Source organism: Cyprinus carpio, chromosome A23, assembly GCF_018340385.1.
Source record: "Cyprinus carpio isolate SPL01 chromosome A23, ASM1834038v1, whole genome shotgun sequence".
Taxonomy (NCBI): Eukaryota; Metazoa; Chordata; class Actinopteri; order Cypriniformes; family Cyprinidae; genus Cyprinus; species Cyprinus carpio.
In genome coordinates, this window is record NC_056594.1 from 674,211 (window position 1) to 818,389 (window position 144,179).

At 39.9% G+C, this 144,179-nt stretch overlaps 4 protein-coding genes and 4 pseudogenes across 15 annotated transcripts in view; 5 read left to right on the forward strand and 3 right to left on the reverse strand.

The window, feature by feature from the left end:
• Positions 1 to 46,989: 46,989 nt before the first annotated feature.
• On the reverse strand, positions 46,990 to 54,789 carry LOC109096899 (protein Wnt-7a-like). The gene is made up of 4 exons (XM_042712515.1): positions 54,526 to 54,789; positions 53,793 to 54,028; positions 51,664 to 51,935; positions 46,990 to 48,213 (listed from the first exon to the last, which is right to left on the reverse strand). The coding sequence occupies exons 1-4, from the start codon at positions 54,594 to 54,596 to the stop codon at positions 47,731 to 47,733; spliced, it is 1,062 nt and encodes a 353-aa protein (XP_042568449.1). The 5' UTR covers positions 54,597 to 54,789; the 3' UTR covers positions 46,990 to 47,730.
• Positions 54,790 to 58,183: 3,394 nt separating this feature from the next.
• Positions 58,184 to 64,391, forward strand: LOC109090927 (annotated as a pseudogene).
• A 305-nt stretch (positions 64,392 to 64,696) lies between these two features.
• On the reverse strand, positions 64,697 to 70,756 carry LOC109090264 (annotated as a pseudogene).
• A 2,566-nt stretch (positions 70,757 to 73,322) lies between these two features.
• Positions 73,323 to 88,121, reverse strand: LOC122135206 (annotated as a pseudogene).
• Positions 88,122 to 101,393: 13,272 nt separating this feature from the next.
• LOC109090265 lies at positions 101,394 to 104,935 on the forward strand (annotated as a pseudogene).
• Positions 104,936 to 107,724: 2,789 nt separating this feature from the next.
• LOC109090963 (serine/arginine-rich splicing factor 6-like) lies at positions 107,725 to 118,472 on the forward strand. Its single transcript, XM_042712516.1, has 6 exons — positions 107,725 to 107,928; positions 112,587 to 112,813; positions 116,625 to 116,740; positions 116,872 to 117,074; positions 117,480 to 117,557; positions 117,635 to 118,472. The coding sequence occupies exons 1-6, from the start codon at positions 107,822 to 107,824 to the stop codon at positions 118,068 to 118,070; spliced, it is 1,167 nt and encodes a 388-aa protein (XP_042568450.1). The 5' UTR covers positions 107,725 to 107,821; the 3' UTR covers positions 118,071 to 118,472.
• Positions 118,473 to 122,847: 4,375 nt separating this feature from the next.
• On the forward strand, positions 122,848 to 128,230 carry LOC109090934. 5 transcript variants are annotated; one of them, XM_019104763.2, is made up of 6 exons: positions 122,848 to 123,007; positions 123,359 to 123,384; positions 124,377 to 124,529; positions 124,629 to 124,751; positions 125,051 to 125,077; positions 127,356 to 128,230. In XM_019104763.2, exons 2-6 carry the CDS (start codon positions 123,378 to 123,380, stop codon positions 128,171 to 128,173), a joined length of 1,128 nt encoding a protein of 375 aa, XP_018960308.2. In that variant the 5' UTR covers positions 122,848 to 123,007; positions 123,359 to 123,377; the 3' UTR covers positions 128,174 to 128,230. The 5 variants fall into 5 exon arrangements, with proteins under 5 accessions (XP_018960308.2, XP_018960309.2, XP_042568451.1 ...); XM_019104764.2 differs by lacking the exon at positions 123,359 to 123,384 and having other exon boundaries at positions 122,855 to 123,007; XM_042712517.1 differs by lacking the exons at positions 122,848 to 123,007; positions 123,359 to 123,384 and adding an exon at positions 123,444 to 123,862.
• A 1,226-nt stretch (positions 128,231 to 129,456) lies between these two features.
• The window catches only part of LOC109090922 (lethal(3)malignant brain tumor-like protein 1), a 16,714-nt gene continuing 1,991 nt past the window's right edge, over positions 129,457 to 144,179 (forward strand). The window contains exons 1-22 of one of the 8 annotated variants that reach the window (XM_042712525.1): positions 129,457 to 129,527; positions 130,445 to 130,623; positions 130,870 to 131,036; positions 133,177 to 133,297; positions 134,251 to 134,401; positions 134,561 to 134,684; positions 134,776 to 134,824; positions 135,445 to 135,548; positions 135,777 to 135,881; positions 135,955 to 136,090; positions 139,324 to 139,415; positions 139,498 to 139,649; positions 139,742 to 139,818; positions 141,103 to 141,188; positions 141,276 to 141,386; positions 141,731 to 141,857; positions 141,957 to 142,044; positions 142,167 to 142,361; positions 142,468 to 142,517; positions 143,012 to 143,157; positions 143,464 to 143,526; positions 143,691 to 143,833. In XM_042712525.1, coding sequence (XP_042568459.1) covers positions 129,481 to 129,527; positions 130,445 to 130,623; positions 130,870 to 131,036; positions 133,177 to 133,297; positions 134,251 to 134,401; positions 134,561 to 134,684; positions 134,776 to 134,824; positions 135,445 to 135,548; positions 135,777 to 135,881; positions 135,955 to 136,090; positions 139,324 to 139,415; positions 139,498 to 139,649; positions 139,742 to 139,818; positions 141,103 to 141,188; positions 141,276 to 141,386; positions 141,731 to 141,857; positions 141,957 to 142,044; positions 142,167 to 142,361; positions 142,468 to 142,517; positions 143,012 to 143,157; positions 143,464 to 143,526; positions 143,691 to 143,693 — 2,373 coding nt within the window. In that variant the 5' untranslated portion in view covers positions 129,457 to 129,480 and the 3' untranslated portion in view covers positions 143,694 to 143,833. Of the gene's footprint in view, positions 129,528 to 130,444; positions 130,624 to 130,869; positions 131,037 to 133,176; positions 133,298 to 134,250; positions 134,402 to 134,560; positions 134,685 to 134,775; positions 134,825 to 135,444; positions 135,549 to 135,776; positions 135,882 to 135,954; positions 136,091 to 139,323; positions 139,416 to 139,497; positions 139,650 to 139,741; positions 139,819 to 141,102; positions 141,189 to 141,275; positions 141,387 to 141,730; positions 141,858 to 141,956; positions 142,045 to 142,135; positions 142,362 to 142,467; positions 142,518 to 143,011; positions 143,158 to 143,463; positions 143,527 to 143,690; positions 143,834 to 144,179 lie in introns of those variants that run through there. The other 7 variants (XM_042712520.1, XM_042712521.1, XM_042712523.1 and 4 more) reach the window with 7 other exon arrangements.

Genomic DNA, 144,179 nt, shown 5'->3' on the forward strand with positions numbered 1-144,179 from the left:
GCCCTCTGAACTCAAAACACAGCGAAAGAAGTCAATCTCTCGGGATTATCAGGAAGCAGTTGCCTGATCTTGTTTGTATGTCAGACTGGTCAGATCCTCAGACAGGACGAGTTGTGGACCATGCAGTGTTCGGGCTCCAGAACCACTGGAGCAGATGAGAGGAAATAATCAGCAAATGCTCTTTTTTCAGATTTTAACAGAACGTTCAAGAGAAGAACCATGAACACTAATTAAATAAACAGAACTGTTGAGATGTCATCAGAGCTATATGATCCTCACTTAAAACCTTCAAATTGATCTAGTTTTATTGAATTTTTGTGGGAAATCTCCACTATTTTATGGCACAGATCTTTAGTTACTCATCGTTTTGGACAATGTCTTGCATCTTCCTCCAGACTCTGAATGCCAGATCGCCCAAGTAATGCAGGCACATCAATCAAAGCTCAACCGCCACATCTCTGGATCGGGCTGCAGTGCTGCGAGGCTCTGGAAATATACATTCAGGTGTCATGTAGCAGCAGTGAGTTTGGGTTCAGATTTGGCTCAGAATGCCATTAAAGAAGAATCCTTTGAAGATATCTATTTACGCTTGTATCAGACATGACAGTTTCTCTGAATGGAAGCAATTATTTCCTGGCAAAACTCTCCAGAACTGTTAACCAGTAACCCACACCATAAAGGAAATGGCTTTATGAGGCATTTGAATTATATACTGAAGTTCCTCTGATAAGCATCAATAAGATATTGAGAGACCCGTGCTAAAAGTGTGCCTAGAGGTTCTCCAAAATGGGTTCTTCTGAAATAAAATGGTGCTTTTTGTTTTTCATGCAGCGTGTAAGAGAAGAAGACAGTAGCAGCTCAACTTTACCCTTTCTTCTGTGACACTTAAGTTCGGGAAAATAAACTTATTATCTCAATAAGTTGTATGAAATGAATGAATTCTCACACAGAAGTTTGACTGTCACCTTTAGACAACCAGACATTATCTTTCATTCTTTCCTCAATGTCCTCTGATGGGTGTGGGAAAGAGCTGAGATTTTCTGTTCATCTCGCTCCAGCTTCTCCTTCATCAGCTGCTTCTTCTTACTCCACTTTCTTTCTCAGTGCAAAGATCGTAGCTTGTTCTTCATCTCTGAGAAACTGATGAAGCGTCTCAAACTCATGTTCAATCTGATGCTCTGTGGCTCATCTTGAGTCTGAAATCAACATCACATTCATTGTCAAATCAGGCTTCTGCATTAACTTAAAACAGATGACAGCATTTCCATGACATCCAAGTCAGTGATCAGCTGTGCGCTTGTGAAAAAGAAGTGTGCTTCATTGATATGCATGTTGGACTTGGCCTAGTGTACTTAAAACCAATGTTTTTTTTAAATCATAGCTTTGCCATCTATTCATTCATTCACTTCCAATTCAATTCCAGTTTATTTGTAAAAGCGCTTTTTAACGATACACATCATTGCAAAGCAACTTTACAGAAAATTAAGTTTCTAGACTACAATATTTAGTAGTAGATTATCAGTGGTGACTGTCAGTTCATCAGTGCATATGGCAAAAATGTTCAGAAAAATCATAAAAGACGTAACAAACAACAGACGATTAACACTATTAACAGGGCAATCTATGCAATCAAACTTATAGCAAAATGTGGTGGTTCTGTATGGCTGGCTCCTGGGTTAGCTCATCTGAGGTCCTCTGAGGGGCTGGCATCATCTGCTTCTCAGGTGTTCTGGATCCAGACTGGAGCTTGTGTAATCCGCACAGCTGTACCGACGGGATGTAAATCCCGTGGCTCAAATGCAGAGAAACAAATGTAGAAACATAATTGTGTAGCTGCTGTTCCAGGCCAGTAAAATTAATTAGTTTAACGCCAAGCTAAAGAATAATAATGCACATGCTCGATAAAAAAGATATAACTGCAGTCCAAAATTTATGAGATGCTTATTTGAAGGCTTGCCAAGAGTTTGTGTGTTTTAATCTAGATTTAAACAGAGGAAGTGTGTCTGAACCCCGAACATTATGCAGAGGCTATTATCCACGAGTTTGGGCGCCAAATGCGAAAAAGCTCTACGCTCCTTTAGTGGACTTTGCTATCCTAGGTTACTATCAAAAGTCCAGGCGTTTTGTGACCTTAGGAGGACGTGATGGATTGTTAGGCGTGGTAAAAGAATATTAGGTACCGTCAGGACGCTAAGCCATTAAGGGGCCTTATAAGTAAGGAGTAATAATATTTTTGTAACTGATACGACTTATAGGTAGCCAGTGCAGAGACTGTAGTTATTGGGGTAATATGATTCATATTTCCCTTTGACCTGGGAAGGACTCTAGCCGCTGCATTTGGACTACCTGTAGCTTGTTTATTGAGGATGCAGGACAACCACCTAGCAGCTGGCATTACAATAGTCCAGATCTAGAGGTCATGAATGCATGAACTCAGCTTTTTCTGCATCAGGAACAGTTAACATGTTTCGTAGCTTGGCAATGGTTTCCTAAGATTGATAGAATGCTGTTTTTGTAAAACATGGGAAATATGATTTTCAAAAGACAAGTTACTGTCTAATATAACACCCGTCAGATTTTTGGACAGTAGAGGAAGTAGCAGTACATCCGCCGTCTAGTTGCAAATTGTAATCTACGAGATTCTCGTGTATATGTTTTCTGGTCCAATAACGTACTATCATCCATCTGTCTTATCTGAATTGTAATAGGAGAAAATTATTGGTCATCCATATCTTTTAGCATTTTTAACACACTCTGTTAGACTTAGATAATTTTGAAGTTTCACCTGGTCTTGTTGAGATATATAGTTGAGTATCATCAGTATAAGAGTGGAAAACTAATCCCGTATTTTTCTAATGACATTAACAAGGGGCAACATGTATATTGAAATAGCAGAGGACGCTAGGACAGATCCTTGTGGCACTGACATATTTTACTGTGATATCACTGAATGACTATGCCCCTTTAAATAAACAAAGTGGTATGCGATCGGACAGGTAGGATCTAAACCATCTTAAAGCCTGCCCTTGATACCTGTATAGTTTTGTAATCTATCTGTGACGTATGTCGTGATCTATGGTGTCGAACTGCAGCACTAAGATCAATAGTAAAACTAGGCAATGAGATGGCACCTTGATCATGAAGCAAGAAGCAAGTCATTTGTAATTTTAACAAGTGCAGTTTCTGTGCTGATGATGGGGGCCCCTGAAACCCGTCACTGTAAATTCTTCATAGAGATAATTTTTTGTTGCAGTAGGAGCACAATTGAGCGATACCACAACTTTTTCTAAAATTTTTAGACATAAATGGATAGATTTGAAATGGGTCTGTATTTTGCCAGTTCAGCTAGGATGCTAGTTTGTGGTTTCTTAATAAGAAGCTTAATAACCGCCAGCTTGAATGGTTTTGGGACGGCTAACCTAAAGATAACGATGAGTTTAATAATATTGAGAAGAGGTTTTTCTGATAAAACAGATAACAACTCCTTTCAGTACTTTAGTGGGTAACAGGATCTGAATAACCTGTTGGTTTGGTTTAGATGGCAGTGATAAGTGTTATTTAGCTCTTACCTGTCCTATATGTTGTAAAGCACTGCAGTTTATCTTTGGGCCTTGCGGATGGATAAAACTAAAGTATTAGCGCTGTAGAATTCTACATTTGTTATTGTATTTCTGATGTTATCTATATTTTACTCAGTGAAGAAATTCATACAAGTCGGGCATTACTATTTTAACTGTGAGTGAATATTTAGATCGGGTGGCGTCTGTTATTGTTAATCTAGCCACCTGTGCTAAATAAAACCGTTGGATTGTTTTGGTTGTTTTTCTATGAGTTGTGGATATGCTTCAGGGCCCGGGCAGTTTTTAGAGCTCTGTCTATAAGCTGGACATACTGTTTTTTCCACGGCGAATTCTAAAAACTTCCAAGTTCGTTTTTGCTCCATTTGCGCTCAAGACTAACAGTTTTCTATTCTTGAGAGCCGGGTGGGTATTACTGTTGTACCATGGCACAGTAATGCAAGCATCTAATAATAATTGAAATAAAAAGGCCTCTTAAGTGTACTTAAAGAGAGGCACTTTCTGTTTCTTTATGACTGATGACTGTTTCTTAAGTACACTTTTAAAAAGAACACTTTTTGTAATAATGTCAATTTTTAATAAACGGGACAAAGTTCAGAATCTTTACCTTGATGTGTTTGAACAGTTCTATTGCACTCTCTCCTTTAATCTATTCTCTGTTTTAAGTTTCTCTCGTAAGGACTTCAGTGCTGTTTTAAGTTCCTCCTAGAATTAAACTGATAGAAATTATGTGAAATTCAGTGAACTGTCTGATCTGAATAATGTGATACAGACAAGTTCTTATACATATGTGTTACTTAAATAAGTGGCAATGGTTACTGAAAACCATAAGTAAATATTATTTATTGCTCCTTGCATAGATGAAAGAAGAAAGTTTGTCCTACCTTGTAAGATGGAACGACTTCACTAATAGGCTGAAATGGTGATTAGCATGTTTCTGTGAATCTCTAAGCACAGAAGAGCTTGAGTTTCTCGCTGTGTGAGAACTGCACACCTCCTCAGATGAGCTCCTCTCTTCTGTCCCTCAAGGAATGACTCGCATAGTTTTTTAAAGCAAGATATATATGGTGGTTCCTGTTTGAGGAGATCTTTTCCTGCAGACAGGAGTGTTTTTGCATGGCATTTTGTCAACTGTTGAAGACATGCTTTACAGACACTGTGACTACAGGACAGAAGAACGGGAACCTTGAATATTCAAAGCACATGGGACAGGACAGTTCCTCCACAGACAGAGAATCCAAAAAGAGCTCAGATGATCAAAACTGTACTTTCACTTTCTGAATGTTGGTTTAAAAAAAAGCCTTCAAAGCTGTGCTGTCTGCTCTATTTCTGAGTCCTTTGCCAAATAGGCTTTTTTGAAAGTTTTTTTCCTCTTCAATTTCCTCATGCCTTTTGTCCACTTGACTTGAAAACACTGTGTGACTAAGAGTGAGACATTATAAGACTGTCGCTCTTCCTGGTATGTGATGTGAGGAAGGTGGAGCTTCTGATGTCTGATGTGCATATACTACTCAGGTGTGATATATTAGCATTTATTTTTCATTTTATTAGTATATTTACTCTTCTTGTAAAGGAAACCTGATTGCAGTGAATAAAGAATTGGGACAGAAACAGATACACAATTCACACATTAAAGTAAAAGCAAATAATATGAAATATTTTATGCAATTATATGCATTAGAATTTCCCACATCATTTCTATACAGGAGACTGTTGTCAAAACTTTTTTGTACTTAAGATTTATTTATTTATTATTAAATTTTTGGCACAGACACAAACCTTAAAGTCTTGACTACCAAAAATGCTTTTTAAACATTTCCACCCTTACAGTCCAATCAATATTGGAAAGATATAGTACTCTGACCAAGGGCTGTTATTTACCTTTGGTAATATATGCACTAAAAAAATGCTGTCACATTTTATGAGATACGTTTTTTAAAGTGGAACTTTGTAATAAAATGCATATTATATTTAATGTCGTTTAAAAGCAAACTTCAAAGATATAAATTAACAAAAACAAACAAACAACAAAATGTTGTGAAAATATGAAAATATATTTTTAGCTGTTATTAAATAAACTGAATAATAATAATAATAATAATAATAAAATAGTTTTCCCAGTCTATTTTTTCTATGAGACCTGAACTGTTGAAAAGAAGCTTCTTCACACTTTACTGTAAATCCTGCCTTGATTAAATGTGACAGCAGATGGCGTTAGTGGATATTTCACCCAAAAATGACAATACTGTTATTGTTTACTCATCATCAAATTATTCCAAACCTGTATGAGTTTCTTTCTTCTGTTGAACACAAAATGAAGAATTTAGTTTACCAAACAGTTGATGGTAGCCATCTATAAAAGCCAAGTCAAGTCAAGTCATCTTTATTTATATAGCGCTTTAAACAAAAACAGATTGGGTCAAAGCAACTGAACAACATTAATTAGGAAAACAGTGTCAATAATGCAAAATGATAGTTAAAGGCAGTTCATCATTGAATTCAGTGATGTCATCATGCAGCTCAGTTCAGTTTAAATAGTATCTGTGCAATCATTTGCAATCAAGGTCAACGATATCGCTGTAAATGAAGTGTCCTTAAACAAGCAGCCCAGAGGCGACAGCGGCAAGGAACCAAAACTCCATCAGTGACAGAAGGAAAAAAAACCTTGGAGAAAAACCAGGCTCAGTTGGGGCCAGTTCTCCTCTAAAAGTCATCTATGAAAATCAATGGCAACTGTTTGGGTCACTAAAATTATTAGAATTTTCTTGTGCTCTCTCGTGAACGTGAGAGAAGGGCAGTCCTTCAAACGTTTCAACAGTGTATCAGTGCCTCAAAAATGTGATAACTTAAAAATGTCCATCTATAATGATCCTAATTGGTTTGCAAACCTTGAAATGATGATATGTGACTCATCATGAGCAAACGTACAAGCTGTACAAGAGATCACCCAACTCCTCCACAAAGCACCATAGTACTTGCTTTCATAATGTTAGCAGGGTTACTCAGACTGCTAGTAGTGCTGTAGTTCAAGACCTAATCTGAGACCAAGTCGAGACTAAGGCCAATGTGTGTTGAGACCAAAACAAGACCTAGACTTTGAGGTGTTGAGACCAAGATCAGACCAGCACTACTCAAATTCTTCTGAAAGATCCACATTTACTACCCAAGAAATCATTAAATACATAATGATTTCTTGGGTAGTAGATGATGATTTCAGGCATTAGTAGATGAAGGACTGAGCCTGCAGTAACATCTCACTTCAGGTTTTCTGTAACTCCAGGACTATCACTTTGTCCTGAAACATTGAGTCAACAGAGACAGTCTCTGTAATGACCTCTCCTGTCTGTTAAACCTCTGGATACATTAGCTCTCTCACCGCAACCCATCCTGTAGTGAACTATAGGCTAGCATGTGGCTAGTACACTTTAGTGTACATCTCCCAGTACACACTGGGCTTCACTGTAATCTGTCCTAAATAGTATCTGAGATTAGGATTAAGGGTCTTTCACACCGGCACATTTTGCTGTGGTTCTGCGAGTCTGAGTTGCTTTCACATTCTCGTGAATCTGAAGTCAGAACAGCTCCTATAAGTCCTGCGTTTAGTACCATGGTGTGCTCCTGGGTCCGTATTACAGCTTTTTCATGTGACCCGTGTTCTGTTTCGAACTAAACTGCCAAGTATTAAAGCCCCCTTCATGTGTCCTAAAGCAGAGTATGTGAAAATGAATCTACTTCAGGACCTTTCTTAAATTTAATCCTTGAATGCCGTAAAAATGAAAAACGAATTAATTGTGGTAAGGTCTTGTAGATGAATCAACATGGTAAATTAAATTTAATGTGGTGTTTGCAGATGAGGAATATTAACTGTGAGGATGATTGCCAGGATGAACATAATCCAAAACAGTGGTCTGTTGAGCAATATTGTTGTCCCAAAATCGTTGATGCAATTTTAATATGCTAATATATCCCATATCATGTCTACTGTTCTGCTCCACACTCAGAAGATCTGTTTGTACTTTTTTCATTACACTTTTGAGGGCACAGTATATAAGTGGATTAATATATCATGCTTTATATAATAAAGAGATATATATAATGCCATATAAATAGACCAAGACACAGCTTTAGATTATCTACAGTATAAACAATTGCAAAATTTACCCTCAGTTGACTGTGTGTGTGTGTGTGTGTGTGTGTGTGTGTGTGTGTGTGTGTGTGTGTGTTACCTGCGGCTCTGTTCTTTGAGTTGCTGTTGTCATCATTGACATTCAGGGGAAGAATGCATGGGTTAAAAAAAGTAATTTCCAATATTTTTTTTTTCCTATAGATTACTATCACAGAATTCGACTCCTGATTGTGGCGATGTCTTTATTCTCTGGATGAATTCCTGCACACGCAGGCAGAGTTACATATATTAGTCAAACTGTCATATTTCAGAAACTGACTTTTGCAAGACACAACAGGCCGATCTTTCATGGCTGCATGCCACAGAAACCACATTCTAACTATTATTTTCTTCATCTTTCCCCCTACAGGTTAGGTGACAATATCCTGTGTACTCCTTCCAGAAAGAGCTCAGCTTCTACAGGATACACAGAAAATATCGGTGTTTTTCCCTAAAGCAACTGCATAAAGTGTCTCCCATTTCAAGAAGTGAACTACAGAGCAAAGATCCACTTGATGAGGCTTGAATTATATGCCTATGATACTGTAGTAACCTTCTCTAATTCTTGAGACGTGGGACAACGTAACTGTAATTAGTTTGTGAAATTAAAAAAAAGTAAGATGATCACTAGAATGTTCTTAACACAAATAATTTACCATGCCTTTGTGACTTTGCCTTTGATCAGAATGAATTTTACATTTGCACTCTCTTCCCCTAAAACCTGCTGTCCTTGACTCCATACTGTAATATTTATAACTCTTTAAAAAAATGTAAATAGAAACATACTATGGGTTGAAAGATAGGTTTTCATATTTAACCTGCTTTGAGTTTAATATAGTCACATAGAGGCTGGAGTTTTACTGTATGCTTACAACCATGATACAGCAATACTGTCACAGAAATAGCTAAGAAATTATTTTGGGATTTTTGGAATAATTTTTCATATTTTTCCATAATATCCTTTATCCTATATAGTATCTAGCAACACTAGAAAAAATCGAATAATTTTAGGACATCTTTAATATTTAGATTTTAAAACATTTTTTAAGTAGTTTTATTTATTATTATTAATATTATTACATTATTTTATTAATAATAAACTGTGGTGAAACGTAACACGTAAGAGACTAGTTATGTTAACACACTGAGTGGAAAAAATAAAGAAAGAAAAAAAGCAGGTAGTTGCCATTAGTGTTGGGGAAAGTTATTTTTTAAAATAAGTATTGCATTATTCCATAAAAATTTAACTAATTGTGTTACTTATTTACTCTTTCTGGAAAGTTATGCATTACATTACTTTTGAGTTATTTTTGTCACTTGGGCTTGGCTTGCATATTAATTTCTTTAATAACAAAAAACACAAATGTTATATTTTTGCCAACTAAAAATGCCATTTCACACCAAAAGTGAAATGAATAAGCCTCATGCGCCTCTGACTCAGCACCTCACTCTCAGTTTATCTCATCATGGAGACATGTTGGAGAGCTGTTAGTGACTAAATGGAAAACAAAGTAACTGTCATTTTGTTATTTTGAAAAAAAAAAAACTCTTTTTTTTTGTATATTTAAAAGTATTGCGTTACTCCCAACACCGGTGGTTGCATCCAAATATAGATGAATATGCTGAACAGACTGCACATACACGTTTTATGTTTTCAGCTTTGCAGTCTGTTTTTGTGCTGTAATACCAGCTTCCAAAAAACTGCATGTACGTGTGCTAAGAAACCAGCAGGTGGAGCTGTGCATCAGTAAAGCTGTAAAAATCAGCATCTTCTTACATTTGAAGATTGTTTACCAGATTATTTTTCTTGTCTGGGTCATGTATGGCAGATCTAACTAGATCTGCAGGCTTTACAGAAGAACTGAAACATATGATGCTTCACCGGTGGAATGCGGCTTTATGAGAAAATGCCAGGATTCAACACTGATTTCATCCTCTGGTTTTTCTTGTACTTCACATACTACATCAAAAAAAAAAAAAAAAAAAAAAATTCAACCCAATTATCATCTTAAGGTTATGTAAGAAGTCGTTCTCATGTTCACACAGGCTTTGTAACAGTATAACCACTGGTGTAGTTCACTACATTAACTATGAATTTATTCCTGACAACCACAACGTGTTTTAGTCTTTATTTCACTAAATATATTGGATTATCATTTAAAGCCCCACATCTTTTTGCCAGATGTTTTTGCTTGACATATTTGTTTCTTTAAAATAAACCACAGATATTTTGTTACCTAATACAGTGACATTCAGGTATTTTTAAATGTGACTTTTTTGAGGCCACTGTAATGCCATTACATTACACACTGAGGTCAGATGTCACTGCTGCCTCTTCAAAGGCCCACTTATGGTTGAGGTGCAGGTAAAATCTTATGAAAGGGGAGAAAGGATGAGATAAAAGGAGAGGAAAATGACGGATGAATGTGATGAATGTGATCATTGTTTCTGTGCGCTTTGCTGTTTCACATCATATCGCTCATGGAATGTAGCTGCATCACTGTGTAGCTTTAGCTCATTCGCTCACACTGTGTTCTGATCTCAGAGCAGATCTCCATTCACTCACATCAGCCATCTGCCCTGTGTGCTGCCCTCACGACAGATTTGTGTCTTTTCTGTTCAGGAGAAGCTGATCGGAGTTCATCTTCATTGCTTCTGTAAGGCATGAGGTTGTGCTCAAACGCTGATAAGAAACCCGCGAGTCCCGCATTCGTGTCTTTCGCAGTCAACGGCCATGTGTCAACAATATAAGAGTGGTTTGACACTCACCTTTGTTATCTTGCACAGCAGAGTCTTCTGAGATGTTGGTCTCTGTGTAGAAGGAAACTGCTCCACAACTATTTGCAGTGTGTGTATGTGATACCTGACAATATTTTCCTCCAAACAGATTGTGGAATTTACAGGTAACCAGGTTGTGATTCATTGTTGAAATACTTTCTCCAATCCCAGTTTATGTGGAGTCTTCAAAACTTCAAAAAGTGTTCAAAACATTGATCTGTTTGCCAGTTAGCATTGCCCCATATAATGAACTATAATGGAAAAAAATACTTAAAGCATAAAGAAAGAAGAAATGTTCTCGGTGTCTTTTATTTTTTGCAGTAGGAAATTACTAGGCATCCAGTTTTTTATATCAACTATGCATTCTGTTAGTTTTGCAAAAAGGTATGTTCAATCGGGCCACAAATGGGTGCCATGAATTGGTGCACTTGGTCCACAACGATGTTCAGATATCTGACAGCTGTCAGGGATTGTGCTATTGGGATAAATGGGTCTAAAGTTGTTGCCTCTGTTGGTAATCGGCGTATCCACACTCGGCTGTTGAAGTGATTCACCAGGAATCATGATTCATCAAACCAGGCCACTTTCTTCTAATCATCCACAGTTCAGTCTCGATGATCTTGAGCCCATTTCATGTGTTGTTGGCGGTTGTGTGCAGTTAGCATGGGGGCCCATACACAGAAGGCTGTGATGAAGTGTGTGCTGTGACACATTGCACTGTGTCCTCTCCTTGGGTGGTATATATACTGCTCTGTGCACTGCACCTGCAGCACCATTTGGTTGACAGGCGTGCTCATTGCTCTAGGCTGGGGGTGTTCATAATGTAATTGCTCATCAGTGTATGTATATTTGAATACACGTATATTGTAATTTTGGGTTGCACTCACCTGTTTTTTGTAGTAATTAAGCTGTTAGAATGTGTAAGCCGTGTCACTGCCATTGAGATAAATGCTAACAGTTTGCTTTGTCCAGCTAATATAGACTGAACAATGGCAGAAAGGTGTGTTTGGAAACCTGTTTGATGACCTCATTATGGTGCAATACCGTTTGGTGCCTATTGGCACAGAAATTACACACTGCAATTTGAAGAAGCTGCCATCAAGAGATTTTGTCTGCAATCCTTCTTCACATTATGACATTTCCTGCTGGTAATTGTTTACACAACTGCAAGTGAGTGCAGAGAGACTCTGTAAAATGCATGGAAAAAAAATCTTAAAGACACAAGTTTAATCCTGATAAATGCCACATCCATAAACATGCATTTAGAGACTAGGCTTTGCTCAGTGTGTGATTTTTGCAAGGGAATTTCCGCTCCTTTTAATTTTGAAACCTCAATAGAGATGCTGAATTTCGGTCAAGTCTTTCATGTGTGTTTATTCTGCTGTGTTTCAGGTGTGAAGGCTCATTACTCTTGACATTTGGTCCCAGGCATTTCATCAAAACGACTTGAAGATGGAAATTTCCTGCAGCATGAAGAGCTGACTGCTACCTAAAGACACTCAAGAAAGTGATACTTGAGTTAGATTTTTGATTAATATTCTGATGACATGGTATTTACAAGACAAATTCCTCAGTGAATACATATAAATGTAGAAGAGAAAGACAGAACAAACACAGCACACTAGGAAATGTCCTACACTTAGAAACATGTAACAACTTTTCATTTCAAGCGCATTTTTATGTTGGTCTAATCATGTTTTTTCTGTTTTGTTTAGTTTGTCAAAAAGCAAATAACACTCCCCATAGGGGAAATTTTTTTTTTTGTTTGTTTGTTTGTTTGTTTAAGTACATAACAGAAAAGGTCCATGTATCATCTGATCATTCAATTATTCCATTCAATTTGGCAAACAAAAAATGGTAAAAACAGGTCAATATTTTGGTTTTCCGTTTTTCTGTATAATCCAAAATTTGAAAGTTGGTGTTCTGTGGAGGAATACATTCAAGAAATAAAAAGATGACTATTTGCTACAAAAATGCTACAAAAGTTAAATGTTTGGGTGTTACTCTACTTCCACTAGGCCTATTTTGCAGAGCTATAAAAAAGAGAGCAGGAGATAGACCGGAGCAGGCCTTCATCCTGCAAATAGGTACTAATGTTTTTAAAGGTTATTTTTTGCTTCCAAAACTGTATCAAGAGCCTTTTCTCATTTCTCATGGAGCTCCTGAGATGAAATCTTAATTCTTTAATATAGATATAGATATATATATATATACACACTCACACACACACAAACCAGGCTGTCATCAGTTCTTCCTCAGTTTTGCGTGGCAGAAATATAGTCCTCTGCTGCTGCAGTTGTATGGATTCTTAACACGTTTATCGCAAATACAATTCATTTCTTTCTCATCAAACAACCAGACTAATAAGTGACAGGTGCCGGGGAAATAATTTGCTATAGTCTAACTTATTTTCTGGACTGTAAGTTACGTTTTTTGCTGGTCTCTTCAGGCCTCTTTAGCGACGCAGTGAGGTCTGTCGTCGAGAGGTTCCAGGGATCTAGAAGGCAGGCAGTGGCATTCCAGCATTTTCTATCTTGCCGATCCCGGGTCTCAGGGGTGGGACAGCCCCAGCCATCAGATAGCTCCTCATACAGGGAGCAGCAGGAAAGGAGTGTCACTTCCCGTGTCCCCCCTCAAAAAAAAAGGTTACCAATATCGGGTTCTTCTGTTCGGTCTAGCACTTTCACCAAGTGTGTGGATGCAGCTCTGGCTCCTCTCTGGCTCCACATTCTAAACTATATAGAGGATTGGTTGATTCTGGCTCAGACAAAGCAAATGGCGTTTCACATCGAGATGTCATCCTTGCTCATATGAAAGAGTTGGGGTTAAGGCTAAATGTTAACAAGAGCATGCTTTTCCAAGTTCAGAGGTCCACTTATCTTGGTGTGGTTCGAATGATATCCTACTCTTATCTGTATGACAAAAAAAATAATATTAAATTGTTTCCACTGCTGAGGAAAAGAAAAAATCAAGAGATTGCATGGCCTGTACTTGCTGTTATTTCAAACACATTTGTATATTGGGACCTGACTGAAGTATGAAGCCTTCTTTTGTCTGGTGAAAAACAAACCGAGATGGCAAGTCATTAACCTACATTTATGAGAATCTTGTGTTGCAGTGCATAAGTGAGTCCTTATGAGATATCAGTTATAATCAGTTTTAATAAAACACACAATATGTCTACACAGAGGTAAGCCCTGTCGAGGCTCTGTCCTGGTATGGGTTGTGTCGAGCCATTCGTTAGCCTGGTTGTTTGTTGAGAAAAAGATGAAATGTCTTTGCAATAAACGTTTTAAGAATCCATACAACGGAAGACTATTATTCTGCATTCACGCCATATCATAATTACTGTGATTTTGAGATGACAACGTGTGACGTTCTACACCCTTGGACTCTGAACTATCGCACTATCAATGCCTAAACAGAGCGCCTAATGAATCTGAGGTGGTCAGGTGCTAGTGGTACAAGTTGTAGCTCTCAGAAAACTGCCAGTTCACAAGTGGCAATTACGAGTTCTACGAGGACTTTTTATAAGTTGGAATCTCGGAATCACAGTAATTAAGATATGGCTTGAACGCACAGTTATTCTGCCGCGCAAAACTGCGGAAGAACTGATGATGGCATGATTTGAACTTCGGCTGACCAGTCAGCAGAAAGGGTGTTTCATTCCTGCCCATGTGTGGAAATCGAATATTCAAGCTGTTTATTCATTTTATCATTTCATATTTTGGGGAAAATAAACATTTTAGATTAATATTAAATCAAAATGAATATAATTTGAGAAAAGCTATAACAAATAAAAGAAAGTTTTTAAGTTTCAAAGTCTCTCTTTTGTATTTTATTTTATTTTTCCCCAACATACTTAATTATCTATTTCAGTTTTTTTTTTTTTTTTTTTAGTTAACAACTGTTTTATTGAGATTTCTTTAAAAAGAAATACAAGAATACAAAACAGTTAGCAAATATAAAAACCTAGAACCCACCCTATTTCAGGTGGCCTATTTCAAAGAAAACCCAGACCATCTGCTTGGGAAACGGTTGGCATAGTTGATTTATTCATTATATTATTTGAGTGGAGCTTCAGCTTAAAAGGTGCACATTTGTGGTAAAATATGCAATACAGTGTCCTCCACTAGTACTGACACACTTGGCAGGCTAAATATGAAACAAAACAAACTGTGAAAAGTAATTTTTGCTATGCCTCCACATAGATTTCATGGGAAATATATTTACAAACATCTAACTTTTAATTAATAAATTGTTTTTCTCCTAAATATCTGTGCCAAAATTATTGGCACCCCTACAAATGCTAATGTGCACAAATCGAAAGGAAGAATAATCTGATTGATATTGTATGTTTTTAAGCTCACATTTGTAATTAGAAATGCTTAAGCCATGACTTCCTGTTTCACTAGACTCTAAATCTGAGGTAACACACAAGACAAAATTCCTACAGTCAGCGTTAGGAAAAACCTGAAAATACAGTAAAGATGGGCAACAAAATAGTATATAAGAAAATAGTTCAGTGGTTGAAATGCTCATGATATGGTCAAATATGACTGAAATAGAGTTCAGACAGACAGAAAAAGAACAGAACAGACAGAAAGAAACCTCAGTACCTCATCCCCAATGTGAAGTATGGTTGTGAACTTCACATGAGATAGTAAACTATCATATGTAAAGTTGTCTACTCAAAATATCAGTTGAATGTGAATGCATTCATTATCCCTGCGGGATAATGGCTACCTGCAGGGCATGCATTTTTCTCCTTTGCCTCATTGAGCAGAATATGGGTCTTCCTTTATGGGCGATCTCCAAACTTGTCCCCACAGGACCAAGAACTCAAACACTATAAAACTAGCATGGTAAGAAGCAAGCAACTACTGGGACATTCAAACTGAGTAAAATGGCTAACTGTGTAATCCATGACGTCATGAAACATGACAGGAGCCAAGCCGGATTATCAAATATGAAATAGAGAGAGAGATGGGATATGAAGAGAATAGTCTTATATATACTGAATACTGTTGGTATATTCTAATTGTATGGTATTAGCATAGTCTGAAGCGTAAAATGATAAAAGTCAAAGTTAGAGTCAAAATTACAGGATCTTCATCAAGTCATTTCTCTTTATTCCACTTGAAGCTTGATGAGAGTGAGAATCTCTTTCTTTCTCATGTGAAGGAATGAGATCACATTAGGGTGAAAAGAAATCACAAAATGAATATGCAATCATGCAAACATGACAGACGTGAAATTCAGTCAGGTTTTGTTAAACACATAGAAGATATGTATGTAGAAAGAAGTTTATTTATATTTGATAACAATAATAATTTTAGTTTGAGTCCTTTTGGCACAGTCAAATAAACATGTAAGGTGAAATCAATCATGCGTTCATCACACCCATAAGGCAAAAGCTAGAACAAAGGAAACACTGCCATCTATCTAGTGTAAGAAATTAGACTTCTTGTGCTTTGTCCAAATGTGTGTGTGTGTGTGTGTGTGTGTGTGTGTGTGTGTGTGTGTGTGTGTGTGTGTGTGTGTGTGTGTGTGTGTATTAGAAATATTTGACAGACAGGTACATATGAATATGAGTATATACAATTAAATTATCAGCAATTATGATTTCATTATTTCATTACTGTTTATGTATCAATAAAACTATTTAGTGTAATTGGTCCATAGATAGATTTAATATGTATTCACAATAAATGAATGATCTTCATTAAACATTTTAATTATATAGCACAGATGTTTGTGTGATAGGAGACAGCAAGTGAGCGAGGCTGTAAAATGAGCAGTGACAGTGGAAGTACATGCAGGTTCGCATAGTTCCTGCCTGCATTGGGCTCTAAGCCTCCAGGGACTCAGGCAATTTTTCACATAATTACAGCAAACCTGCCTGACGAGCTGTATGAGCTAAAATGCACCACTTCTTAGTTTCTCTCAACTGTATGAGTGAGAACCAACCAGTGGTGGACGAAGTACACAAATCAAGTACTTGAGTAAAAGTACAGATACGTATAATTAAATATTACTACAGTAAAAGTAAAAGTACTCCTTTTTAAAATTTTACTTGAGTGAAAGTACAAAAGTACTAAATTTTTTTATGTACTTAAGTAAAAAAAGTACTGATAGATAGCTTTATTTTGCAATTTTATATAGACTACTTAATTTAATTTTATATTAGCACATATTTTTTATAATCCTATACTGCTGAAAATGCCTGGGATTTTCCCAAAATAACAACTAAATGGAGTCAAGATATATTTTGTTGTTGATACAACAGTTGATGAGTGATGTAGTAATGTTCACTACAAGCTTACATGTACCTGAGAGAAAACAGATTTTCACCAGTAAGAAAAAAGTGGTTTAAAGTTTGTTGTTTTGCAGAACATCACAGTTATATATGGCATGAGAATAAGTGACAAAAGTGAAAAGTGACTTGACATACAGCCAAGTGTGGTGACCCATACTCAGAATTAGTGCTCTGCATTTAACCCATCCAAAGTGCACACACACAGCAGTAAACACACACACACACCGTGAACAGACACCCGGAGCAGTGGGCAGCCATTTATGCCAGTTGGGGGTTCGGTGCCTTGCTCGAGGGCACCTCAGTAGTGGTACTGCCGGCCCAAGACTCGAACCCACAACCTTAAGGTTAGGAGTCTAACTCTCTAACCATTAGGCCACGACTTCCCCTCAAATAAGGCCTTTAGTTAGGAAGAACATTTTAAGGAAAATATAATTATATTTTCATAATGATTTTTTTCTTCTCAAACCTTGTCTGTGGTGTAAAAAATGTGATGTGATGTTATGATTTTTATGTTTGTTGCTTTGTGATTTTGAATTTAGCTGCTGGTGATGTTTTTCTTTATTTTTACAGTTTAGTCGTGAGCCGTGTCTGAAGCATACATTGAAAAAACACCAACGAGTTGGCCGGCGACAGCCTCTGACGTCACTACCGGTGCGACTATAAACAGGCACTGGGATAACACGTCATTCACTTCTTCGTCTGAAGCTTGCGTCCGAAGCATGGCAGGGAGCTAGAGGATGCAGTGTCTCGTTCCCTACTCAGGGAACAATGGTTACATTCGTAACCTGAGACGTTCCCTTTCAAGGGAACTTCTAACTGCGTCCTCTAGGGGTCGCTATGGGGAACAGTATACCCACGCCGCCATACTGAGGGGAGTGCAGGCCAGAATCATGGCGAACACTAAGTACCAACTCTACCATTTCCATGGGAGTTGCCCCTGGGACGTTTAGACGGCTGTCTGTGACAGTACCCCTTATGGCCAAAGGCCTAAGCTACATACCCAACTTAATTGTTAGGGCCCTTGGCCCGGGTTGAGCTGAAGGCTTGGAATCAGGAAAGATTCCTTTAAAGGGATACGGCTAGGAACCTAGCATTTTATACTAAGTCCTGCCTGTCACACAGGGGCTACCGCTTGCTTCCGCAAAAGCTTGCTGAAGGAGCTGTCTCAACATATCTCCAGTAGCAACACCCTGTTTAGATAGGTATCCGAGGATACATAGGTGGAGTGGCGCCCAAGATGAACAGGGCTTTTACCAACTCAAGAAAGGGCATGAAGCAACCGCGGCGCGAAGCCCCTCACCATATAGGATTTTAGAAAGAACGCAGAAATACTAAAGTGCGAACTTACCACAGTGTGGATTTCAGAAAGTGTGCAAAGACTTCACGTGCACACTTACCATAGCATGGATTTTCAAATACTGTTCTAAGGTAGGGCTCTCGTGGCACTCTGATAGAGCAGCTCATAGATGGAGTGGTGCATCTCAAAACAGTATGTTTGAGAGTCATCAACTCGATCTGTGAAAATAATGCTGGAGTGCTCTGGGAAAAAACAGTGAACTCAGTCTCATATGAGAGGAGAACTCCTGAATCCAGAGTAGCGCGCTCATAGGCGACCCTTCTTGGATGGCTAGTACTGACGAGTGTTATTAAACACTGTAACTGAGCACTGCAAAGGAAACTCACAGAGTTTATTAGTAGAAACATAACCACCAGCAATTTACACATAAGTATATACAGAAAGGGTTATTTTTATACTCCCACCCTACTGCGCTGGAGCCCTGCTCATGGGGCGCCCTCTTTTTAGTCAGTCATCAGTAAAGTGGTTGCTATGAACATAGAACCAGCCAAAAACATTATAGGTCCAGCATAGGAGACTGTTATGCGTTAGAGGTTTCCACCTAACCTCGATCAGGTGGAGAGCTGGTGGTTACAGGGGAATTAGGAAGGGGAGGATAAAAGCAGAAGTTAAAAATCCCTAAAGGGCACGAGTAGATACCTCAGTATCACTCTGACTCAGACGAGAATGCTGCCTCATCTTTATCACATCCCTTAAGTTCTGCTTACCTCCTTGGTGACCCACAATTCCTCTTACCCCTGCCCGCAGGTGGGGGAGGAGTGCGAGTCGCGACACTAGCCTTCTGTGCCCGTCTTTGATCCTCAGATCGAGACAGGCCAGGACCCCTATGTTGTTCGGGCTCAGACCTGGACCTTCGTGGAACGAAGGATCTGAAAGCAGCGGAGTGCGCCTTCGTCTCCCCGAACTTCTTGATCACCGTCTCAACGGAAATAACGAAAAGTTCAGAAGGCGAAAACCTGAGCATCGAGAAGAAAGCCTTTTCTTTCTTCCTGATGTCTGCCAGGTTCATCCACAGAAGTCTCTCTGCCACCACCATGGCCGCCATAGTCCTGGGCTTGGCAGAGGCGGCCTGCTTGGTAGCCCGGAGAGAGGCCTGTGGTGCGGCGCAGCTCAGCTACCTGATCAGGAAAAAGGCCTTCGCCTCTATCCAGGTCTCTTAGCAGATCAGTCTGATATGCTTGAAGCACCACCATCGAGTGTAATAAAGCCACAGCCTGTCCTGCTGCTGCGTATGCCTTGCTATTTAAGCGAGATGTATTTCTTGAAGGGGCTTAGATGGCAAGGAGGGAGATTAAGAGAGGATGTCTCCCCCGCAGAATGAAATCTCTTTCTACAGGGGGCATCCTCTCATAGCCGTTTTCGCGATCGCCTCGATGTCAGCAAAACTCTTATGCCGAAATCGATGGATGCGAGAAGAAAACAGCCTCTTTCATTTCCTTTCGATCTCTGTATGGAGATCAGGCAGAAATGTAAGGCTCACCTGAGCTGGATGGCTATGGTCGGAAAGATAACGCTCATCGAGGCGCGATCCATAAACTCCAATAGCTCTACATACGCAGGGCAGGAGAATTGAGAGGGCTCAGCCTCAGCTTCTTCACCATCCTCAAATATCTCCTGCTTTTCCTGGGTAAAAACCCAGCAGAGCACTAACCTCAGTATCAGAAAGTGTTAAAGATATAACATCATCCTCCCGAGGCTCTCTCTTGTTCGCCGCCATTATGAGCATGAAAGGGAAAGTCCCTCTTTTAAAACCATTCAGACAGATCCACCTGAAATTCTCACGAGCACATTCTCCTCTGTGCCTCAGCAGCGGCGTGTCCTGAACCGCGGGAAGCAGATGGCTTCCTTTTTTTTTTTTCCTCGGAAAGAGAGATGAACGAGAGCGGAGCTTTTTCCTTGAAAAAAACGCTCGCAATGCACGCAGATTGCCTCCTCAAAGACATCGCGTGCGTGCTCTTTACCCAAACAAATGACGCAAAGATCGTGTGTCATCGGGTGTCAAAAAACCACCAACACGGATGCACAAATTGTCTAAACACTTGCTAGTAGTCGCCATGATAGACTTATCCAGAGAGATGTTGCAGGTTATTTGAGATGCAGGGTTAGAGCGCTCTTTCAGTTTTTTTGAGGTGGAAGATTATGACGTGTTATCCCGGTGCCTGTTTATAGTCGCACCGGTAGTGACGTCAGAGGCTGTTGCCGGCCAACTCGTTGGTGTTTTTTCAATGTATGCTTCAGACACGGGTCACGACGAGGTGTTCCCCATAGCGACCCCTAGAGGACACAGTTCGAAGTTCCCTTGAAAGGGAACACCCCTGGCCAAATGCCCCCAGAGGGCATCACTTCCCACTTTGATAATTACTGTAGTTACCATGTTCTGAACATCACATCCTTTTTTCCCCCCAGATGTAATCTATCTAGGTCAGGGATCCTCAAATCTGGACCTCAAGATCCACTTTCCTGCAGAGTTTAGCTCTAACCCTAATCGAACTCACCTGAGCATGCTAATCAATGCCAATCAATGTCTTTGAGATCATAAGAAAATCACAGGCAGGTGACTTTGATCAGGGTTGGAGCTAAACTCCGCAGCGCATTGGACCTCCAGAGCAAGATTTGAGGAAGCGGGACCTAGGTGGTTGAATAAAAATATTTAGACTTTATATCTAAAAATTACCTCAACTTATGTAATGTAGTGAAGTAAAAAGTATGATCTTATGCTTTGGAATGTAGTGAAGTAAAAGTAAAAGTTACTCAAAATTAAACTACTCCAGTAAAGTACAGATAAAAAAAATTTACTTAAAAAGTACAGTAACCAAGTAAAGCTACTCCGTTACTGACCACCACTGGGGTACTTAAAAAGTATGGTTTTATGGTTAGGTTTTTTTGTCAGCTGTCTCTGACTACAGTAGCATATTATTGTTTTAGCTATACAGTTACATAATATTTTTCTTTAACTTAAAAGTAACAGTGTTACCATGGTTTTGCGCATAGTGTAACATTTAATACGGTATCATCCAGGAACATCATAAAGTCAACCCTTACGAATAATATGTTTATTCAAGTGTGCTATTAGTATACTTCTTTTAAACTAAAAAATAGAAAAGTATGCTTTTAGTTTACTTTTTATGTGCTTCTCAGAAATGGGCTTTATGTACTCCTCAGAAATATACTTAAAATGGCAGTCTAAATATATTTGAGCTATACTTGTGCTCTTAGAATCTGTGTTTTCATTATTATGTGGTAGAGGGCACTAGTACACATCTGCTGCACAGAATTTCCCAAAAAAAAAAAAAACACAAGTGAAGAGGAAAAAGAAACAACAGATTATCCCTGCATCTCAATGTGCCTACTTATACTACGCCCTTAAAGTATGTACACTTTTGGTGAAGAAAAAGTACACACTTTTGAGTGTGTAGAAGAGTAGGTATGTTTTGGGACAAACTATCACGTCACTCAACTGCCTCTTTAACAGACCGCTCTTTCGCATATGTTACACGAATCCTGTCCCTGTTGAAATCCTCCACATTTAATTTAATTTAACTTCCTACCGTACTGGAGAGAAAAGAAGTAGCTAGTTGATCTGCCAGTCTTTCATGCGAAGAACTCTGCTCATATTTCTGCATAATGATGCATTTAAAAGTTAACGACCAAATGGATATTTATAAAAGTTCACATTGTTGTTGCAGATGAAATATAACATGGATAACAATAAATAAATATTTTTTACCAGGTTAAATGTTGATTAGTAGTAACTCAAACCCCTTTTTGTAAACCTCTCTACCTAACCGTCAATTGCGCGCATCCGCCACATTTGTAGTTTTTCTAACGCATTTTATTCATGTTTGTAGTTCTGGACCGAATCCTTAGCCAAAGCGCAATGGATTGTGGGCAATTTTAGTTTTTAGCCATTAGAGTGTGCATGGATCCACACTTCAAAAATCAACCTGAAATAGAAGACCCATCCGGGGACTTTTGGCGTACTCTTTTCAACATACTATGGCTTTGGGACACTTATTCTAATCTCACAATACTATTTAGGATGGATAGTATTAACATTGAGACGCAGGGACTAACACATGTAACATGATCATCTGACATGAAACATCAGCAAAACTGTAACGTTATCAAAGTGAAAAGAGTGAAAGTGACGCGACATACAACAAGTATGGTGTCCCATACTCAGAATTGGTGCTCATTTAAACCCATCCAAAGTGCACACACACAGCATTGAACACACACACACCGTGAACACACACCCGGAGCAGTGGGGTGCCCAGGGAGCATTTAGGGTTCAGTGTCTTGCTCAAGGGCACCTCATTCTTGGTATTGCTGGCTCGAGACTCAAACCCACAACGTTAGGGTTAGGAGTCAAAACTCTCTAACCATTAGGCCACGACCCCCCCCCCCTCCCTTTAAGGAATAAAATGTCAACCGATGAAGAGGTAATAATTAGAGTCAAGCTTTGGGGGTGTTGATCAACTCCATCTATTTTTTGATTATTATTCTGAATCCATTCATAGTACAAAATGTTATTTTTTGATTTTTATGAAACTTGTAGTACACTTGCAGTATAAAACTACTAAACTAGTAGTTTACTGAGACTATACTTCAAAGTGTACGAAGTATTTACTATTAGTATATCTATTAGTTCACTTTTAGTATAATTGCAATACAAACATAGAGGTTAACTAGTTGTGTACTCAAAGTTTGCTACTGTTATGACTTAAAGTATACTTAAAAGTATAATTTAATATACTAGAAAGTGGGCCAATTTAGACCCAAAGAGTACTGAAACACTACACTACAAGTATACTACTAGTTTTGAAGTATAAACTTGAAGTATACTACTTTTTGGTAAAGGAAGTCAGATCAAGTCACATTTATATATAGTGCTTATACAATATAGATTGTGTCAAAGTAGCTTTACAGTGTTAAACTGGAAAATACTGTGTCAATAATGCAAACAGAGTTTAAATTCTGCTGTAAAGCAGCTCTAAAAAGAAAACACAAGTAAACAGTCAGTTTTTCAGTTAAAGTCAGTTCATCACTGATTCAGTGATGTCTTCTTCCAGCTCAGTTCAGTTCTCTTCAAGTAGTGTCTGTGCAAGTCAACAATATTGCCTAATATCAAGGGTCCCTGACTACGCAAGGCAAAGACGACAGTGGTAAGGAATCAAAACTCCTTCAGTGACAGAAATGGAGAAAAAAACTTGTATAAAAACCTCATTATGTGATATGAGCTCGCTCAAGTACAGAGGAGCTAAACCATTCAGGGCTTTATACTGTAAGTAGTCAGCAAGATTTTAAAATGATAAGAGGTTCAAAGGGAGCCAGTGGCTGACAGAACACGGGGCTAAGTGGTTGTACTTCATGGTATTAGTAAGAACTCTAGCTGCTGCATTTTGGACCAGTCTGGAATTTGTTTTATTAGGCGCACAGAGCAACCACCCAGTAAATTATTACGATAATCTAACCTTGAGGTCAGGAACACATGAATTAACCTTTTTCTGCATTTGATATTGAGTGCATATTGTCATAATAAATATAGATTAAGATGGAAAAATGCAGTTTTACAAATGCAGTTTTACAAATGAACATGGCTTTCAAATACAAGATTGATATCAATAGTAATATCAAATAGTAGCCATTAAGTGTTAGACATGTGTGCTTCTAGGTTATTACTGTACATGCAGAGTTTTTGGTCCAATAATTAACACCCTCTGTTTTTTTTTTGTTTGTTTTTTTTCAGACTTTTAGTGTCATGGTCCTGCCATCATGTCCTGACTTTTCTCTAGTCTAGAGGCAGGATCATGACAGACCCGTGTTTGTGTACAAGCACATGGCCTTGTCTTTGGGGCCATGTGCTTGTGTTTGTCTCGGTCCCTTGGGCCCCGCCCCCCTGTGTTTATCCTATCTTGTCGTGATTGTCCTATCGTGTGCCCACCTGTCGTGTCTTGATTAGTTTCCCCTAGTTAGATCTCCTAGTGTGCTCTGTCTTTTGTCAGGTTCATTGTGATTGTTTCCTCAAACTGTTCCTGAGATATGTTGCTACCGGCAGCCTCGTGAGTTTAATCCTTGGCATCCCTGAAGAAGTCGTTTGTACATACCGTGAGTGTTTGTTTACTAGTTAGTGTTTAGTGTCTTTATCTGGTCAGCCCTGTCCTTGTTTGGTTATTTAGTCCTTACCCTAGCTATGTTTCCCCCTCGTGGGTTTTGTTTTCCCCTGTTGTCATCAATAAACCCTTGTGTTGAGAATCCTGTCTGCACTGGAGTTCCTCCCTTACCAACCCATGACAGAATGAACCGACCAAGAAGGAACTCAGCAGGCAGGAGGTCCCCCGAGCCCCAACACCCTGTGGAGTTCCGTCCGTCAATGTGGATGTCGTCCCCCACCGACAGGAAGGGGGTCACCCTCCCATACTCGCCTGAGGGGAATGGATCCTCCAAGGTGGATTCTTAAGGTGGATTAGCATCTCCCAGGAGGAGCCACAGAGGTCCCCTCCACCTACCCAGCTGCCAACGATCCCAGAGGGTCGTGTCCGTGGCCGTGGCACACCCTGGGGGATCAGGCAAGTCCCTCCCAAAATCCTAGCGGCACCTCCCACTACCATTCAGAGCTCCCCAACAAGCGAGGGAGACGGTTGCGTGGGAGTCAGCTTCAAGTCGTTCGGCGTCCGAGTCTGCCCTGCCCGAGACCAAACTCCCCCAACCCGCCTCTGACCCAGCTGTGGCCTCTGCACCGCGGCACAAGGAGGAAGAGGAAGAAGAAGGGGCCTGCCGGTCCTGTGACCCTGTCTCCTCCGTGCCAGCAGGCGGAGAGCGCTGGCGTGCCGTGCCAGCAGCGGATGAGCGCTGGCGTGCCCGTGCAGCAGCGGTGAGCGTGCCGTCCCCTGCCAGCATGCGGTGAGCGTGCCGAGGGGGGGGGGGGGGGGGGGGAGCATCGCGGTGAGGGCGTGGCGTGCCAAAGGAAGCGGAGAGCGCTGGGACAGTGCCAGAGCGAGCACGCGTAGAGCGCTGGCGTTCCCGAGCGGGCAGCGGAGACGCGCTGGCGTGCACTGACGCGAGCAGCGTGAGAGCGATGGAGTGCCCGAGCGAGCAGCGCGTGAGCGTGCCGAGACCAGTAGCGAGAGCGCCGAGGCTGGCGTGCCCAGAGCCAGTTAGCGGAGACGCGCTGGCGTGACCCGAGCCAGCAGCGCGAGAGCGGCTGGCGTGCCCGAGCCAGTGAATAAGGAGAACAGTTTCAAGTCCTGCCTGTCGTGAGGGCGAGGAAAGAGGAGATTGCAAGGACGGCGGCCGACTCTGCAGCAGAAGAAACTTGATGAAGTCTGTCCTCGTCTCGTACGGAGATGCCGGTTTATTATAGCTGCCAAAGCCTTGTCTGATTATTTTGTCCCGTCTTGTCCCAGATCCTGGAAATCCCGCCAGTCCTGTCTTGGTCCCTTGACCCTGTCCCCAGGATCCCGAGCCAACCCACAGTTAGTGCTAATCCTGACCCGTTTCTGTCTCCCCGATCTTGCCCCGTTGTCTGTGAACGTTTTTCCCAGTGTCCTGTGAGCGTTCCCCATGTCCAGCTGATGTGTTCATGTGTCCCGTAGGTGTTTCCCCGTGATCCAGTAGCTGTTTCCCCGTGTCACGTGAGTTCTCCTGTAATGTCCTCTGTTGTAAATGGTCCTGAGACACTCCGCACCCTAGACACCCGACCCTGCCCCCGAACACCTCGTTGTCAGCACTTCGTCCCGTCCTCCTAAGAACTCCTTACCCCACCAACCCACCCTGGTACGTCACCCACATGAATCTTTGTGGTCCCGCCTCCCTCCCTCCCTGTTTGTTTTTCTTGATAGCCACCAACCTCTGTTTGTGTGTCATGTTTGCCCTTATCTAATATGATGGGTCTGTCCGTGTTGTTGGTTTTTGTCTCTGTCCCAGTCAGTAATGTCCTGCGGTGATGTTCCCTTAGGGAGAGTCTGGAAGCGCTCCTAAGGGCAGGGGTTCTGTCATGGTCATTGCCCATTCATGGCCTGACTTTTTCTCTAGTCTAGAGGCAGGATCATGACAGACCCGTGTTTTGTGTACAAGCAACATGGCCTTGTCCTTTGGGCCATGTGCTTGTGTTGTTCTCGTTTACAACTTGCCCCGCCCACCTTGTTATCCTAGTCTTGTCGTGATTGTCCTATCTGGTCCACCTGTGGTGGCTTGATTAGTTCCTTCTCCCGAGTTAGATCGCCTAGTGTGCGCTGTCTTTGAGTCGGTTCATTGTGATTGTTTCCTCAAACTGTGCCGAATATATGTTGATTACCTTGTGTCATCACTCGTGAGTTTATCCTTGTCATATCCCTGAAGAAGTCTTTGTAATACCGTGAGTGTTGTTTATAGTTAGTGTTTAGTTGTCTTTATCTTGGCAGCCCGGTCTGTTGGTTATTTAAGTCCTTACCCTAGCCTATTGTTTTCACCCCCCTCGTGGGTTTTGTTTTCCCCGGTGTCATCAATAAACCCCTTTGTGTTGAGAATCCTGTATGCACTTGAGTTCCCTCCTTACCAACCCATGGACAGAATGAAAACCACCAAGGAAGGACCATCAGCAGCAGGGAGGTCCCCCGAGCTCCAACACCGTTTGGAGTTCCGTCGTAACGGTTGGATGTCGTTCCCCCAACGACAGAAGGGGGTCACCTCCCATCTCGCCTGAGGGGGACTGGATCCTCCAAAAATTTATGCCCGGATGTGGGAGAGCATCTCCCAGGAGGAGACACAGAGGTCCCCTCCAAATACCCAGCGGCCACATCCCAGAGGGTCGTTGTCACTGGCCGGGGCAAAAACTGGGGGATCAGGCAGTCCCCCCAAAATTCCTGAGGCAACCTCCACTACCTTCCGTTCTCCCCAACAAGCGAGGGCGACGGGTAGTGGGAGTCAGCTCAGAGTCTTCGGCGTACCGAGTCTGCCCTGCCCGAGACCATAAACCTCCCCCCAACCCGCCCTCTGACCCTTACCCCAGCTGTGGCCTCTGCACCGCGCCCAAGTGAGAGGGGAAGAGGAAGAAAAAGAAGGGGCCCTGCAGGTCCTGTGACCCTGTTCCTCCCTGCAGCCAGCGGAAGGGAGACGCGCGTGGCCGTGCCCCGTGACAGCAGCGGTCGTGAGCGTGGCGTGCCCGTGCCAGCAGCGGGCTTGAGGCTGTGCCCGTGCCAAGCACGCGGTGAGCGTGCCCTGAGCCCAGCAGCGGTGAGCGGTTTTGCCGTGCCAGCCCGCGTGAGAGCGCTGGCGTGCCCGAGGCGAGCAGCGTGACTGAAGCGATGGCGTTCCCCGTGACGCGAGCAGCGGAGAGCGGTGCCCGTGCCCTGTTGCGAGCAGTGGAGAGCGCTTTTTGTTTTGGCGGGCCGGACGCGAGCAAGCGTGGAGCGGTGCCCGGAGGACAGCAGCGGAGAGCGTGGCGGTTGCCCGAGACATATAGCGGAGCGCGTTGGCGTGCCCGAGGCTTTGCCGAGTGAGAGCGCTGGCGGGTGCCCGAAGCCAGATGTCATAAGATGAACAGGTTTCTGCAGTCGTGCTGTCGTGAGCGGAGGGAGGAGGGACGAGAGCCGCGGCCGAACTCTGCGCAGCAAGGAAACTTTGCTACAGTCTGTCTCGTCTCGTAAGGAGATGCCAAGTTATTATAGCCGCCAACGCCTTTCTCAGATTATTATGTCTACCCGTCTTGTCCAGATCATAGAGAGTCCCAGCCAGTAATGTCTTGTCCACCTGACACCAGTGCCCCAGAAATCCCGAGTGTACACCACAGTTAGTGCTCCCCGCGGACCCAGTAGATTCTCGTCTCCAGTGTCCGTAGATGTCGTCGCCCCGTGCCCACGTGACGTTTTTGGGTGTTCTCCGTGCCCCGGAGTACACTGCGCTGACGTGTTGCCCTCTGATGTTGTCCTGCTTGTTCCCCGTGTACAGCTTGTCGTATCCCCTGCGCGCTCCCGTTAAGTGTTGCCCCCGTCGTTCCACGGTTGCTCCTGGCCTGTCACTGTCCTATGTCAGTTGGTTCCCAGAGGACCCCTTCCCCAACACCACTCACCACCCCTCAGCCATTCTGCCCGGTGACCCCCCCGTCGTCAGCTTCGACTGTCCTCTACTAAGATCCACTGACCCCTCCCACCCACCCTGGTCTAGTCCATGATTGAACTTGGTGCTCCCGGGGCCCTACTCCCCTTCCCTGTTTGTTTTTCTTGTGATATCTGCCACACCTAACCCTATTGTTGTGTTTTCAGGTCTGCACTTATTTACTATCTTGTTTCCCATGTCGTTGTTGGTTTTTTGTCTCTGTCCCAGTCAGGTCATGCCTGCGTTTGGTGGTCCCTTAGGGAGCGTCTGGAGCCGCTCCATTAAGGCTAAGGGGTTCTGTCAGGTCCTTCCACTCCATGTCCTGACTTTTCTCTAGTCTAGAGGTCTCTGTGATCATGAACAGACCCGTGTTTTTGTTGTACAATGAACATGGCCTTGTCTTGTGGGCCATGTGCTTGGGTTAGTCTCCGTTCCACTTGCCGCCGTCCCCGCTTGTGTTAATCCTAGTCCCTCTGTCGTGATGTGTCCTATCTGTGCCACCTGTCCGTGTCTTGATTAGTTCCACTATGTTAGATATCATTGTGTGCTCTGTCTTTTGTCGTGTCCTTGTGATTGTGTCCATCAAAACTGTTCTGGATATATGTTGCTACCGTGTTCGACTCGTGAGTTTATCCTTGGTCACTCCTGAAGAAGTCTTTCTGTTAATACCGTGAGTGTTTTTGTTTAGAGTTAGTGTGTAGTTGTATTTATCTGGAGCCAGCCCGGTCTTGTGTGGTGGTTATTTAGTCCCCTTACCCTAGCTATTGTGGTCCCCTCGTGGGTTTTGTTTTCCCCTGTTGTCATCAATAAACCCTTTGCTGTTGAGAATCCTGTCGCACTGTTCCTCCCTTACCACCCATGACATTTAGCATATGATTTTACTAGTCTCATTTAATATACTTGACTTCTACTTGCAAAAAGTCTAAATATATTTGAGCTATCTTTTGCTCATAGAAACTTGTTTTGTCATTGTTATACGTTGAGAGGGCGCTAGTACATTTGTCTGTACAGAATTAAAAAAAAAAACACAAGTGAAAGAAAAAAAACAAATACTAACCATATGTAAATCTAACATTATCATCACATTACCCAGCATCAAAACTGTAACATTATGTAATAAATTCGACTGATTGAGAGGTAATAATTACGGTCAAAGCTTTGTTGAGCGACCTCCTGAGCGACTCCATCTACATTTTTGTTTTTCATTCTGAAATCACAATTCTAGGTCTTTTTTTTCAGCTTTTTTGTTCAAATGTTATTCCTTCTTTATTTGTTTTTATGAAACGTACCACATTACAGTATTCGAAGTGTACAAAGTATTTAATTATTAGTGACCCTGTCCATATCCTATACAGTTCACAATTTCATTAGCATTACAGTACAAACTACAAACACAGAAAAAAAAAAAGGTTAACCTATTTGTTACTCAAAGTGGACTTTGTGTACTTTGCTACTGTTATACTTAAAGTATACTTAATAGTATACTTTTATATACTACAAAGTGGGCCAATTTAGTCCCAAGGAGTATTTGAAACAGCCAACACGTTAACAAGTATACTACTAGAACACTGATATTTGTATACTTGCTACATAAGTATACTTTAAAATATACTTGAACTTTACTTAAGTATACTTAATAAAATAAACTGTAAATATAACTACTTTTTGGTAGCTGCCGATTCCCTCCGATCTTCTTCATCCTCTCCTAACCACAACTTGGGAAAACCTGTGAAAGGAGAAAGAGCCTGGTAGCTCGCCAAGCAAAGTATGAGCTCACCTGCTTGACTCTCCATTCCTCTGCATCCCATTCCTGTAGCTAAGAACCCCCATTTCGCTTACCCAGTTATTCCATTTGTGGTCGAAGCAACACCTCCCCCTTTTACCTTTTGGACGTGGTTCATGTTTATAACAGTTATCTTGGGGGGGCTTGGGAAGGTTCTGGGTAGACTCATTTAAAAAATAATGTAAATCATCTGTTTTAGCCAGGTTTCTGTCAGACAGAGCACATCTAAGTTATGATCTGTGATCAAATAATTTACAAAAAGTGCTTTTGTAGAAAGGGATTCAAATATTCATTAAGCCAAGCTTAATCATTTTTTTATCTGAATAATGGTTCAGTTTTTATATTTGCTAAATGAATGAATGCAGGGATAAACTTTATTTCGAACCATGTTCGACTAATACAGTAAAAAAAAAAAAAAAATATTATATATATATATATATATATAATACACACAAACACACACACACACAACACACACATAGTACAATACACATAATACACACCTCTCTCTCTCTCTATATTTATTATATATAGATATGATATATATTACATATACAACATATACGTACATATACACATATAATCAAAACATAAATAAATAAATAACAAAACAGAACAAAACACAATACTAACTTATACATGTCCGAAAATGAGTAGGAAGAAGCGTAAGCTTATTTAATACTACCCATACTACACTGTTCGTTGATAATTATCACAAATTTGGTTTCATAATTGTACAGTCTTAATAAGGGTTAGGGTTTAGATTGTACCAACTTAATCTTAATACACTATTTACAAATACTACATATATTTACACGTTTATTCCCATACACCAACACTAAATAAAAAGAAAAAACATAAAAATAATAATAATAATAGTTATAATTTTAATAAATATTATGAGAGATCTCTGTCAAATCCCTTCTTTCTCCTTATACCTTGTTAATATCATATTTTTATACTGCTTTTTTAAACTGATCATGCTTGAACATTACTTGAGCACTGTAATGCTTCACTCCACATATAGAAATACAAAAGCTTTTAATGTTGCATAAACACAAGGATGTTTTAAGTTGCCTTCTCCCACCTAAACTGTGACCTCTCTTCTCTATTACAAAACAATTTTTTGAATGTTTGCCAGGGAGTAGATTGGTTTTTTGTTTTATACATTATTTGTGCTGTCTGAAACTGAACCAAATCAATACATTTCAATGTTTTTGAAAACATTAAATTAATTTGTATGATCTCTATATCACCTAATGTTTAACTGAACATCAATTAAATTATTACTCTTAAATTGATTTAAGAGTAATAATTTTTGATTGACGTTTTTTGTATTTCCTAGTTCGGGGAACAGACACAGGTCTCTATAGTGTGATATCTAGGTGAAAGAGTCTCTATGTGCTGAGAATAAACTGATTTCTGTGATGTGAGGCGGCTAGCAGATGGTCGGTTTAGCCAGTCTGTGTGCTTCCTGACCTGGACCCCATTAGTCAAGTATAAAACTCTAAGACTATGTGCCATATTTCTAGAGCGAAGAGTGGCACCACCCCAGGAGGGATGAAGACCATCTCTTTCAGGTCAGGTCTGCCCCAAAAACATCTCGGTTACGTATGTAACCCTCGTTCCCTGAAGGAGGGAATGGAGGCGTCATGTTGGTGATGACTGGCGATTTGGGATCTCGCCAGAGAGACCAATCCACTTCGAGTGTAACTAAATGAGCCAATGCACACTGACATGCGATTATTGCATCCAGCTGCCACTGATCACAGCATGAGTATAAAAGGCAGCAGTTGCATCGCATTCATTCATGCTTTCGCTGAGGAGCCGAGTCGGTAACTACAGCAGCTGTGGCGACTGGGACGTGACGTCTCCGATCCCTCCTTCATTTAACAAGGGTTAACACACGTAACCGAGACGTTCCCTTTCAGTCGGTCACTCTCGATGTCACGTTGGTGATGACCGACAAATTGGGATCCCTACCAACACGCCACAGATGCTGCCCCCTCCAGTACCCTGTGTAGGCCTCCTGATCCTTCCTGTAAGGCAGACGATAGGACTGGGCTCTACACAGAGAAGGTCGACTACAGTTTTTCCTCGCAACCCAGCAGTAGTATTTGGATAAACTGGGAAGGTTTGCCCTTCCATTTGGAAGAGGACACACTGCGGAGTCACCTCCTCCCAGAGGGGGTTAAGTGATATTTACTCATGTGGAGTAACCCTGAGGGAAGATGGCTCTTGGCTGCATCATTTAGACATGGCAGAATGTGGTCTGCCAGGGGAAACACGGCCTTAGTAGGGTGTACCATGGAATACACATATGGGATTCCAACCAGGTCACTCATATGGGCACTAGCCTCACACCAGATTTCAGGAATTCACTGGCTGAAAGGCCTGGCACCGGACGCTCCATGACATCTGGCTGCTGGAGTGCTGGAGGACTTGACAGGGGTCTGTCCAGTCAGGGGACTCTCTGGAGAACTAGGCATCCAGGATGCCACAAGCCGACTATGAACAGGGCCTCTCAGTGCCACTACCCGGGATGTGAATGGCACGAAGGGACCTCAGATGCTTCTGACTCCACAGGAGGAGGTGGCAGGTGAGTTGTGACATGCGACGGGATCGTAAAGGCGTACTGCTAGCAACTCAAGGCAACTGATATGCAAATGCAGTTGGGGACCCGTTCAAACCCCTGACACTGCGTGCTCGTTTGTACGTGGCCCCCCAGGCAGTGGCAGAGGCATCCGTGAATAGCACAGCATGCCTGGATACCTGTTTCAGTGGCACCCCTGCCCGGAGAAACAAGGGATCTGACCACGGGCTGAAGGTTCTGCGGCAGTCTGGTGTAATCTGAACCCGGTGAGTACCGCGTCACCACGCCCACCTCGGGACTCGGCCATGGAGCCAGTGTTGAAGTGGTCTCATATGGAGCAGAACAAGCGGAACTACTGTCACACAGCTGCACCCATATGCCCCAAGGGCCTCTGAAAGAATTTTAGTAGGACCACCGTCCTGCCTGATAAAGTCTTGAGGCAGTTCAGCACCGTCTGACCACATTCCTGGGTGAGGCGTGCTGTCTGGCTGACCGAATCCAACTCCATGCTGAGAAAAGAGATCCTCTGCGTTGGTACGAGTTTGCTCTTTTTCCAGTTGATCCAAGAACCAACGGGCTGAGGTGTCTGAGCACCAAGTCCCTGTGTGCGCACAACTGATCGCTAGACTGTGCGAGTATGACCAGTCGTCGAGATAGTTGAGATTGCACACCCCCGTTATCTCAAAGGAACAAGGGCTGCCTCCAAAACGACTTTAGTGAAGACGTGAGGCAACAGTGACAGCCTGAAGGCACAACCTTCACCAACAGGACTGCGATTTCCACACACAAGACAGGGCCATTGACAGCCTTGACTGAAGTAAACCAGATGGCCCTAAACTTGGGGGGACGCCAGGTGAACTAAATCACATAGCTGATTCTGATGGTCCGCAGGAGCCACCGAGACAGACTGGGGAGTGCTAACCAGGATCCAAGAGACCGTGCCAGAGGAACCAATGGAGCCACCGACGTACCCATGGTGGGGCAGCATGGTGGAACACAGGGACTCGCCTGTGAAGGCAGGGGGCAGAGTCTGGGTGTGAACTGTAACACTCACCTGATTCCTCCGTGTGCAGGAGAAAAGACAGGGTCCTGGCTTGAGGCTTGTGAAATCCCGGCCTGTGACGACAAGAAGCAGGGACTTGAATGCTACAGCCCTTACCTGGTTCTCTACGAATGGGCAGGAGGGGGTCTCTTGGGCAAACCCACTGCTGTCTGCTTGTGAGAGAGGAGGATGGAAGTGACCCTGTGATGCACAGTTCACAACTCTCTTCCTCTTGAGACCCAGAGACTTTATTGTTTAAGTTTTTGGGTACTGCTGGCTGCTGGGCCACCGTGGAAGAAAAACAAAATGAAACAAAATATTTTTCTACCCGGCCCTCCTCCGGGGAGGGAGTGGTGCAGTCACCATCTCCCCACGAGCAGTCTCCTCAATCTCTGGGTCGCCCGTCCCAGGACCTCTTGCACTTATGCTTAACGCCAAGTTTAGAGGGGCCTGGGCGGGCTGGGCGGGCTGGGCGTCTTGCCTGTGACCGGCTCCACGACGCTGCTTGTGCTGCTGCTTCGTGGGAGCAGGGGCAGCCACAGGGGGGGCCCACAGTGACAAGCAGGCTGAGGGGCTGCAGCCAGGGTGGTAGCAGCAGGTTTCCTCCGGCGCAGGATGTGTTTGAACGCATCAGTCTGCTTCTGTGCCGCCAAGAACTGCAGGGCAAAGCTCTTGACAGTGTCGCCAAAAAGGCTGGTCCGTGACACGGGAGCATTCAGGAACTGCAACTTATCATGCTCCTTCATGTTCGCCAGACACAGCCAGAGATGGCGCTCCTGGACCACTAGCATGGACATCGCACGACCTAGAGACTGTGCGGTCACCTTCGTCGCTCGAAGCGCGAGGTCCATTGCAGTACACAGTTCATGCAGAACCGTGAGGGGAGACACAGGTCACCCCGCAAAGTGGAAGCGGCTGTTGGACACAGTTGCATGGCCACAGACCACTCCAATGAGGGAACGTCCGTGTAACCCAAAGCAGCTCCACCAACAGGGGTGGTGAGAGTGGAAGAACTACAAGATTTGTTTCGGGTAGTAAAAGGTGCCTTCCACGATCTTGTAAGCTCCTCATGCACCTCCAAAAGGAATAGCACTGTAGGGGGGGCGCTGACAACCAGTACGACCTTCAACAAGAAACCACTCATCCAGCCTCGAAGAATCGGGAGGTGGTGGAGTATTCCACATTTGACCGACATTCTTGGTGGCCCGGAAAAGCATAGTATTCAGCTCATCCAATTGTATGAAACCTATGTTATTCTGCGGGCACCACTTAGACATCCAGCTATTGAGTGACGACAGTCTGCTATGTATCTCATCACCACAGTAAGCAGTGAGGGGACCTGAGCATATTACAGTGTCTGACATCATACTGTAAGTGTCTATGAGTTCCTGGATGCCACTTCTGTTAAACTGCCAGTGGATGGTGTCACACACAACATATTATAAATGTTATGCAATCTGGCAACACATTGCTCTGTACGCTTTCAATTTCAGAGATGAGACTATAAGCTATTCTAAAAATAAATAGCATTATAATCATAGTCTGAATGGGTTAATGGCCTGAATCCAAAAGCTGTCTATGTAACACCCTGCATGCTGTGCTTTTATTGTGTGCAAACTTTTCTCTTTCTCTTTCAATATTCTGAATGATCATCACCTTCAGCAAGACTTCAGCAGTTTGGTCCCAACAAGAAAGTTTCACTTTACCTGGAAAATATTCTCAGGCTTCTTCTTGCAAAGATTTAGATTGTCTTGCCAGTATGGGCCTAGCCATCAAAAATGATTTGTCATAACAAGTATGATTTGCATTAAAGGTGTCTGTCTTGGCCAAACATATCTCTGAAAACAAAAAAACGGTCTTTCAGGACAGCCATCAAGGGTTATATTTGTTAATGAGAACTGCAGTTGTTATACTGGGAGTGATTATCTGACAGGCTTCAAAGCTGCAGATGATAGAAGCGTGAAGCAGCCTGTTCATTTCACTCAGATTAATCAACAAAACACATTTGGTCTTTAATGACAAGCTTTTGGGAAGTATTTTTAAAGGTTTGTTTTTCCCAGCATCTGCTGTGAAACAGTGGATGTGTAGACTGGAAGTCTAATTGCCAGAGCAAACTCACATCACATTTTTACACTAGAGAAGATTTCTCATTTTAATCTTACAAAGTACATTTTTATACAAGTACACACACATAACAAAAATGATGTTGGACTTTAAGTTGAACTATTACTGCCCAGGAAAAATGATATCGTTCACTGAAACCCTTTGACTTTTTGCAATCCCAGTACATGATCCTAATAGCATGTTGTCACACTACAGTATATATGGGGTAAACTGTCACAATGGAACCTGGCATTATACAGCCCTATTTAGGGTTGGCAAGATCAAGAAATCTTAAACAATTATGAAACATTACATTAAAATGTAGTATAAAATGTGTATAAGAAAAATGATTTTGGCCAAAAAATATTATAAATAACAAACTGTATGAATTTAATTCACATAAACATAATTTACATAAGAAATATATGACAACTTGTCCCAACCTGTCATTTATGAAAAATATCTTTGTCCTGAGAAAAAGTATAACCTTGACACATGTGTGAGGGGAATGGTAGTATGATTTTATTGTTTTGTTTTAATTATAGTGAAACTGCTAATTTCATTTGGATGACAGAATTTATTTTTTTCAATATTAATTCACTAATTTAAGGACTGAATTTGGAGTTCAGTGTTTAAGAAAAAAAAAAAAAAAACATTAAAAGGCACTGAAAACACACAATTCAGGAGTTGATTCAAAACTTGTGTGACAGCCTCGTCTCCCTACTTTTCCTGGCCAGGATATTAATATATTTGAGCCATACAGTATTGTATATTATGAGCATAGTCTTTTTCAAAATAAAAGCAGCAAATTAGGAGTTTATTGAGGCAACACTTGTAGTTAATATATTTAATAGTGAGAACTGGACCTTAAAATAAAGTGTGACTGTAAATACATATTCTTTAAACCTTTAAATTACAACATATATTACAAAAGAGGGAGGTAAATATCTATCCAACATATAAATGTGTTAAAGTAACAATATAAGTATTTAAGAAACTATTTGAGAGGGTGTTGGAAATGGGATGTAGATTAAATATGAGGTAAAAAAAAAAATATATGAAGAACATACAGTTTTTCAGAAAGCAATCATAACCATGAATAAAGACATACAGTTTTATTTGAGGTTATAAGACAGAATGTTAAAAATGTTTATAAATTGATTTTTAAAAATTAATTGACATCATATCATAAATGTTTTAAAAATACATATGGGATATTCCACTGTGCTTTTCTGATTTATGAGTAAGTGAGTCATTAAAGAACTGTATTCTGTTGAAAGCTGAATAAGACTATAAAGTCCAACCGTTTGGCCAGCCCTTCATTAGTGTCTTGTGTACCCTGAGACAAAGGCCTGAACAAGACAATGGTCTGCTAATGTTTCAGAGGGATCCTCTAAAGGAGGCACCTGTGCTTAATTAATGTCTTTATGGCACCATACACATCTCCATTCAGATGCTGCTGGACTTCCCCTGTCCTCATCGCCTTTCTGGATTCTTCTGTCTTCAATGTAATATGAGATTCAGTCTTTAGAAAGTGTTTTATTTTTTAAGGTGGTGTTTTGTGACAAGTTTTAGAGCAGAATGATGGTGTTGTGCTTTTTTTTTTTCAAGATATATTCTAAAATGTGGAAGATAGCAGAGCCGGTGTGCACTTTCCCCTCCGAGACGCAGTGTTGAAAAGACTCCTTTGACACCATCCCACATTCAGAGACTGGCTAAAACCACTGACAGATCCCTCAAATGGAAGAGACTGCTTCTGTAAGCCCAGAGAAATCCTGAAAGAGGACAACAATGCCCTCTCCAAGCACATTTGTCTCTGTCTGTCTCTGCCTTTGGATACTGTTGTACAGCACAACCATGTCACTAACTTGAGCATTTAGGGATTTAGTTAGTGTGAAACCAGGTTAATATTCATCAGCGCTGTATCACCAGGGTTTCGGTCTTTTTGTTGAGACACAATGGCTTTTCTCTTCCTTCCTTTATATCTTTTGTCACATCAAATTTGACTCATTAACATTCCTATTCTTGAGCAGCGCTGCTCCAACACTGAGCATGACCTTTGACCTTACTCTGAACTCTTGCTAATAGGTCATATAGTCACTGAACAGAGGTTTTGGACTCTAATACCTTACATAAATCATGTATTTTAACTTTCACACTGATTTAATTTAAGTTATCTTTGTCAGTCTGTTATTGATTATGCTTTATTAGGGTTTTTATTCTAAACTCTTAACTGGTTCCAAATTTTTGCTAAAATACATTGCAGATATGCTCACTGAATATAAACCTAACATAGCACTCAGATCATTAGGATCGAGTCAGTTAGAAATACCAAGGGTTCCCACAAAACAAGGGGTGTCTGCTTTTAGTTATTATGCTGCCTACAGTTCAGCTTACAGAAGAGATCAGATGTGCTAAAACATTAGTCACATTTAAATCTAGACTCAAAACTCATCTGTTTAGCCTTGCATTTACTGAATGAGCACTGTGCGTTGTATGAACTGATTGCAATGTATTTTATGTATTGCACTTTATTTTATGTAAAATCATTTTCTATTTTTAACTGTTTTAAAGTAATTTTAAATCAGTGTTTAAATCATTTTATTCCTTGTTTTACTTTTGTGATTATTATTTTTTTCATGGTTATTTTACTTTCTTTTATGTAAAGCATTTTGAATTACCATTGTGTATGAAATCTGCTATATAAATAAACTTGCCTTGCCTTGCCTAAATTTCCACCAAACTCAGCACAGATCTTCAGCCTGATCTGACTTTAGAAAGCGATATATACTATATAGCAAATCTACGCTGATGTGTGGTTGTTTATATCATCCAAAACGTAAACTGTATTATCATGCTCCAACGTTATATAGTACACTCACATAAAGTGATATATCTAGCAAATCTCAATTACCTGATTTTTTATTTTGTCACAAAATGAAACTATGTTATCGATCAGCTCTTTATATAAAGTTAGATATATATGTCCAACTTTATAGTGTACTCACATAGGGTGATATTTACTATTGTATATACAGCAAACCCTATAACTGTTGGATTGCTTGTATTGCTGGAAAATGTAAACTTAAAAACGGAAAATTAAGACATGAAGATATTTTACACACTTTATGATTTTCTGTAAAGCTGCATTGAAACAATGTATATTATGAAAAGTGCTACACAAATTTTGAAATTTTGAAAATTTGACAATTTTCGCAGTGAATCAATTAAAAATAATTACATAAAAAATAATGAATTAATGTTTTTCCATAGCAGCAGGCCAAAAATCCAATAGACGTCCATTGAAATTCTTAACTCCTCACAGTGCTTTCAAGCTTCAAGTCAAGTCAAGTCAAGTCAAGTCAAGTCAAGTCAAGTCATCTTTATTTATATAGCGCTTTAAACAAAAAAGATTGCGTCAAAGCAACTGAACAACATTAATTAGGAAAAGAGTGTCAATAATGCAAAATGAGTTAAAGCAGTTCATCATTGAATTCAGTGATGTCATCATGCAGCTCAGTTCAGTTTAAATAGTATCTGTGCAATAATTTGCAATCAAGTCAACGATATTGCTGTAAATGAAGTGTCCCCAACTAAGCAAGCCAGAGGCGACAGCGGCAAGGAACCAAAACTCCATCAGTGACAGAATGGAGAAAAAAACCTTGGGAGAAACCAGGCTCAGTTGGGGGGCCAGTTCTCCTCTGACCAGACGAAACCAGCAGTTCAATTCCAGGCTGCAGCAAAGTCAGATTGTGCAGAAGAATCATCTGTTTCCTGTGGTCTTGTCCCGGTGGTCATCTGAGACAAGTTCTTAGGTCAGGGATCTGTCTCTGGGGCTCTAGTCCTGGTCTCCGCTGTCTTTCAGGGCTGTAGAGGTCCTTTCTAGGTGCTGATCCACCATCTGGGCTGGATACGTACTGGATCCGGGTGACTGCAGTGACCCTCTGACTTGGATACAGACTGGATCTGGTGGCTACGGTGACCTCGGAATAAGAGAGAAACAGACTAATATGAGCGTAGATGCCATTCTTCTAACGATGTAACAAGTACATCGGGTGTTATGGGAAGTGTTCCCGGTTCCGGTTTAACCTAATTAATGCAGCCTAAAAATCCATTAACGGATTTGGATATTAGAAGTGTATTAGTATGTTATGTGTAAGCCAGGTTAAAGAGATGGGTCTTTAATCTAGATTTAAACTGCAAGAGTGTGTCTGCCTTTCCGAACAATGTTAGGTAGGTTATTCCAGAGTTTGGGCGCTAAATAGGAGAAGGATCTGCCGCCCGCAGTGGACTTTGATATTCTAGGTATTATCGAATTGCCAGAGTTTTGAGAACGGAGCGGACGTGGAGGACTATAATGTAACAAGAGCTCGTTGAAATACTGAGGTGCTAAACCATTCAGGGCTTTATAAGTAATAAGCAAGATTTTAAAATCTATACGATGTTTGATAGGGAGCCAGGGCAGTGTTGACAGGACCGGGCTAATATGATCATACTTCCTGGCTCTAGTAAGAACTCTAGCTGCTGCATTTTGGACTAACTGGAGTTTGTTTACTAAGCGTGCAGAACAACCGCCCAATAGAGCATTACAATAGTCTTACCTTGAGGTCATAAACGCATGGATTAACATTTCTGCATTTGACATTGAGAGCATAGGCCGTAATTTAGATATATTTTTGAGATGGAAAAATGCAGTTTTGCAAATGCTAGAAACGTGGCTTTCTAAGGAAAGATTGCTATCAAATAGCACACCTAGGTTCCTAACTGATGACGAAGAATTGACAGAGCAGCCATCAAGGCTTAGACAGCGTTCTAGGTTATAACATGCAGAGCTTTTAGGCCCTATAATTAACACCTCTGTTTTTTTCAGAATTTAGCAGTAAGAAATTACTTGTCATCCAGTTTTTTATATCGACTATGCATTCAGTTAGTTTTTCAAATTGGTATGTTTCGCCGGGCCACGAAGAAATATAGAGCTGAGTATCATCAGCATAACAGTGAAAGCTAACACCGTGTTTCCTGATGATATCTCCCAAGGGTAACATGTTATGTGTGAAGAGTAACGGCCCTAGTACTGAGCCTTGCGGTACTCCATACTGCACTTGTGATCGATATGATACCTCTTCATTCACTGCTACGAATTGATGGAGGTCATATAAGTATGATTTAAACCATGCTAATGCACTTCCATTAATGCCAACAAAGTGTTCTAGTCTATGCAAAAGAATAGTGTGATAGTATTGACTTTAGAAGTAAAGAAGTTCATAAAGTCATTACTGCTGTGATGTTGAGAAATGTCAACACTTGTTGATGCTTTATTTATCGTTAATTTAGCCACTGTATTGAATAAATACCTGGGGTTATGTTTGTTTTCTTCTAAAAGAGACGAAAAAGTCAGCTTTATTTGTATAGCACTTTATACAATACTGGTTGTGTCAAAGCAGCTTTACATGTCTCAAACAGGAAAATACATTGTCAATAATGCAAGAGTCATTTTAAAGGCTAAAGTCAGTTCATTGATGATTCGGTGATGTCCTCATCCAGTTCAGCTCTCTTCCAATAGCTTCACCAAACTTTTATGCAATAGTTGGTCACACTTTAGTTTGCAGAACAATTCTCACTGTTAATTAGCTATTAACTATGACTTTTCCCTCAATAAACTCCTAATTTGCTGCTTATTAATAGTTATTGAGGTAGTTGTTAAGTTTAGGTATGAGGTGGATTAAAGGATTTAGAAATGGTCATGCAGAATAAGGCATTAATATGTGCTCTATAAGTACTAATAAACAGACAATATGCTAGTAATATGCATGATAATAAGCACTTAGTTAATAGTGAGAATTGGTCCCTAAACTAAAGTGTTACTAAATAGTTCAAAGTTGGCATGAAATGAAAATGAAATAATAGTAAACCTGGCCCTCTACAACAAACTGCAAGCTCACATTCATTTTTTAATGCAGCATCCATTTATATAATTTGCAATAATCCATTACAGTCAGATGTACGTCACAATATGGAAAAAGACATGCTGGTACTTTCACTTCATCACATCTTTAAACATTATAAAAAGGAAACTATGAGCACTCAGTAAGTTTACTCTGCAAAAACTCAGTCCTCACTACCTTCAAGTATTTATAGAGTGCATTCAAAATTCAGTTCAATGCAGTTGAAAAGAGTTATAGCAGGGTTCATATGCAGATGTTTTTTGTTTTTTTCTACAGTGAGCTCCTCATGTCCTCCAGGCACTGTAACACACAGCCTTCACTCCTACATCTCCACTCCTGTCTGGACCTGCTCTGAATGTAGCATTGCAGAAAGCCATGAAATAATTTGAGATGATACTGCCAGTTTAAATGACTAAAGCATGCCATCACACTCATTATGACATCAATCTTTCCTCTAACTCACATGTCAACCCACATGTACATTTACTTCAAACAAGAGAGAGAGAGAGAGAGAGAGAGAGAGAGAGAGAGAGAGAGAGAGAGAGAGAGAGAGAGACAGAGAATAACTGCATGGGGAGGGAATCTGTAAACATTCAGTTTATGGTGAAAACTAACAAACACAGTTTGTCTATAAAAATATGCATTTTACATTGTTTTATGGATGACTGTCCACCTGTTCTGCTAAGTTGTCATAGCACAGCTAATACTTCAGATCATCAGTGAGGATGATGGGTATCCTTTGAAATGAATCCTGTAATGCACAAATGGAATGTTCAGGATTTCTAACGGAATGTCATCATCATAATTTGGAATCATTCCAACTGGATCTTCTGAGATTAAAAAAAGTCCTCTACAGTTAGATCCTACTGTATGAAGTGTAATTGCATTTTATTTCCAGAATTGCAGTTTCAGAGTTATTTTGGAGGACAGGGAATAATTCCAACGCAGCTGATTTTCACTTCATTTAGTTTGTCGTAAACATCATTTAGTTTGTCACAATCATAAAACAACCCCAAAATTGTCACAGAGTCCCCAGCAATGCCAGATCCTTCAGCTCTACCCACTCACAGTCACACTTCACCTGTCGGTCACTGTATAAAGCCACCTTCCCATCAGCACCTCAGTGTCTGGTCTTGTTGTTTACCTGGCTCTTACCGTCTCTATTTACCTGTTCATCGGACCCATTCCAGTCATCAGCAATCATCTTCTGCCCTCAGCTCAGCACACCGGATCGGACTCAACCTGCAAAGGAAAGCCACAGTGACTGTTCAGCTGTGATCATCGCTAGCTCCTCTCCTGAAACCTCTAATAAAGCTCTGTCAGACTGTCATTTACCTGTGTTGTTTCCTTTTGCTTGCTGACAAAAATGTACTACTGGAAAAACTTTTTTGTTTGTTTGTTTATAATTACTATCAGGGCATTAACTGATGCTTGAAACTTTTGTTGTAACAGAGATCATACATGCAAATAAAAAAACATAAATTAATCTAAAGATTCAAAAACATCCATGTTTATATATTTAAATCTGTTTTTTTTTTTTCAAACAATGGTATACAGCAGCAATTATTTGCATAGTGACAGTGAGTTATTTCCTATGTATATTTATCATATATAAAATGCTTTCTGAGTTTTACAACATTTATTATTCAAGGACAGAGTATGGACGTGAGTAGCAGTCCTTTATGAAGCCGAATGCGACTTAATATCTATGAATCTGAAGAGGTTGTTCAGGATTGGAGCTAAAATGTACATGGAACAGAACCAGAGATATAGAGCCCTCCCATAGGATCGATCTTGAGTCCTTGTGATATTCTTATTTGATGCCATTAGGATCTTTTAGGATTAGTCCCACTTTATGCCACAAATTCCATTAGCAATCTAGCAGGGCAAATTTCAAATAATCTGTGATCGTTGTCTTTGTAGTTCAGAGTAGAAATGATTTTAAAATAGTATTTATTATTTGCCTCTGTAGTGATAAGTGCGATCAGTGCTACCAAATACGTTTGTAGATTGAGTTTTGTGAGACAAAAAGTCAAACAAGTCCAATTTTTTCCTGTATATTAAAGCACTGTTGACACAGTAAACATGTCTTTAATTCAACAACAGTAATCTGGACTAAGACGTGGTGCTGTTGTCACAACACTGTTGATCTGCACATGTGGTCATTAAGCCAGAGGACATGAAAGACATACAGCAGCTTCAAAGAGGAAGATTCGCCACCATTAGCCAGCACTAATACACCAGCCTGGAGATCAGCAGTCATTTGCCTCATAAAGATATCTAAAAGATATGGAGAACAACTTGAGTTCAGCTGATTCATACACTGTAAAAAGAGATTTGCAGCTCTTCGGCCTCATCAGACCCTTAATAAAAGACTTTTATTGGTGTAACCCTATGTAGCAGGTTGAATCAGTCATATTAGATAATATTTTTGACTTGAAAAAAAATTACATTTAATTTAGATGCTTTTACATGAAGCGCATTTTAGGTTAAATACTGTAGTCTTTTTTCACAATCAAATAAGAACAAATATGAAACTGTGTCTGCTTTGTGCAATAAGCAGCATGGCTTCCTCAAAGTTAACGTGGGGTTTGTGTCAGGAATTCACACCCAAAGAGAAAGTGGGATAATTTAAGTTTTTAGGAGTTTTGCACATGGAGATACTCCAGACATGTGAAGTTTGCAGTAATTGTTTCTCAGATAATATTAAAGGTGAGGGGGTGCATGAGGGACCACCATACCCCACACCCAACCACACAGCGAAAGATGAAAAGTATCATATGGGACTCTACGATTATACGAATCCCAGAACAAGAATTCATGCATGATCTTCAAAGGCAGTTGTTACTTAAGTTCACTCACAAATCCATCTCCCCATATCTCAAACAGTCTTGCGAAATACTAGACCTAAAGGGGAAGCTTTGTTTTTTTTCCCAACAATATCAGCTTTGCTTGCCTGAGAGCTGCAACTTTACAAGTCTAATCTAAGCGTCTAGTAATGTTCCCTGTGGGGCTTCTGAAGCTTTGAACCTTTTGGAAAGGTTACAATGCAAAGAGAAGCTGTCAAAAACAACAATTCATATCCCATAACAAAACGTATTCTATAACATAGAGGACGCAGACGTGTTGCTGGAGAACAATTCTCAAGACATTCTTCCCTTCAGAAGTCAAACACACACTTATTCACCTTATTCTACAAGCACATGTATGGAGACCAGAGAAAGACTGCCTTGTGATTCGCAGCGCTCCTCTAGCTGCATGTGCATGTCTCAACCAGATGAAAAACAAACGTATGACTGATGGAATTATGTGTTGGGTGATTTATAGACAGGCAGCGGGTGCAAAACACACTTTTCTTCCCCCTCTTCACTACAATGCAATTACCGCTGTTATTATTATCTTTGGACTACTGATAGTTTGTGGTTTTTACCCTCAATTTAAGTGAAAAATGGTCTGATCAACATTTGCTGTTCATTATAATCAGCAAGATCAACGCTTTGGAAAAGCATATATCTGTTGAAAGTTCAGCTCTGACTTTTGTCCCTGTGGTCCGATGATCAGAGAATGTACTGAATAAATCTGGCAGCATATTAAAACGCTTCATCTCAACATTGTCTCAAACTGATCTGTCTCAGTGTGTCAGCAACCATGGCGTTAGCAAGTCTGAGATTTTTCCAAATTTCTCATTAAATTCACCCAAAATCAAATGATCGATGAGTTCTGAGCTATGCTATCCATATTTATTTTATATTTCTATACTCTGATTGTACTTGATATGGACAAGTGACTAAACACAGTGAATAAACACAAATGCTATTCGGTTAGAAAATGCAGTATGTAATATAAAATACTACAGCGTTATATTAAACAAAAACGGCCTTATGTTATCAGCATAGCTGACGTCACACAAGCTTTGGCAGTGAAAAACTGATGTTTATGTACAAACACAGCTGAGAATTGAATCGTGATCTAAGTGATCATTTTTACTACTCATTAGCAATTGCTACCACACAAAAACAAACAGAAGCTTGAGGTTCGATGACAGAACCAGAATGGAGAAAATCTCTACGCTTCTCTGCTGACTTAATTCACCATGATCTTAAAATCTAATGTTTTGTGTTAGCAGTTCTTCTTTGTGGTAATTTCCATGTGTGTATGTTTTTGAGAAAGCTGAATGCTATCACGTGTAAGCGCTAATGGGCGAGCTGACTTAGCCTGCGTGACTGGCTGACATTTCGCAGCAGTCAATGGAGTTGTTTAGCAACTAGCAGCAAAGGTCTGAATGAAAGAAATGTCAAAGTCATCAATCACCTGACAGCTCCAGCTCCGCCCACTTGAGCAAGTCATCACCATAACACTCCCTGCACTCATCAATTACACGAGGAGCTGGAATTACTGTCCAAAATGAAGCATTTGTGGGTATTACTGTTGTCTAATGTTTATTCAGCCTGAATTCTGAATAAACAGAAGACAAACTGTGGCAGCATCACCCATGAGGAACACTAACACTGCTAACAAAAACAGCATGTCCTGAAGGAAACGTGAGTGAGTGGTGCTGGTCTGGTCAGCTTGTGTTGTGTGACGTTAGGGTGTTTTATGTGATTTGTGTTTTTGTGCAGTGCAGATGCTGATGTGTTGGGAGATGCTTACTGGCCAATTCATAAGAGCCCAAACACAACCCTCTGCTGTAATGTTCTGCTCTCTATTTATGGTTCAGGTCTCATGTTTTGCAGCACACCTCTACTCATCAAGCTGCATGATTTTAAGAATCATTTATGGCAGCTGCACAAAGTTAGGGGTTTGTTCAAATCACTCAATCAAAGTAAGAGCACTAGTAATAGTGTTGGTTATGGTTGCATGAGATCTAAGTTTGATTTTAATAATTAACATCCACATTCCAACTTTGTCACCCACAAATTAAAATTACTGCACAATGCAAACGGAATGGTTTTCAGAAATGGCAAAGTATAAATAAAACATTCATATAAAAAATATTCTTTCACAAAATATACTCTCTTACCAATATTTTCAGTGTAAATTCTACATCTGGATTTGTCACTATACCAGTTACAAAAAGCTTGTGGTCAGTAGTCTCTTAATATTACAGCGAATGTGATTATTCCAGACTAGCAGCATATAGGAAATTTCTCATAGAAAAAAAATAAAAAATTATATATATATATATATATATAATATATATATATATATATATATATATATATATATATATATATATATATATATATATATATATATATATATATATTGCTTGTTGTTTTTTTTAACAATGCATTATGTAAACTAAAAAAGCTATACTTTCAGAAGATACAAATCTCAGTGTATTCATAAAGAGATGCAGATCCACTATTTCTTTCCAGAGTCTCATTAATTACAGTTAACAACACTGTTTTTAATAAATAAATAAAATCAGTTTGGAAGAATTTAACAAGAGAGCACAACAGCGATCGTGCATATTTTCAGCAGCCTTGGTTCCAGAAATACTTTCCCCATTCATTTTCTCTTTAAAAATTTTCTTTAAAAATATAATTAAAATCTCAACTTACTTCTGGAACCATGCTGTTTTGCTCTATTTGTTAATATCTCTGTAAGTTTCACTAGCATGCCCGCAAGACGTCCATGACCCAGTAGCTCCGTTGGTAAAATCAAGGTGCAGGTAGTTGTAAGGGGTTTTACAGCAGGTAGAAGACAAGAGAGCCTTATTTTAATCCAGACAGCTTCCTGCAGACTGGAGTAACGCTCACAGAGAAAACTCTGTGGCATCAAAGTAGAGTAATTTACACTTTTTAGTTCCACGTTCCTTCTCACGCAATTCTTTCTCCAGACGAATCTTTATGTTCTTCCATTAACGTGAAGGAAGCATGTCTGATGTAAGGTCTTGTGCAAAAGAACAAACACCACATGATTAAGTCATCTTTTAATGTCAGGATGAAAGACCCTCTCAAAAACTAGGTCAAAGGATCCATAAGCATCACTCATTTGCATGTGTGCACCTCTGTCCTCTCGCTGCAAGTGTTGCATTTGACGTAGCAGCACCAGAAGAACTTGCAGTTGCACTGCCAGACGCGTGAATACTGGTGTGTGTTGTATCCGCGGCCGCAGCACATCAGGTTGCAGCCGTTGGGATGGTGCACCAGCGTCTTATTGCACACCCGGCCCTGAGTGCCCACGCTGCCCGTCATGGGGTCTTCCTCGCAGTAGTTGGGCGATTTCTCAATGTACACCAGATCCGTGTCCATGGGCTTGCGGTACGAGTAGGGCTTTTTGATCTTGAGGAAAGTGGGCCGCTTGTGGCGCGTGGCTTTGACCGGCTCCACGTGGACAGCATGGCTGTATTTGTCTTTGAGGATGTAGCCGAGCTCGCGAAACTTGGGGAGGGTCATCCAGCAGGTTCTGGTGGTGCAGGATCCAGACACACCGTGACACTTACACTCCAGCCGCATGTTCCTCTCCAGGACCTGAGACCAGCACAGCAGCAAGAATATGAGAAATCTGTGCTTTCATTAGTCATATGCATCACAACTGTACCTCTTTGTGAAGAGAAATAATTGTGCTTGCAAAGTCATTTCAGACTGAAAAGTTTTGTTTTGAACTTAAAGCTGGCTTAAATTTATTAAACCCAATTTACAATCTGCAGGAGGCCAGATCATTCAGAGTTGACCAATTTCACAGCAATCATTACAGTCATTATAATCATTACAGTATTAGTACACTGTCTGCTTAATATCTGTTAACATGTTATTTTGATGCTCCACCAGCACATTCTACTGACTGTAAATAACTTTGCAAATACATGTTAACTTATTCTACTAACTGTAACCCAACAGTCTACTAATACTCTACTGAGAGTTAGTTGAGATGTAGTTGCAAAGTTACTCATTGTTAGTAGAATGTCTAAAGTGGGCTTTCAAAATTAAGTGTAAACCAATTTTATAGCTCAGACTATGAATCCATTTGGTCAGAGGATATCAAAAATGTTTTTTGAGCTGATCTCAAAACATGCTGTTTTCATCTATCATACATCTTCTAGTGAAAAGTCATGTAGTGTATTCCAGCCTTTAACCAGGTAACAAATCCACAATAACATGTTGGTACATCATCATTTTTGCACAAAGAACGTGGAAAAGAACAACTAGAATTGGCTATCATGGTGCTGTTGGTGGTGGTTGTCAGGGGGATTTATTCGGGTGCAAAGGAGTTTGATTATTTTTACTCCATGTAGTGCGAGGACATCTGCATGATAAAAAAGGCTAACATTCTTTCATGCCCACAGCTCAAATGGTGAGGGGCAACTTACTTAGTTTGATATTTAGGTTACTTGTTTAAATCATGAACCCTGTATAAGCAATAACAAAAGTGTCACAGACTGGCCCCTGAAGTATCTTCTCATTCCATGACTTCACATTCAAAAACAAATGTTGCACACAATGTTATTTTTCCCCACAACATACCAACACCAATGACACCAAACAAAATGGCCTTACGTATCATACATCAGCTCAGCAACTAACAAGAAGACCTTCTGCTATCTGTTCTTCAAAGATGGGCACCATGAGCCAGCGTCATTACAATAGCTGGCATGAATTAAGAATGGGAGGGGCACAGTCAAACAGAGCACTCTTTTAGTTTGTTCAAGACAAAACCTGCAGCTAGAATGATCCTGTAAGTCAGTTCACTAAGAGGCAATTTAGCTGTTCAGATAAGACGGTATGAACAGAAAAGGCTCCTTCTGCTGGCTGCACAATGTCAGAGTGGAGGCTGGGTGAATGAGGAGGTGTTGGTGCCACGAATCAGCTCTCTGTGACCAAACGTAGAACAAGCCATACATTAGATGGAAGCTTCTTTACCCCTCGTTAAACTTGACTGGGAGAGCAAGAGTGATTATTCTGCTCTCTCTTTAGCTGACAGACCTGTTGGGGTCTTGCTTAAATGATAAAGGAAATTTATGTCTAATAGTATTCGACAGATTTGAGGTTCAGAGAATGATGTTTGGTCATGAAACATGATGTTTGATTACACTGAAGTCTAAACTGTGCCATAAGCCTCAGAAGCCTTGAAATATAGTGCATGCTTCATAATGAGTACTGTTGGGCTGAACTATTCCTTTAACCCATAACAACAGATAATGCAACTTGCTGTTTCATTTACATAAACACAAAATTGTAAAACAAGGTGGCCTTGAAAGAATACACTTTAGTACTTTTAAAAAGAGCACTTATTACAGCGTGAACTGAATGTAATATTTCCGGACTCTTGATGACATGTTATTGTACAATTAAGTGAAAATGTATATATATATATATATATATATATATATATATATATATATATATACATATATATAAGATCTATATATATATATATATATATAATATATATTATATATAATATATATATATATATATATATATTACATGCAATTAGTTAAATTTAAGTTTATATGGTTAAAACATACTGTCGATTGTACTGAGAAGCAGTTATTGAAACGTGTATGTCCTGTATAAGTTAAACAATATTTGTATTTAATTATACATATTTGTAGTGATTTATTAGATTTAAAATATTAACATTAACCTTAAATGTAATAGTGAATAACAAACTATAAATAAAACTTATAATCAAGTACTTTACATGTGCTTTAGTATGCTAGTCAACATATCAAATTGAGCTAAATTTGTTAAAGCATGGGAAAAGATTCTTAAAACATTAGACTTGAAATGTGCCTTAAAGAAAAACTGTTAATTTGACATTATTACAAAGTGCAACTTTTTTGTATTCAGTAAGTGCATTAAGACGCAGAGTCATGAAAATGTAGTGGTCTTTTATTTTGTAAATATTTTATTACCTGCATATACAGTTTTAATATATATATACTCTATATAAACACACTGTGTACAAGTGCACATTCAATACATTCAAGCACACTTCCTTTTCCTAAGGGACTGTATCACTTATTCCACATCAAAGACAACATACAAATGTATATGCAGAAAAAAAAAGCATGGCCTCTAAATGCAGGTGAAAGTGAATAAGCCTTTTAGGATCTTTGGCGGTTTGAGCATTGAAAGTTGAGACATAAACACTACATCAAAGATGAAATGTTTCCATCAAAGCTAGCGATAGGGGATACTGGTGTAATCCAATGTCTATTAAACTGAGCAGAAAATGGGAGTGGATTTGCACAGAGCTCGTGTGTTGGAGCTGATCTGATTTGTAATCAAACTCTAGCACTTATTCTGCTCTTACCTCTAAAAGATTCCTATTATTGCTGTGCCAGTCGAGTCTTGGCTTCGGTGCCGGATTGTTGACGGCTGCAAACCACAGTGCCATAGTTACTGAATCCTTCGCTGTACTTGACTTTCACTTGATCCGTTCAGTGTAACCAAAACATCACTTCACTGATAGATAATACCTCTTAAAGGAATACTTCACCCAAAAATGAAAATTTGGTCATTTGCTCACCCACATGCTCATTTTCAGACTTGACAAGACCAGGCATGGCCAGATGTCACGTGTCTCATAGCTCAACATGACACACCAAGCTTGAATATGCATAAACAACGAATGCATATGTAATAAGGTCAGCCATAAAAATAACTGTCCCAATGTGCATATTATCCATCCTAAATAGTATGTGAGATTAGAATAAGTGTGTCCCAAAGCATAGTATGTTGGAAAGAGTATGCCAAAAGTCCCCAGATGGTTATGTTTAGGGGTGGACATTCATGCTTACTGTTTTTCTAAAGGTCGTAACATTGTGAATTGTTTGAATTCTTACAAAAGATCCTGGTAAAATAGTTCTCCATGAGATTGGGTTGGGTCAACTCTCAGAAATGGAAGATGTCTGACATTTTTATTTACAGGAAACATACAAAGCCAAGCCTTTGCTTGTATAACTGAACACATACCTTTCGTCCTACTTCGTTGTTATGCAGATTCATAAGCGTCCTGGCGCTGTGTTTGATCTCTCTAGCGTCCATAAAGACTTTGGAGAAGCCCAGGCCGTAGTGGATGTCTGCCGAGCAGCCGCCCCATTTCCAGCCGTCGGCGTGACCGTGGAAGCCCTGCTTGTCTTTGTCACAGCTGCAGTCACTGAGGTTTCCCTGCGTACAGGCGGCTGTGATGGCATGAGCCACTCCGGCTGCCATGATGGCGTACATGAACGCAGCCTCTTTACTGCCTGTGAACATGGAGAGAGAACATATTACTGTATATCACAGTTCAAGTACTACAAATAAAGCATCAAACATCTGCATTAGTGAATAACTGAATGTGGTTAGAAACTCAAAATTACATTGCTAACATGCATCACTTCAGATTGATGTCCAGATCTCTTTGACCACTAGTGCATATGTGTTTACAAAATAGTTATGTGCAGACAATCTGTCATCCATGATAACACTATATAGATAAATAAACTATGTGATTTCTCTCATGTTGTGTTGAGACTCTCTGTTCTTTTTCATAATGTGTATTATTTCAACTTTAACCGTTAACATTTTCCAATGAGATTCCATTTAACATTAACTACATCAGCTAACATCAACTAACAATGAAAAATACTTCCAAAGCATTTATTAATCTTAGTTCATGTTAATTTCAACATTTATTACTGCATTATTAAAATTAAAAATGCTAACATGAACTAACAATGAACAGCTGTAATTATTATTAACATTAAGAAAGATGACTAAATATGGTAACAAATTATTGTTCATTGGTAGTTAATGTTAGGTAATGCATTAACTAATGTCAACTAAAGGGATTTTATTGTAAAGTTACCCTTTAACCCACTCTTGTATCAGTAGACAAGCAGTATTCAGAAATGTGGCTGTGATTCAATTAAATAACAAAAATCCAAATTGCACACTATACACCAATCAGTCAATCAGAAAAACTTGTGAAAATTCATTGTTTTTATGTTTAGGTTTTATGTTATATATTTTATATCTGAGCTTTCACAGAGCCCATACAAAAATAATGTAACATTTTCATCCTGGACCTTTAAAGGTAGTTAAGTTGTTTTACAAACTGTTCACAAACAAATTTAGTAAGTTCTCATAAGATTATGAAAAGTAAAGATGTATGAGTCTAAGTGTGCTACAAGAATTGTCTGTTAATTGTGCTTTTGGGTCATTTTTCATTTAAACACAATAATAGGAGCATATGAATATTCACCAGCAGCCTTGTGTTTCTTTACCCAACTCTGCTCAGATTGAGCTTAGACTTCATGAACTTTTCTGATAAAGTAGCTGTGCCTTATTTGGAAAAGTAAAAGTCCATTTGTCTCAGGTAACATCTTATCATGCTCTGCAATTTGCACCTGTGGAAAAACTCTTCAGGCTGCAAATACCAAGCCAAACACTGATACATGCATAAAAAATGTTAATACCAAACTCTGAGATGGCTTTCAGTCAGGAAAGAGGGGCCATGCTTTTAAAAATAAAGGTTCAAAAACAACCAAAAAGGGTTAATATACCTTATATGAGAGAAGATCTACAGTCCCACACAGAACTATATTCTCTAGTTCTTTATAAAAACCTTCTGCTGGTGCTATAAGGAACTAAGAAACCTAAATACTGCAAACACAGAATAAAACCGCGAGAACTTTTATCTCCAAAGAACTATACAGCAAGACTATAAGATGAACTACAAAATAGTTTTCTATTAGAAGATTGTTTGCTGAACCCAAGAACCACCGAAGAGCTTGTATCTTTATTTAAGTTTTTTTTTTGTTTGTTTTCTTCATATTCGCGTCTTTAATGGCTGGTTTCTGGGATGTTTTGGAGCGCATACATGACCGCAGGTAAGAAACACGCTCAAGTATCTCATCTGCCAGACATTTCAGGCATGTGGCACGGAAATCTTGAAAAACTTGGACCGGTCGATCTTTATAACTGGGACTAGTAAAGGAGGTAACTGTTTTACCCAAAATTAAACAAACTGTATAATCCGTAACCGATTTAGGAAACACTTCCCTCTTTCCAGATTGCCCCAAGTACTGTTTTAGACATACGAGAGGAGATTTCCAACATACCCCTTGTCAGCTCTTTTCCGAAGACGGTCCTCTCTCCGAGCGCGGAGCAGTTCCAGCGGCCGTGTTTGAACTGGAACTGGCACTCGTTGATGCCCATCTGCGCGCCCTGTCCGATCACGATGAGCGCGTCCGGCCGGCTCTGACAGATGGGGTGCGCTGCCTGGGGCGCCAAGTCGGCGCCCGGGATCTTGTTACATATGATGCTCGCTCCCAGCGCCAGCACGGTGGAGAATCCCCTACAATTGATGCGCAAAAGTACGTCTTAATATTTAACATTTGGTTGCTAATCAAACAAATATTTGAAAGGCTACCAAAAAGATAAAGAGCTAATATTGCACAACAGCTTCGGTCGCAGTCATGACAAGCTGCTCGCGCAGCTGGACGACCACCGGACACACCGCGCGCGCGCACCGAAGGCGTCCAGTGGCTAACCATCGGATGTTTCCAAAGACCCCTGCGAAGTGCGCAGCAGATCCATGAATGACTTTGGAAAGCATCATTATTAAAAAGGTTTATAATCCAAAAAAGAGCGCCTTTCCCGCTGAATCAAAACTGTTTATTTTACTTTGTCGCACTAGTTGCTGTAAAATAGCCATAAAATTAACTTATGTTGCAACTGGAAAAGGAGTCACATATACAGAGCAGTACGGTCGTCTAATGCAGAATAGACACCAGACTGCATTATTTATTCTAACAACATTAATAGTGCATTTGTGTTTTTCCCACAGCTCACCCCATTTTCAAGTAGATTAATCCGATACAAAGGAAAATGTGAAATATCCAGCGTCGTGTTCTTCTGCTCATGATGGTCCTGTTTCGTTTCGCTCAAAAGTAACGAGACACGGAGCTTTCAGTTGGAATAATCAGTCTATCAGCAAATAAAGTCCGTTTGAAGTAGCCTGGTTTTCCAACAAGGACACTTTTGGCCACCGTCAAGGTGTATGCAGCTCGTGCTGAGCGCGCATAGCGGCACAGGTAGAGCAGATCTGAGCCCTTCATCCTCCAGCTCTACTTTATATATCTGGGCGTGTTCTTAAGGGCTGCTGAGCCCACCCATACAATCTCATGTGCATCACAGAAGTCAGTCGTGTGTCTGCTTTTATTCAGATCCATAAATACCGCTATTAATAAAAACAAACCATCTGACACATCCAGTCATGCAGATAACAGTTAGTTTAATAATCAGATAAAGCACTCCTTAACATGTCTCAACATAACAGGTGATTTTGTACATTTGAATCCGTGAATTAATGTGAATTGTCAAGTTGAGTTTACAAGTGACACTTTCGAAGTACATAAAATGTAGACTACAAGCAATAGGACTGTATCAAAACCTGTTTGTTTGTTTGTTTTAGTTAAATCTGTGTTAGCTTTTTGTAAAGTACAGAAATACTACTGTAAAGTACCGTTAAGTGTCCAGGTGGCGTTCTTGATGATAAACTAGGAATAAACAGGCAGCTGTCAGGAGTATTTTGATGTGGTTTAGGATTGTTGTAGAAGTCTGGAAGGTAAACTACAGGTGCTTCAGGTTGTAGAAAAGGCCCGAGAGTCAGATATCTGTCCGTTTATTCTCTATACTCCTGAGAAAGGCACACCTCCCAGTTTTAAAAACTAATTTTTTTTTTTAATTCATAGCAGTTTACTTATCAGTATTGTTTATCAATTCTGAAAACCTTTCGCAATCACTCCCCCTACTGGCATAATCAGTATCTCGAGTACCAGCAGACTGGTGAAAACAACTTATCTTTATGTTTAAAAAGGTTTATTGTCTTAGTAAATTCTTCCACATTTTTTGCCCAGAGAGCCATTTGTGACATTAACTATCTAGCTTTCACAGAATGGCTAAATATCAGATCATAAAGTTGAACAATCTTTTGTAGAGAAATAGTAAAATAGCTGTAGCCTATTATTATGTAGCATTATTATGATCAAAGCTGTAGTTAAAAAAATAAAAATCATAAAAATTTGCAAAAAAAAAAAAAAGTCTAAAAAAATGATAAATGTTGGTCAGATGAAATCTGTGACTGTAAAGTTTGTATTGTTCCTACATATAATTTCACAGTAACAGAGCACATATTGTCACTTAGCATATAATTGTAGTTTTCCTCAGCTCAGCTTTCAGTTGAGTGTCTTTCCTGTTGGGCACCATTCAAGACAAGATGCCTTTTCATTACTGTAACCGCAGCACTAGCTTGAAGGTCACTGCAGTATGTGGTGATGTCTGCAGAGCTGCGTGGCCAAAGACTTCTCTGATACTGACACTCTTTTGTAAAATGTTATGTTTTATGTAAAGTTATCATTGCCAAAATAAGGGAGATGTACTCTTCATTCAGAAAGTACTCAGATGCCCCCTTTATTCAGGTTTTCTTTAAATAAATAAATGGGTTATCAAAAATCTGTGTTTGCTGTGGAATGTGGACAGATGTGAAAAAAAGTCAGTATTATTCAGCAGCTTTTCCACTTGCTCAGGAGCAAATGACCCTCCTCCACCATCCACAGCTCCTCCTTTCCCCCACAGTCAGGACTTGGCTTTCTGATATTCCTTGCTGAATCTCAGACTCAGAGTTACATTTACATATCATTAATTACATTAATGGTATGTGCCTTGTTCTGTTGTGTTAACCCTAGGGGGATATTATCGCTGCTCTCCCTGCTCATTCATGACGGCTGCATGGATGGGCAGGGAGTTTTTTCCCAGAACAGAAACATACCACCAAACCAAACTTTATGCTAAGTATCCATCATTTATACAGATGGGATAGTGGTCCTGACAGAACTATAATAGTATCAAAGATACTAAAAATAACACTGAAAAGCCCTGCATTCACAAAAAAAAAAAAAAAAAAAAAATAGCAATCTGCATTATGTATATATCTTTAATGTTGCTATAGTGACTGACCACTGGTGGTGTCAGCTCACTGAACAGTGAATCAGCACTTTTGAGCGGACTGCTCTTCACAGCTCCAGCAGAAGATGGACTCGATCCATCCACCTCTTTTCAAGTGAACACTCGAAATACATTATTTATGTAACACTTTACAATAATTAACACGTTAGGCCTACACCAACTAACAATAACTAATCGAACCGTATTGTAAAGTGCATATATATGTTCACAAAAACACTGTTAAATTAAACAGAAAAGCAGCAGGTGTGCATGACTTGGCGTGGCAGACAATACAAATAATAACCGTTTGCTTGCCTAAACCCTGCGTTTGGACCAGGCTCGGTTGCAGAATCACACCTGTGCTTCTGAAATTACTATCTTTTTCTGTGTAGTGTAGTAGTTAGCTTTGTCTGTGGTCGTACGTGGCCGCTTGTCAAGCATGAAAAACACATTATTTAGATTCTGAATATATTATCGATTACAGCATGCAAAGAGTGCTCCCTTTTTAATTTATTAAAAACTTTCACTCATTAATCACGATCTCACACATTAATTTAAAAAAAAAAAACTTTTTTCCAAAAAATTGTTTAGAAAGAATTTGCGAGCATGATAGAATTGATATGATTTGACCAAGTACAACATCATTTCAATCAACCAATCAGAACTGAGAGATAACCTTTCGAGAAATGTCAGTTTTAGGTTTATAATCAGGATTAGGTGCTTCTACATCCTTGTTAATCAGATATCATTTCCCTCTGATTTCAGGAATAAATTATGGGTAGAGTTAGGTTTAGGGGTAGGGATTGGGTTAAGTCTGTATTTTTGGACAGTAATGTTGGTCCAGGGCCAACAAGAGATGCTGATCCAGGAACATGTCTCACAGCGCTGGACAGAAAACGGTGACTGTGGCGTGTGGCGGTGAGGGATTCCAACCTAAACTCCTCTGATTGGCCATTGCGTTTTCAGAAATCAACACACATGTCTGTGATTGGCTACATTGCTCACCTTTGCGAGAATGCACTGTAGAGTCATTTGACGCTTTCCAAATCAGAAGGGCAGATACACTGGATTGTTTGCCAAATCTATATCGTTATGCGGTTATTATGAAGAAAACAGATCCTAGATCAGGGGTTATGGGCAGCTTTTCCATCTAAAAGCAATCAGATACACGCTAAACTCAAGTCCGACCACAGGGATGTCCAGTAAACACAGGTGTCACAGGTAAAAAAAAGGCTTAGCAGAGGATGGTTTCGATCCATCGACCTCTGGGTTATGGGCCCAGCACGCTTCCGCTGCGCCCCTCTGCTGTTGACGAGCGCAGGACTGGGAACTCGACCTGTATATCTGTTATATCACTATTTCTGCAAATCAGCTCTGGCTAAAGTTACATACATCGTATCGTTTACTTTAATCGCGGCGCTCCTCACCGTGTTTTACTTTAAAAAAAACACAGTTTTATTATTTTAAAGATGATGAAAATAATGACAAAATAATGACAATAACAATGTTCAACGTCGGTAAGATGTACTGTAGACTTTAGTAAATTTTTTGTTCTTGATTCATTTTAGAGACTTTAATGACAACATTTCGGTAGGTTTAATATTTTGAGACTTGACAAAATGATTAAATTATTGCGTAATCAGTATTTTATGTTATACATGCTCACAATCATAGATATGTGTGCTCACAATAATATCTACGTTTACAGTCAGCACGTAATATGTGTGCCTGGTGTTGTTCCGTAGAATGCGTCACCATGACGTCACCACGCAAGAAACCGAAAGCACTACTGCAGTGCAGTGGCAGGACTGTGAGACCTGTAGAAATGGAGAAGCTGCGCCAAAGTTTACCTCTGGACTGTACTGATCAGTATTTTCTCACTTCTTCATGATGAAGATTTAATCAGAGCATCCACAGGTTTGTAAGGTAAGCGACACTGAGTGAGGATTCATATATACACACACGGTAGTCAACATTTGAAGTGGATCAATGATGTTAAATCAAAGTTGTCCCAAGACAAGAATGCATTTTGCTTTAGGTTTTAGGACAGCTTTGATAAAAGGTTTTGATTTTGATCCACTTCAAAAGTTATATATAAAGTAGGCGTCGGCCCCAGTGCTGAACCAGCCGCTTCTAGAACAGTGCAGATCTCCTGATACAAAAGAAAGAATGAGCGGCTTTATTATAATCGCGCAGGCATTCTGGACACAGTGATGCAACATGTGTATGTGTGTGTGTGTGTTAATATAGGTCTATATATATATATATATATATATATATATCTATATCTATATATATATATATATATATATAGTATATGTGTGTGGTAACCTTTTATTTATTTTTTTATTTTTTTTTTTTTTGTTTATTTATATAGAAGCATTTTCACTTGTGGTCAGATTTTTGGATCCCACTACAACAGTCATGAAAAACCACTTTTGTTTAGGAATGGTATCATGCTGCAGAGACACCATGGCTGTGGGGTAAGTCACTACAGATAATTATCTGTACAGGAAAATGCATTCATCTTATGATGTTGAAAGGCTGATATCCTTATACCTTGTGCTTTACACCATTATTTTCTGATGAGACACTTAAGAACATATCCTTGTTTAGGAGAATGTGTCTGCAGAGATGGAGTTTCTGCAATGTTTCCCAGCTGCTCTCAGACACGGCAGAATGTGCTCATGGAAGGCTTATTACCTGCGCCGTGTCCACCTAGAGACGAAGATGAAAACAGGGAGGTCCTGTGCAGACTACACGGGCAAAAAGCCTACGAGGCCATAAAGGCAAGTGATCTCATCTTCAAGAGCTCAGCAACCTATAGCTATATAACGCTGGTATAAATCATTTCAGGAGCTGTTTGAAATTCTGCTCAGTTAATTTTTGTCTTTTATGAGTCTTTTCTCTGATGGCACAGGCAGGGTTGTTGGTTTTGCATACCTGGTTTGGAAATGACGGTTTCTCAGATTGTTGGGGAAGCAGCACCACGTGGTGTGCACAGTGCATCTACAGACGGCACACAGTCAAAGCATGGGACATTCACAAGGTATCACAGGCTTTCTCCTGCATGTGGCGGAGACCTCATAAAAGAGTGGGCAGGGAATTAATCCTGTAATCTGGGATCAGTTGTGTTCCCTGTGGCTTGGTGGTAGAGCATTGCATTAGCAGCAAAGGTTGTGGGTTCGATTCCCAAGGGGAGAAAAAAAAAAAACTTAGCCTGAATGCACTGTAAGTCTGCTACTAATGCATATAAAATGAATCTCAAGAAATGCCTACCCCAAGATCAAAAAAGGCATTCATCTATGATCTCATTTGATCAATTTCCATGCAGGGAGTTAATTTATGGTCCAGTCCTGCTCCGAGCCCCATGCAGGACATCACAGTTTGACCCGGTGGAGTCCGTTGTTATCACTTCGGATAACACAGGGACAATCAAACCTGGAAGGCTGGGACTGGAGAGGAGGTGGCCTGCTTTCCAGTCCCTGGATTCTCTAAGACCACACACTGCTGTCATTCAACAGTCAAAGACAGCTCTTTTCTCATGGTAGCTCTATCATGCAGTAATCAGACTTCTTTGCTACATGTGTAGTTATTTGCACAATGAATCAGTACTATGTGCTGCCAGGCCTAAGTGAAAATCTTGTATATTTTTAGGTGGGAACTGCTCTAGGGTCTCTGGTGGTCTTTGACCTGCCCTGCGCTGTCTGAAGTCTCGAGGCACGTGGTGTGCGACTCCTTCATTTAAACCTCCTCCACTCATCGCCAGATAAAAAAGGGATATTCACTGCCACTCAAAAGAAAATATTGACTTGAGCCCGAAGGGTAAGCCAAATGCTCTCAAAGCTGATTTCATAGATAGATGTGGAATAGAATGTGAAACAGAGCATAGCAGTACGGTTCCGGAAATAAAACAATATAAAGCTTTCAAACAGAGCAATAGAAGTGTGTGTAATTTCAGCTTCCATTGCCCACAAAAACTGGTTTGATAGTCAAATTCTTAGTGGAAAAATACACTATTCATAGGACTCCACCCACTGACTGTGACTGAGATACTTAGGATATGGAATATGTGTGTGTAGAATATTTAGTGATAATCTGTGATAATTTTTTTTTTATATTTAATTAACTTATAGTCATTAGTTGTTGAAAATTGTATTGTCATAGAATAAGCACTTCATAGCCATTTAAAAGGTGCAACATATATAATCGTGTACCTTTGTTCTTTTTCCAATTAAAAAAAGTTTTTTTTTTTGCTTCAAATCAAGTGTTTTTTTACCTACTGCAGTTGTATCGTGTCAGAGCTCATTGGTTTGGTTAAAGGGTTAAACCTGTTGTGTCTGTGGAGGAAACAAATGGTAAAAGTACTATGCTGGAATATTATTAACAGTCTAATCAGTGTTTGTTGTTACTGTTGTGTTCTATTGAACAGTGGTTATATGGTGCTGCAGTGATGATGTATTTTCTGTAGGCCAACCCATAAGTTCACCTCACCCTGTTCTCTTGACAAAAACCAAACACAACAGGATTTTACCATTAGTCTTTGGGATTTTTTAAGGCAGAAAATAAGCTGTGACCAACAACATTTATTGCTCATCTCCACTGTTTTTTGAGCATATTGAGCTCCAGGTTGTTAAGACTGCAACCAGACAGCCAGCTGCTCACCTCACGTTCTGTAAGCAGACGTGCGTTCTACCGTCCTGGATGAGGCTGATGACTGTTGGGATGTCATCTGCAAACTTCAGGAGCACTTGACAAAGAGGGGTCTTTAGAGGTGCAGTCACGTTGGTTGTTACAGGGAGAAGAGCAGTGTGGGGAGAGAACACACCCCCCCTGAGGGGCCACCAGTGTTGCTGGAGGCAGCGGTTTTGGACATTATGAATTGGTCCCCATCCTCACTAGCTGTTGCCTGTCTCTTTCAGAAAGCTGGTGATCCATCCGCGGTAGGGATGTAACGTATTAACCGTGAGCTGGTTGAAAATCGATTCAAATATGTGAAGATTCAACCGCGTTGAGATGTGACCAAACAAATCAACCATAACTGTTGGAGTAGGAGTTTTAAACAATTGTAGCTCGTGAGGGGAACGTGACCCTAGCTTCTTTAGAAAAGATTTTACGCTGTGGCTGTAGTTTTCTCTTTCATCTTGCCTCTGATCAATGCATATAAAGTAGTGTACATTGAAAGGGTTACTCGGCTCACCCCAGTTAAACCTTGAAAACTTTTGTCATTATATCACAATTACCCCCACGTGTCCGCTCCCAACCCAGTACAAACCCTCAGGTTTATCTTCGGGAAACACAAGTGTAAGATATTTTAGATGAAAACAGGGAGGCTTTGAGACGGTTTCCCATAGACCGCCAAGTAAATAACAATGTCAAGGCCCAAAAAGGTATGAAAGTCATGTTCAGAATACTCCATCCTGCACTCCAGACGTGCAATCTGGTTTTATATGAAGATAATGTTTTATGTAGTATAGTTTCGCAAAACAAAAGTCTGACCATTCTGTTTTTGCTTCAAATTTCAAAATTCTACAGTCTAATTTAGATTAAAAACTACCCATGCTGCATGTATGCTGTCACACCTTTGTTTTGATCATGATTTACAAATCCAGTGGTTTCCTTTTCTAATTTGAAATGGAACAGAGCACAGCCCAAAACCTTGTGTTCATATTAAGAGATTTCTTTTATTTGTGTAACTTCGTGTGTTGATTTGGGGTTTATTTTCAAAATTAATTTTTTTGTTATATTTCAATTTCACAACGAAACATGCAGCATATAGCCTAATAAAAATACACCTTATGACTTCAATCTCATTTTTTTTCACGAAAAAGAGAAAATAGAATCGTGAAATCCAAATCGTGAATCGAATTATGAGTTGAGGAAATGCGTACATCCCCTAAGTTGGGCGGATGGAGCCAGGATCAGACAGCTGGGTTTAGTTTTGGTCTGGAGGAGTGCTGGGGTGATTGTGTACTAAAGGCCGAACTGAAGTCCCACAAACAGGATCCTCACACAAGTCCCTGGTTGTGTCTAGATATTGTAGTGCAATCACAGTGACTTGACTGCATCATCCACAGATCTGTCCAGAAACTGCAGTGGGTCCAGGGATTTCCTTTCAGATAAGCCAACACCAGTCTCTCAAACGACTTCATGACCACTGATGTATTTCAGGCATTGAACCAAAAAATTCATTCAAAAATCCCATTGAGATCATCAGAACCAAGTACTAAAATGCTAACTCCATCTCTCTGGGCCTACAATAATTTGTCATCCCTGCAATCACAATTTTTATAACTATAATAGCAGTTTATAGTGCCGCATCTCATTTGAAAGTTGTGATATTTTATTCTGAAATGAATCGGGTCATCTGGTTGTGTGTTTTGGGGAGGTTTTCTCACAGTGAGCGTGTGTGTTTTCCCTGCTGAAGACGAGGACAGTCTGTGTCATATTCTGCCAGTCACTGGCTGTTGTGCTGCTTTTTAGTTTCTGCCGTCTCAAACCCGCACGCTCGCAGTCCATCTCGTCCCACTCTGATGGCCACTTTCAGCAACCCCACACTCTCAGTCTTTGACCTGACCATGAAGGAATCCAAATACAAAAAGGAAACACAAGGTTTGGCCTAAAAATTGTGTTTGCGTTCGTATTTTTGTTTTTTGGTTTATTTTTTTCGTACGCACCTACAAATTACAAATAAAAAGTATTACAATGGAATAATCTTTTACTGATACAATATGTCATGGCTTCCTCACCATTTTAGCTCAGCAAGTCGCCCTCTTTTCAGGTGGCGCTAAGCCAATCGTTCGCAATGTCATTCTGGAGGCTATAGGGAGCAGCACTCTTCTAGTTACAGACGGAAACCATCTGTAACGGGTCTACACATTTAAAGGAGAACTCATCGCTACCATTTTGAAGCGACCATTTACAACCACACTGCTCTTTGTGTGGTAAGCTATTTGACCAATCAATATCAAAAACTCTCCCGGTGGACAGTTTGACATTGACAATGAACATTGTGCTATCCTTGCAGGACAGTTTTTTTTAGGGTGGTGACAGCATCTCGTGACCTGTCTCTCAGAATACTGACCTGGAGAAATGATCCAGAACATGGACTTACACTTGAAAGCCAATATCATTTGCTCGGAGGCTCCTTCACAAGGTCCAGGTACAGCATTATCGCCGTACTGTCAGGTGCATCGGATTTTTACATCCACCATGTTTTGACAGATAAATTGACTTTTTTTTGTATATAGATTTCCAGAGGATTCACCAACGTTGCCTGTGATTATTCAAGTATTGTGGGCTCTGTGGAGTCTGTGGATGGGAACCGATGTTCTGAAAGCTTTATACCTTTGATTTCTGACCTCAGATCTTTTCTACTTACTGGCCAGGGCTGCGTTTCCCAAAAGCATCGTAAGCCTAAGTAGATCATAGACCCATTGCTTATGATTCTTTTGAGAAACGCAGCCGAGATCCATGTATAGCATGAGATGCTCTTACATTGAGACAATTAAAACAGTAAGAACTAATATTTTTACATAGATATCAAAAAGGTTAGAAGGATTGTGGGATTGTTTGCATAAAATATATAACTATAATATGACTATAACCTTTCCTCTTTGCGATAAAGCAAAGTTTTTGTTGTGTGCAATCAAATTATTTTATGACAAATAACTGTACAAACATGGTACAAAAATGAGAGGTTTCAGTTGCGATGCTTTTTTTTTCAAGTATTTAGCACTATGGCGCATAATATACAGTGTATGGTATTTTTTTTTTTTACATCAAATAATTTACCATGTAAAATGCATTTTTCCAACTTCTACAAATGGGACGATTATAATTAGTCTATCTGTGGGCTATATTACATGCTGGATTCCTCATCAGAACCGAGACCTGAGAAACAAACCAAAGAAACTGCAGCAGCAGATGTGTAGAGCTTGTCTCTTTGATGTTGGACAAAGATGAGAGAAAATTCTCTTTGTAATAAAGATGTTCAGCTAGTTACTGTCACATGTGGTTAGACCTCAAACTCGTTCATGGCAGCCGACCTCAAATGATGCAGAACAATCTTCAAGATCCCGTTCATGATGTTTGTGGACACTCTTCCCACCATCTCTGTTTTTTCATCTAAAAGAGAGCACCAAAGTAAATAAAAGTATGCATGTGACCATTTCAGAACATCTCCGAATGACACAGTACCTTTGTGAAAGCTTTGGTTGCTCGCGCTCCAGGAAAGTGCTCTCAACTTCCTCGGGTATTGTTAATACATGAGCAAAGCAGTCCAGAATACACATCACTGTTTTCTCTTGAAGCCTGAAGATGGTAATAAGAATGGATTCACATCTGGAACAAAATTAAAATGTACGCATGAAATGTGTCTTGTTAGTCATGTTGAACCATACTAATCTAAAGTTAATAAAGTTTAAAAGAACAGATCTGATATTTCAATCTTACCCTATCTAGGCAATTGAGCACAGTTTGGGGGTCCTGGCTGTTCTCTGTTAGTGTGTGAACATCATGAGCTGAGATGATTGGCTCTTTGAGCTGCTCCAGCCAGGACCACATGTTCCAGACAGAATAAATGGGTCTTTTTCCAAACACAGTCGCTCCCACGCACCTTGACGATTAAGATCTGCCTGCGGAGAAAAATGAACAAATTTACAAATCTTACATTCAGAAAGTTAGGGCCATATTTTTCTATATGATGTGAAGAGATAGCCAGATTGCTAGCCAGAAAGGACAACAATTGACCCATCGGTAAGCCCCTCCCATCGAACGCAGAAGAGCCAATGGCAGTCGAGTATCAGCTGCACACGGGGAAGCGGAACTCAGACATCTGTAGGTTTCAGCACCAGGGAGAAACACTGGAAGATCTGGAGTTCAGTTTGATGGTGGTGTTTTATGCTACAAAAATGGCAAAACGATGTGCCTGATTGGAACAGTGATTCCAGGTATCCTGAGAGGATGGGCAATGGAATTTTTTTTTTTCTATTTCCTAAACCCAAACAAAACAGAACTAAATGTCCCTAAGCATTCACCCCCCAATCCCAATGAAGATAAAACTTTAATTTTCTGGTTGTCACTCTCATTAAGCTACAATTTTCATCTGCTCAAGCAGAACATTAATGTCATCTGTGGTACGTGAATCCTGGGATGCTGTCATCTGTGATCGTGACCAACGTAACATGAGGCTTCTCCAGCTTGCACTGTGATCGGTAAACCCCTCACTACTTCCAAATTAATCTTTGTTACCCCACCATATTTATTTTAAATCTGTTATATATCCCTCCATGTCATATTTAAGTCCCACTTGAATGGGTCCTTGACCAGTGCTCTAGCAGAATTGATCAAAAACATCTTGGGACAAGGTTTCACACTGACAGCTGTCATTGTGAGACAGTTAGCAACTCTGTTTGTTTGTCCGAGTGAGCGACAGTAACTAAGGGGGGGGCAGGGCTTACCGATAGGTGTCAATTTAGGTCCATCATGCAGAGCTGCCTGTCTTCAGTGACACTATGAGGATGAATTGGAGGAAGGCAGAATAAGACTATACATGCTAAAACTCATTGTAAGTACTTGGATGCAGTGTTTGTCAACAGAAGACCCACATAAACCCCTGACCTGTTGGTTCAACAACCATGCTAGGAATTTTAATGCACTGAAACAGAGAATATGCTGATTTAATAGTGACATTTCACAAGTTCACATGTTTATGTAACTCTTTAATGAAGAATTTTTGGCTTGCTGTTGAGTTTCGGAGTCGGGGCCGAGCCCTGAAGTACCCCCCAGGACTGACTGGACTGGTTTTATACCGGGTAGGAGGTGAAGATGACATAGCGTAGGGATACCGGAGAGAACTGTCATATGACTCCCAACACAGGAGATAAGCAGCGCCTTACCTATGCCCCTCTTCAGTTGCTGATTGGTCAGATTAAATAAACATGTTCTTTCCAACTGTTTCTTTGAAACTCATTTAAACTATATTTAACACAATGAACTAAGAACAAAAAAAAAGATCTTTCAGCCATGCAAACTCTCTAAACAGTGAAGATACAGTGGCAACTTTGTAATCGTGTCCTGAAGTGCAATGGAAATAGTCTGCAGTCTTGTCTGAGACCATACATCAAAACCTTGATTCAGGTCACAAAAGACCACAGATCAACTCTTCAAATCTGATAGAGTAAAGTATATAAAGTAGATCACTGGGAGCAGGTATCCAAAAAACTATGCAGCCACAGAACTCATCCTGCTAAAGATGGACTCTCTTGCCTGGAGGTGTGCAAGTTCTGAAAAAGACCCCTAATCACACACCTCTGCTCCTCAAACAAATCCTACAAAAAACCAGGGATGGGCCCAGCTTCGGTCCTATTATTTTTTTAAGCAAGCTCCTTAACAGTTTGGTTGGATTTCTTCAGGTCTGTTTTGATTAGGGATTTGAAGTCAACCCTGCAAAACTGTGGCTATCCAGGCACAGTAGTTGCCGATGCCCTGTCCTTAGCTTTAATCCTCTTAGTAAAGGGGTTGCAGAACTCCCACATCCCTGATCCTGCTAATCAAGTCCTTCAGCTTATTTTGAAAACTACCATGGTATAACAGTATGTGTTGGACTAAACTCTGCAGTTTCTGCACAGCTGTCTTAGTAAATCAGTACATGCATCTACCTGCCAAGTAGACACCTTCTGAATTTGCTCCTTCTCTCCATCCTTCTCGAGGTCTACCGCAAGGGACTGAGCCACCAGAGGCGACGTGACTCCAGAGACAGCTCGGACTGGACAGTGATGAAGGCACCTCCGAATGCTCCTTTTTCATTGAGTTGAAGGTCCTCGTCAGGGTCAGAACTTTGCTTGCAGTCTTTCCTCCAGTAGGACAGTATTCGGGTGATGTCGCTTGTGGGTGCTTGCTTTTCTCATCTGAAATGCCTAAAGATTGGCTTCGCTGCAGGACTCGACTGCCTCCTGTGTTTTGAAGCATTGATGAGATCCCTTCTGTCTGGTCCCTAAGTTTTTCAGCTCCCATAAAGTTTCTGGTTGAGCAGAAAGATGGGAATTGTCCTTACAAGCCCCCCAGAAGGAGTGACATAGTTGCGGGGAACACAGTTGACAAGCTCCCAGCTGCTCATTGATGGGAGTTGATGGATTCTGGCGAAAACCCCAAGAAGGTTATCCAAGATGTTTTAAAGACGCGGCGAACACTCTGGAGGTCAGACTCACTGTAGCTGAGGCTCTAACGGACATAGTAAAAAGGATTGATGTGTTGCCATCTATTGTCTCTGGGTCATACCTGGAAGAACGGGACTGATCAAGCCAGCCCATTTCCCAAATCTCTCTGTTTAACTGGGTACCCTGATGCGTCATTAAACGTTGTCTTTCTGCCACAGGGATGACGTCAGGAACCTCGACAATCCCATCCTCGATAACCTGGACTATTCGCTGCGATGTACAGTAATAGTCTGCACGATGAGAGGGAACGACGTGTGGCAGTACCTCAACTTCCGACCTGCGTATCCGTGCGTATTTTTCTGGCATACCAAGTCGTGTGAAAGAGAACAGGTTGCGCGCTAGGCGCGCGTTGCAACACTTTCACCAGGAGCGACCGAACCTGGGCAAACGGTCCTGACCACTGTGCTGGTACACTCTGCTGGCGGGGGGTCCGTTTGCATAGTGCCGGAACTACGAATGGCTTGTCCTCTATTAAATCAGAGATGTGTGACAAGAACTAGAACAGGCAGCACCACAACCTACTACATACAACACGTAAAAGAGTTAGTTCCCAAAAAGCGTACATCGGTGGAAATGTGGCATTAGGGTGCAAGCCATGGCTTTTACGTACAGGAGTATCTTATTAGGGCTTGTTTACAATCGGATGTGAGAGGAACGTTCAGGGAGAGACAGGGATCAGGACAGCCTGTCCTGGAGCCTGAACAATAGAGTATGGTGCATTGTCAAGGCGGCATTATGTATGCGGGAAGTGCCCCTGGTCAACGACTGACTGGGGCGGTTGGTACGCTGGCGAGATGGGCCCCCCACTGCTTCTAGTGGCCTGGGGCACGTGCTTTTTAATCCAGCCCTCGACCCTAACCCATAGTCATGGGTCTGTCTCACAATGCTGTTAGGAATTGACAAAACTGTATTGTCGTTTATGTAACCGCTTCGTCTAAATGATCTGTGTAATGGAAAGGACCATGAGCCGGGTGTCCACACTGAGAGTGCTTTCCGTAGGGCGTTGACTACCTTCTACACCGAAACAAAAAAAAAAAAACATTTTTAGTCCACTTTAGCTCCCTGGCCTTTGAGGTGCGTACGCAGATGCTTTTAACTAAGTAACTTACGGCTGCATAATAACTGACAACCATCCATCTGGAGTACCGTGGGGTAGTAAGTGTGCTGCTCAAAGACAACAATCATAGTAGCTCATGGCTACTTGTGAAGGGAATTGAACCAGCACACCTCTAACCACATCACCCAAAAGTGATGTATTTTTCTTCAATTTAGATATATACTGGACGTTTAAGTCAACCAACACAGAACTGTACCTGTTTTCTGCCAACCCTGCTAGGCAGTGCCCATGCATTTGCCCTCTTGGATGGCAAAAGAAATGACTTTCACCATGACAGGTTCCCCCGATGTTTTGCAGAGAACGCCACAACCATAAGTCAATGTTCCAGCTAAAGGTTGTAGAAATTACCAGAACATCAAGTATGGCGAAGAGTACCTTACCAAACTGAAAATATAAGACCAACACACGCTGATGTTTTTACTATATGGGTGTAAAAACTTAGCTTAGCGGCTTTAGCTTCCGTAATGTCACCCAATCACTCCAGAACACCTGCATTTGAAATCTAGAAAAGTTTGGCAGAAGCAATGTAACAAAAAAAGTCACTCACTAGCCCAGCCTCCATGAATGTCTCCGGGTCGGTACGATAAAGCCACTCGTGGGGATCCAGCGGTTTTCCACAGCTGGCAGGGTGTCCGCCAGGGCAAATGGAGGTATAATAAGGGTCCTCAAACCACATCTTAACACGCAACCAAAACATGCGCTAATCATAAGAGTGTACCAAACACCTACTGCAGAACCAGTTTTTCTAAAGGCCCACATTTCTGCTCTGTCATCAGTTGTTACCTCAAAAACTGGTGCTATTACGTCAAATTTTTCAACTGATTTTGGTGGAGGGCGGCCATAGCCAGCAGATTATCAGTGATCCTAAAAAAGAAACCATGAGGAAGGAACCATGAGTTGGAATAATCCATTCATACATGCTGTGGATTTATTGATTGTTTTTGTATTTTTTTTGGTATGTAAAATCAAATAAAAGCCAAGCCTTTGATGATCGGTTGACTTTCTAAAGAGGAAACATTTTAGGGATCCCCCAGAAACTCTTTATTTTTGTAACTCTGATACAAGAACAATGAACATGACATGTTGATGTGCTGGAGAACACTAAATACAGAGAAGCTTCCGGTTCATAAGACTGGCCAAAGGCGAAAAACCTTATTTGCGTAAAGGCCATGTTTTAAGTAAACAGGTGTTGAGTGCACGCAGTGTACCAAGACGAGTAGATTCCTCTGATGGCCTGTGTCGGTCTTCACTCCAGTGTGAAGTATCCTCGTACTTGCAGTTCTGCCCACCACATCCCATGAGAGCACTGCATATCGGTAGCGGGATCACAATAACACAGCGACTCTCGAACCATTGTGTATTTTGCTCTGGGGACCCTGGAACCCGTCACTTTTAAAAAACAAACCGATATCATCTATTTAGAAAATCAGCAGAGTGATCACTGGCTCTTACAGAAGGGGACTGTGCTTTACTGTCTTATGAATTCCTTTAAGAATCTGCTCAGTTGTTGAGCAAAACCTTTCGCCAATTAATGAGACTGGCTCAGTTCTGCTGCAATATAGATCTCAAGTATACATGGAAATTCCCGTGTTTGCTGTTTACGGAGTACATTAGGAACTCGAAAAGGTTCTTTAAAAATGGCCCCAAAAGGACAAAACATTCATTCTGATTGTGTATTTATTTGACTAATTACATCAAGTTATTCATGTTGTTTGTTTGCCATTTCCTTACCAAAGTCCATGATACTCCTTCCTCCATGGTAATATCTGTTTGGGCACATGATAAATTGCAAGAAAGTTAGCACTACAGATGTCAAAGGGGGGAAAAGCGCAAAGTGGTGGGTTGTCAGCGTAAGATTAATATCATGTGATATTTAAAATATAATATATATATATAGGAGGGATATATTAGTTTAAGATGTCACTAATGCTCACCGAATGAAGCTGCATTTATTTGATTGGAAATACAGTACACAAACAAAAAAAAAAAAAACTGAATTTTCCTGCATCGTTACTCCATTCTTCAGTGAGCTTAAGAAACAGTGTTCTTTATTATAATCAATGTTGAAAACAGATTGCACTGCTGCTTAATTTTGTGATGAGTACAAGTACAGTCTTTCTCCCTAGTTCTTATTAATGCAAAACAGTATATAACACAGCTTCATCAATATACCTTTAAGGTTTCCCCCTCAAAAGTTAAACATCCAGAGGCGATACAGTAACTAGCAATATTGGATGGTATGTGTGCTTAATTGTCACAATGTCAAAATGCACAAAAAGTCAGTTTCAGTTCTTTATGCAAAAGAGTTTTGGTTTTGACACCCATGGAGCTCCAGCTATGTCAAAGCTTCTCAAATCAAGGATATAACTCGTCTTCATACAAAAGATGTTTGCATTTTTCATTAATTCACCATTATTTCACTTTGTACATATTGAATTTACTACTTCAAAGACATCTGTCTCAGACATCCATTTAAAAGTCTTGTTGCCAACCATCGTGTTAATTTCTTTACTCACCATTGATTCTAGAGATGTGTGATTATTACTACACCACAAACACAGCTAGAGAAAATCAACTGTACTTTCTCTTCGAGGGTCCATTGAATCCTCAGCTGATTTGATCAATTGTGTCAATATATCATGTTATTTTGGTCTTCCTTTAGATGCACAAGCTTCCTCACGGGTGTGCAAAGCTCATGGACCCATCCAGATCGGCTGTACATCCTGGTCATTTTCAAACGGCTGAGTGTCTGACTGAAGGTAGAGTTAATACTGCTGTTCTAGTGTCTCACATCAAGCCAAAAGAGTAAAGCAGCTATTTCAGGACTCCACCTCAAGATTTACCATCTAATCCACGTACTCCTGAAGTAGCCTATTTCTGCCTGACCGCTGACCTCAGAGCGGACAGCATCGTCAGCCACAGAGCTCTGCGCTGCATTCTAGTCCTTTCAGCTCTATTTTTTATTGCTTCAGGTCCATACGTTCATAAGCGGCTGGTTAATTCACGCCCATCAAAAAGGCCAGTGCAGCGCCTACTAAGCCAGTAACTTGAAAATGACAGTGAGGTGACGTTCTCAAAGCTTTGCAAACTGATGGGACTTACATCCAATCTGATTAAAGGAGAGTCCCCTCCTAAGTAGGAAGTGTTAACAAACAGCTGACGCACTGCTCCTCCATTTCTCCATGCAGCATCAGAGTCAGACTCATTTACGATGACAATACATATGCTGGAAGACAAAAGACAGTAAGCCACCTTAAATGAATTAAAGAACAGAGATTTTATTGTTTATGAATAAAGGACATAGGATAGATGACCATTAGTAATAATTACATAACTGTACTAACAGAAACCTGTTTGGCCCTCTTAAGTGTCACTGATGACAGTTTGTAAATGTCAGTGCATCACCATATTTTCCATATACAAGGTGCCATAATCTACTGTATGAGTGCAGGAATCATCTACAGTCACCCTGTAATCACCAGCGAACAGATTCATCCACTGTTCGTAACATTTGTTTTACACACATATTAAAATGAAAGGAAACACACCATAAATGGCAATGAAGCACTCTATTCTGCTTAATACTGTCAACAAGCTGACAATATAATTTATTAAAAAATTTCAGATTTCATGAAATATAGTCTTATTTGATGAAACCTTCATTGAAAGGGTCAGTGAAGAATGCATGCAGAGCCATCTCTCTGGATGTGAATTAAACGTGCGTTACAGCAAGGTCACAGATTACTTGGGTTTTACTTGTTTCCAATAAAGTCCATCATCAAACTCTGGGCAAAGCCGGAAAATCACATTAAGGGCTTCACTGGTGAGATTACCAGAGTTCACACAGGTTGAAGTGTGTCATTCAGAAAGCCCTCGGACACAATCTTGTGACACATTTTTACACAGCGTGACACTAACTGCCATTGGAAACTGCTCACCAGCTCAGACTTGTTTTTAAATAAAGATCATGAATCTGAGAAGGGGAAAGTGCTCAGTACTAACGGTCCCTTAATTAATGAACAGCAGCATTCTGGCGAAAATTAGTTGTCTGGAATTACACAATTCTAAAATAATGAAAATTTTTTTAAAAATACAGCATTTTAACTTAGAATCACAAAAATAGGTCAAAGAGAGAAAACAAATAACAGAATAAAAATATCAGCACGATTAGCGTAAACACATTTCATGTGTACTGTATGATGCTGGGGCGAATCACGCCCCTCTTGTATAAAATACAAGTACTGCTACTGAAGCTGTTGCTTTGTGCTCTGTAAAGTGTTGTTTGGCTGGTTTTGAGCTCCACACGGTTAATGTGGATTCCAGTAGACATCTACTTCTTTTTCTTTCTTCTGATTCCCTTATAGAGAAAAATCACAGTCAGTATGGATCATAATATTAAGAGACAACCTCCCACACTCTGAGGTTGAACTTTGTGATTTGAAATGGACAGGAAACGAAGTTCATATAGACAGAAAAAGAAAAAGAAATTTAAAAAAGTCTGGCATGTGTATATTTTTTGTTGAGTGTTTATATTTGCTACATCAGCTTGTATAGCTATATATTATGATACAGGTGAATATGAAGCTCATACTCAAGGATGAAAGAAAAACACAATTTTTATTCAGAGGCCCAACCGGAGTAAAAAGTTGCTTCAGTCCAGTAAGTGTTCATCTTGAAACATTACTAACAATCTAAGGTATACTTTTGTTTACTTTTAAAAATAAGTAAAGATATCACAGTAAATATTATTCTGACCTTTACTTGATCAAAAAATCAGATTTGACTGCAAATTATTCTGACCTTTACTTGATCAAAAAATCAGATTTGACTGCAAAGAGACGAAGGCATGTAGAAGATTGTGTTCTGATCATTTCGATAATTTAGAGGCATTCGAAATTTGCGTACATTTTTGTGCAAAATGTTGTTGTTTTTTTGTTAATGGAAAAAAAAGTTGTTTTTGGTCTATATAGCTATTTTACCCTTCATGACAACTGTGAGGGGGGTGAATGTGTTTTATAAACTCATCTGTTTAAATTATATTAAGTCTTAAAGTTCGGCATAATTAAAGGGCGTGGCCACTTGCCTTGTGACAGGTGGATTGTTGCTGGTGTCACCACAGTTGAGCTAGGATTCAGCAACAGCTCCACCCACGTCCCGCCTCTTTGCCCATTTTCGATTATCCTGGAGTGATGCGCAGCCAAGATGGTGACAGCCAGCTCCGCCCACTTTGGGCTTCAAAACCCACGCGTGACGTCACGGACACTACGTCCATGTTTTTGTACAGTCTGTAAGCGCCAAATGAGTCGCTGTAAAAATAAATAATTTAACAGTTGAGGATGAATCAACTCAACATGAGAGCCAACACAAATGTGATGACATGTGAAAGAAAACGTCATCATGTTTGAAAGAAGAGCAGCTGAAGTAGTGTACAAACTCTACTACTCTAAACTCTACTCAGATAACTATATAAGAATTCACGTTCACGTTCTTTGAAAATATTTAGCTTACAGATCTCAGATTTTAAATGCTTCAATTTGTTTTTTTATATTATATTATAAATCTAATAAACAATTGACCTCAAAAAGGGTATTCATGAGGCAATATCAGCTTCATTTTTCATGTTATATTATATTAAAAATACATAATATGATATTCTATTATTAAAAAGAATTTAACTGTTTTTCAATCTAATTTTACAAAAAATGATTTTTTATAAATTTTTTGGTAATACAGCACTGTAAAAAAATCTCAGGTATCCTAAAATGTGCATTATTTACATCAAGGGTCAAATTAAATATAAATAGCACATTAACGTTAAAAGGTTGTACACTTTTGTGTGTGTGTGTGTGTGTGTGTGTGTGTGTGTGTGTGCGCGCTGTAATGTGTGTGTGTGTGTGTGTGTGTGTGTGTGTGCGCGCTGTACTATCAGGAAGAAAAACAAATTAGAGGGAACATTGCGGCAATTTATTTATTTTTAAAATGCTGGCAGGGAAAGAGTTAAAAAAAATAGTTCAATCTACTGCCCATTTGGTCAGGTTTCTCACCTGTGCTGCTCCACATCATGAGGCTGAGCTTCTCTCCTAACAGGTAAAGAGGAGCCATGCTGAGCGACGCGCCTCCGAAGAAAACACACAATCCCACGGGATTGGTCAGGCAAAAAGTGGGGGCTGAGCCATGATAGATACACCCAGATCCCTGACGCATGGTGCACCCACAACACCCTAATGAGGAGACAGACGCATGTAACACAGACAGAAAAAACTAAACGAGAGTCACAGAGTTGTAGATCTGTGTGATCCATGCAAGCAGAACAAGCTTACCATGACAGATACAGGGCACAGCCAAATAAAGCCAGACTGAAGATCCCCTTTGTGCGACTGGGATATCTGTGATTCTGAAGGAACATCTGCAGCAGCAGCAGCGGCAATGATCACTGTGTGCTGGGGAAAACACAAAACCTCAACTACCTGCACATCCTGCATTACACCAGACACCTGGATTAATGCTGCGCACGCCGGTCACAGAGCTCCGTCAACACAGCAGTACATTAACTATTAAATAATGCACTCACCATTGCATGATTCAGCCAGATGGGAATGATCTCGTCTAACATTTTTGGGTACACCAGCTCTCTGTCATAAGTGGTTAGAGAGTCCAGAAAGAAACGAAACACAAACTGCAGGCAAGAAGATCACATCACGAAATTCAAAGTTCACATTAGTAGTCGACCAATAAAGGTTTTTAATAACCACTGATGATACCAATATCAAGAGAGCAGGCTGTCCATGGTCCGAATAAAATAATACACAAAATTATTGAAGCTGACACTTATTTTACACACACACACACACACACACACACACACACACACACATACAAACATATATATATTCACATAAAAAAAAAAAGTAATAATAAAAGACAACAGCATTAGCATCAAACAAACACCTTTTGTTGAACAGGCAAAGTTATCAGTTAATCAATGAGCCTGATATCAATCTATTAATAGTTTTATACATTCACATCCCGTCTTATACATTCAGATAAATCTGAACCTAAAAAACCTGATGGAAAAAGTGAATGAATGTCCATGTTATTGCGATCAGTCCAGTCACACACTATAAAACCACTTTCAAAATTACAAAAAACTGTACCTCAATACAAAATAAGAATACATGGGAAATATATAAAGCCTAAAAAAAAGTTTCACAACTATCATAAATACTATAATAATTATTTTAGCAATCTATTGTGGATATTAACAGTATATTTAGTCTTTCCAAAATACTGTGACATCATTCGGACAGTCATGCTCAAAAAATCAAGCAATATGTCAAAAGAATTATGTAGCATAATTAAATCAATTACCAATAATAAAACCTGTAGTTTTACTCAAAGAAAATATACCTAGACACATAAAAAAAAATGTGAAAGAGAACTTAAACTTTTAGGCTAATACAGCTACAGCTATGACTGCATGAGACATATGAAATACAGCACACACGTCAGATGATAAGTAAAAACAGACTTTTGTGCTGTCATTATTGGAGCTGGACAGCCCCAGTTCTTATTGACTTTAACTGTATTAACAGAGAGCAGACCGAGGTGTTCTTAGAAGCTCTTGTGGTGTTCTACAGAAGACCCATCACAAAGGTTGAAACATCACGAGCGTAGAGAGAGGGTGAGAGAGAGTCTCTGCCGGGCTGTTAGTGAAGAGTTCAGTCAGGGCTCCAGACGAACACCAGACAGATGCATCTGCAGTACTGAGCGGAAACGAGGGATGGGCTTCAAGCTAAAAGCTAAAGTAGTGAAGTAAAAGACCGCTTCTTAACCCAGAGAAGGTGAAACATGTTGGTGTTCTTGGGGAAAAAAAAACACCGACAGCAAGTTTGGATATTTTATACTTTTCTTTTTTGGTTTTCATGTTTTGAAAAGCTTGTTATCTTTGCTGCTGTTACCTCACGTTACACTGGAGGCTCTCTTTTATTTTATTTCATGATTTTTTTATATTTAGATTTCCTCAGTGTTTGCTAAATGTTCTGTAATTTATTACTCTGTATATAATACAGCATGTGATGTATGCCATGCCTCATTCGTTTATGTTACAATGTCATTGTATCTTACGGTTTTTATTGTTGTTGTGCCTTTTAATTTAGAATAACAATGAATCCATCTTTTGTTCCTTTTATTCTTAAAAAGTGAAAGGTGAAGTAGATGAAAGGAAGCAAAACAGTTATACTTTTGTCTCTTAAACCGTGACAATGATCGCGAGCATGCAAGCGACTTATAACAGAGCAAAAGGAACTCACCTTCACAAAACCAATCACAAATAATACTATACCGGGGTTTCAATGTTAGCCACTTTCGTTTTCCCATATAACTGCCAAAACTAGACTGCTAAAAGTTCATCAGCAATGCAGTGATTAATCCCATTCTGTAGCACCCCCATACAAAAAAAAAAATACCCGATCAAATCATGTGTAAGTGTAAACCAACAGATTAAAGCGACCAGTGTGGGAAGAAATGACTGACCTGGAGCCCTGTAAGTGTGTATTAAGTTTCTAAAAGATAATATTTTTAGTGGCTATTGTAAGTTCCTCGACATTTTCATGCCGCTCATACGACATCGAAAACCATGACCTGTACTCATCAGCCAACAGTCCGCGCGCGTGTCTGTAGGTGGTTGAGTTACCTCACAGTCCCGACGGGAAACGCCAGAGCAGTTGTGAAGTATGAATGTCTCTGGCTCTGGTGCAGGGAGCAGAAGGAGCGCCCGCGCTGCGCACTCTGTTTGACAGATGACAGCGCTGCTGTGCAACCGCGTCCCGCCAGCACAACACAGCCCAGAAAAACAGCGCGTGCGGGACACCTGCAACAGAAAACAACACGGGCAGGTGACACGCGTAGTCCTGACTGACAGGGAGTGACATTGGCTGAGAACTAGCTACCTACCAGATTAATAAACGTCAAGGTATTTCCAGCGTCCTCCGTATGATCGCCACCCAGGTGTCTGTCCGAGGTTTGGCCAGAGTACAGTTCGCATCCAGATAGTTAAAAACAACAGCTGAAAATAAGCAGATGAACCAGCAGGCTCAACTTTGGGCCTAGTATCGTGGCGGCAGCCCATGCTTTACCGGCTCATGACGTCACGCCCGGAAAGCCGACATTTCCTCTTCCAGGAAGAGTTCTTCTCCTGATTTTTTTTACAAAAAAAAAAAAAAGTCAGAGATTGTCGAATATGGCGAAAAGTTTCACTCCTCAATACCACTTCCGGCCCTTCTGACTGTTCTTTGGGTATGCAGTCTCCACTCTGATTTCCATATGAGGGACGCTCACAGGAACGAGTGCAGAGAATGAAATGGAGGGTCAATGGCGGTGTATACCCCTCACAAAGATCCACATTTTTTTCAGGCACTATAATTTTTGTTGTCGATAGTAAGTTTGACATGTTGTATTCGAAAGGAGATGCAAAGAAATTACACATTGCTCGGGTGGTAGATGTTTTTAGAGTCACTTATTTGCTTTAAAAAGTATTTTTCAAATTGTCAATGGACGTCATACGTTATACGTCATTAGCAGAATGCTAGCGTGTTTATGTGGCCAACAACCAACTCAACCCTGTAAGACAAATCGAAAGGACATAAGTACTCGTTTCATTCAACTTGGTTCGAACTCATAAACCCATGTTGAACTTGCCCCCAAAACCCACACATCAGATCTGAGATGTTCTCAACGGCACATCGGGTGAAAGGGACAAATTTAGCCGTCTAGGCCCCATAGACTCCCATTCATTTGGCACTCATGGCCGATCGCCCCCAGTGGAACTCTGGTGGGAGCTGCAAAACCAAAATTCGGTGTACCAATAGGACTTAATAGAGAGTGTGGGAAGGCTCTCCGTAGACGGGCTCTGAAAAAGTTCTTATTTCGTCTGCCTTCTCATAAACATTTGCGCGGAGGACTTTTATACGCATCACTCCTAACTGGGACGTATTACTGGCCCTCCCTCAATGCGTTATCTGGAGACTCCCACGCTTTAACCTTTAAAGCCCTGCGTAAAAAAGTCCAGGTCGTGTGCCAAAAAATTGATAACGACGTTTCGTAGACTCATAATCCTTTTTGTGCTAGGGATAAAATTTTATACAGAAACATTGTGTGACTACACATTCGAATAACGTGAAAAACCATGTGAGGAGTCTTAGGCTTGCGTGGATGAATCGATAACACTCCATTATCACTCCACGCCTCAGGTTCTTCTGATTCAGTCCAATCTACATCTGCCATCTGGCATGTTTTCCAGTCCTTGCTTACCCAAAGTTTCAGCGCACAAGGGCACCCCACCTTAGTCTAGGGAAAAACGACACTATCTTGTTATCCTAAACCTTCTAATCACAGAATGCCCTACTGTTGGCTTGAACAGAAATAGTAAATGTCTGCCTTGTATATCCTTCATTCCGTTCTTTTTGCCATAATTATTGTCGGATATACTGTTTAACACTCAACCCGTGCGGTCCCAACTCCAACTCTACTTCACTTCGTAATTACAGGCCTTTCGTAGCCATTTCATCTGCACTCTTATTCCGGACTGAACACCTGTGTGAGCTGGCAACCCCAGAAACGGGGGCCACTATGTTGACTATTTTAGTAAGTGGCGCGTTGAAGTTGGTTACTAAGTGAATTGCCTCCCCGGTGCTCTAGTGTGGTCTCTACCATATTCAGTTAACCAAAGCATTAAGTGGAGTATTATATCAATTGCCTCTCCACATATTCTCAATGCTTTGGGCTTGAACTACTTCCAATTTCTTTAAATACAGATTCTGATGCTAATCTATATCAAACCAGGCAACCCGTAATCAATATTAGCTCTAACTATTACCCTATAAATCATACATAAAACAACCTCTTTAAGTGCACCCCATCCAGTCCAACCAAACACATTTAAAGTAAAGTATTTAATAACCCTACTCCACATTTTTCACTGTTTTATTTGTGTTCTTGTCCAAGTCATTCTATTCCTCAAACCAAACTCCTAAAAAACTTAATGATTTTAACTCTTTCTATAAGAACTATTATATAATACTGAAAGCTCTTAATCTAAAAAGTTTTTTTTCTTTAAACCAAACACAAGATATTTAGATGTTTCCAGACTGAAATTCCAAAACCCCATTCCTCTGCGGAAAAGCCGCTACTTTATTTAATTTCGGTGTTGTAAGTGTTTATAAATATGAATTAAGTTCCGCCCCATCATCTTTTCCAAACAGCCACTCATCATGTACTCAAATAATGCCCATTCTGAAACCTAGATTTAACGTGTGCTAAAAATTAAGATTAAATAATCTACATTTAAATAACACTTCCCTGAGCGGGGGTTCCATTGCCACACATTTTCCTCACTGGACAGAGACCCGTTCTACTTTCACTTTGAATCGGTACGCTCCTTTCAAAAATTTATTAATCTAATTTAAGCATCCTAACTCTGATCCCTGCATTTCACATACAACTTTATCAATAGCGCCCTCTTTGCCATACTGTATCATAAGCCTTTTTAATGTCCTAAAAAAAAAAACACCCATGAACAACTTCCTTATTTGCAATATAGCTCTTCTCAATATCTAAATCTAACACGATAGTATGTGGAGTCCAGTAGTAGAATCTTCCCATTCCTAAAACCACTTGGATACAGAAGAACAAAGAATTATTGTTTTTCAAGCCATAGATACTTAATCTATCCCTGAACCATACTTTCCATTATTGTACATAAAACAGCTGTAAGAGCATTGGACGATACGACTTTAGGATATCGCCATTTTGCCCCCGGTTTTTAATATTGGGACAATCGGTTGCAAATCATGTCCATTCCTTTTGGCAAAATAACGCCATTCCCATACTGCATAATTAATTTCAATTTCTTTAACTCTTTCCTTTTACTATTTAGCGGACTAATGTGTGTTTTGAACTATGCCCCTCCTTAAAGGACTTCAGGAAAGTTGTTGCCGTACTTCTTCTTCTTTTTTGTTCAATAGCCAAGGAGCATGACCTTGGGCACCCGCTTAGAGGTCTTCCACAGAGCTTCATCCAGTGAAGAGTGGTCATGCCTGTTTTTAGGAAACAAGTTTTCAAAACCTTCATACTATAATAATATATAATAGAAAAGGTATTCAGATCTAAATTTCATTTGTTAAAGGATATCTGTAATAATTAAACAAAAATAGTTTCCTGATAATGTGTATAACCTATTTTAATAGAGCCGACTTTCCCTCCCCCAGGGTTTTTTGCCCCCCCCCCCACCATGTTTTTCGTAATTGTTTGTAATGATACCATTCCAATTTAAAAAACTGGCATGTGTTTTTTTTTAGGTTGTTTCTCCTTGCACTTTTGTTCAAACGCATGTCCGAGGGCTGTCTTATGAAAAATCACGCCTTTATTTGCACTGGTACAAGAACATGTACCAGTATAACCAAAACGTACCAAATACAAAAAGATTTTTCTTCCAGAACAGAAATTCATTTGTGGATAGAGCAAGGACTCGTGGTTTTTATTGCCATGTATTTATTTTTGCTATTTATTTTAATGTCACACCTCAAAAATTGTGAATTCTGAGTAAGGCAGCCTGCTACTGCAGTATGAGTCCCTTAAAAGCGACTGCGTAGCTTAGAATTCTCTGATTAGGCAAACTGTACCCTGAAGCCCACATGATTCATCTGCGCTACTGCCACTGAGAAGCCTAATCAGTATTCCATAATCAGAGGCATAGCTTTTATTGACATTTTTTTGAGCTTTGATGGTCCCAGTCGTCCGCCATTAAATTGAAATTATGTAAATATATAATGCTTCCACCCCATAAAAATAAAAAATTATAATATGCATAAGTAATGATATCATATAGTAAAAATAATCTATAATATTAATTATAATAAAAATAAGTTTCACAGAAGTTTACATGTGGGTTCCACAAAGAACATAAAACCAACGAAGAAGGCCAGAGCGCTGAGGTTTTTCCATACCTCTGAGGTCGTTTGTTAGCAGGTCTAAAGCAGAGTATTCTCTTATTCAGCATGATGTGAAAACATACCATTTGCGGAAACCACAGGCACCACTCACTTTTGACCAAATTAACTTCAAAATATCAAGACAGTTTCAAGATTAATTGAGGCTGTTTTTAGATTTATATTAAACAAACTAAACAAAAACCCTATGACATTTACTTGACGATCCAGCATATATGTCCACGTTCTTTTGAAAGAGTAAAAATCTGCTCAGGATTTCTTCCATTCGCATTTTTAGCCACATACTTTTCTCCGAGATATACTCTTAGTACAGCAGAAATTGCGTCGCGCGTCGTGTGTACGTACTACTGAACGCGCACGTACGAGTACAGGATCGCTAGAGGAAACAGTCTTTTGAAATCCTCCTGTGAAGATGCTGGGGAACCGCCAATAATTTAGCCTAGCAACATGCCTTTGTTAGTCGCAGGCAAGCGGGTAGCGTCTTTCCAGAAGGCCTGTGCCCGACAGAAAACATCTCCTTCAGTACAAGGGCTCCCTGATATAATACTGAAGCCAGCACCCGGATAGAAATTCTCTTTGCCAAATAAGGAGGCCCCTGCGACCAAGAGCGAGAGCCCAGGCGGCCAGGGGCCCTGGAGAAGCAAATGATGGCTGAAACCGGTCGGCCTTGGTCTCAAGTGTTCTATTGGCAGTGATACCAACGCAGGGTGAATAGCAGGAGTGGACAAGGGACAAAGGCTGAAATGTGTTCCAAGGAGTTCCAGGCGTAGCTGCATGTCGCTGCCAAGACCAGAAACAGACAGTGGTAGCTTCTTGCCAGTTCGTTGCAATGAACATCAAGCCACTTGACACGGTGGCTGAGCAAAAAAAAAAATAAACACCACTCTTTGCCCTATCTCAAGCAATGCTATCGCGCTCAACAACTCGTGGTACTTCTTCAGTGCATCATTCACTTACACACTAGCAGTCAGCTCGCTTGTAATATAATCCAGGAATGTTATGCTGCATCCAAACGTCAGGCCTATAGAGTATTCATCGATGGCCGAAACTGCGTCATCCAGAAAACACTAGTAACTCATCTTTCGTCTGGCATCTTTCTTATTTGTGTCAGAATACATGAATTTTTTGTAGTCACCCAAAGACACCGATAGCTAGTAGCTGCTCTATGCACTCAATAGCTATTCTTTGCATCTATGAATATTGCCCGAGTATAGTTAACACAATTATTATAGTGGCGAAATGACCATCGCTCTTAAGAATACCACTGACATTCGAAGCCCCCTTCCTTCCCAAGGACATTTAGCCCGTAAACTGGGTGAACTTCAAGCTTCCTTCCCTTAAAGAGCCAGCAAGGCAGAATGCAATAGGGCAAGAAAGCTTCCAGAGCGTCATCAAGGGCTACGAATACTAGACTCTCGACAAAAGCGAGGATCATGCTGCGTAGTTCCCCTGAAGCCCAAGATCCTCATCAGCCTTCGGTGGTCTATAACATCACCATTTACGGAACCCGTGCACTCAAAGCTGAAAGACACATAGCCTAGATGGCCATCCCTATCGTCTGCCTGCTGGATGTGTCGCTCCACAGTTATTCATAGAGCCGCTAATGCTAGGTCGTTGCGTTGTGAGAGCCGCTGGTGCTTTAGCGACCAACTGAGGGACACTGAACGTGACGAAAGCCCAGAGCACTTACGGGTGAAGTTCAGTCGACCTAGACATGTTCGCTCCGGCAAGCGATGCGCCCAAACATCAATCAACAAAAGCTTTAATGCCCCCTGCGGCGGGCACAGCCAAGAAGCGACATCTGGAAGTCGCGAAGGGTTGAGCTTGAACAGGGCTAGAGTGGCGGAACGTGGTGTCTTCCAGGCAGTTTTTCTGAAGGTCCTCAATATCACCGTGGGGCCAATGGCAACCCTCTAGCCCTGTGCTCGTTGACTGCTGGAACAATTTGAAAATCAAACATTAAAAGTGACAAGTGATAGGCAAACACCATTTTATATTTCTAAACTTATAACCAATTACAAGCAAGATCTATTATGACCTTCCCCAACCCCTCCTCCCCCCCCCCCCAAAAAAAAAAAAAAAAAGGAATATTTTACACAACACGAAGACACAAAATACCGGTTTCATGACTTGATGCGAAAAAGAGACGGTTCTTTTTGGGACATGACAGAGACTCAAGATCACCTTCCTCATATCTTAGATAGGGCTGCCCTTGTTCCATTTGTGACGCTTTAAGGTTGATCACCATTGACGTTCTGTATGGAATTACTAGAATCTACCACACATTACCAAATGCCTGATTGCTTTAGCCAATTGTCCAAACTTACCCCCTTTTTCACCATTCAGAAGAAAAACCTGATGAGATCAACGCCCTATGTAATTTATAGAGCCTCCAGTAAAAATAAATTGACACTATAACACGGTTTTAACACTGGTGAGAACAATAAAGATAACTATGTATAATAATACAAACAAGTCTATTTACAGCTGCTAAATTCACTCTTTCCAGGGAGAAACCTTGCAATCTGGTGGACCAGTGAGATCTCAGACACACAGTGGCCATTTATGATCATGAGATCTTCTGTCCACCAGGGGTCTTTTTTAATCACAGAAGGGTCGATGGTGATTGTGGCATCGCTCACGGCACTAGTTATGCGCCTTCGCCATTTAGTTAGCTTGCCACTTGATGCCGCCAATTCTTGTCACCATAGCAAAGTCACCAGCTGATCATGAGCTTTAGGCATGAGACGTCAAGATAGTTTTAGATCCAACTAGTTCATTGACTCATACTAAAATTTCTTTAAATAAACAGTTGCTGGCTGTCCGCCATCTTTGAAAAAATACAACATCAGAGTATGGGTGCTCATTCAACCCCCCCCCTAGTATGAATAACCACATCAACAATGCTGCCACCCTTTTTATCGTCTTTTTCTTTGGCTCATGGCTTCCCTTATATGATGCTCTGGGTCCTATACAACCGTGCAATCGGTCTCTACAGTCCATGGCCTGCATAGCGATCCTTCCAAACACAATTACAGACTACAAGAATATAAAATATATACAACAACAAATGTTCAACCTTAATAAACGACCAATATTTATGATGCACATTTAGATTTAGATCACTCACAGGTAGGAAGGCCTGGATCAGCTTCCCAAATCATCCCTGCACAAACCTGCCCAAGAGAGCGACACCCAAAGACTTTCATCCTAACGTTTTTTTTTTATCCAATTAAAACAAACCACACAACAATAAAAAAAGTCTATTTTCATTTGAAACACCCAAGCGATGTTTTGTATACAAGGTTGAAATCTCTAAGAAACCTGTTATGAAGAGGAGTGAGAAAATTAGCTAGAGACTGGAAAATTATCCATGGGAAGATAACAGGAATAAACGGGCATTTGTGCAGAGAGAAACTTGAGAACTTTAGACGTAGTTGAAACAAAATTCTTTCTCCCCGCGACACGTCCGCAATCACATGCAACACAGCACACTTGCCTTGCAGGGCTAGTGTGAGGCCCACGGAATCCTACCGAACTGTTCATTCCTACATTAACATGCAGAAGATACCTTCTTTCAGTGATCCATCTTTGTGAGATATTTAACCTACGTGACTATAAATATTACATACGATCCATGTTCAAGGTACAGAACAAACGGGCGCTAAAATTGTGTAGCAGTAATTACAATTTTATTAAATGTAATGGTTTTCTGTTTTATAATGTATTTTGAAAAACCAATGTATTTCTGTGATTGTAGAATTTTCCAGCCGTCATCATTACCCGTCTTTCAGTGTCACGATGATCCTTGATTTATCATCCGTGCAGGAAACACTTTTTTTTCACAACCTGTGATACTTTTATTTTTTTTCAGGATTGTTTTGATGAATAAAACATTAAAAAAGAACGCATTTATTTCAAATAGAAATTGATTTTTAACACGTACACTACCGCTGGTCAAAAGTTTGGCGTCAATAATTGTTTGTTTTTTTTTTTTTGGAACAAATTCATATTTTTATTCAGCAAGGATGTGTAAATTGACAAAAAGTGATAGTAAGAGATTCATATTGTGTTAGTACACAAAAGATTTATAATTTTTTTTTTTGGGTTTTTTGTGAAAACATGAGGATTGTTCGGTTTGAAGAAGATTTTATGATCAATGAATGCTGAAAAAAAATATCTAAAAACACGGTTCCATAAAAAATCCCAAAACATAATTTTTTTAATTTTGTTTTTGTTTGCATGCAGGTCAGCTTAGACCAAACAACCCAAACAAAATGTTTGCACTATATGATACAGTTTCTATAAGTTTGCCCAAAATCTTCCACATTACATTCCCATAAATTTCTGTAAGTTTCCAACTAGGAATAGTTCCACAAAATTCCCCGAAATTAAGTATCCAATCGCTGAAGTTTCCAGAAAATTTCAGTAAATTGTCTGCCACTTTGCAATCCTAATCAAGAACATGTTACATTTTGGTCAAATTATACCTCAAAAGAAAAATAAACTATATTTATATATTCATTAAAGGGGTAAGTTTCACCCCCAAAACTGAAATTAGACTGTGTGTACTACTCACCCTCCGATGCATCCTAGGAGTATACATGACTTTCTTCTTTTCAGACGAATCCAGTCGGAAGTTCATATTAAAATTGGCCCTGGCTACTCCAAGCTCTATCATTGCAGTCAGCAGGGGTTGCAGTTAAAACAGTCCACAAGTCGTCAAATAAATGCACAAGCATTCATAATAAACGTGACCCTCACACCACTCTTGCGGGATGAATAAAGGCCCTCCTGTTTGCAGGGATCCATTGTGTTTTGTTATAAGAAAACCTTGTGCATTGAAAAATCTCACATGATTATTACAATTAATGCCGAAAAAAGCAATGTTGGAAATGTAAACTGATATTCTACTGACACACTACAGCAAAGGATAGAAACAAACTCTGAATTTTTTTGTTGGTGAAAATACTAAAAACCTAAGACTTTTGCACCAGTACTGTATACAGTGGAGAAAATATTTATTTGATCCCCTGCTGATTTGTAAGCCTTGATCCACTTTACACAAAAGAAATGAGTCTGCTAATTTTTTATGAGTAGGTTTATTTTAACAGAGACAGATATATCAACCAAAGAATCAGAATAAAACACATTTCCACGGAGTCCGGTGCACGGATGAAGATTAGAAAATTGATTTGCTTCTTCACGTGAATGAACTTAAGTATTTGATCCCCTAACCAACCAGCAAGAATTTGGCTCCACACAGACTGGTTTATGTTGATGCCACATGTGGCTGCACAGATTAGATCCTGCCACTTTAAAAAAGCCAAAGCATACTTCGGCCGTCCGCTGCAAAAGTAAGCATTACGCCATTTTCGTCGTCAGGACAGTAGCCAGGGGCTTTTAATAATATAATATATAACAACCCCCCCCCCAAAAACAGATAGAATAGAAAAGACTAATAGAAGCTAGCTGTGCCTGTTAGAGGTCCTTTTTTTATAATTGTAGTAATAAATAGCAAAAGAAAATAGATAGAATACAAAAAGATTAGAAAGCTAAGCTAAATCTTTTTTGAGAATAAGAATTAGAATAGTGGAGTGCTAAAGTTAGAGGGTCAAATAAAGATGAGAAGAGATGTTTATTTAAGCGATTCTTGAAGATGGCTAAGGACTCAGATTGAGTTGCGGCATGCGTCATTCCACCAGGCGAGGGAGAACATTTAAATTTAAAAGTCCGTACATAAGTGACTTTGTGCTTCCTTTGGGATGAACAATAGCAAGCGATGTTCACTTGCAGAACGCAAGCTTCTAGAGGGCCCATAAGTCTGGAAGTAATGAATAATTTAGTAAAGGGGTGCAGAGCCCAGTGGTGGATTTTTATGCCAAACTCAATGCCCTTGAAGTTTTATGCGAGTAGCTAAATGGGTAGCAGTGCAAATTGATAAACAGAAGGTGTGACGTGTATCTTTTTTTTTCGGCTCATGAAAAATTAATCTTTTCCAAGCCTAACTGGTGAAAAACTCGCAGCGGCCACACAGAATCCCTGCTATAGATTTTTATACCACAAAAACAGCTCCAAGCCAGGTGCAGAACACTGAGCCATGGTAAGTGGTTGCGACGATTGAATGAAGTATGGTTTTACTAAGACATGATCACTCATTACTGTTCAAAACACAGCAGCGGAAGATCATTAACAGAGGCAGACATGAAACAGAGTACATGCAACATACCGCCACTTCCTCTTTCAAGCAGCTGTGCTCTTTAACAGATGACTGAAATGAAATCCTAAGCTAAGCACACTGAAACTAAACATTTTGAAAGACTCACATTAGTCAAAGACAAGACTTTCATTACTCAAGTAACACAAATTTATTTTCCGGGACAGCATACCGTTAAATCCATGGGCGACCATCGACTGTTTGAGTTAATAAAATATGCTGTGCCTTCAACAGATAGAAGCACAAACAGCGTGTGGAACGCTTGAGCGGTAAGTACATAATGAAAGTATTTCAGTTTGGGTGGTGAACGATCCCTTATAAGGGTTAGTTCACCCCAAGATTTAAATTCTGTCATTAATTTTCCACCCTCAGTCATTTTAAAACCTTAAGAGCTTCATTAATCTTCAGAACAACAAATTGAGCATATTTTTTGATGGAATCTGAGAGCGTCTGGCCCTCCTACGAGACAGCAACGCAACTGACATGTTCCCAAGTCCAGAAAACGTAGCAAGGAGAGCTGTTAAAATAATCCATGTGACGTCGAGTGGTTCATCTGCAATGTATACGGTGTCAAGCTACCAGAATAACTTTTGTGCGCAAAAGAAATAGAGCCGCTAATACTCTGTTTCCGTTCATTTCAGAGTAAATACAACAACAGGGAAGACAGATCCGGTGGGTGTGACGCAGCTGACCACATGTAACAGCATACGTCCAGGGATATGCTTCCTAAATGCCACCACCTCCTGGGTTATGCCCTGAGGAGACAAATGTTTAAAGAAGTTTGTTTATTTTTTTTTTGCCCCCACACAAAACATATTCTCGGTTATACTGTCACATTTCTGCAAGACTTTCTGAGCATGATACTAGATTATTTCATAAAGCACAGTCCAAATTATCTTCAAATGGATCACATATAAAAAAGATTGCATTGCTGACATTTTACATAACAGAGCAGCATTGCAATTACATGAAGTTTTTTGGCACAAAACGGTTTACAAAAGCAAAGGTTGTAATTTTTCCTGCTTTTCAATAATCATATAGAAGAACGTCTAGATGAGGGTGCTGACAAGAGATAAGGCTATGCCAGATCCACAATACCCAAAAGACAAGCAAGATCAGAATATCTAGACTTTTAACCGCATTTGCCAAACTACATCGGCTATTCCAGAATGGTGCAATCAAACAAATCTCGCTATAACCGCAATGTCCTTTAGTCTAAACACAACGAACATGCCTGTGCAAACTGTAGAAATGATTGACTGCCCAAATGATCAATAACATCTTATAAACCCCTCACATGACCAGCTTAGGTTCCGCCCCTTCGCAGCGTTTGCCCTCAACACAGTCCCAGTGTTTTCAAGCATCCAGAAACACCCGTGCGCTCAGTGACATTGAAGGGTGACAGAAGCCTTTCCTCGGTCGACGACCCAGCCTTCAGAGGAAAGCTGTCCTACTCCAGCCAGATGTATGAGAAGCCGTTTGAAGGCGTTGGAGCTGCTGGTGGCCAGGCTGGGGGTGGGATCTGGAGTGCGGCCCACAGAGTTGGGGCACCGTCTCTCTGGTGAACTCTGGGTCAATGTGCTGAAGGTCTGCTGGGCCTCTCTGGAGAAACACAGCAGCCAGAAGTCTTATTACACAAATCACCTTCAGTCTAACACTGTCAGGTGAAACAGAACTGAATGGGGGGTGTACATAAAGTAAGATGTACAGTTATACTCTGTGTATTGGTACTCTATAAAGACCAAAGGCCAGAGGGAGTTTGTTGTAACCTATCCACATTTGGGTTATTGGAGGAGTGATTTCGCTTGTGGTAGAGGGTCGTCCCAGTTAATGGGGGCAAAGAACACATGATTTTTAAATCTCCAACTGCAAAACCACCACAGTTGACACATTAACAGTGAACGCCTGGCCTCGATAAACAGTTACAACAATGACAAAGACCCCCTCCAGAGAGTCACTCACAAATACAGCAATGGCTCCTATCTTTGGCGGCGATGCTGGTCTTTCTGCACAGGAGTCCGTTTAGAGCAGAGTGACTCGCAGACCTGCGACTTCCCGGCGGCAGCGGCAGAGGTTTTATGCAAGGATCCCGTCGTACATCTCAGAGACGTCCCGGCTGTAGAACGGTGGCTGTGTGCACAGTTTGATTATATCCCATTAAGTTTTAGGGCCAGGAAGATTAAAATATATACAGTGCGATGGGTCTAAACCTACTAAGCTGTTAAAGCATCTCTAATAGAGCACAGCTCCGAGACACCACCAGTCCACCGTGCGGTCATTTAGGCTCTTTCCGTCGGATCTCAGGCGCCAGATACTAGCTGAGAGAAATCACGACTTTGTCAATCTGGATACATGTGACTAACACTATATTAGCGCAGTATGTATTATTACATAGCAAATTGCAACTGCTGTTAATTTGCTATATCACAAATATGTTAAACTAGAAAGAGTTGGATGCATTTACAGTCCTTCTTTACCTAGTCATACTTCCAGTTACACTCACATAAAGCAAAGCCAATCAACTATAATATAATATATATACTGTATATATATATGAACAAAATTATAAATGCAACACTTTTGTTTTTTGCCCCCATTTTTTCATGAGCCTGAACACAAAGATCTAAATTGGTTTTACTTTTTCTATGTACACAAAAGGCCTAGTTCTCTCCAATATCATTCACAAATCCCTAATCTGCCTGTGTGGGGGTGCAGACACTTCTCCTTGCCGACAGATAATCCATCTCACCTCACAGTGTGTGACATATCAAGATGCTGTGATTAGACAGCATGATTTTATGCACAGGTGTGCCTTAGCGCCATCTTTCTGGTCAATAAAGGCCACTCAAAAATGCCTGCAATTTTATCATACAGCCACAATGCCACAGATGTTGCATAGGTTTTGAGTTGGCTGCGTGGCAGTTGGGTGAGCATGCTGACTGCAGGAATGTCCATCAGAGCTGTTTCCCGTGAACTGAATGTATCATAATTCTCTACCATAAGCCGTCTCCAAAGGCATTTCAGAAGAATTTGGCAGTAAATCCAACTGGCCTCACACCGCCCGACCACGTGGTTACCATACCAGCCCAGGACCTCCATATCCAGCATCTTCACCTCCAAGATCATACTGAGACAAGCCACCCAGACAGCTGCTGCAACAATCGGTTTGCATAACCAAAGAATTTCGGCACAAACTGTCAGAAAACCGTCTCAGGGAAGACTCATCTGCATGCACGTGGCGTCTCATTGGGGTCTCCATCCTGACTGCAGTTCCTCGTCGTAACCGACTTGAGTGGGCAAATGCTCACATGCGATGCGTACAGGGTCTGGCACGTTGGAGAGGTGCTCTCCTTCATGGATGAATCCCCCCCAGTTTTCAACTGTACAGGGCCAGATGGCAGAAACAGTCATCGTATGGCGTACGTGTGGGGTGAGCGGTTTTTTTGCTGATGTCAGTGTTGTGGTGGATCGAGTGGCCCATGGTGTGGGACAGCGTGGGGTTATGGGTATGGGCAGGAAGTGTGATTCCGATGGACCAATGAACCAGTGTGCAATTTTATTGATGGCATTTTGACATGCACACGAGATACCGTGCCGAAATACTGAGGCTCCATTGTTGCTGCCATTGAAATCCACAACCATCACCTCATGTTGCAAGCCATGATAATGCACTGGCCCCATGTTGCCAAGGATCTTGTACACAATTCCTGTACTGGAAGCTGAAAACATACCAGCTCTTTTTGCATGGCCCCGCATACTCATCCGCTCGACATTGCACACATGAGCATGTGTTGTTGGGATGCTCTGGATCGGGCTGTATCTAATGAACAGGTTGCATAGTGTCCAGTTTCTGCCAATAGTCCAGCAATTCATACACAGGCATTGAAGAGGATTCGTGAGATCCATACATTCCAAACTAAGGCCACAATCAACTGCATCAACTCTATGTAAGAGCGAGATGCTGCTGTAGCTTTGCGAGGCCCGCAAATGGTGGTCACACCAGTATACTGCACTGCATTCTCAGACCCCCCGGACACCCCAATACAGCCCTAAAACGGCCCACATTTTAGACATGGCCCTTTTATTTGGGCGCCAGCCTAAAAAGGGGCCCCCCCCCCACCACCTGTGCCGTATAATCATGCGTCCCTAATCAGCATTTTTGATATGCTCCACCTGTGAGCGTGGATCGTTTTAGTCTCGGAAAAGCGAGAAGTGTTTCCTTAATCACAATTTAGACCGGTTGTGTATTGCGTTTTATAATTTTGCCTTCAGTGTATATCTTTATATATAATTATATATATAATTATCATATAGTCTATATATATATAGCAAATCTCCAGCCTGCTGTAATTGTTTTTACTTGTCACAAATAGGAACGATATATTATATGGTTTGAACTATATATTCAGTTTGATATATATTATGATGTCTATTTTTAATCTGCAACACGTATATTACATGAATGTAAAGTGATATATACTATATATTAAATTTCAGCTGTCATTTTTATTTATTTTGGTTGAAAAAATGGTAACTACATTATTGCCGCCCAGCTTGTTTATATAAAGTTGGATGTATGTACTGTAAGCCAACTTTATTCGCATACATTTACCTGGTAGTGGCAAAATTAAGAACAGCGTAACGCTCAGATCATGCGAAGCTCGATGGGTCATCAAGAGCGATGACCAAAAAACTGATCAATGTGAACCTTGAATGCCAATGTAGGTCATACTTTGGATCAAAGATCTGGTGCCAAATACATGAATATTTCTCAACTGCTGGATTGCTTATATGGTCTCATAAATATCAAACTATAGTTATCAGGTCCAGCTGCTAAATGCAACTAGCTAAAGGATGAAGATAGTAGAATATTATAAACCTTAATATTATGTTTTCTGTAAAGCTGCTTTGAAACAATGTTGTACTGCTACCAAATGAGTAAATCTGATCTTGACTCAAGCAGCGTACTCTCGAACGCAAGTGCCGCCCAGAAGGTCGTGGTGGGTAGTCTTCCTTCTGTTTCGATGCCTTCTTTGCACGAAGCCAAAATCTGTTAACAAACCACATGACACCTGACAGAGATCCAAAACCAATTTATATGCGAACTTATGGCATCACATAATGCGATTTTATATAGTACTATTGCACACATAAGTCCTAAATAGCCTACTTTTAACCTGGTTGTCTGAACAGAAGTGTGTTTTTCTGTGAGCGTGGATTACTCTCTAGATGGGAGCATGAAGGCGACAAGTGGAGGTGAGTCTTCACTGAGCGGCCAGCTGACACGATATGAAGAGAAAGCTAACATGCTCCAGGTATCATACGAGACCTGTCAAAAACAAACACATATGAGAGAGTGAAGTGATAAAATGGCTACGCATAGAAGCAACTGCGGGGACGCCAACCTCCGCCGTTGTGAGATCGGCGAGCTCCCTAAGCCTCCTGCTTGAAAAGACACGGTCTCTCTGTCTGAGGGGGCGTGAATAGAACAACTGCTGACACGGGGAATGAACAAAGGGCCACTTACAGCGCTGCACGTATTTAACAACATATCTGATCGAGTATGCTGCTGGGATCATGACCTAACCCCTCTATCAGATAGCGTTACACACACCTAGGCACGTGTAAACAGGAAGACAGTAGGAGTGGGCACTAAGCTCGCGTATTAGAGGTTCGAGTGGATAGGCCACGAAGGAATAACGATGACCGACAACCCGTCAGTAGCATTACACGCAGTGCAGGAGTACCTGAGCTACACGTCACTAAGGTAGACGAAGAGGTTCAGGGGAGTGACGACTGAACAAGTCAGCTTAAAAAACGACGTGGGTACAGGAACTAGTCTGACATGGAACGGAGCGTTAGCTTAAGTGCAGCGTCATTACTTAGCAGGAGACATGAGGTACATATATCAGACCTAAATGGAACTGGGTCAGCAGCAGTCACAGTTACTAGTGGCAGAAAGAGAGGACATCCGGGCTAAGAGGGGCAGACAGGGAGTCACAAGTGACCGAGGAGAGAGCCACTGATGACAAGGAGCCCGAATGGAGAGACAGCGCGTAATACGCCTACTCGATCTCTAATCAAATCGTGCTCTCTCTCTACCTACTCGCTCTCTCTCAAAACAGAGCACCCACACACACACACACCCACCACACACCACACACGACACACAGCACACACACACACACACACAGATTTATATGATTTCTCAGGCGAGAGGACATCAAGATTAGGGCAGCTGCTCCTAAAAAGACAGTAGAGACAAAACGTTTCAGGTATTCAGGGACAGCATAGGACACTAAAACATTTGTCCTGTTTGATTTAAGGATTCGTAGGGAACACAGACTTTATTTGATACCTGATCTTTATTATCCTAGGCATTGTCGTTAGCCAGTGATGTATTATACTGTGGTTTAAGATTAACTGTTTTTTATCCAAGGGCATTTTTAGCAGACGCCAGAGTGTTGTTCCTGTCACAGCGGATGCAAAGATGTAGATTTCGTCAAAAACAGTATCGTTAGTATTATTAAACTATCTATGATTTGGGGTAAATGCTGTATTTAACCTCAATTTATGAACAATCTTAATTCAAGTGATGAAGTATTCTGAAGTCGACAGCGTATCAGCACTACTGTAAGGTTAACCTGGCCTGCTGTTACATGCTCTGAAAATGATTAACACTTGAAAAACATTATGTTTAGAGAAAGTAGTAATCAAATGTCATCAGTTACATTACTATGAGTGATTTAAATAGTTACACTACTGGATACATTTTAAATGGGGTAACTTGTAATCATTATCCTTCCCAGGGAAACACTGCTTATCAGTCTTATAAACTTGACAAACATACTACGATGATTTAAAGGTTTGGGATCTGTAAGATTTTTCAATGCTTTTAAAGAAGTATCTTATGCTTCATCAAGGCTGTACCTTTATTTGATGATAAAAAAAATTAAGGAAAACAGTAATACTGTGAAATTTATTACAATTTAAATTAGCTGTTTTCTGTGGAATCCTCTGTTAAAGTGTAGTTATTTCCTGTGATGCACGAGCTGTAGTTTCAGGCATCATCACTCCAGTCTTCAGTGTCACATGATCCTTCAGAAATCATTCAGATATGCTGATTTGCTTTCCCAAGAAACATTTCTGATTATTATCAATGTTGAAACAGCTGTGTTGGATTATTATTATTTATGTATTCCTTAATAAATTGAAAGTGCAAAAAACAAAAAAAAAAAAGATTATTTGAAACATTTCATATATCTCTAGAAATCAGAATGAAATCAAAGTCACCCTATATCTCTTAGGACTTCTCTGTGGTTTATGTAAAGCCAGAGTTCTTCAATTATTTAGTTCCACTTTTAAACCAGTTTCTACAAGCTCATGTTCATCTGCCTGCATTTTGATTTGCCTCGCCCACATCACAACATCCAAATCAACATCAGACAGACAAAACCAAGTCCTCAGTGTCGCCCAGGTGACCCCGGATACTCCAGGTGCAAATGGTTTGTTTGAAACAACGTGCCTTAGTACTGACAAGGGGGGCCTGGGGCGGGTGATGTGGAGCAGGAAGTGATGCTGGGGGGTGTGCGTTTCGGCCTAACCTCTACATGCGCGGTGGACGTAGATTCCAGGGACCAAAACTACAGATTCCTCCGCGCGTCTGAAAGGAGTGAGGTGGGGCCGCGCCGAGGCGCAGAACCAGGGGTTGTTTCCGACAGACTCCTTGAGCAGCACTGTGGTGGCCGCTGGGGGCTGCCATTATATTCTTTTGCTGAAATGAAGCACACAACGCAGCATTGACGAGAGGGTTGAACAAGAGAATACAGATATGAGCTGACACATCCAGGACAGGCCGTGATTGGGAGACTTGAGGAAAGTGAAATGGAGGAGCCTTTTCAATGGAAATACAATGAAATTATGCAAGCAACTCGTACAGTGCTGTGTATGAAACACTGTGGATCAAACTATTAGTTTAATAAATATTTAGGTTACTGCTACAACTTACTGGAGTCTTTTTTGGCAGCAGCACCAGTTGCAGTGGCAACAGATTGTCATGGTATCATGGTACAAAGTACAAGTAAAAATCAGATTAAGATTAGATGCGATTCTATAATTTAATTATCAGAGCAATGAGGCATTTTGATCTTTCATATCTAAAGATAGATAGACTCTCCAGGGCTAAGTGATATGGAAGAAAAACACACTGGTTGCATGTAAAAAATTAAATTAATTTAAACACCTAACCTCTTTGTGCTCTTCAATATAAACCTTCTTTTGCAAAACTTTCAACCTGACACTCAGAATTTTCCATCTGCCTTTCATTGGTGCGGTAATTAGGCAAAAAGCCGCCGCATATGGACCATGTAGCCTTAGCACTCACTTAGCTTGTTCTTATGCCTGGTTAAAACAATCCCCAAGGGGAAAAAAAAACAAAAGCAAAACAAACTAAAACATTTCTTTCATAAACGGTAACCTTCGCAGACTTCCTTCTGAAGCTCGGTTACTGATTGGTGGAGAGTAAAGGGGCACGTTTACAGTTGGCACAGGCACAGTTAATCAATAGTAGCCTCACCTTCCCAAATGTTCCTTTACCAATCACAGCCAGAAAGTCAAACGTCAGTGGGTTTTGGAACCCTCACTGATGAACCTCAAGCACCACCACCAAGGCCAGAATCGCAAATTATGACAATATATAATCACCACTGCACCACAATCACTATGAACATCCAAAATCCATCGGTTTCATTTGCACCATATGACAGGTTTACAGGATTCTTCTCGACAATAAATGGAACTCATAAAATACAAAGGCATTGCTCCTTACTTGAAGGATTGACCGACCACACCCAGATTGAACCTCGTCTGAGGAGGACGATAATACTGACTGGAAGAGGACGGGAGGGACGAATATAGTCTATAAAATATGGAAAATTCCAAACAAAGCCTTGCCTCATCTTACAAGCTCAAAGAATAAAAGTTCCTTCTTACTGGATTTGTATTTTATTATGAGATGATCCATCTTGTGTTTCACTAGCAGATTCCGTGGTTTTTGTCACTGAGTGTCGGTCATGATCTGTGAAGAGTCTGAAGTGTCCAGCAGCACTGAGCTCCTTATACTGCTCTGCCGCTCACAAACTGGTATCTTCAGGTTTTTGTTGTGACACAACAGAACCCATGAAAGGACATTTTGGTGCACTCGGCTACGAACAAGTTATGATACGGTTAAAGTAGAAGCTTTGCAATTCTCCTGCAAATTAGGACTATGAATGCAACACTTTATTCATAAAAAAGATTATTTATGTCTACTGTTTAGTGTGTGTCAGCGGTTCGGACAGAAATGACCTAAATAAACAACAGGAGCGAAGGAAAAACATAAAAGATCACACTGTGCTGATAATCATAATCATTAAGTGATTCAATGTTTTTAGTCATCTTATTCAACAACATCCGGTTTACTGGATGATTTTAATATCGACCCAAAATAAATACATAATAGGTCATAAAATAACAAATCTGTTTGGAATTAAATTAAATTAATGTATACACTGACAAGCCAGTTTGCATTTTTTTCTGGAAGTTTTTCCCATAAATAAATAAAAACAAACAAAAAACGTCATAACAGATGCCGACAAAACAATAATTTTGAAACAAGTTGTTAAAAAATGAAACGGTTCTGAAAAACAACTCACCCGTCCTGTTGGGGCGTCGGCGTTCGTAAATATAGAGCATGATAACCAACTGTTGTGAAGTCATGCATCATTTTCTGCCGTGTCTCAGAAACATTTCGTCATGCAGCATGCTTTGGCCGAGAGGCCCCCGGAATCGTGAATGCATCAACCCATGTGTGCATGAGAGATATGAGAGGACCAGAGGAGACGTGTGTGTGTGTGTGTGTGTGTTGTGTGTGGTGGTTTACTAATACTTCACTATGCTTTGGAGACCAAAACGTTTCCTCAGAAATGATAGTAACATCTGACAAAACTTCCATCTGGGGGACATTTTCCTTTGTAAAAACTGATACATAAATAAAGCAGAGGGGTCTAAATAATATTTTGTTTTTATTTTAAAAAATGCAAAATGCAGAACTGGTGTGGATATTTTTGCGATTTGGGTCAGTATTTATTACCTGCATATAAAAATGACAGAAGTCTGTGTGTGCCCTCATTAGATAAAGTGTTGTACATTGATATAACCGACTTTTGAGGACATTTTGTGTCCTTGCAAGTTAAACATGAATCATAAATTGGTCAAATGATAATTTTATTTAACCCTCTGGGCCTGCTTCAGTAATTTTTTATCGAAAAATTTTATATTTGAAATTTTAAAAACTTAGCTTCATCAGAATGAGAGGACACTTGGTGACTTTTGTTGCATGTGAACACACAAATAATAACAGACATGATTCGGATATATGTTAAAGTTGATATGATTCTTCAGGGTCTTAATGAAAAGTCTGTAACATAGTTTGGTTAAACTTTCTCAACGGGTAGTGTAAAAACACCTTTTTTACCCTGTCCCAAAAACAGCTCTTTCAGAGCAAAACCGTTTTGTAGCATTTTCCTTTCAATGTTAATGAGCTCTGCTGACCCCCGCCCCTCTTCGAGTCACTATCTGAGAAACTGTTTACTTTAGCCCCATTCATCATGAAACTTGCTAATTAGCACATTATTAGTAAAGGCAATTTGCAAAGATTCATTTAAAAAACCTTACACACTTTTTTCTGCAGGTAAAGCCGGATCACGACTGATTCGCGCGAACATAGATGCATTTATGTAGATCAGGGCCTCAAATCGAGCTGATCTCAGATGTACTGACGCACACAGACAGGCCCCCTCCCACGATAGTAGTTGATTGACAGCCGTGTTTCAGCACAGACTGGACTGGGTCTCAGACCGCTCTGAGGATGTCCAGCTTCCGTATATCTCTTTCTTATTGTAGCTCAAGCGCAATGACCTAATCTAGAAGGAATTCATACTATTGCTATAGAAGTATTTTAATTAGTCAACTAGCAGATGATACAGACTTATTTAAAAAAAAAATCCAACCAGGTTCAGCAGGCAATTACAAATATACAGTATTTCTAATGCCTCCGGTTTATACCTTAATATCAATAAATGTGAAATATTACTCTTAAAAATTCCTCCCTTTTATCTGCGGATGGTATTAAGAAGCTGTTATTTACTGAGGCGCTGTCATTTTGAAAAGTGAATCAGATAGAGTTTCCCTGAATTTTAACCCTGCTTTTGAAAAGATAAAAAAGTAAATTTAATCTTTGGTTATTAAGGCACTTGTCTCTCAGAGGTAGAGTTCTTCTGACAAAAAGCAGAAGGAATTTCTAGATTAATCTACATTGCTTCAACCATAATAGGACAATAAAAACTCTTAAGTCTATCGATTAGATTTTGTTTAATATTTTATGGGAAGCATCCAATGTGCACTACATTCGTAAATCTCATAAATTCCCTTAAAAAATGGTGGACTTGACTTTCTGGATTTCTCTACTTTAAATAATACTCTCAAAATTAATTGGTTAAAATTTTGTTTGAATAAGCCTTCTATGTGGAATTTTATTCCTAATTTTATTTTTGACCCAACTAGGGGGTTCTTTATTTTTTTTACTAATGTGTGATTTATAAGTTTGAGAAATTGCCATTGAAGCTTTCATGCTCAAGCTTTGTTGGCTTGGAGGCAGGGGCGGCCTGGCCATCTTCTGGAGAAAGTCTGCTGACTTTTCACCATCAAAGAAAAAGTCTCAGATAAATGGATGATGACAGCCGACAAAGGGGGGGGGCGCGAATGCAATCTAAACTGCCGTATATCGGGCCCGCATTGTCTTTTAGTACGGCCCGTTGGATCATTTTAGGCTTGGTTGATCAATTTTAAAATATTTGAAATGTAAGTCACGTAAAGATTGCTTTCTGTTTATGATATCTCCAACCAGGAGAGGTTTGCTATAGTTTCCAGCTGCTCCTCCTATTAATTTCAGTGCAGTAGGAAGTGCAATCTAATGTAAACATTCACTAACATTGAATGCAAATAATAACGTTGCAAATAATAAATGAAAAACTGACCATGAAAAAACAGCATTTTCCAGTCAGATGTCCTCTTATGTTGTTTTGAGAATGTTCTGTAATAAAAAATAGGACCTCTGTACATTTGTTTGTTGCAAATTTACAGACGATGTGATTGAGATGTTTATTTGTTGGGGTGATATTGCTGACAACAAAGTTTTCCTTCTCAATTAGCTTAACTGCACAACTTTTATAGTTAATAAAATCTTTAAAAACAAATTACATTAATTATACTTTAATTTAAATTTTCTTCAACAAAAAGGAAATTGAGTAAGACGGTGTAAAAGGTGTGTGGATGTGAAAATGCTAGTCCTCGTCACCTATCAAAGCTGCCATCCCTGCTATAGAGCATGTAGCCTATGATCACTATATTAAAATCCCCAGGACATCCCGGCCCTAGTCCGAATGTTCACCGCCTTCACATTGTCTGACCATATCCTTAATGATGCCACAATTTTTTGCGAACATTATATATATATATCTATGAGGTGACGTTGGACATACTGATGAGCAAACTAACACCTATAAAATAATCACTTAAGTAATTCAATCATGCAAAGCACTTTATAATTTTTCAATACAATTTTAAGTTGTCTTTTACAGTTTTACACAGAATAAAAAAATGGTTAAAATGTTGTTTATGTGATTTAATAATAATAATAATAATAATAATAATAATAATAATAATAACATCCTTTCACATAATAATAGCAATAAATAAATAAATAAATAAATAAATAAATAAAAGCAATAAATAAATAAATAAATAAATAAATAAATAAATAAATAAAAGATCATTATTAATGATAATGTTTAGAAACATATCCTGGGTGTGTTTTCTCTTCCGCCAGCGGGCGCTCTCCTTTGAGCCGCAGTCAAATCTCACGGCAGTTTTGTCTTGCTGAAGATATAAGTATACTAAATATTGATATCCGGAAAAATAAATAATAATTTCGATAAAAAAAAAAATTAAATATATCATTAATTACAAACGCCTGTGATTGGTCTATCCTGACAGCGTGAAGAAAAGCAACACGTGCCACGTGACAACGTTAGTTGTAGCCCCCGCCCAGCGTGCGTGAGTCCGTGTCATCGCAGCTCCACACACTCTGTGTGTCCGTGACCGGAGAGCATCATGGCTGGGATGGAGCTCGCGCCCTTCAGACCGTGGGATGATTTCTTTCCTGGAGTTGACCGCTTCTCCAGACCCGAGGTGTCTGATTTAAGCAAGTGGAATAACAGAGTGATCAGCAATCTGCTTTATTATCAGACGAATTAGTACTTTGCGGCAGCTGTCGTCGTGATTCTGATGGTCGGGTATGTAAAGGTCTTAATCATTATAATTATTAGTAGTTCTGCTGTGTGTGTGTTTAGTATCATCAGGAAAGCTTGCATAAATGTGTCACCCAGCCTGGATAGAGCAGACTCGGCCTCCGTGCAGTGCAGTCACTGTACTGAGCGCTGAATCAGAAATATCCCCAGTGCATGAGAGCAGGCCTGTTTTCCGTCGATGTGGGGAATGCTGAAGGTGCACCCACCCTTCTGTGGCTGAATGTGAGTGTTGTCAAGCTCCCAGGCCTTTGTTTCGCAGCTGTCTGGAATCACTGAGTCACTCTCTGAGCTTCAGCTCGACTCATTACATCAACATCAACCTCGTTTACAAACAGGGTTTTGTAAGACCACGATTTATAACCTAACATGTTTAAAAGTCCTTCACGAATTCAAAAAAAAAAAAAAACATATATATATATATACTATAATATATATATATATATATATATATATATATATATAATATATATTACTTTATGTAAAATAATGGTTGAAAAGACCTGTTACCTGACCAAGACCTACAATTATAATGACAACTATATTACATCCGCATCATCGGACAATAACTTTCTATTTATTACAAGCTTGTGCTGAAGTTAGACCAGTGACTTAAGATTGCAATACCGATAACGACAGTATTGCTATCTTCCTTCCCCTAACTGAAGACTTCCTGTTGTTCACACTGACATCAGGAGCTCAGTTTTATCACCGCTTGATGCAGCACTGCTTTGTTTTCTCAACGGGATGTTATAAAAACACTCATAGTGATGAACTGATGTGCTTTAAATGTGTGTTTTTGCAGGTTCATGAACCCGCTGGGCATGTTTCTTGGTGGGGCGGTCGTGGCGCTGGTCTTCATGGGCTCGGTGTGGGCAGGAGAGAACAAAGCTGTGATCAAGAACTTCAAGAAGAGAAATCCCACCCTGTTTGTTGTGGGTGTCCTGGGAATCAGCTACTTCCTGTTGTCCTTGTGTGGAGGAGTGTTGGTGTTTCTCTTTGGCATCACATTCCCCATGCTCTGTGAGTACCAGTGTTAGATCTGCTGGACTCTTATACTGACACTGGTGTGGATGCAGCATCTCCCCCATAACACACACAATATTTTGGCACAAATGCCATTGTAGAAATACTGTCACCCACACACTTATGAATAAAAGGCTTCAGAGTGGAGATCTTCACAGAGACGCCATAGAGCTTTTTCTCAGTGTGAAAACTATATCCGTTCACTAGAAAGAGCCTTTTATTGCAGTGGCAAGCTTCAGTGATTGTTAAGGTTTTCTCATTGAACCATTAATACCAGCAAGGAAGCTGTATTGTTAAGTGTGCAGGATCACTTTATTGTGCACAAACTAAAGTGTTGGAGGTTACTTGGAGGAAGTGAAAGAATTAATGTATGATAAATCAGCTCTTTTGTACACCTGTAATGACTGAGGACATCTCATTTTAAATGTCTATCATGTTATTACTTTCAGTGTAAAAAATCCTTTAACTCTGAAAAAAAGAGAACATAAACTCTCATGGTTTGTCTTTCCCCCCCAAAAATATTACATTATTGCAATTTTTGTTAATTAAAAAACCAAATAAAATAAAATACAATAAAATAAAAAATGAATATTAGATAAACATGTTGCCTTGGCAACTAACTGGAGTAATGAAATGAATAAAAACTAAAATTGAAATAAAAATAAGATAAACTTAAATAGAAATATTTAAAAAGAACAAAACAAGAAATGACAAGCGCATATCAGAAATACTAAAATTAATATAGAAATTAAAAAATTGAAAATATAACAATAAAAACTAAAAAATATTGATAATAAGGTGTAATTGTATTTAAATAATTAAAAAATCTTCAGAAGTCTTGTATTCTTGTGTGAAGTAACCCGTTAGTGTCGGAGGATCTGAGCTGCTAGAGTATCTGAGATCTTTCCTCAGTTCTCTGATGATTATAACACGCTCATTGTTCACTCAGAAATAGAGTCAGACTGTAAGAGTAGTTCAAGGTCTGTGGAAAACAAGCAGAGGTCTGGCTGTGTGGTTCACTTGTAGCTATGGCAACACAAAACATCATCCTCTAATTACACTATATTCTGTTTCAGTACATGAGCCTTTTACAGCAGTCTGCCCGGATCCTAAAATAACTTCTGTGCACTCTAAGACTAAATACATAAATATTTGAACATTTGAATTGTTTGATGTCTATGTATTGAATAGTAAAATTGTATTCATTTATTTAACATGTCAAATTAAGCAGTTTGATCACTACATGTGTTTTCACATATGTACATTTGTATAAAAGGGTATTTGAATAAAGTGTTATAGTGTAATAAGGAGCAAGGAAAGATTGCACTGCATCCATTGGGCCGAAGCTGTACCCTGGGTTTAATGAGAGAGATTTAATTACTCTATAGATGGCCTTCTCTCTCAGCTTTTTGAGTTTACAGTCTCGTGTGTGTGTGGTATGTGTCCTGTTTCAGTTCATCAAGTCTTGTTTTGCCCTGCAGTGATCCTCATCCACGCTTCTCTGAGACTTCGCAGCATGAAGAACAAGTTGGAGAACAAGATCGAGGGCGTTGGCCTGAAGAAGACGCCCATGGGAGTCATACTGGATCTCCTGGATCAACAAGAAGAAAAAATCAACAAAATCCAGGATTTCCTGGAGAGTAAGCTGAAAGATTGAGCGTGAAACCACTACATGCAGCCACTGGGTCTTCTTGAGTTGTTATGTGCTTGTTTTGGTCTTGGTTTGACAGCCAGATACCAAAATGGAAATATCTTTTAAATACCAAAGTGTGATGAAGTTCCAGACGCATACATGTTTGTCACGTCACCTCACCAGAGAGTACGACTGGAAGTGATGACGATGCTGTTCTTAGTTCTTGCTAGTATAAGACTGTCATTCCTAATGTGTATGCAGCTTCCATTGACATTTTGTCTATTTTTGTTTTTATCCAGAATGAATTAACATAAAAGTTTTGTAAAGCTTGAATAGATTTCTATAGACAGAGTCACTGAAAGCACTTTAAAGTATTGTAGATTTGGTCATACCTTATTCTCCTCCTGCGGCGAAACGATCATCATTCTTCTGGCACACATTTATTATAGAAATGAAATGTTTTCATATGAGCTGATATGACGTATTTATTGCATCTCTTGCCAAATTGCATGTTTTGATTCTTTTTTGGCTAACACAAGCTCTGCAGTGAAGAAACTTTCACATGCTTCTGAAATCAGTGCACAGACACTGTTTGCTTGCTGGTTTGTACAGATTTAATAAAGGTGGAATCTGGAAAGGTTTGGGCATGATATGAGTCTCAGTACAAAGTAAACACCCCCTTTGACAGAAATCAGACTGTCCAACACTTTACATTGCATGAAGTATTGAACTGAGGTACAGTATGTTTGGGTTTGGGATCAAAGGCAGTGTTACCCCCTCATGATGTCTGTGCAGATGATCGTTTCTCAAGTAACCTTCCTTCAGCTCCCTTTATAGAGTAATACGACATATATATACATACATACACTCACCGATCACTTTATTAGGTACACCTGTTCAATTGCTTGGTAACACAAATTGCTAATCAGCCAATCACATGGCAGTAACTCAATGCATTTAGGCATCTAGATGTGGTGAAGACGACTTGCTGAAGTTCAAACTGAGCATCAGAATGGGGAAGAAAGGGGATTTAAGTGACTTTTAATGTGGAATGGGTTTTGGTGCCAGACGGGCTGGTCTGAGTATTTCAAGAACTGCTGATCTACTGGGATTTTCATGCAGAACCATCTCTAGGGTTTACAGAGGATGGTGCAAAAAAGAGAAAATATCCAGTGAGCGGCAGTTGTGTGGACAAAAATGCCTTGTTGATGTCAGAGGTCAGAGGAGAATGGGCATACTGGTTAGAGATAATAGAAAAGCAACAGTAACTCAAATAATCACTCGTTACAACCAAAGTATACAGAATACCATCTCTGAATGCAAAACACGTAGAACCCAGAAGCAGATGGGCTACAGCAGCAGAAGACCACAATGGGTGCCGCTCCTGTGAGCTAAGAACAGGGAACAGAGGCTACAATTCACACAGGCTCACCAAAATTGGACAATAAAAGATTGGAAAAACGTTGCCTGGTCTGATTTCTGCTGCGACATTCAGATGGTAGAGTCAGAATTTGGCGTAAAGACCATGAAAGCATGGATCCATACTGCCTTGTCTCAGCGGTTCAGGCTGCTGCTGGTGTAATGGTGTGGGGGATGTTTTCTTGGCACACTTTGGGCCCCTTAGTACCAGTTGAGCATCGTTTAAATGCCACAGCCTACCTGAGTATTGTTGCTGACCATGTCCATCCCTTTATGACTACAGTGTACCCATCTTCTGATAGCTACTTCCAGCAGGATAATGCACCGTCACAAAGCTCAAATCATCTCAGACTGGTTTCTTGAACATGACAATGAGTTCACTTTACTCAGATGACCCCCACAGTCACCAGATCTCGATCCAGTAGAGCAGCTTTGGGATGTGGTGGAACGGGAGATTTGTATCATGGATGTGCAGCCGACAAATCTGCAGCAACTGCGTGATGCTATCATGTCAATATGGACCAAAATCTCTGAGGAATGTTTCCAACACCTTAAAACCAAAGAATTAAGGCAGTTCTGAAGGCAAAGGGGAGTCCAACCCGGTACTAGCAAGGTGTACCTAGTAAAGTGGCCAGTGAGTGTATACACCTCATAGAGGACCTCTAGTTAAGATCATATATTTGGTTTTAAAGGATTTCATTTGATAATTGCTGATAATGCCTGATCAAGCATGATTGGTTGGATAATATCTGTGGAGTGTGGATTGCTAAAACACTTTCTTTTTACTTTGTTTCATGTTCAAGCGTTAATTTCAGTCTGCAGAGCGATTCAAGATAAGTGCTAGTTCTAAATAAAGCCGTATTTTTCCACAGAGAAATATTATGCTTGAAACAAAACGGTGGGTTTTTATTTACTGTATATAAATACAGATATTTACACATCTGTTAGTGGTTTACATTTATGCATTTGTCAGGTGTTTGCTTGCACAATTCACATGCTTTATGAAACACAATCATTGAAGTGATTATGTAAAGCGGAAGGGCAAGCTATATGTCACCATCTTCTGCTGTTATTACTATTGTGCAGCATCAATGTAACTGTGGGCTACAGATGATTTCACTGGTGTTTCTAATCTGAACATACTGTTACGAGCTAATTGATCTAGAAGGTGGATGGAAGCTAAACAGATTATTTCAGCAGAACCTCATTTATCTGACTACATTGTTTTACACATTTTATACCATGATAGTACAACAATGATTTAATTTAATAATACTATGATATTTTGATATATTCATGAGCAGTCATGTATCTAGCAATGTATGTAAGGCTTGAAGCTTACGCTGCTATTTTGAACTAATACTCAGAACTATAGGGCTGGGTAAAAAATATTGAATTGAGGAATAGGCGAGAGTGGGGACGCCTGCAACGAGGGGCAGTTGCAACATGTCTTATTTCTTCATTCAGGAAGGATGTGCCTCTCCAGACAGAACTATCCTGAGCTTGACCTGGCCCAACAGCCTTCAATAAACAGATCAGTGTATCCATTCCACCAAGACTTTCATTTGTGTTTATTAACTTACACATTAGCTTCTAGTGTTTTGATATTTGTTCAGTTTTAAAATGTGTTATGTGCATGTAGGACAGAGTCATTCACAACTACATGTAACAGCCTTCCAATGGAGTGGGATTACACTGAAGTTGATCCAAAACATACAACTATGCTTTAATGCAAATGCTTCATGGGTAATTATGTTGGAGGCCCCCTGAATCCCTAAACCCTTCCACCTTTTGGAATAAATTACAAGTTTTTAAGTAAGTTTTTATTTTTTTATCTTAAAGTTTAAAATGGACAGGTACAAATATAGCATAAATAGATATGTTTGATGTTGCATTTAATTTATTTATTAATTTTAAAATTCTGATCATCGCGGAGACTATATACATTTTTGCATAGTACTTTTAAATGGAAAGGACTCTTATTGTAGAAGGGGCGGTCTATGTCGAAGAGCTTCCGGTTGACAGGAAGACAAAAGCCTGTTGTGGCTGTTTTCAGGTTCTGGAGTAATCGGTGTAACGGCTGCTGAGCACAAACGAATTCAACATGCCTCGAGTTTACATCGGCCGGCTGAGCTATCATGTCCGCGATAAAGACATCCAGAGGTTTTTCGGTGGCTACGGGAAGCTGCTGGAGGTGGATCTGAAAAACGGGTGAGTTCGTTCATCTGCACGCGACACGAGGAGCGCGCGGCGAGGTCGCCATTATGAGTCAGTCCTTGATGAGAACAGTCTGTTAGTTCACAGCTGCTGCCTTGAGCCTAGGGCTGGGTTTAAGAGCTAAATGTTGGTTTGTCGTATAGAACAAAATCGTTAAACTGAAATTATTGTTTTGGAACGAAGTGAGTTTGTTTATTCGCAGTCGGTGGTTATGCGGTGATCCTGGACAGTATTCGGCGGGAAATGTTGTGGCCAGAGTTGTTGATTTAAGCTGGTAACGTTAATTGTAGCAGAAGTGTGAGTTTGATGCTCTCGCCACGTTTACACGACTGTAGCGCCTCCGCGAGCACGAGCCCGTCCGTGAGATGCGCGGGAGCCCGACGGCCTGGGAGCGAAGCAGGCCTACAACGCTTAGCCAAAGAGCGTACAGTCCAACGCTAACTCGTGGTCTGCCAGTACGTGCGAAAGGAGACCAGAGGCCGTGTTTATATTTGATTGGATGTCAATGGAGGAGAGGCTTCACTACGCTGCATAAACAACTTTTTAAAGGAAACGGCTTGCCATTTAATCAATCGACAGCCTATCTGCTAATTTCAACATGTTTTACAATAAACAATACTTTTGGATTTACCAATTTAGAGTTCACACCGTTTTATAAGAGAAGTCACCGACTTTTTGCGACAGGTGAGATACAGCTTACGGCATTCTTTCATCTCTATGGTAACCGTGAACGGCGTTGAGTCTGTTTTTTCCGCAATCGTATGTTTTTCACGTTTCATCAGTAACTTTTCTGCCTTTTATTCAGCTCCGCTACCTACAGCGATAGCCAGAGTTTTTTTTTTTTTTTTTTTTTTTTTTTTTTTTTTTTTATATAAATGAATGCTTGAAAAGGACAATAATTGTCGTCATTGTCGAATCCTAACAATAACACCCCAGGGTCATTCAGTCCAGAGGTGCCAGATCCTTCAGTAAAGCCATGGTTCATAAGATTAATCGAAATTAAATCACAAAGGTGATGATTGTGATGCGTATCGTGTCAGTGAAGCGCGGTTCTGTGATCAGCAGTAATTCTCCACCCGAAGCCCAGAGGGCGCCCTCGCGCTGAAACTCCAAATACACCTCACAGAAGAAACCAAGGAAAGGCCTGTAGCAGTTGCTGAATAAACAGAAGATTTAAAGGGATAGTTCACCCAAAAATGAAAACTTTTTTTATCTGCTCACCCCCAAGGCATCCAAGATGTAGGTGACTTTGTTTCTTCAGTAGAACACAGAGATTTTTAATTCAAACTGTTGTAGTCTGTTAGTCATATAATGTAAGTGGATAGGAATCACTGCTTTGAGAGTCATCAGACATACACAAACAAAACCAAATTAAACCCTGCGGCTTGTGACGATACTTTGTGTAAAGACACGAAACGATCGTTCGGTGCTAGAAACTGAACAGTATTTATGTAGTTTTTTTTAACCTTTGATTCACCACAATGTCCGAACTGTCCTTCAGTCCATTTGAGAGAGAGGTTATTGAGATCAAAATCTGACATACATTTTGATAAGAGCCAATAATCAGTTGAAGATTGCCTTGATCCACTTTTATTTTCCCAAGTAAACTCCAAATTGTTAGGAAAGCTTTCTCTCAAAATGGCCATCAATTCAGATTTCTCTATTAGGTGCAGGACTAGAACAAGCTGTCCGGTTTGGAGGATATCGGTCCAAAAAAATATTAATAGATACATTTAAATCTCTTCTTAGAATAAAAAATGTTTTAGGAAATTTACTTAACTAGTATGAGAGCTTTTCATCTAATTTGTCAAAAATAATTATCCCAAGAAATATTGTACCCATGTGTATTTCAGAGAATCACAGTTTGTTGGTTAAGTGTCATCTCTAATAAATGAAAGTGACCCAAGCTATCTGAACCTAATATATCCCCACCAAATGTGTTTCTCAAAATGCTTACTCCAGCTGTGTGTTCAGTGCCATGTGAACTCCAAGTTTCATGACCCCTCTGAGATTCCCACCTTTTGTAATCATCATTAGTAGAATGACATTCCTGAAGAAAACAGAAATCTGATCTGTGTTTTAGCAAAAAAAAAAAAAAAATCCCTGAGGCCCCTGGTGTTAAAGGATATTAATGACAATGACATGAACCACAAACAGTATAGAAAAGAACACAACTAAGAATAAATAACTGAGTTACAGTTAGAGTACGCCAGTTCAACGCTGTTTCACACATACTCCGTCTGCAGTGGGACGCGTTTGCAGTCCGCTACTGATCCGCGGCTGTTTAGTCCACAGACACATTTGTTCATTGTTTTGATTTCATATCATGTAAAAAAAAAAAACCACACATTTATTTATTTTTTCCAGCATTGAGTCTTTTATCATAGAACAGTAACAATATTTCATAGTTATAGACATTAGTTTAAACTCAATAAATATAAACAACGCATTATTCATGCATTTTACTTCTAGGTTTGTATAAGCTGCTCAAGCAAGCAGCAAAACATTTAAACACAACAATTAGCCTACTTTTCTTGTTGGAATATTTCAAATTAAAACACCACAGACAGAAACAGTCTCGTTCCTTTTGCATTTAAATCTTTACCACAAGCAATCCCACGGGTCTTAGTGAACTTTGTTTTTCCGCCTCCATAAAAGTGAATATATATATTGTTTTCCTTGTTTATCTAAAAGTGCACTTTTTCTTGTTTTAAACCTAGCCAAAAACCCATGTGTTGCGTGTGAAACAGCTTTAATTAGTATACATTTATTGTGAAATGCCTGCATTTCCGTGTAAATCCATGTTCATTTTTCCCGCGAACAATGCGCTTTCACAATTCAATAGACTCTGTACATTAACGTTCGCTGCACTGCTGCAGACGCACCGCTCCTGGAACGCACTGACGGACCGCAACCTCGTGCAGTATGAACGCTGGAATCCGTTAACATGGGTGTGTAAAAAAAATACGCAACGCATACGCACTGCAGACGGAGTATGTGTGAAACAGGCGTTATAACGTGACACAAGAGCACTACTGTGTTTACCGCTGTCGCTGCTTAGAAGTGCAACATTGTAAAGGGTCCGTCTGAAACAGTGTGCCGCGGCGCAGCATAACGTTCCGAACGTTGAGTAATTAAATACATCGGTATAGCGGTATATTAAAAATTAATATCGTAATGAAAATATACACCGGTTTTCGGTGTGAACCGGTATACCGCCCAGCACTAAACTGCCGTCGTATTGGAAAACATCTGTATTGGATTTAACTCCACATGTGGAAGTGGCACAAATCTGAATCGAAAAGATCAGATTCCATGTGGTTTGTGCTGTTCACACTGTGGGAAAAACAGATCAGAGTCATGTGATTTGGGCCACATTTGCCTGCAGTGTGAACATAGCCATACACACACATCCGGATGAGGGCCGATTTTATTGCATCCGATCTGAGCAACTTCCAAATGTGGATTTTAATCCGATACATATCTGATATCTGGACATCTGACCTACGTCTAAACGCATAGTCGATCCCCCGCAGAACTCCCAATCAATCTCTTTGACATTAATTCATTCGAATTAATTTCAATAAATATCGTCTTGGCGCTGCTTTATTTCACTAAAGAATTCCACCTCTAATGAGCTGTAGATAAAATAGCCTAACAAATGAAAAGTACCGTTATTTTGTTATCCATTCTGTCAGATTTTGTGCTGCAAAACATCCATGATAGCTGGCCACTTGACGTGTATTATATAAATAATTTTCATAGCACGGCCATTCAAAACTCGACAGTCTTCCATGTGCGTAGTAAAGCGATCACTGACTATCATTTTGGACGGGAATTAATTTAAACAGATATCGGATAACAGTTGTTTAAGGTGACTGTAAACAGGCGGGTCAAAAGATCAGATCTGTGCACGAAGACTTGCAGTGTAAATGCAGCCTAAAATGTCTGACTCATTCTAGAGCTTTAAGGCTCTCTGTCTTTCTAGTGAAGCCTAATAAATTTGGGTGTGCTAAACCATACAAACTGATCCAGGACACATGCTTGCAATGAGCTAAAAAGGACCAGAACACCCCAGCAGCCTCCACAAAACCTCAGCAACTGCATAGCAACACCCTAGTTACCGCTTTCTGATAGACTTCATGGCCTTTCAAACTTTCAAACTACTTTCTCGTCACACTGTCTCAAGCCAAAATCAAAGTTTGGTTGTAATTACAGTTAATCACATTGATTATGCATTTAAGTTAATTACTGCACCAGATTTCCATTTGTGTCTCGGGTGCTGTTGCTTTTAGTTAATTTGGAAGTTTATACTTTTAGTGTACAGAATTGATGTAGTTAAGGATTATTTAACTTTAGTGTAAAACCGATCGATGGCTCACTGCTGTTTTCTACATGCAAGGAGTTCAAATGGGGTTTTCTTCACAATAGCTCTTTAAAAGTTGTGTTATGCGTTCAATGACATTAACAAATGACCAACACATTATTTGAGGGACAGTGAGCCTGAGATCATGAGACTGTCCTCCTGGAGTAGCCGCGGTCCAGGACAAAGTGGCTTGTTGGGGTTCAGTAACTTTCAGAGTTAACCACTACCCCCATTAGACTTGTACACTGCTTTTTAAGTCTGTGTCTAATCAGTGCTGTGGTTATAGGTATGGCTTTGTTGAGTTTGAGGACACCCGTGATGCTGATGACGCCGTCTACGAGCTGAACGGTAAAGAGCTGTGTGGAGAGAGGGTCATGGTGGAGCACGCCAGGGGTCCGCGCCGGGACCGTGACAGCTATGGAGGAGGGGGTTATCATGGCGGCGGCGGCGGTGGTGGTGGTGGAGGAGGAGGAGGTGGTGGTGGAGGAGGAGGAGGAGGAGGAGGAGGACGCAGTAAGTACAATAACATCAGTAATGTATTGCATTGAGCACTTGTTTTAGAGTTTCTGTAAACCAGATGATTGTAACAGGATATTAAAAACTGTAAGCAAACTTAAAGTTTTGTATTGAGTTTTTTTTTTATAGTTTTTTTAACACTGTTTACAAGTGTTTGTTTTTTCTTTGTCCCATTGGCAGTTAATTACTTTAACTAGCAATTATTGATTTCTGTATTGCATTTGTCATGCTGGCAACTTTCAACAGCTGAAGAAAAATGCTATTAAAGAGCTAAGATGTTTTGTTTTCCATTTTTACAAAAGAAATCCAGATATGTGGGGCCTGTTCTTCATACGTTGCTAACTCAGTCAGCTGGATTTGATTATAATTTGGTTAGTGTTAGGTTAGCTGGTTTTGTTAACTTGGCTGTTTCCTTATAAAGGTCCAAAAATTTGTCAAGTTTCGTCAGGTGACTTTTTTTAATTGTATGATGTCATTACGTTGCTGTCTTGTCGCCAGCCAATCGCTGCATTACTGATCGTGGTCTCGAGTATACAGGAACCCCAGAGATCAGTTATCATGATTAGAAGATCTGGGATCTTTCAAATCATCTCTGATGTATTAATCGAGGTACAAAGAATGGGCCCCAGCTCCAGACAGCTTTCTGGATTCCTTATGTTGATGATATGCTAATGAAATGTTGTGAATGAAACGGTAGCCTATAGTCAGGGGTGCACGTAAGTTTTTCAGCCTGGTTCTCATATGAGAATCTGGAGATTGGTTTGGTCCTCACACGGTACATGGTGTGACCAATCAAATATAACTATATATTTATTTTACTTTGTTGTTATTATTTTTGTTAAAGGGTTTTTTTTGGTTTGACTTATAATTTTGTAATTAATGACTCACCCTCATGTCGTTCCAAACCCGTAAGACCTCCGTTCATCTTCGGAACACAGTATAAGATATTTTAGATTTAGTCCGAGAGCTTTCTGATCCTCCATTGAGAATGTATGTACGGTATACTGTCCACGTCCAGAAAGGTAATAAAAACATCTTCAAAGTAGTCCATGTGACAGAGGGTCCGTTAGAATTTACTGAAGCATCGAAAATACGTTTTGGTCCAAAAATAACAAAAATTACGACTTTATTCAGGATTGTCTTCTCTTCCGGGTCTGTTGTGAGCGCGTTCACAACACTGTAGTGACGCCGCTGACGTACGGCGCTGCTGACGTGTTTTCTTTGTTATTGGGCGCACCAGAAAACACGTCAGCAACGTCGTACGTCAACAGTCACAGCAGTCGCGTTCACAACAGACCTGGAAGAGAAGAAAAAGCGGAATAAAGTCGTAATTTTTGTTATTTTTGGAACAAAATGTATTTTCGATGTTTCAATAAATCCTAACGGACCCTCTGATGTCACTACTTTGAAGATGTTTTTATTACCTTTCTGGACGTGGACAGTATACCGTACATAAATTCTCAATGGAGGGACAGAAAGCTCTCGGACTAAATCTAAAATATCTTATACTGTGTTCCGAAGATGAACTGAGGTCTTACGGGTTTGGAACGACATGAGGGTGAGTCATTAATGACATAATTTTAATTTTTGGCTGAACTAACCCTTTAATATGTTTTAAGGTGCCATAGAATGCATTGATACAGTATTTTAAATTGTTCTCTGATGTCCTCGGAGTGTGTAGGTGAAGTTTTATCTCAAAATACCCCACAGATAATTTTTTATAGCTTGTTGAAATTGCCACTTTTAGGGTATGAGCCAAAATGGGTATGGAGACTCCTATGTTCGTTGGTGCATCCCAACACATGACACTTTTAATGGCTCTTGGCGCTGACATTGTACCTCCAGCAGCTACAGCAAGAAAACGGTAATGGCGGACCGCTGCTTCTCACTCAGGGCTGTGTATATGCTAATAGGGTAGAGGGTGTCATAGATGGGTGGGACTTTCACAGAGTATGACGTCATAGTCTGGAACTCCTCATGTGGAGAGACTAAGTGATTGTGTGGTAATGGTCTTGTTTAGATCATTGTGTTGTTGGATTTTTACCATTATAGGCTGGTTGTTTTCACACTTCAGCCACACAACTGTGTTCAATTACCTTATAAAAGTGATTTTTGCTCTCTATGGCACCTTTTTAATTTAAAAAAATTAACTAAATAATAAAGTGTGATACTATTTTATTTTAAAATAAAAAGGGAGTATTAAATACAAAAACAATAATTTTATAGTAAACTTAAAAATAAAACACCAAAAACTAATTTATTTGAACCATAATTATTATTTTTATTTTTCATATTCAACCTTAAAATCAGCAAGCTTTTATTTTGGCGGATGGCCGGCAAGTAAGTATATGCGCTTCTGGGTTTAGCGCTGCTGACTGCAGAGTGTCAGTGAATGAAATGTCACAGTTTTGAATTGTGCTTTGAAAACATTAGCTAGATCTATGCTTTCAGTTTGAATATTAATCTTGTACAGTTTGTCGATCTAAAATGGTTGACAGCTATTAATGCACAATTTCCATGCAAACATGTGCTCTGAACTAATTTACACAGCACATTTCTTATTTTGGTTGCACCTGCGGACTACTTATGTGCACCCCTGCCTATAGTTGTCCCAGAAATGAAAATTGTCATGATTTACTCACACTCAAGTTTTCAAACCTGTACAAATTTCTTCTGCTGAACACAAAAGAACTGTGTAACCAAACAGTTGACGGTAGCCATTGACTTCCATAGTATCTTTTTCCATTCTTTGGAAATCAGTGGCTACCAGCAACTGTCCGGTTACACACATCTTTCAAAATATATTTTTTGTGTTCAACAGAAGAGAGAAACAGGTTTGAAACAACATGAGGGTGAGTTAATGATCTGTCCCTTTAGCCCTGTCACATCAGGGCAAGTCATTGCCAGTTCCTTCTCAAGTATTTCGTTTTCAGTTTGCTATCACTTATAACTTGACTGTTTTGAAACATGCTACTTTTTTTAATTTTACATTCTTCTTCAGTAGTTGTTTTTGTTTTTGTTTTATTTTGAGGGTGTTTAAATTTTTTCTTTCCCTAATATGCAATTTCTTTTATTCTTGAGTTTAAGCTTGTGTTCTAACCCAGTGGAAAGTAAGCATCAACATCCATGTATAAGTCTAATTTTATTTCCAATTTGATTTTCATAATAACAAAGTCCTTGATGTTTCAATTTGAAAGAGTCCAGTGGGGGCTGAGGCTGAGTCCCAAGTGTCGTTGTGGCTAAGATGACTACCTGACCGGTTTGGCCTTGGCCTCTTCACCTTACAATGTGTGTGTGACCTTTGCCCCTTGATGCTTTGGCTGACCTAACCGCAAGCCAAGATGACCGCAGCCTTTTGCCAATAGACCAGGGGTGATGGTGAGGAATGACACTAGTTATTGCTATGTTGTCCATATGGAAAGCCTCTAGCAAAGATGTAATAGAAATACCTAAAATGGAGACAGTGGGTTCACTAGCATTTCTGTACGTGCAAGTGAAGCGAAGGGTTTGTGAGCCTGGATATTAAACATTTAAATGTATCGTGCTGCCTATCAAAATATAATTTTTGCCCTGAGAGACCAAGAATTATGGTCCTGTCAGCCTTATGTGTCTTATCAGTTTCTCTTTTATCCAAATAGTAATGCCTTTTCTGGGAGGCAGCAAACTGCTCTTGAGTCTGAACAGGTTGGCAATAAGCAACAGAGGGCAAATATGATTGTATCGTCTCTTAGGTTCTAATGTTAAGTCTTTCTCTGATTTCTCTGTCATAAAAGGATCTTTTTATGTTCCCTTCCCTTTTCTTACAAAGGTGGTTACAGCAGCAGAAGTCGCCCCGGAAGGGATAAGTATGGCCCTCCTGTTCGCACTGAGTACCGCCTCATTGTGGAGAATCTGTCTAGCCGTTGCAGTTGGCAAGACCTCAAGGTAAAGGTTCATGTATTTCAGTTTCAGTAAAATAATTCATCTCTGTGCATCACTATTTTCATACTCAAGTATCTACTTTCCCATCGCCAGCAATGATTTGCACCGAGATGAAGTTTGGGTTCTTTTTGCAGGATTTCATGCGACAGGCAGGTGAGGTGACCTATGCAGATGCCCATAAGGAACGTGCCAATGAGGGCGTGATTGAGTTCCGCTCCTACTCTGACTTGCGGAGAGCTGTGGAGAAACTGGATGGAACAGACATCAATGGCAGGAAGATTCGTCTGGTTGAAGAGAAGCCGCGACGTCGTCGCTCCTCCTCTGGCAGCCGCTCTCGGTGAGTGCAAACTTATCACTGACAAGTGCAAAACACCCATTTCTGGTGAAACTTGTAGAGTTGTGCCATTAGATTGCCTTGGTTTTTGATTTATATTCAAGACATTTCAAAACTTTTAGGATTGGGATCTTGCTGAGCACTTTTCACCCCTGGTATACCACAAGGTTCTAGCTTGGGCCCTGTTTAATTGCTGATTATGATTCCTTCAAAGTTAAAGGGCTGTTTTCAAACAGGATTTCTTTCCCATCTTTAATTGGACAAACAGTCCTATGTCAAACTGAATGCTTAACAAAACACTGCTTTGATAAGAGCCTCAGTATGTACATTTAAAGTTGACATTGCATATAAAGTTGGGATGGGAGTATGTATGTTAATGCAAAAAAAAATAATCTTTTTTTTCCCCAGTTCTCGTAGCCGGCGTCGTTCCCGTAGTAGGAGTCGCCGTAGCAGCCGTTCTCGGAGCAACTCAAGATCTCGCTCAAGGTAATAAAATGAAAATTGATTGAATGTAAATACCACTGCTTGGATCTCCTCTTTCAGCTACTGTTTGTCTTTTGTAGGTCTCGCTCTCGCAGACACCGCTCCCGTTCCAGGTCAGGACACGGGTCTCGCTCCAAATCGCCATCGAGCAAGCCTCGCTCGCGCAACCGTAAATCCCGTTCTCGCTCCCGTACACACAAATCTCACAGTCGATCAACCAGTCGCAAGTCTCGCTCCCGCTCGGATGAGCGCAAGTCCCGCTCTAAGAGCACATCTAAAGTGAAGTCGGATCGTGGACGCTCCAAGGAGAAGTCGATCAGCAAGAAATCCAGAAGTAGATCTGCTTCACCGATGGAGAATGGCGATGGGGGTCGTGCCAAGTCTGCTTCTCGCTCTCCATCACCTCAGGCTGAAAAGAGCCAAATCAAGTCTCCAGACAGGCATTCACGCTCTCGCTCAAAGTCTGGCTCACGTTCTAAATCCAGGTCCCGTTCCAGATCTGCCTCCCAAGAATAGTATTAAGTGCAGCCTGAATGGTTTCCCCCCACCCCATCTCCTTAAGAGACCGGTTGGCACGGATAATTTTCTAATGTTCATGATAGGATCCAGATCCAAGGTGTTTCATTTTTTTTATTTTACCTATCTTCTATAGTAAAAGAGAATCACAGCTTCAGTATTTTACATACATAACAATAGCATGAAAATAAGTGATTTAATTTAGTGTGCTGCATGTCAGTCCTTTTTATAAACCATGATCCTCTGTGCCGAGTGGCTGGGAAAGGACTCTCGGCAAGGAAACGAAAGGCCACTGCATCTTGTGGCTTAAACTATTATCTGAAAACTCTAGACTTGCATTTGTTCATGTAATAGTTCATTGAAAACTTTCTGATTTTGTTTTATTAAAATCCGTTCTACTTATTTTATTGTTGTGTGTTCTTTTTTTGTTTAATGCATTTTTCTCCAAAAATCTATGAATTATAAATGGCTTTACTTTTTTTTTTTTTTTTTTTTTTTTTTTCCTTAGCATATAAAAGCGGTACTTGAGTCCTATTCACACCAACTATAACCGTAGCGCTTTTACTCTTCTGTTCTGGATGTACATACTATGTACTTATAGTGATTAACTAGGCACTAACCCTGAACCCCTAACCCATGTAGTTACCTTAATTACCCATTACATTGTAAGTACACATACAGTTAAATAAAGTGTGACCACTATAATGACTAACAAAGCTGAAATAATTCTTTAGGCATAGGAAGGTCCACACCACCTCTACAACAATGACAGCACAGATGATTGGATATGTCATTTTCAGTTTTTTTCCCCCCAGCTGATGAATAAGAACAGTGACAGCCAATTAGAATCCATCTTTAGACTTTTAGGAGCTTGAGCATTTAAAGTGCAGATGACAATGTTATTGTGCAGCATTGGTGTTTGCATGTGTGTATAGTTACTTTTTTTTTGGTGTGAACAGGCCTTCAGTCTTGCAGTTTGCCTATCAGTGAGAGCGATTACTCTGACTGGTGGTTCTGCACAGAACCAGTCAATGAGAAGGAAATCTGATGTGATATAAGCAAGCATACAGCTCTGGCTGTGTCTGCAAGCTTAGCCAGTGACTTTTTGCCTTGCTGTCCTTTCAGGCAATGACTTTGCAGGCAGTTTGTGCACAAAAGTACCTCACAAACAGAGCTGGGTTTATTAACAAATTGTAGTTCGTTACAGATTACAGAATGAAAACTGTAGTTAATGTAATCTGACAACTCTACTGTTAGATTTTTTTCAAGCTTGTTTTAAATTTGCCAATAAATGTACAGTGCAGTGGGTTTGTGAGTTGCTAAAAAGCTAATTATTAAATCATAAAAATGTAAAATAAAAAAACAAACACTTAAATAGAAATGATTTTGTTTACCTGCATGCTAATGTAGCGACACCAGAGAACTGTAAACATGCAAATGTGTTGTTAAATTACTGAAATATTAACTTCCTCATATTTCAAGTAAATATTTGGCCAGAGGGGATATGGCTGAGAAAAATGTTTAGGAATCCCTGTATTACGTGAACAATCTTTAATAAACATGAAAACTTCAATGACATTTCATGCCCAAAGTCTTTCAGCTTTGAAATATTTTTGTCCATACTTTCAGAATCAACAGTTACTGAAGGTCACTGGATAAGATGAAGACTGCGTTTCACAGCTATACATCAGTGTTTTGTCACTTGCATAATTATTTGTTTCATACATGGTCTAAATGCTTGAGAGGTGCTTTTAAAAAAAAAATCAAATTCAGAAGTATGGTTTTCAAATGTATTTACACTATTTAAGAAGATAGTCAAAGCTAAATGGTATGGCACGATAGGATTTTTACGAAGGAGAATTTAAAAGAGAAAAAAGAATCAGTAAAATAATAATTTACTGCTATAGTGTGAATAATAAATATGTAATCCATAAAGCACCTTAGCTGATTGTGGGCATTTTAAAATGTAATATACTCTATAAGTACTTAATTTTTGGAATCTGATTATGTAATCAGTTACTACCCAGCGTGTTCATGAAACAGATTTAGGACAAGATTCTGAGGCAGCAAATTGGTTTAACAAAATAGAGAGAGCTTTGATGATAAGCAGGGCAGTGAAGGATCGATGCTGTCTTCAAAAATCGATCAGGTGGAAGCATCTCACTAGACGGAATATGCCTAGTTTTCAGATACAGCAGCTGATTTTATATCCACAGTCATAGCTCTTCCAGATTACCTTTTTTGAATAAATTCAGACTACTGCAACCTGCTGGTATAGAGAGTGCAGAACACGTGCTACAGTTGGTCATCAGCCCAGACACAGGTGCCATGAGGAAACACCACACTCAGTGTTTGTCGCCAAGTGGTGTCAGTTTGGTGTGTGTGGGCCAGACAGAAAGCAGATTTCACAGACGTAGCCTGTCCAGCACTGACAATCATCCATTTTCCTGCAGATCATTAGCATAATCTGCAGTCAGAAAGTCCTGCTTTCTTGTGTCCCGTATGAGCATTTGTGTTATTACCTCAGATGAGGATATAAAGAGTTGGCTCGATTAACTAAAAGATTATTCCAACCTGCTCCATGATAGTTGTGAGGAGAGAGTAAGGGAACTCCCGTTGCCAGGTCCCAGGACAAGCACAAATTAAAACAACACCGGTTTTTAAAGTAAAAAGATATAACAGGTTTTAAATAATCAGTGAGATGTTTACATTTACATTAAATAATTTAGCAGATGCTTTTATCCCAAGCGATTTACAAATGAGGACAATAGAAGCAATCAAAACTAACAAAAGGGCAATAATATATAAGTGCTGCGACAAGTCTCAGCTAGCTTAACAGTACATGTAGCAAGGTTTTTATTTATTATATAATAAAAAGAAAATAGAATAGAAAAAGAAGAGAGCAAGACTGTTAGACCTTTTTTTTTGCTTTTGATAATTGTATAATAAATGAAAACTTGGAATACAAAAAAGATTAGAGAAGCTAGTGTTTTTTCTTTAAATAAACAAGCAGTTAATAAATGAATAGAGTGCAAGTCTAAAAGGGACAATTTTTGTTTTTTAAGAATAGAATTAGAATAGAGAGTGCTAGAGTTATAGGGTCACATAAAGATGGAAGAGATGTGTTTTTAGTCTATTCTTGAAGATGGCTAAGGACTCTAAGGAGTCTGTGAAAGTGATTTTGTGCCTCTTTGGGATGTACAATGAAGCGACGTTCACTTGCTGGACGCAAGCTTCTAGAGGCACATAAGTCTGAAGTAATGAATTTAGGTAAAGGGGTGCAGAGCCAGTGGTGGTTTTGTAGCCAAACATTAATGCCTTGAATTTAATGCGAGCAGCTACTGGTAGCCGGTGCTTGTTCATCATCAATAATAACTCCAAGGTTTCTGGCTGTTTTTGAAGGAGTTATGGTTGATGTGCCTAACTTGATGGTGAAATTGTGATGAAACGATGGGTTTGCTGGAACCACAAGCAGTTCTGTCTTAGCAAGGTTGAGTTGAAGGTGATGGTCCTTCATCCAGTAAGAAATGTCTGTTAGACAAGCTGAGATGCGAGCAGCTACCGATGGATCATCAGGATGGAATGAGAGGTAGAGTTGAGTGTCATCAGCATAGCAGTGATGGGAAAAGCCATGTTTCTGAATGACAGAACCTAATGATGCCATGTAGACAGAAGAGAAGTGGTCCAAGAACTGAGCCCTGAGGCACCCCAGTAGATGTTGCGACTTGGACACCTCACCTCTCCAAGATACTTTGAAGGACCTATCTGATAGGTAAGACTCAAACCACTGGAGTGCGGTTCCTGAGATGCCCTTTGTCAGTAGGGTTGACAGGAGGATCTGGTGATTAACCGTGTCGAAAGCAGCGAACATATCCAGCAAGATAAGTATTGAAGATTTGGATTCCGCTCTTGCCAGTCTTAGGGCTTCAACAAACTGAGAGCAAGGCAGTCTCGGTCGAATGTCATCTTCTGGAACCAGACTGGTCGAGAAGACTTGGTTGAACACAGCTCGTTTAAGTGTTTTTGCAATGAAAGGAAGAAGGGAAACTGGTCTGTAGTTCTCTAAAATAGATGGGCTAAGGATTTTTATTAATTAAGAATGTAGCAATGTCATATATAAATAAACAAGACTTCAGGAGGGGAAACGGCCAAAATAACAAACTAAAGAAATTCTTACTGAGGGTTTGTGTAAATGCCTTAGCTTCAAAAGAAAAAAAATGAAAATACAGACAAACTCTTCCCTTATTCCCTCTGTATTTAAACACAGGAGAAAACATGAATGGCATCCTCTTCCCTACAAATGACCCCACAATAACAAAATTTAGCATATAACTTAAAAGGCAACCTGGCAACACAGGTCAGCACTACATCGATAAATACAACCAAAGGGATTCATTTATCACACTCCATTTAGTTTGTGGTAACAATCAACACAGTTGATTTACAACCGCATTTACTTACAGTAGCGTCTCTAATGCTGTCTGTATGAACGTGCTGCGGGAGTCGAGCCCCAGTAACCATAGCGACAGTGACGCGTGAATTTACTGTACATGACACACTGTTGCAAAATCAAGAGTTCTCGTTTGTTTATTTGTATCATGGGCTGTTAAATGTATGGAATGCACATGATGTGTAGCTTACCTAAAACAGTGTCGTCTGTTGCTGTGTGACAAGCAGTGATATGTAACTGTACGTGAGTAAAGTGGCCCTTGTATATATATTTATTTCCAGCAGGGTTTAGTTTAACAGCTGCTGCACGTCTTTGAAAAGGCGACAGTCACGTGACTCGGCGTCATTCATTCGGCGTCGCACAGCAGCTCAGTCGCTTCTTTTATTTCTTATTATATATTTTATTCAAGCAGCAGTTGATCAATGCTCTTAAAATTGTGCTATCATCTTTAGAGACTGATTTACATCCACACATCTGCATCCGGGAGGTCAGTAGACATCATCTTTGTTCATTGTGGTTCTCAGTAAAGGATATTTAAAGCTTGAAAGGATATTAACCTACTATTACCAAAACCACCATGGTGACCATAGTCCACACTAAAACCCCAGTTATTGTTCCTACTGTAAATAACGCATTAATATGAGATAACATTCTAAGAAGCTTTTGCAGTTTGTTTTGTGTAATTTATGCATAGAGTGCATAGTGGTTATTAATACCAAATTCCCTTAATTTTACTGTAGCAGCAATAGTAGTATATTGTTGTCATGGAGTTTTCAGGGCACATTATAAATAGTATTTGGTACTTGTAATTAATTCTGTCTTTAAAATATATTTTTAGGCTCTGGAATTAAATAGTCATGACTGGTGAGTATAATGCATTTATTCTATTTATTTTGTTTTTATAGTTTTACAATAACAAAACTATGGTACAGGTGTCTCATGATAGTATATACAGTCATCCGTCACACAATCACACAGTCGTCAATGGTGGTTCAAGGCTCGAATGAAGGGCAATAGCACCAAACTAAACAAGAATCAAGAAATAAAGACAATCAACAAGGAATAAATGATTTTTCACCACAAATCATTAGACCTCTGGTGTAAGTCACAGGTTAGTTTTTCTAAAGGTAGATAAGTGGCAGTTTGACTCAAACACATATTGACGGAAGGGACAGGAGGAGTGGAGCACAACAAAAGTATACATTTTCTCTCCAAAAAAAGTAACACATTCTTGACCGTGGTTGAGGTGTCATTCAGCTTTACAGTTCAAGAGATAGATACTCGGAGATGGAGCAAAAGATTTACCAGTGATCCTCTGAACAACTTTATGTATCTCTTTCCAGTAAGTCTTGATCATATCGCAGTCCCAAAACACATGCATTACAGTACCAGTGTTAGACTTACACTTGAAACACTATTGGGAAGCATTAGGAAAGATCTTGTGGAGGAGAACCGGTGTTAAATAAGTTTTGCTCATGATTTGATGTATAATGCATTTATTAAAAATTATTATAATAAAATAGAAAATAAGACAAAGTGTATTTAGGATGAGTTAGCAACAATAAACTTAATCTGCACGATGTATAATTTATACATGAGAAGTATGTGTGTATAGACTTGTTATAGGTTTGTTTAAAGTCTGTACTGTAAAACTGGAGAAGATTTCTCTCATGGTTTTAAAATGCTGAGTTTTGATTTATGGGTGAAGTGAGGTATCTGATTAACATTACTTTAGTGGTGTAAAGCATCAGTTAAACACTGTCATAAATACCAAAATATAATTCACTAGAAGTTCAGGAGACCATGTATCTGAGTGTAAATGGTTCCATAAAGCTTGTATTTCACGTGTTTTCCAGAGAGAGTGTTTGTGTTTGTTGATGAAGAGGAGCTGTTCAGTGTGATGAAGGATGCTGACTGTCTCTACTGCAGGAATCCAGTCACTGCGTCCAAACATCACCTCAGAAAGAGACATCTCAGATTCGCTATATATTATAAAGACTCTGCCATTGGTAACTGACCAGTAACCGTTTCTACAACACACACATATTGCAGAGAGGAAGTATTTTGCACCCGTTCTCAACTCTAATACTGTCTGCTCTTTCTGACAGGGAAGTTTTCTATCCCCTGTTATTGCTCTGATGGAGGCCATGGCAGGAGCCACTGGCACTGCCCAATGTGCGCAAAAATATTGCAAAGAACAAAGGATTTCAAAATCCATATTACCAACCACGGTTTGTGTCTATTACAATGCACTTCTTGAATTCTTGAATTTTCTTAGAGGAGTGGACTGTAATACTTTTTTTTTTACTTCTTATATTGTAATTTAAAGAGAATGGAATATCAAGTATGTATCTGACTGTATGGTAATCCAGTCAACAGTTTACACAGTAAAAATCATTTATTATTATTGGCATTGTCCGTATTGTAGAATATACACAAACCATGTTTTTATTTTTTTATTTTTAACTAATCCAAGTTAATTCTTGTTAATTAATATCCTTCAATTCTGATATGTTTCACACGACTGCAGGTGTTGAGATGACAGACAAATCCACAGGTGAGCAGCGGCATTTAATCATTTTCAGTAGCGCTCATCCACTGATCAAATGAACACCACAGCAGCTGCCCAGTCAGTCAGTGACAGTTTTGTATGACGGCGCCTCCTAAAGGTGTGGACACATACCATTGTTCTGTGAATTTTCACAGATGCTGTTCAGTAGAATACACACAGTCTGATTTTCACGAGGGTAAACTATTTCTCCACGCAGTTTCTGCAGCGCACATGGCTGTTTATGTATTTATTTTCTAGTGATTCTGAAGGCCATGATCAGCTGGTTCAAGTGTGTTTGATTGATTGTTGTAGCTCACCTCTGCAAGACAACGGGTCTCCAGGAGCAAGGTTAAAGACCTCGGACAGGGGTGTCCAATCCTGCTCTTGGATCTTGCAGACTTTAGCTCCATCCGTCTCCAGCACACTTGAATGGAAGTTTCTAGCACATTCTGAAGACCTGGGCTGTGTTGCCCCCATCCCCTTATTTAGGGCACTATTTGAGAGAACAGCCATTTGAAGTGTTGTCCGAAAATACTCATTCAATACCATAATGCACCTCGGTAATGAGTCTACAACCGATGAACTCTCAGCGGCTAGAGAATACCCATAATGCACTGTAAGGGTCATGCTGAATGAACTCCCATGTCTCGTCAGAAGATGGCGCCTGCAGTTGAATCATCAGTCCATTCTTTTTCCAAACCGCTGGTCCAATGTGGTTACAGAGTACTATCATACAGGTATAAATTTATTTTTAATTGATTATTAAGTTGATATGATTCTTTAGGGTCTTCATGAAATGTCTGTAGCATACTTTGGTTAAAATTCCTCAATGGTCGTGTAAAACAACACTGTTTTTACCTTGACAAAAACAGCTCTGTTCATGGCGAGCCATTTTGGTGCATGTCTCTTTATATGCTAATGAACTCTGACCCCGCCCCTCTCTTCCATGGGGCGTGTGGACACAAGTCAGTTGCTGTCTTGGACTCCATATATGGCTCAGAGGTGGTCTTCTTCAAATAGCTAGCTGTCTACATAGAAACCAGCTGCAGATTGAAATGGATTCAGGTGGTTTCAGACTCAGCAGCCCATAACTAAATGGCTGCGTGTTTTCTTTTCAGATTTTCTGAGCTGGCAGACACACCGGAATCCTAACTAAATGCAAAAAAAAAAAAAAAAAAAAAAAAAAGCTAAAAAAGTGAACATTTTATCCGATGTCCTCTTTAATGGAGGTTCCTATACAAGCTATTTTTACTACCAGAGCTGCCAGTTTGCAAAATTTCAAATGATTATTAAAGGGGTGCTATTATGCTTTTTCACTTTTTCAACTTTAGTTAGTCTGTAATGTTGTTGTTTGAGCATAAAAAAAGATCTGCAAAGTTACAAAGCCCAAAGTCCACTTCAAAAGGAGATATTTTATTTAACAGAAATCACTTTTCAAAAGCTGAATGGGATGAGACCTGGTTGAGCTGCACTAGAGAAGGCAACAAGTGTTATCAGTATGTCGGAGACACGCTAGTGTTCCCAAGACAGACGAGCTTAGAGTTGTTACAATAATCCGGGTTTAAATCATGCTCAAATTGATTTGATTTTGACGCAATATTTACACTGAAGCTCACAGCAGACAGCTATGGTAGGGAAGGACATTTCCCGACCAGGCGCAGAGTGCTGCCAATCACAACACAGACTGGCCCAGCTAACCAATCACAGCGCATTTCGTATTTCAGAAGGTGGGCCTTCATATGATACAGGAGCTATTCGAGCCCTTCATGCCAGACTGGGGAGAGAGGTGTTGTAATAATGTAAAATATGTGAAAAATAATGTGTTTTTCGAACAACCTAGTATGAGAGCCTGTTCTAGTACATAAGAGCATAATAGGACCCCTTTTAACAGCAAGCACGAACTATGAAAAAGCGGCAGTGCTTCTGCTGCACTCAGTTTCTGAATTTGCTCATGTTTTCATTCAGTTCAACTGGACTACACTAGTAGTGAGTGAGGGTATAGGAGGCTGATTTCAAACATAGCTCTAGATTAGCTGGTTTTGCTGTGAGCTAAACTCTGCAGGATAGTGGCCCTCCAGGACTTAGGATGTGTAGCAAATTCTCTGTAGATTTATCCAAGATAATATTTAATCACTACACAGCTTATTTCTGAATAAATGTATTCATCAATATTTTAGTTGACAGACCAGATGGAGGCATGCTGGTAGACAAGCCTTATTTTCATTTCGAACATAGCCATATCCCAAATTAGGATTTATCTAAACAGTTTTTTTTCCTCTCCCAGTTGAGCTACAACCTACAATGGTCCTGTCGGAGAACCAACAAACAGACAACGAAGACAAGACACCGGGCAACAAGTCAGCGTGCCAGAAGTGTGGCATCTTCTTTACCACCACATCAAATTTGAGACGGCATGAGAGACTACAGCACGGCCAAGACCAGCAGCCCATGTTATGCGTAGATGCCAAAAATGCAATCTATGTTACACCCAAGGATCTGCACGGACCTAGAGTGCCCATTCATATCCGTAAATCCTTCACCTTGCAGATTCTGCTGTGTGAACTGGAGGAATGCTGGGATTTCATGAAAGCGCTGGCCCAGAGCGGGAATCCTGGGAAGGAATGCCGTCACCTCGTGAGAACGAATCACGCGCAGCACTACGTCCCTCCTCCACCGCTGAGCATCAGCTCTCTGGAGGAGATGAGCCACAAACACCTCCTGTCCGCATCTGAGAAACACGCGTGCCAGGAGATGAACTCCAGGGCATGTTTAGAGGGAGTCGATTGTGTCTACCCTATTTTTTGGGGGAAGCATGACCTTTCAGAGAGATGTGTCTACTTTTCTGTGTACACTGACCTCAAGGACAAATGGTGTCAGTTTGGGAGGACACGCGTCTCGTTTGACACCAAGTCTGGCAGCTGGAAGTGTCTGTGTGAACACAAAAGAATCCCTTGCATCCACAAGCGTTTATCTATGTGGTGGTTGTTTCAGGAGCATCCCAAATTGTTGCAGAACCCCCTGGATGTCCACGCTGAAAGAGTCGACGTGCTTGAGGAAGTGGTCATGGATAAAATGTCTCCTGATGGTGATGACCTCTGCTAGCCTCAACATCCCTCTCATGTTCTGTCTTCACCCAATAAAAACACTTGCCATACACTTGATTTTGCCTTGTAATTTCTTAGTTGATTTGCAAAAATTCATGTGCTGTGCTATGTTTACAGTGTTGGGGGAAACGCATTACAAGTAACACTAATTACGTAACTAGTAACGTATTACTTTTACATTTGCAATGAAATATCGGAGTTACTTTGTCAAATAAGTAATGAAAGTTATTTTGTTACTTTGCACTCAACTTCTGTCTCCGTGTTGAGAGAAATCAGTGGCACTTCCTTCAGCCTGAGGCTTATTATTTTTTACAGTTGCCATTACAGTACAGGTGACCAATTGTTGTCAAAGGGTAATTTAATTTGTTAATTTTATTGATATTTAACTAAGTAACGCAGTTAGATTTTTTTTTTTTTTTTTTTTTTTTGGAGTAGTGCAATGTTGTAATGCATTACTTTTAAAAGTAACTTCCCCCAAAACTGTATGTTTATGACGTTGCCACACTAATTTTATTAAAGTTATCCAAGATATATTTATTGTGAAATTTCTGGAAAGGTGTCTTGAGATTTATTCATGGATTATTCATCTGAAAAGCAAAATGTGTGTTCTCGTGCTTTCAAAGCCAAATGTAATGCATACTAAGTCCCACCACTCTTTGTGGTGAAGTTTCACTTTAGGCTTTGTATTGCACTGTAAATGGTGAGTTATGTGACATGACTGTGTCACACAAAGTATTGATGGTGTTGTGTGTCTTTATAATTGCCCTCTTGGCTTTGCCCAGACTGGTTTAGTCTGGTTGTTTTGGCCAGAATTTAACTAATTTTACACAACGTAAATTATGTTCAGTATTATTATTTTTAAAATGCATCTTTATCTATGTTCGAACAGCAAAGTCTAATAATAATAAAAGAAATTAAAGAAATACTTAGAGGATGCTCAAGTTTTATGTATAACATTAAAGAACGGATCGGGAAGGAAGTTCAAATAAGAGAAAACTGAAGTCATTTTTATGATATTTTTACATTTGACATATTATGATATTCCTACAGTGAAGTTTATTTTTATTTTTTATTCAGGGATGTACTCATTTGCTCTAAAGTCTCGCTCAAATGTCATCAATAGATATATAAGGTAACCATTTTATTCCATTACATAAGGATACTCTTTAAAAAAAAAATGTTTAAAATAATGTGGTATCAAAATAATCCCCACAGCAGAGATGTCATACGCTTCACACTGTTACATGTGAAGTTATGTAGAATAAATGCAACACTTTCAAAACATCAAAGGATTGTGCGCTCGTGATGCGCGCATGCGCAGATCACATTCCTCCCGAGCAGGACCAGCACTGGTGAGAATAAATTCATTATCTGATCGCCTTCACATTACACACTATTCATGTCATGCCATTAATACATGTTCGATATAAATAGATTTGACTTTGCATGCATTTCTGGATACTTCATTACGCACGTTTCATCGTATTTTTCCTTCATAAAATTAAATAACCCTAATAATTAGCAATTAAGATGAGGTTGCCTTGAAATTACAACATTTGTTTTAATGTCGATCATCATAACAGAGCGCATCTGCCTTTTCCTTCCAAATGCATCGGAATCGAATGCACCTCATAAAGCAGTCTTTCAGACAAGAGCAGAATGAAATAATGAATGGTTCGCCTGCTTTACAGTTTACTGCACAGGAACATGGACTTCCGCCATTTTGCACTGGTAAAGATTATTTTGGGGAGAGGAGAGGATGCGCTGGAACTGATGCTCTTTGAAATGGAATGGAAGATTCACTCACAGCACCTCCATCATCAGTTATGCATTATGCATAATCATCACCATCACTGGTTTATGGGATGAGCATCATCACCATCATTTATGCTCCATCCTCATCACCACCACCATCAGATTATGGATTATGTATCACCATTACTATCAGATTATGGGTTGAGCATCAACTTCATTTGTGCTTCATCTTTGTTATTGGCCTGTTTCTCATTTTTGTAAAGAAAATATCCTCCTAAATGATAATGTCTTCCACTTAAAACGTCTGATAACCGTCTGATGCAGCATTTTAACTTTGCTGTTCACTGCTAATAGCATTCGAAATTTATTTTTCAAATATCCAGCCCCTTTATTTAAGAAGAAGAAAAAAAAAACCTTCTACTTCTGAAGGGAAATGGTGTTCTCTGTCAGTGTTGCATGTGAATAGTGAAATGGCCTCTATGCTCTCATGAAGTCCTCGATCCTCTGTTGTTAGTTGTACGGAGCAGAGGCTTGCTATGAGTGCCAAAGCAGACCTGGGTGTCCTGCCACATGATGCAGACGTCCCGTCTGAAAGCAGCGTCTCTCACGCTCCCAATGACAGTTCTGCACAGCGGCTGAAAACCCAGGATGCCACCACAATCATTTTTCCAGGTGCTTACAGTTCAATAGAAAGTAAATTTATTTCATTAAATTTCCCATTTCTTTGTCTTTTAAAACTAAAACTCTAAACAGATTTGGCTTGCTGTCCAAGGTGTAGGGATAGAGCTGAGATTTGATCCTGTTTATATTTTCTTGCAGTTTGATTGACAGTATTTAATGAACATTTGTTTAGTCCACATCTTCATTTAGAGATGTTAAATATTGTGGATAAAACAGTACTTACTCTTAGGCCAGACAAAAACTTTTATTTTTCCAAAGCTTCTGCTCATCCATTGCCAAAAGTTGATCTGCCTCCAAATGCAATCAAGGCGATTAAAGGCAGTGAACTGGAGGCCGCATCACTTCCTGCTCAGGTTGGAGGGACGATTGTGCATGTTCTGGGCTGGAAGGAGGGAATGGCCATCCTCCCTGGAAGCAATCTGAAGGTGAGCAAGATGACTGTGTCTGTGTGGACCTGTGTACGGTGATCTTGATGACAACAAGCTCTCGAGGTCTTCATGTTCAAATCTTAAGGCAGCCACCTCTGTGCCTGCATGTAGATCAGGTTACAACATGTTCCCTACACGTGGCAAAGACATTGATAGTTATCTAAAATAAAGATTTAACCATGTTAACATATTCAGAATGATTGCTGGAGTTAATTGTGAAACCAAATTCAGGGTGTGGAAAACAGATTGAATACATATCAGTTTAGTCGTTTGAATTTTTTAAATAAATATAAAAGATGTCTAAATACATTCATTCATTTAGTGGATGCTTTTATGCAAAGCAACTTATAAATGAGGAATTCTCCAACTTAAGCATTTCATGCTAGGAATGCAGGAAGGTTTTTTCCTAGCATAATTCAAATGATAAAACAAATGTCCAAAATTGCACCTGAAATAATCCACTGTATGTTATGAAAGTCCAATTCTAAAAAAAAAAAAAAAAAAAAAAAAAAAAAAAACTGTCAAGTGATCAGTTAAATGCCATTTGATCTCATCATATGGTGAAACATACACTATCCAATACAATGCTGCCATAATAAAAATAAAATAAAATAATACTCAAATAATGAATCAAATGCTCAAATGAACATCTCAAATGTTAAATCAAACACTAAAGTGACTTTAAATGCCTGATGTTGTACAGTGTAATTTGCATGATTGTTTGTCTTTGGGATGTGGTTTGAGAAGTTCCCCCAACTTCCTATTTGAAATGGATGGCATTATAAACAGATTGAGCTGAAGGTGACGATCTTTCTTCCAGGCCGAGGTGTCTACAAGGCAAGGCTCTGTATTGTTAGCATAGCAGTGCTAGGAAATCTGAGTGCATGGATAAAAGGTCCCAGTGGATTTGTGGATAATGGAAAGAGGCCAAACACCAAACCCTGAGGCACCCCAGTAGTAGTGATTTAGACACTGCCCCCTCCAGGATCCCCTGAAGGATCTGCCTGTCCTGGCATCAGCCCAGTGGAGTGCAGTTCCTATGATGACCAGGTCTGGTGATTTAAAGGTCAAGGTCATGAACTGCCTTTTTTATTATTTTGTACTGTTCTCTGAGGTCCACTTATAATGTTATCAAGATTTTTACATCATAAAACATGATAATTAAGAAGAAAAAGGCTAGTTTCTGTCCTGTTTTCGCTCTGTTTGAATAGGCGTGGAGGATTGTCGACTCAGAAGTAAACGCCCACTGCTGTGATTGGCTAACAGTTGTGTATGTTTGACAGCCTACAGACTTCACAGATGGACGCTGCTGTGATTTAGGTTGAAAATGCATAAATACATATCAAACGATCTGTAATAACAGACAAAGCAATAGTGAGCATGTAATAAAAACAGTTGCTCACACTTGGGTGGTGCGATATTACTGTCAGAACTAATATAGTTGCACAGCATTGTCTTTTAATTTCAATCTCTCTGAAAACTGATACAATCTGGATCTTCATTAAAAATGGAGTTTTTTAGATCTTTCCTAATGCTGGGATCAGAAGGAAGACAATGCAAAGACTGTTTTTCCAAAGTTTGGCACTGAACAGCATCTTCTCGTCTTCAGAGCATCTTTATTGTGTGGTTTCAGTGTAGACCTGCGTTTGCTTCTCTCGTTATTTACACTACATGCGTGAATCGGTGGGCAGAGCTGAATGGACAGTGATGTAGAAGCAGGCGTTGATCTTCTGTGGAGGCGGGGTTTAGACACACTATTACATCATAAAGTGGCACATTCCACAAGCTGTCCTTTTGACAGACTGGCTTCTATATAAGCAGTTTTAGACTAACGAGAAAGTTTTAAGTTCTGAAACTTACAGGATGTTTTTATAGTACAATGACCTCTTATATGTCAAAAGATCACAGGAATTTTGATTTCTCAGTTCATGACCCCTTTAAAATGTCAAAAACTCAAATGTCAAAAAGCTGTCTCACCAGTCAAAGTGATGAACAGAAAGGCAATCTCTGTTGAAGGAGTGAAAGAAATCTTATCACTGGAGTGGGAAAAGAAAGCAGTTTACAATATATATTACTTTTTATTACTGCATAACACACTATTCACTAAACACACTAAACACTATTCTGCTTTTCACAGTTATGTGTTAGTGACACTGGTTCACTGGAAGTGATCAGTCAAGGGAAAATAGGCTCTGCTAACCCGACCACTGAAGGAGTGCAGACAAAATCAGCTGATATCAAACAAGCTGAAAAACCAGGTAATTATTCATTAGAGGCCTCTGGATTATTACAAGCATGGATCTTGATGTTTTGAACTCTGGCTGTCAGTTTATAGCATTTTATAAACAAAAGTATAATCAGTCAGGCCTCAAGATTAACCAACCAGGAGAAAAATGAGCTTAATTGCTTTATTAACACAAGCCAAGTTTCCATTCAAGGATTTACTTTTTATAGAAATAGTCCAGCACATCAAAATGTTTACTGATAGCTGATTGAAATGCTAATTATCATTAAAATGTTGCATGTACTAACTAATTGGAAACACTTTGTGTCAATCAAAGGACTAAATTACACGTGTACCCACATCCATATGTTACTCCTATTAAAGTGCTGTTTCATTGTAATGTTCAAGGATGCTTTATATCTGTTTGGACCTCATACATAGTGAAATGGTCTAACAAAATATAAATTCTGAAATTTTTTCATCCTATTAGTATTTTTATTGTCCCATGAACTTCACTTTGCATATTATAGTTGAATTACATAGTCATCACTGGCAGCTTTTCAAACCGCAGCTGGTTTAACTGCATGTTAAAGATTGTTGCTAATTGCAAAGATTGACTATTCTTCACTGTACAGAATAAGAGTGAGCTGCCCTATTGTATCCAGACTCATAGTCTTCATCGCATAAAGGCATATAGGATTTTTTTTTTTTTTTTGAATATTACAGCATCAGTAAAATTTCAGTAGAGTGGAAACAGGCTGGAGACAGCAAATTTATTAGTTTTACTCAAGCTGGGAGAACAGTAGTGCAATGACTAGTACAGTAACCAGTGAAAAGTATTGAAATTTCTCAATTTCTGCACCATTTGCAGGTGTGAAAATGTTAATTCTGGATCCTGTAATCAATATCTAACATGCATCAAATCTTCAAGCTATTAGCATTTGTCTTTTCAATAGCACCATCCCAAACGGGAATCTTTGCTTACAGACGTCTCAGCGGGTGGGCATGTCCGGTCCACTGCATTTGTGGAGGCTGACAGACTTCAGAGAGGACGTATGGAGGCTCATAGCAAGTGCAGAGAAACACCGGGCAAACAGACGCACCTGACAGAGCTACGCAGGGAGGCCATGTCTGAAAAGTAAATTAACTACTAGACTTACACATCTGTTTTTCTCATGCAATATATAAATACTGTATGTATGCAGCAGATTTCTGGTATTCTGATTTTTTTTTTTAAAGTACTTATTACAGTCAGATTAAAGATATTGAGGTTATTCTATAAGTATGGATGCTTTAGTCCTGCAGGGATTGCAGAAGCACAGGTGATCTATCATGAGCATGAAATGCTGAAGCCCATGAAGAAGAGGAAGAGGAGGGAATACAACAGCCCATCAGAGGAAGAGTCTGATGCTGAGCCAATGGTGCAGTTCTTTTTCTAATTAATGTCATTGCTGTGCTTGGTGTTGATTTTTACATTAGTTCTAATGCAATGAAATTCATGTGTTATTAAAGGAGGAGAAAGTGGAGGCTTTAAAAATGGATGGCAGACAGAACAAAGCAGGTACTTCATCACACTTTTATTTCATGAAATCCTCACTAATGAATTAAAGTTAGATTTCATGCATTTGCACTCTGCATCCACACAATTGTCAATCACTGCATTACTTCTTGAAAATTATGTTGTCAAAATGCAGGCTTTGTTTTCCTTACCAACATGATTTTCAACATTAGTATTCTAATGTAAAGTGACACATGGTATGAACAATGTACAGTATATATAGTTAACTGCAACTAAAGCTAAACCCAAAACCACACACACACAAAAAAACTTTTTCTTAAAAAAACTAAAATAAAATAAAATATATATTAAACAAAATCTTAAATAAAATAAAATAAAATAAAAATAAATAGATATAAAATATAAAGTATACAGACATTATTTAAAAAAAAAAAAATGACAAAAAACACCAAAAAACTCAAACTTGAGCAAAATTATTTAAAAGTAAAAAATAAAAGCTCATTTTAAAAATAAAAAAACTATAACAGTATCTCAATTATACTAAAATAACATGAAGAAATGACATTGCTTTGACCACTGTGAGCTGTGTTACAAATTGCTAATACTGATAATGGGATCATGCATTGCAAACAGTGTCCTTTGCATGCATAACAATGTAACAGTTCTCTCTGTAGGTTCAGCAGAGAGTAAGCTGGAGATGTGGTCCTGGCCGCAGTATCTAGAGCAGCAGAAAGCTGTGGCCGCTCCAGCCAGACTCTTTCAGGAGGTTTGACTTCTGTATTTCACTGTGGAAAGTGAATAACACCACTGTACTAGTGATTTTAATCTTAAACTCAAATGACATTTTATGATGCAGCTGTAATGTGTTATCAGAGCACAGAACATTAACTTGATTAATTTCAATACGGAGTAGAGATTACAAACACTTTAAAGTTCAGTTATGGATTTTTCTTCTGTTTTTCAATGATAACATTTATCCATGTAACTGGTCTAGACCCAGAGGGTTCCCATGATTAAGAACAGCTTCAGACAGGGGATGAAGTTAGAAGGCATCGACCCTCAGCACCCCTCCATGTATTTCGTCCTGACCGTCGCTGAGGTACACATCTCACATTCTGACTGTTGGGACTGTAATCAGATTTCTGACTCTCAGTGGTCATTCTGCTCTCTAGGTCTGTGGCTTCAGATTACGCCTTCATTTTGATGGCTATTCTGACTGCCATGACTTCTGGGTCAACGCCAACTGCCCTGATATTCAACCCGCTGGATGGTGTGAGAGCACAGGACACAAGCTGTACACCCCAAAAGGTGACTTACTGTTCGGATGAAAAATAAATAAATAAATAAAACAGATCCTAAACATACAATGTGATATACATAATATATACAATTCTAGGTTGAATTACATACGCTAAACAAAACTTTGGAATCGTTACAACTCTTCTGCTCACCAAGGCAAATGTATTTAATCAAAAATAAACTGCAATACTGTTAAATGTTGCTACAATTTAAATTATCCTTTTTTTTATTTTGAAATGTAATGTATTGCTGTGATCATTACTCCAATCTCCAGTGTCACATGATCTTCAGAAATCATTCTAATATACTGATTTGCTGCTTAAGAAACATTTCTGATTATTATCAATGTTGAAAACAGGTGTGCTGCCAAATATTTTTGTGGAAACTGTGATACATTTTATTTTCCAGGATTCTTTGATGAAAAGAAAATTCTAAAGAACAGCATTTATCTGAAATAGAAATCTTTTCTAAAATTATAAATGTCTTTACTGCCACTTTTGATCAATTAAACATGACCTTGCTGAATAAAACTCTTAATTTCTTTCTTTCAGTCTTTTTTTGTTTTTCTTTCCCCTAAGCGTTTGATTAGTGGTAGTATATCACAGTTTATACAAAAATTTTAAGCAGACAAAACTGTTTTAAAGTTGCAGTCCATAACTTTTTTGTGTTCAAAATTTACAAAATGTATATAATAAGCGAGTACACCATGAATCCATTTTCCAAACCGTGTTTTTGGCTTATCCTGAATCACTACGGTACACCTATAATTTATAGTTATACACCTACACCTATAGTTTATATTCTGACTATTTTAGACTGGTTCTGGTGGAACTGTTGCAGAGTAGCGCAGCACCTGCGTGATTCGTCATAGACATAAACAGAGAGATGTAGCTCCGGCTACAATGTTCTTTCGCAAGACGCACACAGTTTCTTGTCGATACTACACTCGTACTGCGTCTGCTACTGCTTTTTTCTCCTGAACTGAAGCCTTTTTTTTATCACGCAGTGAAACTGACTGGCCATTGGTTTGTGCAGTGTATAAAAATGAACCAATGGCTCGGCAGCAGAGCTGCACGTACCTATGGTGACAAAGCCGGCCAAAGCCTGCCAGAATGGCCATGGCATCTGGCTATATAAGTGGGCTTTCCCCACAGGATTCTCAGATTTCTTCTCCTTCAGCGACGACAATGCTTTACGCTGATCTGAAGCCTGGTTGCTGTTGACATGCCTTCACAGCAGGAATCGGGACCTCCCAGCACGGGTGACCTGCTTCTCCGCTGCTTCAGTGATGCAGCAGTTCCGGTCCTTTCCCCTGCCGCCATCCGGCAATTCTAAAAGAGCTTACTATCAGAGCAAATTGCCATTGTTGCAAATGCCGCGCCGTTACTGCGGTTTGTGCAGGACTCTCCTGCACTCTGATGATGGCCACAATAAGTGCATTTCCTGCTTGGGGAAGTCCCACGCGGAAGCTGCGCTCTCTAGAACTGAATGTTTTCACTGCGAGAACTTCAGTCTCGCCTCTCTTCGATCGCGGATCGCTTTCTTTTCAGAGAGCAATTAAGGAGCTTGGTGTTTTTGTTTAAAAGAGCTCCAGGATCGCGGAGACCTGTGAGGAGGGGAAGGGGGGTCGGGGGTCTCGAGTGTGAGAGTGCTAGTGTTGTAATGTTTGACAATTTCCTAGTTGTCTCTGCAGAGAGGGAGTTCTCCCATCCTTTTCTCCCGACCAGCGTCCCTGCGCGAGTGACCTGGACTCATTTGGGTGAAGTGAGGAAGAGCTACTTGATAACATGTCATTAACAGCCTTGGATGCAGAGGAGCTGTTGGGCTCAGTGACCGACCCCACCCCAATCCCATCATCCTTGCCCAGCACTGCCAAAGATGGGATGGATCCCGAATTACTCTGTATCCTCTCGAAAGCGGTCAAAGAACTGGGTTTAGAGTGGTCTCCGCCAGAGGAGCCCTCTCGCAGTCGCCTGGATGAATGGTTCCTGCCAGGGCGCCGCCAGGCCCCTCGTCAGCGTTCCTCTCCATTCTTCCCGGAGGTCCACGACAAACTCACCAGATCGTGGCATGCTCCCTACTCCGCCCACATCTGTACTTCTGCTTCATCCGCCCTCACTTCTATCGACAGCGCTGAAGAGAAGGGGTACGATAAGCTGCCTCCCCTGGATGAGTCTGTGACCGCAGACCTCTGCCTGCCCACGATTATCGGCTGGAGAGCAAAGGCTGCTCACCCATCCAAGCCATGTAGGACCACTTCATCTCTTGCTGGATGCTCCTACACTTCAGCTGGACAGGTGGCTTCGGCGCTTCATTCAATGTACCATTCAATTACATACCAAAGGTGCTCTCCTCTCCATTCAGAGCACAGGTCATTTCGCTCTCTGCACTTCCTCCCTCTGAAGAGGACAAAGAGTTATCTCTGCTCTGCCCCGTCAGAGCTCTGAGAATTTATATTGAGCATTCTGCCCCTTATAGACGGTCGGAACAACTCTTTGTCAATTTCGGTAACCACACCAAAGGGCATCCGGTCATAAAGCAAAGACTCTCTAGATGGATAGTTGATGCCATCTCACTAGCATACTCTTCCTTGGGCCTTCAATGTCCTATCGGAGTACGGGCCCATTCTACCAGAGGCATTGCCTCGTCTTGGGCATGGTCCAGCGGTGTGTCCATTGCGGATATTTGTGAGATCCTCTCCGCTTGAAGAGACATGCGCTGTGTTACACAAACAGATCTGACAGAGAACCCTTGACCATATCGCTCAAGCTCTCTGGCATTAGTTCACCTGTCAGCTCTCGACCCCTGGGTGCCGAAGTTACAGGAGTACTCTGGAAAGATTAACCGGGCTGGGTGTGACCTCAAGATGCTCAGCCCTTCTTAGCCTTGGGTTGTTGTTAACTTCTCTATGGGCATTGATTGCTTATGGAAGTTATGAAACTTATAGTCGTTCCCCTACCAAAGCACGGCGTGATTGTACTGTGTTCCCATAGTATGCAGTATGAGTGTAGTATTGACTAACGTAACCTCGGTTCCCTGAGATTTGGGAATGAGTACTGTGTTGCTAGCCGTGCTATGTAGCCGCACGACACATCGTCGCTTCAGTTGAAGTAACCTGAGAATCCTGTGGCGAACGCTCACATATATAGCCAGATGCCCCATACAGTTATATTGTAAATTCATGTATGTTATAATTTTTGTAATGGTTTTTATTTTAACCATTCAACCCGCTTCCCTTGCAGGATGTAAAGAAGAAGAGTTTTCTTGGTCCAACTACCTAAAAATCACCCGATCACAAGCCGCACCGAAAGAGTTATTCTGTAGCTCAGTCAAAGTGAGTCAAACACTATAGACCTGTACTGCAGTTTCTTACCCAAGGACTGTGTGAACATAGAGCTGGTTTTCTGACTGTGCAGCTGGAGACAGACTGTGGGTTTGAGGTAGGGATGAAGCTGGAGGCTGTGGACCGGATGAACCCCTCTCTCATATGTGTTGCTACGGTAACAGACAAAGTGGGCAACCGTTTCCTGGTTCATTTTGATAACTGGGACGACACGTATGATTACTGGTGAGTTACAACTGCTTTGTTTGAATGAAACCGTATATATCAGGTCCAGTGTGAAATGAATAGATTTATCATCAGTTTCCTCTTGACTGCAGGTGTGATGCTCACAGCCCATACATTCATCCCACCGGCTGGTGTCAGGAGAGGGGCCTGCCGCTGACGCCCCCTCAGGGTAACTCACACTGCATCTGTATGTCCTCGAACACTACGCACTCCGCTGAAGCTTCTTCACTCACTTGTAAATGTTAAAGCGGAGATCCATTTAGAAAAGCAAACAAATAGCATTACTTTGTTCCATAATTTGTGACCTAATTGTTATTTTGATATTTAAGTGCTGTTATTATCATGAGTTGCTTCTATAGATGTACATTACCTTTCATAAGTTTTCTTTTAAGAAACTGATTATTTCATCAAGAATGTGATATTTTTGTATTAATCAAAAATTACTGTGAAGACATTTATAATGGCACAGAAAACTCTTTTGAACATTCTGTTAAAGAATTGTGAAAAGTAATGTATAATGGTTTCTGCAAAAATATCATGCAACACAGTTTTTTCAACATTGATAAAAATAAGAAATACCACGGTAAAATCTTTGTATCCTGGCCACAGAAATATGACAATATACAATATATTATGACATTTATTATTATTTTTTGTTATTTTATTGTAATTTTATTAGTGTTGTTGTTTGTCAAGATGTGTGGTTGATTGTGATTCTGTATGAATGAATGTTTTTGTGTTTAATGTAAGACTTGTGACATTCATGTAATATATTTTTGAATAATTATATATCTATATATGTACATGCAGTATGTATTGTATGTGTATGTGAAACATTTCCTTTTATTATCAATTTTGAAAACCGTTATTGCTGCTTAATGTTTTTTTGTAGAAACTGTTTCATTGGTCAGATCAGTATTCAAAAGCTTAGGAGAAAGAAAAAAAAAGAAAGAAAAAAGGAAGAAAGAAATACTTTCATTAGGTTAAATTGTGTTAAATTGATCAAAAATGCCATTAAAGACATTTATAATGTTATAAAAGATTCCTATTTCAAAATAAATGCTGTTCTTTGGAACTTTCTAGTCATAAAAAGATCCCTGGAAAAAAAAAAAATTATCAGTTTCCACAAAAATATGAAGCAGAACAACTGTTTTCAGTATGTTTCTTGAGCTGTAAATCAGCAAATTAGAATGATTTCTGAAGATCATCTGACACGGAAGACTGGAGTAATGATGCTGAAAATACAGCTGCACGTCACAGGAATAAATTACACTTTAACAGAGATTCACAGAGAAAACAGATATTTTACATTTTTGACAAATGAAGCCTTGGTGAAGAAGCATCATGTCTCAAATCTCACTGAGCCTAAACGTTTGAGCACTAGTGCACTTGCTCATATGAATACTCACGTCTGCTCTTATAACACTGGCTCGGTGTGATCTCGTCCCGAAAGACTATCCGGACCCTGACAGGTTCTCGTGGGAGAGGTATCTGGAGGAGACGGGCTCGACGGCGGTCGCTTCTGAAGCCTTCAGAGTGGTGTGTGAAATCTCTCCGTCCTGATAACTCTATTAAAACCACTTCCTCGGTCAAAATAAGAAAAGCGACTCTTCTGTGTCTGCGCAGCGCCCCTCCCACAGCTTCCAGGTGCAGATGAAGCTGGAGGCGGTGGACAAGAGGTGTCCGGGCCTGATCCGCGTGGCTACAGTGCTGGAGGTCGACACCTACAGAATCAAGGTGAGAAAACAACTCCAGCTCATAGGTATGCCAATTTAATCAAACAGAAATAAAAATCAGTACAATGTATTAAACACATTCCTTTAATGGCTCATAAAAGCCCAGTAGAAATATACTAGAAAGACGAGTCTTCTGCATTTATCAATTTGTCAATTATATGTTATTCTTTAAAAATATGTAATTTTGTAATTGGAACTTTGTAACATTTCAAGTAAATTTGGCTTGTCTGTGACTTTTTTTTTACAGGAAAACAAGACAAAATTATTGATTGAGAAATATATATATATATGTACTGTATGTAGTAGAGTCACATGTATTTGTGAGTGTGAATTTGTTGTCCTTAGATTCATTTTGATGGCTGGAGTCACTTGTACGATGAGTGGATGGATTCGGATCATCCAGACATCCACCCTGCGGGCTGGTGTGAGAGCACAGGACACCCCCTCAAACCTCCACCCTGCCAGAAACCTGGTGAGAGCCCTCCAGATCAAGCCCAGTCCTCACTCCTCGGACTCTTACATGCTCATGTACCAAATACTGTGTCAGCTCAGAGTCACCTGTGTGGTTTAGGTCCCCGGGAGAGCCTGACGGCCCGGCAGCCCAGCTTCCCCTCCGTGCCTCAGCCACGCAGCACCTCCAAATACAGCTTCCACCACAGGTCAGTCTTCAGCGTTTCTATAAAGCACACGGATTCAGAGCAGCATTACAGAACAGTTAATACACTGCTGTAAAAATAATCAAACTGTCAGAAAACAGAACAGCCGGGTTTCTGTCACTCAGAAAGTGCCCTACTCCGGGATGTGATGGGTCAGGTCATGTGACTGGCCGCTTCACAGCGCATCACTGTTTGTCTGGCTGCCCATTGGCTGAGAGGAACCAGGGCCGGCTTAAAGCGGATCTCTCTGATACAGAAGGATCCAGACGTAACCTGCTGGTCTTCGGCCAGAGAGCAAAGAAATCTCGCTACCATGGCAGGTACAACAACATTTATAATTGTTGTGTTAATCAAGTATAATTGTGTATTAAGATATTGCTGTTATGTAAACATTCATTATAAGTCCCCTGTGTTTGCTGTCACCAGGATTGGTCGCCCCCCTAAATATCGCAAAAGTCAGCAAAGAAATTGTCAGAGTGAGTGTCACTTTACTACATTTTCAATAAAATTGTCAATAAAATTCCAGAAGTGACTGTGTTTGAATGCACAAGGATTATTCCAATTATATATGTATCACGTGAACGTTAACCAAGGCAATATTCTGTTTCCTGATAATCTGACAGATTTTTGTGTTATGCAAACACTTACTCAGAATATCCTAATTAAACAGTAATGGGCATTAAACAATGTAAATAAACAACAGACAACGAATTCATTGCACCATTGCATGGTTTTATTAAAGGGACACTAATGGTCAATAGCTGATGAAGTTGCTGTGAATTATGACAAGTGCAAGCATCTCAAGTACTTCCTCAAGAGTCTTATTCAGAATATGTGGATGAAGTGCAAAACAGAAGCATAAACCTTTTTTTTGAATACAAATGATGTAAATCTTTCAGAAGAATATGGAGCTTAATCAGACACTAATGAGCATGTAAGCGTGACGACTGTGTGTGTGTGTGTGTTTCAGAGGGAATGTACTCGTCTCTCTTCATGACAGCGTTTACGGCTAACTCGGACCGGACTCTGTCTCTCTGCTGGGAGCAGCACTGTAAGTTACTGCCTGGCGTCGCAGGACTTCATGCAGGTCAGGTATCTTCCTGGACTATAGAAGAGGTAATCACTTCATGCAACACTTCGCTATTCAATTGTGTAAAACTAATAAATCAATGAATTTTAGAGTAAAAGATAACATACAGTCATATAGGAAAACACACACAGGCCATTATTATTGCACATGTACTATATTATTGTATATATCTTAATCACTTTTATGTTTTTAACACTTTTATTTTATATCGAATAATGCAATATGAATACAGCTGCACAGTTCTGAACATCTGGGTTATTAAATAATCTATAGACACAGCAAACAAACAGCAGTCAGTATGATGTTAATGTATATCTCTGCTTTATCTGCAGGTCTTTGGATTCGTCAGTAGTCTTATTGGTTGTGAGGAGCAGGCCCAAATTTTCAAAGATGAAGTAAGTAATTAGCTTCATTAAGTTTCACTTAATAATCGTACTTGTTGAAGGAAGCATCATTAGTATTATTGTGTAAACCAGGGGTTTAACTGAGTCATTATAAAGCTTTAACTCATAGTTTGAGTTCTGTATATGAAGGCGCAATCACATTTAACTTTGTGCAGTAAATGTCTGGGGATGAAATGCAGGCGTCTCAACAGAAAGCTGCAGGATCAGGTGCTTATATATATATACTCTTGATTATGCTTGGTTCTCAATTTAAAAAAAATTATAAATAAAACTCTAGTAGAGTGGTGGTGAGTTTTGCATGGGTACGCACCACTAACATTTTCTTTAAACAACTTTATACAGTGGGTATAGAAAAGAATCACCCCCTTTAAAATAATCACATTTTGTGCCTGAAATGAAGATGGACACAGTGTTTGATTTGTCCAGCTGTATTTACATCCAAGTGAAAGATAAAATAACAACATGTCAGAAAAAAATAAAAATAAAAAACACTGATTTCGAGAAAGGATCACCCCCTCCTAAAAATGACTTGTAAACTCAATCAGGTGCCGCTCATCACCTTCTCAATGGCACACAAAGCTGTGCTCATTTTGATCAGCTCAGCATAGAAAGAGCTTCCTGGAGCATTTCAGTCCTTGGTAGTG

Coding starts and splice junctions, on each gene's coding strand:
- LOC109090963 (XM_042712516.1), top strand. CDS start 107,822: ATGCCTCGAGTTTACATCGGCCGGCTGAGCTATCATGTCCGCGATAAA. Junction 116,741..116,871: donor GCAGTTGGCAAGACCTCAAG/GTAAAGGTTCAT, acceptor TTCTTTTTGCAG/GATTTCATGCGACAGGCAGG. Junction 117,075..117,479: donor TCCTCTGGCAGCCGCTCTCG/GTGAGTGCAAAC, acceptor TTTTTTCCCCAG/TTCTCGTAGCCGGCGTCGTT.
- LOC109096899 (XM_042712515.1), bottom strand. CDS start 54,596: ATGAGCAGAAGAACACGACGCTGGATATTTCACATTTTCCTTTGTATC. Junction 54,029..54,525: donor TTAATCTACTTGAAAATGGG/GTGAGCTGTGGG, acceptor CATCAATTGTAG/GGGATTCTCCACCGTGCTGG. Junction 51,936..53,792: donor CGGAAAAGAGCTGACAAGGG/GTATGTTGGAAA, acceptor CCATGTTCACAG/GCAGTAAAGAGGCTGCGTTC.
- LOC109090934 (XM_019104763.2), top strand. Junction 124,530..124,628: donor TTATAAAGACTCTGCCATTG/GTAACTGACCAG, acceptor TCTTTCTGACAG/GGAAGTTTTCTATCCCCTGT. Junction 124,752..125,050: donor AATCCATATTACCAACCACG/GTTTGTGTCTAT, acceptor ACACGACTGCAG/GTGTTGAGATGACAGACAAA.